Here is a 144,179-nt window from a genome sequence, read left to right as displayed (position 1 = left end):
TTTAATGTGTATAGAATCTCATTATAGAACAACACACTATGCTTCATGTATTGAAATTACATGAGTAAGACTATTACTTCCACGGTTTGTCTTATAGTACGTTTAGGTAGCAAGTGGGAAGACATCATTAAAAACAAGAGAAGTCGTCTGAATAACAAACTTGCGAGAGCAGACAAAATGGCGGATAAACAAGGGGGTGTGTACGCAAACACGACATCTGATTGGCTCCGACTGTAGACTGACTGTAGACTGACTGTAGACACCCAGCCAATCAGCGTACAGCTTTGACTGTAGAATTGCACCACTGTAGACTCGACTCCTGCATTCATTTAATGATTTATTTATTTATTTATTGTCTCCCTTTTATATCAGGGGCTCTCTAAATGTTTAGGAGCAGCATAAACAGTGTAGAATTCTACATTTCTTGGTAAAAAATTATCTATGCTGTTAGAAAATATATGGAGACTATATATAAAAACCAATAGTACTAACATCATAATTATGAACTTGTTAAATATTACTTTTTTTTTCATTTTTTCAAAGAACATCTTTACTAGTAGTCAATTTCTTAAAAAATTGAAGGATCATGGTTCCTTGTGCATGCTGTCTCCGATAAATAGACTAATTGATTGATTTCTCTGTAAGAAGTCTTTCAATGAATTATTTTCCTTATGTTGAAGTAACAGTTGTGTAGTTCCTTCCGTCAGTTCTTGTCTTTCTGTCCTGAAATAGTAAAATTTTAAAAAGAAGTGTTATAGCGTTTCATTTTCTTTTCCACAAGTGACAAGTAGTATCACAATCGTTGTTTTCCCATTTTCGTTTCTCATATTGTAGTCCGAGTGTATGTGATCTTGACTTAAATTTCAGTAGTACACCCTTAAAGTCTTTTAGCGATGTTCAATATCTTTCATGTTTCAATTTATTTTCTAACTTCTGTAATGCTCTAGGCGTGATTTTCTCACCATATGTTTTCGTCATTGTATAATAAATGTGTTTCAATTTATTTTCTGAGAGGTTGATGATTTGATCTTTACTCATATTAAGGTTTGTTCAAAATATATAAATGAAAGTTATGGCATAGTCATGTTCATCTTAAAACACCCCAAACCAGAATTTATGGGTAATATACCTGCATGCCAAATATCACTGCGAACAGTCAAAGAGTTTTAAAGTTGTACAGGTACACATACAAACTCATGCACACTCACACCCATACACAGGCATTTCATGACACTATATAACATACAGAACTTTAGTTCAGTTGTTCTTATAAACCAGGTGGGGTGTGTGGCTAGGCATAATAGAAGGGCAGATTGTTGTGAGGCAGAGTGTGGGGAACAGTGGATAGAAAGAGAGGAGTCACTCCAGTTGTGGCTAAAATCAGAATACTTTATTTCACAGGATAAGTAATGTTAAAAGCTCAGCGTATAGGAAGTGGGTTTTAACTAATATTGGTACAACGGATGTATGATTGTGTTGATAGATATATACAACATCTGTTTATGTAAGGGATGATATTACTGACATTTATGAGATTTACGAGAATATTCTTGAAGTTGAAATGACCTCTGATGTCTCCGACAGGGTGATATATATATACACACACACATGCATGACCACTTTTTGAATATAGCACCTGATGGGCTAACTGAAAAAATGATGAACAAAAATATTTCAGTACAGATTGATACAAAGGGCTTGTCATTTGTCAATTGCACAAGTTATTTTTTCTTCTTTACATTGAGTTGTTGAAATAAACTGAGACATCTCATTCTTATCAATTTACATAAAAAGTGAATTAGTCAAACTCTATATAAATTAACCACTCGTGGCATAAAAGTTATTTTAAAAAAGGAAGCTAAGATTTGTGTAAATTGTAAGTCATAATAAACTTGAAATAGTTGTGCTTAAACTTAGTTAAAGAACAGCCGGACATTAAAAACTTACACTCTCTCAAAGCTTATAAATAAAGAAATAAATACATAAAATATATATAATATAAATAAATGATATAATAAGCTTATGTAACCCTGGAGTTTAACTGAGTAGAAAATTTGGCTTGAACTTTGAACTTAGTCAAAACTACACGAGCCTGGTTCAATTAGACTTACTTAAAAATGACTCACACACACAAACTATTTGGCAGATATCAATTCTCTTTTCGTACTTTAATTCCTATACAAACATTTGACAATTACTAAGGAGCTCCAAACTGACTGTATTGAGATAAAACAAAGCCGGCATATAGTTAAACTCAGTTCACGTTACACTTAGCTATATCACATGACAGTTCAGTAGATGATTTCAAACACAAGGTCGCATTGATTGATGGGACGATGACAGGTTTGTCCACTGGTTTTTCCAGATGTTACTTGTCAGTCTCTGTCCATTGGTTTCCTCAAATGATTGGAACGTTAGCCATCTCAATGTTCTCACTCGAGTTCAACTTTCAAGGTCTGAAAGTTTAATCAATCGGAGCAAAGGACCAACCACGCTGTCTCCAAATAGCACAAGCTTTGGCCACGATGTTCTGCTGCTAGCTTTCAAGTCAAAGTGAGGTAGCATAGAATTATAGTGCAATGTGATATTTGAAATCTGAATGGGATTCCTATCTGTGATGTCATACTTAATACGTGGTGGGAAACGTTGCCACATGACTTGATTATATGTTATATTCAATCTTAATACAGGCAAATTTGCTGATGCCACGAGTCTTTCCCTTGGTCTAGGCAAATTCCAATACAACATATGTATTAGGATGATGACAGATATGGGTTATCTTAAGGTCATCATTGCCTTGACTCATTAATTTGTTACAAAAACTTTCACTCTCTGTGGTATATTCAGAACAAAACTTTTATCATGTGTTACACTTATAGATACATTTACATATTATACAGTGCAAGAAATACACTATAGACATGTTAGCCTATATTCCCTCATGCACTATTAAAGAGGAAGGTGTTTGTGGGTGGGGGGGGGTGTTAGATCACAACACACATTGGCTTGTCATCTACATTCGTGTGCTAAAGTTTATAGACACCAACGACCAACGCATTGCTTACAATTAACCTGGATTTTGAGAATACAGTTGACAAAAGTACCCCCCCCCCCCCCCCCCCCCCGGAATAGTTTAAGATGGGATATAGCAAAAAAAGGTCTATTTCAATGTACATATATTTACATATACTTTAACTTACAAAAATAAAAACTCTGCAGTTTAAGAAAAGGTTTTGCCATTTAAGTACCTTTCACAAAACAGCTCATATGACTACTTATTTCCCCTTTGTATGATCAATGAGTAAAATGTTGGCCCATGTCACTCAAGCCATTCAAGATGATCCTAAAGTTTATGTCAATTTATGGGCAAAACTGTCAAGATTCTTGCATAATTAGAATTAATGCCGTTTTTCATCCAGAATGAAATTACTTCCATCACAGCATGCAGGGCATTATTTCCAAAACATTAACAATTTTAACTATAATAAATATGATATTAAGATCTCATGACAGGCTCATAGATAGGGTTAGGTGATTTTTGTACCCAATTTTCACTAAAAAGTAATAATGGGGATGGGTTTTACATATATCCATAAAATAGGTTGCCCAAAACCTGGCCTCATTATATATCAGCTAAAACAACTTCAAACAACAATCTTGGCCATTTTTTCTTTAAAGTCCTGAAAATCTTTGAAGACTTGGTTTGGAAATGATGATGACATTTTAGTTGCATGGCAATATGTCTTCTTCTTGTATTTGTTGTTGCCCTGAGTTGACTGTCCACAAAGTTTACATTTGTAGGTAGTCACCTTTGTCACCTTTGCAGTTCCCCTTCCTTCACAACTTAATAGCTTCCTTTGTTTGTACATGGTTGAGTGTGCATACGATTGCTGTGGAGGGGTAGATGTTGATGGTGGTTGCACAATTGGAAAGGGGGGTGGTAACATTGATGTTGGCTCCATAACTACAGTATAATTACCACTAGTTGATATCTGCATTGGGAAGGAGTATGGCATTGAGTTTAAGGCTGAACTGGTTTCTGGTGATGTCGAAGGTGAAATTAATGTCTCTGATGTTGATGACGGAAAGGACAGTGAAGATGATACCTGATAATTTGTGTGTGAAGACGATAACACTGCAAAGTGGTCCCTCCTTACCTTGAGATTTCTATCACCAGCTCAATTTGGTACATCTGGGTACGTAGTTTTGGGTCTATTTGTAATGGGACGTACATCTGGGAGCTCCAAAGCAGGTGACTGGTCACAGCTTGAAAAGCTTTCACACTTCCTCAGTATTGAATTGATAGCCCTTGGTCAGTTACATTGTTGCCAGATATGGCTTCTAGTCTTCTGATGAACTCAGCAACACACTTGCTGTTGATCTTCAGCAGTGGATATGTCATGCTTACTGAGAACTGGATTGTCAACTTTAACACGCTGGGATATCCGTTGGTATGTGGTGGTGAGTTGTCTCTTTTTAGGAGATACTCCAACACTGGGGCTGATATTGGGATGAAGCCACAGCTGCTTGATGATGCAGTACATCAGACGATTTTTTCTTGTGTCCACCAGATCAGCAGGGGCATAACGCTTCCCAAACTTAAGCTTCTGGAACTAAGAAGCACTAGAAGGGTCACCATTAGTGTGCCCAAACAGACAATTTCCCCAGCGTGAAGAGTACAGGCTTTCAAATTGGTGTATACAGCGATCATGGAGATCTAACTTATTCCACGCAGCAATGACACTCTGTCTTTGGTTACTGTTGAGTGCAAGCTTTCCATCCTGCAGACCAATATCCACTAGCACACAACTCGGCTCTTCTACATGTTGATAACCTGGTAAATGGTTTGGGCCACATACATCTTCAATGCAGGAGTCTTTATCTGCTGTCATACTTTCATCTGTGATATTCAGTGCCACATGTAAGTGAGAAATATTGTCATTATTCTTGTACCCATCATCTGCATCGACCTCTTCTCCTACATCTTCAACCACGTCTGTCACCTCATCATCCTTTTCACTGGCATCTGAAGCTTGGAGAATCTCTCTGGTAGTACCATAATGCTCAGTGATGTTGAAAGATTCACTTGACTGACTGAATAGAAATTCCAGCCCAATCATTTCATTACCAAGGGGCATTGGTGGATGGAAGTTGACCTCTTCTACTTCTCCAAATAACTTCTTGCAGCGTTGATTCAGACGATGGATCAGGGGTGTTACATAGATGGGATTGACCCTTCCCTTTTGACCTTTACAGCGTTAGATGCATGATTTGAATTCCAACAAACAATACCACTTGATACACTTGAAATGGGACAGCAGCACAACGAGGCCCTGGAATAAAACTGGGAAGGAAATCTCTGGCTCTGTTTCCAATCTGCTGGATTGGTGTGTCTTCTTTGTGCTGAATTGCTGTGCCTTCTTTGTGCTGAATTATTGTGCCTTCTTTGTGATGGATGGGCGTGCCTTCTTTGTGCTGAATTGCTGTGCCTTTTTTGTGCTGCATTGCTGTGCCTTCTTTGTGATGGATGGGTGTGCCTTCTTTGTGATGGATTGGTGTGCCTTCTTTGTGATGGATGGGCGTGCCTTCTTTGTGATGGATGGGCGTGCCTTCTTTGTGATGGATGGGCGTGCCTTCTTTGTGCTCTCACTTATTACAAAGTGTGGCATAGCTTCTGATCTAATGGATTGCTGTTCCTGAAAACAAATCAAAGTATTGATAAATCATTAAAACTGATGTCATCATATCCAAGTAACAAGTACAAACCAAATACAATACTTTGACTGGAGCACAATTTTCATGCCTGCAAATAAAAATATTGAGAAATCATGAACAAGATCACTGGTGCAGTAAAACAATTAAATAAAACAAGAGATTCCATCTTAATTACCTGTGAGCTTCCCTGTGTCTGTTGGCTGGTAGATGGCTGTTCAGTGTCAGCTGCTCGTGTCTTTGACTGATGTAATGAGTCTCATCTGCATGTAGAAAACGTTATAATGACAACTTAAAGTGTAAAGCATTTTGTTTTCAATAATGGTATTATAGTAGTGAAAACCAGCACACAACAAAATGATAATTCACCATTTGTACAAATTCTCCTCATCTAGTATTTGAATACTTTGTAACATTTTGCAATATAACAAAAGTTATACCATTTTACAAAGATATGAATAAACTTCAGGTTTACAGCACTCAGAACTGACTTGGAATTATACATAATATTTTGATGATAGGAAACGTACCCTTTGAAAACATGCTTTCTTTTGGAATCTGAAGGAGTGTGGAATCATAATAGTCAGACTTCACTGTGTTGTCATGCTGGGATGGAGAGAAATTGCTAACTGCTGTGCCCTCATTTGTGTGTCTATTCTTCTCCTCGCTTGCATCATTCTGCAGTGAATTAAACAAAATATTTACAGTACCAGTGCTTCAAATTTGATGAAAGCCTAAAGATTCATCTTGTGCTATTCCTGAAATAAACAGTTGAAATAGTCAATTGCTCTTATTGCATACATTGTAATGACTTAAACTGATTGTGATTCTCTCAAACTGAGATTAGATTGAGCGCTACTTTCATATGTTCACTAAGACAAATTATTGGGCCAAATTATACATGTAGATAAACTGATGTAACAGAAAGCTAAGCAAGAACAAGTATTTTGCACAATTCTAGGATGTTTGAAGTTTAATTGAAACTACTCCTGCCCTAAAAAGCTGTACTATCTAGTGAAATGTAATTTACTAAGAGGATCTGATATCATAAGAACATTAATCGGTGTTAGAGTGAAATATCAGGCCCAAAGTCAATCTGCAATAGAAAGCAAACCTTTGCCAGGCTTTGGCCCCATCAGGTAGCTCAGAATTAGATATATGCAAGTATTTAATGCGATGCATTGGTGAAAGGTCACTTCTAAATTTTCTGTTCCAGTTTGGTCCATATCCATAGCATCCTTACCAAATTTAAGCTCAATTGGCCCAGTTGTATTTGAGTTATTTATTTTTTGACCAAAAACCACATTGTTTGACCCAAATGACACATGTTGTCCGATCATTTTCATTTTAATGTCGCCATCAAATATGAATGCAATCAATCCAGTGTTTTTTTAGTTTAAGTTGTTTACACATACACACAGACAGATAGACAGACAGACAGACAGACAGTCGCCAGACTAATCAACCTTTCAGTTCAGTTGTGCTATATATATGATAGTTATGCCTCAAATGCAGTTCACAAGTTCATACACAAAGTATTTCTTAAAAATTATGCAAATGCTGATATGACTGCTTTTAGAATTATGAACTAAGTGGCTTATATCATGTCAATTACAGTATTTTTTATACGATATTCATAAAATCTACAGTTTATTGAATGAATTGTGTGGTGAGTTAATTACTCACAATGTTAGGTACTCACTATTTCACATATCTTACATCATTTTCCAGCAACCATTTGAATGTCTTGCCATTGTACTTCCCAAAAGTGATGATTAGCTGTCCCAGAGACTGTTTTTCTGTTGGTGTCTGTGTGTAGAGGCGAGCCCGTCTTCTAGCTTAATAGGAGAAATGCCAATCAAAATTAAAACTTTTGTGTTGTAATAATAGAACATGACCTATATTATTCTAAAGTGAAATGCATAGCCTGGAGAGCATTTCAAAAGATGTTACTTTTGTGTCAGAATTGTCCATATTAAAATTAAAGATGATGCTTTTTGACATATTTTGATACACTTTTTACTTGTAGCTGTACAACAAGCTTGCTATCCATGTAATCACTAGGTGTGTTATAACATACATACAGAAGTAAACTACATTCAAGTTTTGGGCTCTCTCAGGGAGAGTTACACAAATGACTTGGATCACCCAACTTCATCTGATTTTAACATTTCATCAACATGATCAAAGTTACCTTTTATTAGTTACTGCAACAGCTAGACATACTTTTGATCTTAAAGAATGGATCCGTTTTACTTCAAAAATATGGTTTCATTGAAATGTGTAAATGTTAATAGTATCATGTACCATACCTTCTACAAATCCTCACTATGCAGCTTCATATCAGCAAGAAGAGGTGGTTGTGATTTCATTTCCCTTGCCTCACGTGTCCGGAGCAGAGAACTTTGCTGGCATTGTGAGGGGACTCCCACATCATGAATGGACAACACTGGCAGCATGGTCTTTCACAGATGTGTTAAATCGCAATCCTAAAAACAAGAAACAACAAAATTACAAGTGAATCTAATTATTAATCAGCTTTATCTTACACATTTACACAACTAAATTGCTCAAGTATTCTTATTTCTTTATGTTAATGGACATTTACCAGTAAAATATTTACAATTTGTTTGTCACTTTTTGATAGGCCTACCTAAATTTCAAAATTCATTAAATATACAAATAAAAAACCAACCAACCAAACAAATAAACAAACAAAAAGTTTACAGAGAAGAGATTTATTTATCAGTCTGCACTAAATCATAAAGCATCAAAAACAACCATTTATCCCCTTCAGTCATTATCTTTGATTTGATATTTGGAATTGTGTATGACAGGTTCAGGAGTTTTGCCTCAAACATGGAGAATAAATGTAGAGATTTGTTGTTGTATCTTACTTTTAAAAGAAAAATAATGTTGACTGATAAAGTACCATGAGTGACAAATTGTCAAGAGATGGTCAAATTTAATTCCTGCTCATCAGAACATCTTGTAATGTGCTATTATGTTGTTTCTACATCTGTAGTGATTTTGATTATTTAATTCAAGGGATAGGGGACCTAGGCCAGCTGTCATTGTGGTTGATACCACAGGCACTCGACCCGAGATCTATGATAATGAATAAATGGATATTGAATAAAATGATACTAAGTTTACAAACTAAATGTCTAATTTTTCCTGTGTATGTATGTATGTATGTATGTATGTATGTATGCTATGTTGTGTGGCGGCCGTAAGAATGCTGTGTGTTCTATGTGACTTCCGAATGTACACAGTGCATGCACTGTGTGTACGCTATCGCTAGTATCGCGCGCTAGCCTCAGTATAGTAATAGTACAATTAACATGGCATACATACACAGGAAAAATTAGACATTTAGTTTGTAAACTTAGTATCATTTTATTCAATATCCATTTATTCATAGATCTTGGGTCGAGTGCCTGTGGTTGATACAGTATTTGATTACTATTTTTTGTTTTTGAATTATGAATAAAATTCATATATAATCTAAGCATGCACGATGTAAACACTGATTCTTACCCTGTGAAGATGAAGCCATCGTCAGGTATTTCCAACATTCCGAACAAAATCACTTTAATTAAAGCACACCGCATCGTACACTCACAGCTCCATCATTGACAGGGCGCTGACATGTTGTGTGCATTAAGTACCAGCGCTGACTCTCGTGCGATGTGATTGGTCAAACTGTAGACAACTGTAGGCAAACTGTTGACGACTAAATGCCATTACTAACAGTTATGTTGACCACGGCGTATATACGGAACTCTCACATACTAGTACTTCGAAGTGGAGTAACTGCCTGGAACAACTGCCGATGAACTACTCACATTTACCACTCTACGAGGTTGGTTGTAGCATGGAAGTATAAACCACGTGGGTTATACTTCCATGGTGTTAGGTATGTTACAGGACTGCTCTAGCTGAGTGACTGCTCAAACGACTGAAATGAAAAGATTGACTCCCGACCACGTTGCAATCTGAAAATTAAACTTTTAAGGTATTCATACAGGTCGAATAAATACATACGTGACCATTATAAGAAAACAAAAGCATACAATAAAGACATGATGAGGGCGCCATCTATATATCACGGCTACATAATGATTTATTTCGAGATCCACCTCTTTGCACAAGGCACAGAAAGAATCATGTCATCCAATAATTGATATTGCTTGAATGAGATGTACATATCTCATGGTTATGGCATGTTGTTATAATCAACAGCGTTTCAGAAACTACAACAATAAACAGTCAGAGAAAATTCAGATCTTGCCCTTTATTGAAATAATGGTTTTTATTTTCCCTGCCCTCACAACCATGCGAATATAATGCATCACGTTATATGTGATTTGTAATGGGAAACTGTGATCTTTATCAACGCATTCATCATATCTGATTGGCTTAACCATTTTGCAGTTTGCAGATATTTGCCATTCCTGCAAGAATAATTATTATCATGTGAGTCGTTGGCCTGCTATATTTTCACTCATGGATGAACTGAGATTTGCTTTACATGACTCGACTCTGTACTGCAATTAGTGTGGGTGGTACGTACCACGCAAAGCAAATTCACAATTTTGCTTTTTCCACTTGAAAAGTGAAAACAGCATGAACAATGTCTTTCTCTTCTCTTCGAATGATAAACATTAAAATGTTCGGTTTATCACCATCTTCCCACGAAATCACATCGAGATGGTCTCCTTCGAAACCTTCGGCAAGAAACAACATGGAGATTCCGGTCACCCTTTTCGATAAAACATCAGTTTTTATCACACTATATGCATTGGCTCTCGCAGCATATTCAGCGCAATCAAAACAATACCTGGCGAACGAAGGTGTTCCGATGTGAAAATTAACGTCCACGGCGGTAGGAGGCGCTATCAACGAGTGTTGATACACTGAGTGAGACGGTTGTTCGAGCGGTCGCATGAATTCTGTAGGCCGACTTTGATGTCTTTGATACGGTGAGCAGTTCTCTCTGATTGTTGCTCCAAAAGGTGCTTTACGTCGTGTATTTAGATCAAGTGCGATGACAAGGGAGGTACATATAAACATAAGCTCACCCGTGTCGGCCATTTCCACTTCCAACGGATAAACCAAGGAAGAATCGGTGATTTTAGCAAGACTGCATTTACCCACGAGACTTGACTGTGGTGTTAACTTTGAGTAAAACTCTGGACGAATTTCAATGTTTAATGTCTTTAAAACCGAGGACCTGTCGCGCAGTTGCTCATTTGAGTACCACTTGTTCGGATGGCCTTTATAAGCTGGAAGGTTGAACGCGGTAATAAAGTAGAAATTAATTAACAAGAATGTGTCCATGGGTGTCACTCGGCCTGTAATTAACAAATATAAAATATAGTTTATTATGTGGATATTCTTCTAAATAGGAATTATCTATCACACTACATCTAAAATTATTGATACCATATATACTGGAATTCATTTCTGTGATGACAATCATGGAAAATTTCGACTGTAAGATACGTCGTGCTGTTTCGCCCGCAAAATATACAGTCTGAAGGGTGTTGGATGCGTGAGGGCGCCCCGACACGGCGACAGTACAGGCCATGGAAAGTTCATTTACGTATTGACACAATATGCATGGTATGCAGACTGTACTGTATAAATTTAGCATCTTAAAAGAATCGATTCTCTGGAATAGAATTTTCAAAAAGAATTAAACAAAAGAAACTTTGCGAAAACAAGAAAATTCACACGGAAATAGATTGATTCTCACCATTTTACTGTTTTTAATTCATGTGAAAAAATGTTCAGAGATGGAGAGACGGGGGCTTAAAATAGTGTCGGTCGTGTTATCGGCAACACACCATTTTTTTTATATATTCTTGTTCATCTATCACTTTTACGTTCCAAAGTTAATAAATCGTTTATTACCTTCACGTGCAAGTATAAGGGGTATATATTCTTTATTTAGCATGGTAACCTGCTTTTCATCTCTAGATAAACTGGTATCCATATCCAATACCTTTGTAGTAGATAGACGTTAATAAACTACAGAAATGAAAAAAAAAGAGTCGAAATGTCACCACCTGACAATATCCTCGTTCGCAAAGATGTAATTCACAGTGCGTGGTATGTCGGCAAAACATGCGTGTCATGCAGTAGCAGAAAACATGAAAATGTCATTAATTGAAGAACATAGCGATTTACCTCAACCTGAATCGACATATAAATCTATGATAATATAGACACAACTATAAATGTACATAGTTTTATGTCTGAACTGACCCGTTGAGGTTGAAAGCCACCGTGTATGAAGACAGCATGTACTTTATTTGATACACGGCTTGTATGTACCGTTGACAAAGTCCACACAAATGCACAAGAGTAAGTAATAGATAGTCAACGAGTTCGGGAGGGTTATGTGCCAATAAACGAGGGGACGTAGCCCCCGAGTTTTTGGCACATAACCCTACCGAACGAGTTGTCTATCTTACTTATAGTACGGCGTGATTGGCTCAAACGGATCTTTTGAAACACACCCCTAAGAAAGAGTGGGTTGTGTCTTCATATAACCAACCGAAAGATTGGCTAAGTCGGCCTAACCGTAGTATAATGTAATATATTGGGAATGCCATCAAATCTATTTCAAGCCAAGGTTTACTACTTGAGTAGTTACATCGTACTTTCACTCTTACAGGCTAAATAAACATTATTTACTAGTCGACGTCTAAGAACGACTTGTTAGTTGTCTATATTTGAACATTTTACCAGACATGATTAGGAACATTTTACCAGAAAGGGCTATTGCTACTATATCAATTAACCATTTTAACCACCTCAGAACAGTAATTGGTCTTTTAAAAGCTATTAAATGGCTTCCTACCCTACGTAAATTCACCGTAAATATATTGTCGGAAAAAACATCTGAAATCGTGTTATCATAACCCTGAGAACATGAACATACATACATACATACATACATACATACATACATACATTCAAATCAAATATAGTTGAACGGTGATTTTCCTGTCAGCCTTTATAACAATAGAGAGTTTTGTATGGAAAGCCACAGCTGACTTAAGTGTGCAATTACTATTATTGTATGAGCAAATACTATGTTATTATGTGCATTAAATATTTTATTATGTGCAAATCTTAAGTTATTATGTGCATACTGTATTATTCTATGTACAGTTACTATTATTATATGCGCTAACACTATGTTATTATGTGCATTAAATATTTTATTATGTGCAAATATTAAGTTATTATGTGCATACTGTATTATTATATGTACAGTTACTATTATTATATGCGCTAACACTATGTTATTATGTGCATTTAATAGTTTATTATGTGCATACTGTATTATTATATGTACAGTTACTATTATTATATGCGCTAACACTATGTTATTATGTGCATTTAATAGTTTATTATGTGCATACTGTATTATTATATGTACAGTTACTATTATTATATGCGGTAACACTATGTTATTATGTGCATTAAATATTTTATTATGTGCAAATCTTAAGTTATTATGTGCATACTGTATTATTCTATGTACAGTTACTATTATTATATGCGCTAACACTATGTTATTATGTGCATTAAATATTTTATTATGTGCAAATATTAAGTTATTATGTGCATACTGTATTATTATATGTACAGTTACTATTATTATATGCGCTAACACTATGTTATTATGTGCATTTAATAGTTTATTATGTGCATACTGTATTAGTATATGTACAGTTACTATTATTATATGCGCTAACACTATGTTATTATGTGCATTTAATAGTTTATTATGTGCATACTGTATTATTATATGTACAGTTACTATTATTATATGCGGTAACACTATGTTATTATGTGCATTAAATATTTTATTATGTGCAAATATTAAGTTATTATGTGCATACTGTATTATTATATGTACAGTTACTATTATTATATGCCGTAACACTATGTTATTATGTGCATTAAATATTTTATTATGTTCAAATATTAAGTTATTATGTGCATACTGTATTATTATATGTACAGTTACTATTATTATATGCGCTAACACTATGTTATTATGTGCATTAAATATTTTATTATGTGCAAATATTAAGTTATTATGTGCATACTGAATTATTATATGTACAGTTACTATTATTATATGCGCTAACACTATGTTATTATGTGCAAATCTTAAGTTATTATGTGCATACTGTATTATTATATGTACAGTTACTATTATTATATGCGGTAACACTACGTCGTTATGTGCATACAGTAGTTTATTAAGGGCTTTCGTTAAGGGGGGAGGTGTCAAATTCAAAAAAGTCGATAGATTTTTCTTATACTTTGCATACTTAAACATTGATATCTGAATATGTAAAAAATGCCCAAAAAATACTATGTCACCACCTTTGTTTTCAAGATAATTACCGTTTCTTGTATCTACACAAATGTTTTTGAGTCAAAATAGTAGATTTACAACTATTAACTACATCACAATTTTTGATGGTTAAAGATTATCCCCGGAGCACTTAATGAACTTACATTTTTTGTGTGCAATGTATAGTATGTCTAGACATATTGTTTTGTAATTTCTTTTCATTACTTCATAAAATATTATGTTCTTTTATCCCCAACTGCTTTATTATTTTTTAAGAAAAACTCAAGAAAACTGCAAAAAAGATAAAAGTCTGTGATAGATTTTTTTTATATACTGTAGGTGTACAATGTATTATTCCAGCTATTTATCAATGACAAAAAAATAGGGGGTCACCACGTCCGGTTAAATTCTAAAATTGAAATTGTAACCCCATACCCCATCTAAATTTTGACATTTTTGACAGAAATATCTTATGAAATTTTGTTGAATTTTGAAAAAAATTAAAATGAGCTTGTTTATCTTTGCTCATATGTATAATGTACCAATGCCCCTTCATAATTATACAACAAAAATCATTGTGTGTATGCTAACTTGAAAATGCCAGTAAAAAATGTGACCCCCCACCCCATCAAAATTTCAACATTTTGAACAAAAATCACGTGAAATTGTACAAAATTGGAACACACAGGCACCAAGGGATATATCTATCAGTACATATGTACACTAAATCAACTGAACTATTCATGTGCAGAGTTTATTTATTTCCCCAAAAGCCAAAGTGGTCATAACATTCAAAATTATAACCCCCCCCCCACACACACACACACACCCAGCCGATCCAAATTTCAACATTTTTGGACAAAATTCACATAAAAATGCAAAATATTGGGACACATAGGCACCAAGGGATGTTTGTCAGTACATAATTATGTATGATAAATCAACACATTGGGGGCTAGGTCAATAGTTCAATGTAGGATAAACAGCTAAAAACTTTTAGTTACCCCCCCCCCCCCCCACTTAATTGGCCAAAATTGAAAATGTCCATCCAATCAAATCAATAAGTAGTAATGCTATGAATACAAAGCCAGTATGTAGTTAGGAAAAATTCTTCCATTTCTCAATTTGGGGAAATTCTTTAAAAGAAATAATTGCATGTTTAGGGATACAAACAGACCCATTAAAAGTAAAATCGTTTCTGTAGGATGAGAGCTAGCTAGACATCTAAAAAAAACCACCCCAAAAGTAAAAGAATTTAGATTTCCATCCTACATTGAAATAGATATTGATCTCCCACCTTATATCTCCATTGTTGAAACAGTTAAATGTTGATTTCCTATAATGAAATTGCTAGTGTTTATTGCGGAGTGTGGTCACTATGAAAAATAGGAAATAACTCATCAAATTGAACTATAAATAATACTATCATTAGCTGTTGATCCACTCAACTCGGCATCCAGTATATGTACCTCTAGCTCTGCATATGTGGCACTGCATTGTGAGGAACCAAAAGCTACAATGTATGCTACTAGGTGTATTTATTGATTTTGGGTACAAAAATAAATGTAGAACCCCTCATTGAAACTTTATAGTAATGTTACCATGGATACTTCTTTTATGGGGAGACAATGTAAATAGTTTTTATAGTACAACTTGTATAATTTGTTGCAATTTGAACTGTATGCTTTACTATAAAAACTCGACTCACGCAAGTCAGTGTGACTACCCGTATAGTTGGCGAGACATAAAAAATAAATCTATTTTTGGTTGAATACATCTGAAAAACAAACTACATTCATTAAAATTCATTGGCATGACGTTATTATACTGATACAGGGATGTATAATGTCTGGGGGTTCTATTGGGAATGAATACATGTGCCGGAAACTCTTAGTCCTACTTGCAGACGGTGTATGCTTGGAAGGGACGACCTCTGCCGTATGCAAGCAGGACTACTAGACCCCTAGCGAAACCAAACAAGTGCACACCATCGTGGGAGAGCATAATACCGACAACAGAATAAGTTTTGGAAGCCTTTTACAAAAGAGTACTGTTATCAATTTGTTATAGGGTGTTTTTATTTAAGGCCGGTAAATGATTGCAATTTTACTAGAGTTCAGAGACTGAAGTTTCTCGATCACCGACGCTACGCTACGTGACCACTGATTACTAAGAAAGTAGCGACGGAAAGCATATAAAATGCTAAATGATGTTTCAACTAATAAAATGGCAAATTCGCAAAACATCTTCAGTGTGCGAGGGAAGTTTTTGAAAAACTGCGTAGTCCGATGATTTTATGTTTTGCTTCTATGGTACCTGAGAGTTGATTGTTTACGTACATTTGAATAATGTTTTTGTTGCAATTTTTTCGCCATTGTTGTGTCTACGTACGTGTAGTGTGGAAAATTATCAAATGCGAAGATAGTTTTATAGTGATCAATATGTCACCTTCTCACGTAAAAAACCCACACTGACAAAACCCGTCACCGATATTAAAATGATATTCATGACAGTATAACTTACTCTGTAGAGATGAAAGGTGTGAATGGTGTGTGGGCCACGTTTCCAGACCGGCAATATAGCGTAGGGAGTGTGGTTGATGATACATTTCATCAAGTCTAAAATTTATAAAACAGCTCCTCTTTAAGTTATGCATGGTAGTAAAGCTAATTTTCTACGCAAGGACTTCTGAAACTCAATTATACGAGATTACCTTCCGTTCACCCCCTAAATCTCCATGAGTACGTACAGTGCTTGAAAAACATTTAACACTTCACTTCAATTCCGGGTTTATTTTTAGCGTTCGAATGTTGACAAGAGCGCGAGTTTCAGTCTGCGCCAAAAGTTGCGTCGTTGACGTAATTCGAATTTGACACCTCCTACCTTAAGATCCCCCGCTAGAGGGCACACTTTCTCGCCGATTCAAACACGCACGCGCAGACTCGAGTTGCTGTTGTGTTATCCTTTTGTGAGCACGTCCCGTCGTCGTCTGTCATGGAGTCCCACGTCTGTTCTGTCAGATTTAGGTCTGTCAGCTTTCACAGCACGTTTCTTGACAAAGGGAGTCACTTTCTCTCATGTGCTCGACATGACTGAGGAAAATTTAATAAGTTTTCCTTTCCTTTTCTGACCCAAGAAAACATATTTCAGGATTTTTGTTGCAATATCTCAATGACACAGTCAATATCTGAAGGGGACTATTTGGTTTCTGTAAATTAAGACAATTTAAAAAACAAGACAGGAGTCAATAGACTAGTGTTAAAATCTAGTGTTTTTCTTTCAATATAAATCTCTTATAAAGATGTACAAATAAATCTTTCTCAAGTTGAGAATGAAAATTGAGGAACAACAAATATAACGAAATACAAAAAATAATATCTTCCCTGAGAACTTACAGGAATTGACTGATTCAAAGAAAAGCAAGTTTAGTATTGATCAGAGTTGATTTTGGAACTGTTCTATAATTTAAAGTTGTAATTTAACGTAGACAGACGTCTTTCATACTAACTGCTAATTCTTCTACTTGCACAGAACAAGTTATTTAGAGGTACAGCTGTGAACCATTGTGACGTGGTATAAGTATGAACAACGCATTCAAACTTAATGATTAATTAAAAAAAAAATTGCACTGCTACTCCATTTGAAAAAAAAATTGATGCAGGACTGACAGTAGAAAAAAAAATTGCTGTCACTCTGACTGGGAAAAAAATTTGCTCCCATACCTACTTCCTCCATACCCCCCCCCCCCCCGAAATCAAACGGTTCTCCCCTTAGTTACGGTAGATCTCGATCTAGACGTCACTAGGCGATCTAGTTGCCGCACGAGTTTGACCCTGTCAGCTCCCAGGCCCGGCCCGCCCCAAAGCTTCCCGGCACCGACTTCTTAAATCAAGTCGGTCATACCCAATCTTCTGACACCAAAACTTATTAAATTTTCCTCAGTCATGTCGAGCACATGAGAGAAAGTGACTCCCTCTGTCAAGAAACGTGCTGTGAAAGCTGACAGACCTAAATCTGACAGAACAGACGTGGGACTCCATGACAGACGACGACGGGATGTGCTCACAAAAGGATAACACAACAGCAACTCGAGTCTGCGCGTGCGTGTTTGAATCGGCGAGAAAGTGTGCCCTCTAGCGGGGGATCTTAACGAAAGCCCTTAATAAACTACTGTATGCACATAACGACGTAGTGTTACCGCATATAATAATAGTAACTGTACATATAATAATACAGTATGCACATAATAACTTAAGATTTGCACATAATAACATAGTGTTAGCGCATATAATAATAGTAACTGTACATATAATAATACAGTATGCACATAATAACTTAAGATTTGCACATAATAAACTATTTAATGCACATAATAACATAGTGTTAGCACATATAATAATAGTAACTGTACATATAATAATACAGTATGCACATAATAACTTAAGATTTGCACATAATAACATAGTGTTAGCGCATATAATAATAGTAACTGTACATATAATAATACAGTATGCACATAATAACTTAAGATTTGTACATAATAAAATATTTAATGCACATAATAACAGTGTTAGCGCATATAATAATAGTAACTGTACATATAATAATACAGTATGCACATAATAACTTAAGATTTGCACATAATAAACTATTTAATGCACATAATAACATAGTGTTTGCACATACAATAACACTAACTGTACATAAACTATTCAATGCACATAATAACATAGTGTTTGCACATACAATAATAATAACTGTACATAATAAACTATTAAATGCACATACTAACATAGTGTTTGCACATACAATAATAGTAACTGTACATAATAAACTATTAAATGCACATACTAACATAGTGTTTGCACATACAATAATAGTAACTGTACATAATAAACTATTTAATGCACATAATAACATAGTGTTTGCACATATAGTAATAGTAACTGTACATAGAATAATACAGTATGCACATAATAATTTAAGGTAAGCACATAATAAACTATTGAATGCACATAATAACATAGTATTTGCACATACAATAATAGTAATTGCACACTTAAGTCAGTTGTGGCTTTCCATAGTTTTGGCTACACGTTCAATGTGTACGCGCACGTGTGACGTAGGAGATTTTGTGCTACTACGTCGCAATTTTGACCCATTTCTCTGCGTACAGACAAATTTCGCGGGCCCGAGCGTTTCGAACGTGGCGACGGCTGTTTTCACGTAAAAGGCCCGGTTACAGGATGCAACTCGATTAGCAACGCACCATGCGACAAATTGCTTCATGAGTTGCATCGTGTAACTCAGTGGGCCTTTTTAGTAAACAACGTGAAATTTCTTTTTTGTAAAATCATCACTAATATAATCAAAAATGTTGATGCTTTTAGCAAGGTTGACCCTTCACAACATAATACACCTCAGTAATTTTGTTTTCCTTGATAAAATACTTAAAATGCAGCCTTGAATCGGTGGCTGCCTTCACGCAACTGATTTTGCACAGAAATCACGATGTATGATGACGACTGTCGCTGCAATCGTCAAGATACTACAGGATGGTTTTATTGTGAACATACGAGATTAATATTCAAGTAAATATATCTGCTTAATTATTTGTCTTGTCATAATGTCGAGCCATACGGTTATTGTCATTGCGCTATTTATGTTATATCACCAAAACATTAATGTAATATTTAGGCTAACCATGTAATGTATTACTGATATACGGCTAGCGAGCTGAAACAAAATTAGGTCACAGCTGGTACGCGCGAACGTGAACGTGAGTGAGTTGCGCGTTCGCGTACACGTTGAACGTGTAGCCGAAACTCTCTAATGACGAAGTTGGTCGTCTGCTGTAGTTTGAACTCATTTCGGGAGCCGAGATTGGACGTAGGGATCCGAGTTTGAACGTCTGCGTTTTCACGAGCCTACCTTATATCTTGTGAAGAGCTGGACGGAAGCTGTAGTACTGTGTTTGTGAATGAAGAGACTTCAGTTGTCGTGAGACGAGAAGATGGACGAACACTCCGTATGTTCTCGACACTACTGCAGTCTGCGACCCTGGTGATCAAAGTTCGTGGTATGGTACACCCTGCAGACTGTACACCCTGCATTCCAACAGGGTGTAATTTTGAGGGCGCACTTTTGAATCAGCGCGGACTTGGGAGCTTGTAAGTTGTATGCAGAGCTTCCACTTGTTTGCTGGATTACTCATACACATCACAATTTTAATCACATTTCTTATGCCGATAACAGGCATTTCGTACTTCTCACAGTTATTTTTAGTTATTCGTGAATTACCACGTTTATATTCCCTGTGATTTGTGGCCCAGCCTCTCTCCCCATGTCAATCATATTATCAGTTCCCGTCATCTGAGACAGTACAAGTAGCCAATGAGAGGATCGATGATGTCATCTTTTCAGTCAACCGGTCAGACATGTATACGCAGGGTATACGCGCGTTTGTTCTTATATCCATTACTCCACGCCTAACTTCCAGTCTACATGGTCGAGCACTTCAATGGTCAATCATTCCGTACGGCGTGTATGGTTCGTGGCTTACGGGAGTTTTCATGGCTGAGCTGGTTAAAATCAGGGTAAACATGGTACTCTTCTTTCTCAGTTTTAAATTTTAGCTACAAGCTGGATAAAAAAGTGTTGTCAATATAACTTTTTAATGGATAAATTCATTTGCCAAACTGAACACCTCTCAACATAGCTGAAATAAGTGTAGCGTCTTGCTGCTGTTTTGAGGGGTTTTTTCGCCTGTTTTGGTGACTTTTTAAGTTTTAGTGTTTAACAGTCCCGCACCTAACGCAATAATTGTAGCGTCTTGCTGCGGTTTTGAGGGTTTTTTCGTCTGTTTTGGTGACTTTTTAAGTTTTAGTGTTTAACCCGCACCTAACGGGGTAGATTTATTGCTATTTATGCAAATATATAAGCATCTTTCTATATTACAATTGGAGTTTCTATATCAGAATTGGAGTTCTATATTAGAATTGAAGTTCTATATTACAATTGGAGTTCTATATTTGCAATTGGAGTTCTTATATTGCAATTGGATTCTATATTACAATTGGAGTTCAATATTTGCAATTGGAGTTCTATATTGCAATTGGAGTTCTATATTACAATTGGAGTTTTATATTTGCAATTGGAGTTCTATATTGCAATTGGAGTTCTATATTTGCAACTGGAGTTCTATATTTGCAATCGGAGTTCTATATTGCAATTGGAGTTCTAATATGTTCCAATTGGAGTTTTATATTGTAACTGAAGTTCTATATTGCAATTAGAGTTCTATGTTGCAATTTGAGTTCTATCTTATAATTGGAGTGTTTCACCGTCCATTCATCTTCCTGTGGACACCTCCAGAAACATCCCAACACAGTTGATTCCCATCTGCTGTGTCGGTTTTCAGTTTTAAATGTTTGACTAAAGAAAATTGCTTACCAACAATGCCATCTTGTATTGAAAAATTCTTCATGTATATACCCATAGAATCTGAACAGTCAAAAAAGTCCAACTAATTACTTGAGCCATGAAATTCATTGCTTATTATATTTTTGATCCAAATGCAGTGACGTTGAATGTTGTAGTACAATGGAAAATGTTTTTGTTTTCTTTCTGTATGACAAAATATATGATGTTTGGTCTGGCTGTGTCCTCCCATGACATGACAACCAGTGTATCATTTATCAATGATTCACCAATGAACTGCATTGTCAGTTCTTTGACTGGATACTCTGCAACACTTTTACGTATGATAGAATATACTTGGTCCCTGGCACCACGATTTACAATATCCATACAGAATTTGATATATCGTGATTGGTTGGTATGCCCATTCTCGTCAATATCACTTGCTGCCACAGTAACTGAATATTGATACAGTTTTTCAGGTCTATGAGGAATTGTAGGAAAAACATCTGGTATTTGAGTACGGGGGACTTTTAGAAGTTCAAGATGAGCTTCAACATACGATTTAGGCAACGGAACTGGTCGACGTGTTGCGGAGCTCACAAAGACAAAATGCAACAGAGATGTTGCGATGAGTTCACCAGTTTTTTCCAGTTGCATCTCTTGAAGCAGTATCAAAGACGTTCTCCCAATTTGAACAGTCTTGACTTTGCAAACTAATGGTGTGGTATTGGTAAGTTTTGAATAGAACGCTGGGTAGACCTGTGTGTTGTCTGAGCGGATGGAAAGAGTATAACCACTAGTGTAGGCATCAAGGAGACCATATCTGTCATTGGAAAACCATCCATCTACTCGTGCTGCCAAGAAGACCTTCGACAATCCCCAGGGTGTTAACTTTCCTACATTGGGCGTAATCAAAATCACTCTGACAGTTAATGTAAATAAATTGAATAAATTAACATCATGTATCAGTTTATTGTACTGAAAAAATACTGCCAATGGCATTGTAGCACAGCTGTCCAATATTTAAAAATGTTTATCCATATGCTAGTCCATGCTAACAATAGGTGTTCATTTGCTGAATGACTATCCAGTTGCCTATCCAACCATGTTGCTATCTTTACGATATATGCTATCATTTGGCTGTTGCTATGGGCGTGGTCATGTTGTTAGATATATTTGCATACATTTTTGAATGTTCGTTCACTTGTCTATGAATCCACAGATGCATCCCTGTTAAATTTCAGCTCAATCTGCTGAGTAGTTTTGGAATTATAGGTTTTTGACCCAAAAGACACATTTTTAGCCCTAATTTGCATATTACTAAAGGAATCATCATGTCATGAACAAATCTTACTTTACACCTCCTTAAGAATCTTCCCACCAAATTTCGCACCAACCTGCCCAGTTGTTTCTGAGTTTGTTTCTTTTACCAAAAATCACATTTTTTTACCCAAATCACACACCTTTGATGCGGTCATTTTCATTTGAACAATTTCCCAACTAGACCGCACAAGTAATGTCCCCACCAATACCAAGGCAATCAGGGTGGCAGTTTTTGAGTTTAAGTTGTACACACACACACACACACACACACACAGAGAGACAGACACTGCACAACGCCTATAGCACTACTGAACCTACATTGTAGTTCAGTTGTGCTAAAAAACCACTGAGTCTGATGATGAAAATATTCAATTCTTATGTCTGAAATCTAAGCAATGTGTCTCCTTAAAATCACAAAGTTCCTTGATATATAATGACCTTTCATATACACCAATTGCCTTGATTTCTATTAGGCCTAAAACTATTGTGTGGTTCTAACTATGTTCAATTTTAGAATACACAATCTTCGTGATTTTATTATTTTTTTCTCTCTCAAATACATAAAGAAATTTAGGGTGGGCAGTGAAAAACTAGGCGGGGTTGGGTAACCTGAACCAAACAATTTGTATTGGCCTTGTAGATGAAAAAAGTTAATTTGCATGTATTATTTGTGTATTTTTTCAATGCAAGAGATGACACCTTTGCCAGTTGGTTGCAAGGATCAAATATGAATTTTATTTGTAACAATGCTGAGCAGCATCTCCTTGAATGTTTATTTTTTAATTGACATTTGGACTTGAAACAATGAAAGGAAAGATCCAGGCAAATGTATTTCAGTCTTTAGTGCACTTGTATGTATTGACTAAACTACTGCTATCAATTCAACTTTTAATAATGATTTTGAGCAATGAAAACACAGCACCTTGATAACTTGATCAACTTTGAAATCGTGGAAAGAAACTCTTGCTGCATTTGACATGTGCTTATACATTTTAAAAATTTTCTGCAAGGGTTTATGAGAAAACCTGTAATGACACCATGAATACAATAAACTCTTTGGACACACTATGAATTTGTCAAGACAAAAAGATGGTCGTATTAGGATATTGAGGTGTTAATATTTGACAGTTGAGTAAATTACCAAGATGCTACTCAACCCCCTCTTACAGGCCGGTGAGGGCGGTACGACATGACGTAAACTACTAGTAGTATTTTGGCTAGCAACAGAGTTGAGGACATGACCTAATGAGCTCCGATTGTTGTTTAGGTGCAGGAAAACAAGCTGTTCATGGGTTGTTTTTTTCAGTTGGAGGAGATTTTTGATATTACATTGATTGATTAGTGGGTTCCACTTTATCAAAATCAGGACTTCCCCGACGTAATTCTTCCTTTATTTGCTAACTTCCCGCTACCGATCAAAAAAATTGCCCGCCACCACCACCACCACCACCACCACCACCACCACCACCATCACCACCACCATCACCACCACCACAGGAGTGAATTTATATGAAGGCACATGAATTAATCAATACCTGTGTTTGGATCTCATAATTCTCGCAAGCCAGAGCACATATTCAATCAATCAATCAATCAATCAATCAATCAATCAATCAATCAATCAACCAACCAACCAACCAACCAACCAATCAATCAATCAATCAATCAATCAATCAATCAATCAACCAACCAACCAACCAATCAATCAATCAATCAATCAATCAATCAATCAATCAACCAACCAACCAACCAACCAACCAACCAACCAACCAATCAATCAATCAATCAATCAATCAATCAACCAACCAACCAACTAATCAATCAATCAATCAATCAATCAATCAATCAACCAACCAACCAACCAATCAATCAATCAATCAACCAATCAATCAATCAACCAACCAACCAACTAATCAATCAATCAATCAATCAATCAATCAATCAATCAATCAATCAATCAATCAATCAATCAATCAATCAAAGACTGATAAGAGGTCACGTGGTAATGATTATTAACTAGCTTCCTCCTGAAACCACGCAAGAATGTATCATCATGTGTCACGCACGGCAAAACTAAAAGTCACATTTTATTGCTGAAACTGAAAACAGAATGAACGAGGCTCTTCACAGTGAACCAAAGATATATTGCTGTTTATGCAAATATATAAGCATCTTTCTATATTACAATTGAAGTTCTGTATTGCAATTAGAGTTCTATGTTGCAATTTGAGTTCTATCTTATAATTGGAGTGTTTCACCGTCCATTCATCTTCCTGTGGACACCTCTAGAAACATCCCAACAAAGTTCACTCCCATCTGCTGTGTCGGTTTTCAGTTTTACTTAGTAAATGATTGACTAAAAAAATTGCATATCAACGAAAATGCCATCTTGTATTGAGTAATTCTTCATGTATATACCCATAGAATCTGAACAGTCAAAGAAGTCAAACTAATTACTTGAGCCATGAAATTCATTGCTTATTATATTTATTATATTTTTGATCCAAATGCTGTGACGTTGAATGTTATAGTACAGTGGAAAATGTTTTTGTTTTCTTTCTGAATGACAAAATATATGACGTTTGGTCTGGCCGTGTTCTCCCATGACATCACAACCAGTGTATCATTTATCAATGATTCACCAATGAACTGCATTGTCAGTTCTTTGACTGGATACTCTGCAACACTTTTACGTATGATAGAATATACTTGGTCCCTGGCACCACGATTCACAATATCCATACAGAATTTGATATATCGTGATTGGTTGGTATGTTCGTTGTGGTCAATATCCTTTGAGGCCACGGAAACTGAATACTGATACAGTTTTTCAGGATTACAAGGGAATCCAGGAAAAACTTCTGGTATTTGTGGACGGGGAACTTTTAGAAGTTCAGGATGTGCGTCAACATATGATTTAGGCAACGGAACTGGTCGACGTGTTGCGAAACTCACAAAGACGTAGTGTAGAGGACATGTCCCGACAAGTTCGCCAGTTTTTTCCAGGCGTAACTCATGAAGGAGTGTTACAGATGTCCTCCCAACATGAACAGCCTTGACTGTGCAAACTAATGGCGTGGTATTGGTAAGTTTTGAATAGAAAGCTGGGTAGACCTGCATGTGTTGTGAACGGATGAACAGGGTGTGACCACTGTTGTAGGCATCCAGGAGACCATATCTGTCATGGAATAGCCACCCATCTACTCGTGCTGCCATGAAGACCTTCGACAATCCCCAGGGTGTTAACTTTCCTGTAGAGGACGCAATTCAAATCTCTGATAATCAATTTGTATAATTGTGTGTTGTTAGTTTTCATTTTATTTTACTTGGAAATCTACGGGAGGATTAAAATTGGAAATACCTAATTGTGGACATACTCTTCTCATATGTGCAACAGCCACTCAACGTCTTGCTTAGAGCATCAAAAGTCACGAGGTCGTGAGTTCCTTGGTTATATAAATGACCTTTTTTTATTACAATAGCCAATACTCTTAACTTGGTGCCAATAGAATCAGTTTCCTTTTTACTTTGAATCATAAAGTCGGGGAAATAATGTTCAAAATTTTGCTCCACATCTTTGAACTGCCTCAGTAAAGTAGATAAATGTGATGCAGGAGATTGAAACGAGGTTTCTATAGAAAGTCTAGAAAGTTTGCAATGCCAAAATACCCTCGAGTTTCGACTGCAATTATTAGTTACAGATATCATGACTTATATTCTTACCATTGTGGTCTAAGTCATCACCGGTGAACTCGTCAACTGTGTACGTACAGGTTGTCTCTTTACCATCCTCTGAAAGAGTTACCTTCATGACTAGTGAAGTACAGGAGATTCACTCAGTTGGAGAAATAACACGTTGATCTTCACTTTATAAAACGATTGATCTAAATACTTCTGTAAAAAAAATACGATTGTAGAGTAATTATCATAGTTATCACTGTTAGCTTAGACTGTGTAAAATTGTAACGCCCGCCTTTATCGGGTTCCAAATCTTTCCATAGGGGCTTGCAAGTTGCCAATCAACTGTTTTACTATATATTTTAGATATTTTTTTTTGTTATTTTATCATATACAAGCTGCGATATCACAAAAGAAACTGAAATATTTGCAAAGATAATTTGTGTGTGTGTGAATAATTTTTGGCCATTTTCATCATTCTCATATTCTTGTGCTGGTCGAGATCAAATTGTCGTTCTGCTATGCGCCATTCTTTCGACCAAGGGTACCGTTTGATGGTGAACTTTGGAAGATGAGATGATTTCCTGTTATTGTAATAATGTCGATAACAGAGGTCGATATAGTACATTTCAACCACCGGGCAGAACTTTGCCCGATGACGTTATTTTCTGCATAGCGGACACCAGGAGAACGAGTGAGTCGAGTATGAAGAACAGGTTCATAACTTGAACCTAAGTACCATAATCAAATATACTCCTAAAATATTCAAATTGTGTTTTAGTTTTCAAAATATATAACAGTCTCCCCTGTTGGTTGATATTTCCATTCGCAATAATTGAGGCAAGAAAAGTTTATAAAAAAAGGTTCGCCATTGTTTTGTCTGTGTGCTAAAGTGATGTACGTACATGCAGGAATGCTTTCCCTTGACCAATGATTGGCAAACATTTGTGTACACCTGCTGTTACACATATACATCTACTTAACTTTCTAAATGGATCATTATTTTTAAAAGTCACATGAGACTTTCTAGTTCATAATAAATGTAGAAATGATATATCATAAATGTATACAGACTCGTTGACGACTTTCCAGCCCCCTAACCCTTGTGGTCTTTCTAAGTTGGCGAAGTAGGTCTATGCTTGAGGGCGCCCTTCCTCATACGACGAAAACAGACTGACAATATACCGCGTTAGGCGTGTACAACAATACAGCAGGTCCAGTAGGTCAAGGTTCAAAGTGCAGTTGATAGTTTGATGACCTGACTACTACCTTCTCCTTCATGACCTCAAACGGATTGGATAAATGTGTCAAATTGACGCCCACCTTTACTTTAGCGTAAATATATATATAGTCATTTACATTGTATCGTCCGCAACGAATTTGCGACAGCATCAACGAAATGTTTCACGGCTGTATGTCAAACTGGCATGGCATAAGTCTCGCTAATTTCAAATGACACTAAATCTCCGTGATAATTAATAAATTATATCAAAATTACACTTACGACAACGTGTTGAAATTAATGGTAAATAACACGAGTCAGTGGTGCGCTGGGATGGGGTGGGGGGGGGGAGTCGTTTTATCAAAGGCGAAACGTGAACAATATTGACGCTGTGGTTTAAATAACACGTTTGCATAACTATGACATGTTAAATTTTAGAGAAGCCTTGGAAGCCAGAATGCAATTTAAATATATAGCAAGTTTTATCGCCGAGATGAACATGTTGGTTATATACAGTCAGGTAAGCTTAGCTAACGCTTCAAATAGTCGAATGATTGACATGGTTTACACCATGTGGAGGGTCTGCGTCAACATAGTCTATGTTTACACACATTAGTTAAACTTGTACACTTACCTGTAGAAATCCTCCTTTTTTCAGATCAGAGTTGTATAACTTGTAAGAACTATCCAACTTAGCATGACCTAGAACAAAGTATCGCCTAGCACTTGTCAAAAGCTGGTTGCAGTCATGTCATCGTGACCGATACGTCTATTACTTTACAAGGGTCAAAGGTCAAAAGTCAAAGATAACTAGCGGCCTACTCAGAATCAGGGTATTATCTAGTTCACATACTAACTGCTAGTGTTCGGTGTGTTCAAGTTCAATATCAATGTCAACATATAAAATGTATATAAATTGTAAATACATGTATTTTTTTTAATACAAACCTTTCATCATACACAATGCTGCTATTTAGTGGGGAAGGTCGAAACTAACTAGTCACAAACTAGGGGACAAAACATTACCTCCGCCCGTGATTGATGTATACGTAGATATACTTAATTCACGACTAATGTGTACGTATACTTGCTCAAGTCTCCGGGCAGTTTTCATTCTTTATTTTTTGGTCTGTTTTCTTTTTTCTTTTTTTAAAACCCCACACATTTAAATGTGTTCTTTGGCGTGAAATGATAACCTGACAGGGATTGCGAAACAGTCGGGTTAATACGCAGAGCCCTTGAATTGGGAGACTACAGGAACTAGCGGCGGAAAAAAAAATGAAAAACTTGATATTTTCCTTTAGTAACTGAAAACGAATAACAAACACAAAACACTTGAAGAATGGGACACTTCGACAGGTCTCCCAATACAAGTCAGTACCGTGTTTTCACATACATACATACATACATACATACATACATACGTACATACGTACATACGTACATACATACATACATACATACATACATACATACGTACGTACGTACGTACGTACGTACATACATATACATACATACATACATACATACATACATACGTACGTACGTACGTACGTACGTACATACATACATACATACATACATACATACATACATACATACATACATGCATCATTTCGAATGAAATAACACATGAGGCAAACTGTACAGTCACATACCAGGTATGCATACACTCTGACATCATCACCGTCATGAACAATTTTTACTACAAGTAATTAATAAAAAGTCTTACAAAAAATTTAAATAGAATGTTTAATCCACCATGAGCACAAAGGTTTTGTCAACGGAGAGCTCGGAATGAAATCAAGCATGTAACTGATAGATGCACTAACCGCAACTTTTTTGAGACTGTTTTGTTAGATATGCTAACGAAGTTGTTATACCCAGTATTGAATCACCTGTGGGTAAATATATATGTGCAGCTGAACAGATAATAGGTACAATTAATCCAATCAAATTGATATTGAGTCCGCACCCAAAAATCAGTACCCCAATGCAATCAGTATATCAACTTGTTGCTGTACTACTTCTGAATACAATAGACTTCTAATTGTCATGTTCAGTGTTAAATTATTGGTATTTTAACAATTTTCAGTTAACATATTGATGGTTGTCTGGTCGAAAACATAATACTCCAGTTACAATTAGTGCAACTTGAAAGTTTCCAAATTTACACAGTCATCTATGTTTTGATGTCTGCCTTTGATATTTTATGCATGGTGACAGGTTTTAGTTAATTTCATTTAGGTAAAAATGTCACAAGAAACTGACTGAATTTCAATCAAGATTGAATTTCATCTTGCTATCTTAAAACGTAGCAAGTGCAGTTTCGGTTTCTGCGTGGTTGTATCGAATAGAGCCAGTCAAGGTTAACTTGAAATGGGTTGTAAGTCAAAATCATACATTGAAAGTGGAAGAGGGGCACAGAATTACAGTTACGTCATTCAATAATTCATAATTTAGAAAAACCAGGTTTAAATCTCATGACGCAGTTGAATATCTCACTTCCTTCCTTTCTAATCACGAAGTACAAAATATGTTTCTCATTTCCATCTTCCCACGAAATCACTTCTAATTTATCGCCAAGACGTGCTTCACTGATGTACAGCATGGACACGGTATGAATCTGGTATGATTCAATGTCTCTAGTAAACAGTGAATATGCGCGATCCCTTGTCCCGAATGTTGCACAATCGGAGCAATATTTGAGGAAATGAGAGTGGTCTACATGCTGTTGAAAGTCGATATCACTTGGTGGTACGGTAAATGAATAACAGTATGCAGAACTAGGGGGCTTGGTTTTCAGTGGTCTCATAAACTTTGGAGCTTTCCCCGAGAGGAAATCTTTGCTTTTCAGAAGAGCATCTTCTAAAAATGGTGCTGGTCTTCTCGTGTCTTTATCAATTTCTACAAAGAGAGACGCAGCTCGAGCAACCATGTTGTCTGATTCAACCACTTTTACAGTTTGTGAGGTGACACGTGATGTCTTCCCAACGTGTGGCGTTTCATTCACGCTCAGCAGATGTGAATATCGATGGCAATCCGAATAGAAGGCTTGGTACAACTCTATCTCCTGGGCTTTCATGACATTGTATCGCTGTTTGAGTTGTTCCTTAGTATAGAACTTTCTTGGATTTCCATTACTAACTCCGCTGTAATTTCTGGGTGAATATCGGAACATCTTAAGAAGATGACTGAGGGATGCGAGATTCATACAGCCTATGAAATAAAGATTCGGAAATGAGTTACTAGTTCTCCATAACATTCATTTCTAATCGCTAAAACATACATTGGTCTACGTTATTTTCCCGCCAATTGTGATTACAGAAATAAGACAATGGTGTATAAGCTAACATCTAATTTGACGAAAAGTGACCAGATGTCTTTACAATATATTTACTATAGCATAAGCATGTTAATGTACACGTAACATTGGTTTCATAAGTAAGAGTAATAAGACAACGTTCTCCATAATTATGCCAAATATAGATAACTGCAGAAATTAAGTTGCATTGTTTTAGGATCACGGAAAGTTTTCGATTTTCCATTGTAATCAAAGGCATTGTAATCATGACATGTAGACTGCAAGATACACCCTCACCGGCCTTTTAATTACGTTATCTAGATGTCTATCAGGATTACATACCCATTCTATCATGGTTGCTCGATAGAAATTCCTTCGATTTGACATAGGCTTGCTTTCCGTCTTCAGAAAGATATGATTCCATGGTAATGATGGCCTTTCGTGTATATTTCCTTGGGTATATTCACAGGTGTGGTGCAACTTCGTAATCTGACTATTCAAGCGTTGTAAGACTATACCAAAATAGTTACACTTTCATTGGTCGTTCAGTTATAATTCTGCTAATAATGAGAAGAATGAACAGGTGAAACAGATATGAAAAGCCACACTAGCTGAGAGTGGAACGTTTTTTTTTAGATTGTTTTGTTAGATGTAATGACTTACTCGTAATATCATACACCTTGAACAGTAGTAAATCACCTGTGGGTATACGTATTTGTGTAGCTGTACACACAATATGGTACAATAAATCCAATAAAATCGATTTTTGGGTCCGCACCTTAAATTAGAGCCACCAACATGACGATTTCAACCTGACACTGTGTTGCCTGTGGATAAAATCGAGCTCTAATTAACATACACAATGTCTACATTTTAATACATTTCAGTGAGTATATTGTTGTTGTCTGACCCCCCCCCAAAAAAAAAAATAATAATAAGATAGTCCAATCACAGCAAGTACAACTTTTAAACGGTAGAATAACCAGTACCAGCTGATTTTATTTACCTTGTTTACTCCAAATGAGTTAACACCATGATTTAATTTTGTGTATACTTGACACTTAGGGACCGGACAGAATTTACGGCAGGGGGGGGGGCCTGGGGAGAAATTATCTCTGACTTGTTTTTTTTCCTGGCCCCCCCATCCACTGTGACCAAAATTTCACAGCCCCCCCTTTCAAAAGTATAAAAATTTCATGGCCCCCCCCCCAAAAAAAAAAGAAAAGAAAAGAAAAAAGTGCACAATATCCTGCCCCCTACAATAACTAAAAAGAGTACAATTTTTTTTGTTACTGTAGCACAACTGTAATATTTCTTTTGGTACTACTATTATGTTACTATTTCAGCCCAAACAACTTAGTAGTTGTAGAGGAAGTTTTTTAGAAAACAAAACAAAATAAAACATTTTGACCATACATGTAATCATACACATGTGGTATAATCTTGTGTATTTCCCAACTAGACACCATAAGTAGTCATCACTTAATACCAAGGCATTTGATGTGGTGGTTTTAACTGTCATTCACTGATACAAACACAGAAACACAGACAGAGTTAAACACACATTCACATGCGTGATTTGTGAAAAACTGTAGTGGGGACATTTGTGGGGAGTATCTAAGAACATCACATCACCTACATAGTGTATTCAAATATCTATTTATACTCATAACACAATAACTATCTAATGTCAGACATTTGTGATGTCATGAAGTGCTAGCAAACTAAGGATTTTATGCAGCTTTCACTTTCCTACACCAAATGCATTACCAATACACCTGTAAATGTAAGACATTTGTGACTTCATGTCACTGATGAAAAAACACTTAACACCACGCAGACATCTAAATGCTTTACAATATTTAGTACAGATAGATGCATTTGATAATGCTGAGGAGGGAAATAGTTTAATTTCACTGGTTTTAGATAGAAAGAAAGACACGTCTTGCCTCATATCTTCAGACTCTAGTGAGTCTGAGAGTGAAACTCAAGAATAGTGTCAAGGAAAGAAATAAAACACCTATCTAAATTAATCTGGCCAGACGTTTTTGTATTTACATTTTTCACCAAAAGGTCACTTTTTAAACACATAAATTACAGGTCCTATGCTAGTATATTACCATATATATATATTAGGACCTGTAATGTATCCTTGATGGTAATTACACACTGAACCTGTTTCCACAGTGCTAAAATGTATGTATGTATGCATGTATGTATGTATGTATGTATGTATGTATGTATGTATGTATGTATGTATGTATGTATGTATACATATGTGTGTGTGAACAACTTGGAGTATATAAGAGTAATTAAGGGTGTATCAAATTAATCTTGAGTAGAGTTTTTATGCTTCACTAAATACAAACGTACACACTTCCATTTTAATACATAAATGAAAGTGTAGACATTCAATATTAAAGGCGATATCAAGTGCTATCTCATGCAATGCTAAATTTTCTAACATATTAATTTTTTTCAATGACAAAATATTTCGCGGCCCCCCCCCCCTTTCAAACCATGAGAATTTTCAGGGCCCCCCCTTCAAGCCTCCCATTTTTTTCATGGCCCCCCCAATTTCTCCCCAGGCCCCCCCTCTGCCGTAAATTCTGTCCGGTCCCTTACAAAATGATAGCATTGCAACTGACCAGACATCAAGTGTAAAATTCATATCACATTTATATTTTGCCCTCAGTCATAAGAGACAGTAGGCATAATATAAGCAGACAAGATGGTAACATGACCGTCAAATAAGCGAGTGGTCTCTAGTTGATTTGAACTAATACATTAGATATTGGGTATTCTCACAGCGATTGGCGTAAAGAAAAGCATGACTGTTAATCTTTACTCTATAACTTGCAACAGTTTAAAGTTTATGTTAAAAGTTGAAAGTCGAAAGTCGAAAGTTTAAAGGTCATTGCTAGGAAAACAGGGCTATACCAATCTTCCGATTTACATCCACACTGCAAGGAATGTTAAAGTTGAGCTGGCGTGTCTGAAGGCTATAGGCGATAACTACAACGTTAACTTTGACAGATACATCTAACTGTTTTTAATGTTTAAGTTTTGCTATAAACGTATAAACGTGAACACAACTTACCTGGTGATAATGAAAGAAGTGGTTCTAATGCACATTGAAGTTACCCAAAATCCAACGCGTTATGTCATTATGACTGTTTCCGGAGTATTTTAAACTTTGACCCTAGTAGTTACTAGTATATCGAATAGATTAATACTTATAATATAATGAAATATCATAGTTACATAAGTAATTACAGTTCCAACACTTATTTTGGCTCTTTAAAATATGTACGAGTATATATACTATGCAAATGAAAAGGGTTTATATATCTTCACACATTTACTCCTCCCTAAATCGGTTTGTGGGAGTTGCTCCCCCCTCCCCCAGCGTTCAAATTATTGTCAGTTATATTTGTTTAGTTTTTACAAGCCCAAAGCAGGTGATGGCTCGAAGGGTATTACTACATTGCATGCATTCCACTCACTTTTCTGTCCAGCAAGTCAGCTATACTTAAGTAAAAGTCAACCAAACCTTGCACAATGGTGAGATGCACGTAAATTTGTTCACAGCTTTATGGACTGTGGATAACCATGCTAATGACAGCGGCTCACCCTACCTGTTCCATTCATTCAATTAATCAACACTATAATGTTTTGGAAATGCACAGCCTTTGCTTTGTTTTTTAGTCTTTTTTTTTAATTGCAAACCATTTCAAAGTTATACATTGGTTGGGTCTGTCTTTCTACATTAAGCATACAGAAAATGTGACCATACACAATTTTACATATATGTTCCATCATTTACAATCCATATATGTTATCCATGTGAATAAAAACATCTTGAACTCTATATGGGCAAAAGCTGATTCATTTTTAAAAAAATATGTATTATACATGATAAATCTAATCCTGTTAAAATTAAGAAATGAAAATGTAAATCATGACTGTGGTTTCATTTCTCAAATATTCCACGTTTTGGAGAATAAATAGAAATCACAAAAACTTCTCAAGAAGGGTACATGAAATACATTCAACAGTTACATTAGATCCCAATTAATTATTAAATGTTATATAACTAAAACAGACAGGATGAGTTGTCATATGGTATATCAGGAAATGGTGCTATTGAATGTCATATCACTTGATTCTACAGACTGTGAGTCATGATGCTGACATATTAAAATGTAAGAACGTTGTGAAAATTATCAAACTATCCATTCACTATGTGCCATCTCATATTTTTTCTAACAATGATCCACACTTCCCAACGATGTAGTAATGTAAATTTGCTATAGAACCATGGTTTACAGTTTTGACGTGGTAACATTGAACTCAACAATGCTGTGGAAAATTTCCTGCACTCCTTTCATTATTACAAAGTATAGAATGTATGGTTTGTCAGTATCTTCCCATGAAATCACTTCCAAACGATCTCCCCATCTACTTTCATTAATATACAACATTGATATGGTATGAACGTGATAGTGTTGTATGTCCTCGGTGAAAATAGAATATGCTCGGTCCCTGGCTGCAAATGTTGCACAATCCATGCAATATTTTAGAAAGTTGGCGTTATTAACATGTAGTAGAAAGTCCAGATCACTAGGGGGTACTACAAATGAATAACGATATGCATTTAACGATGGTTTACAATTTAGGGGGTTCATGAAGTTTGGTGCCTGGCCTGAAAGAAAGGGTTTGCTTTTCTCTACAGCATCCTCCAAAAGTGGTGTTGCTTTTCGTGTTTGCAGATCAAATCCGACCATCAGTGTTGAACACTTGTACAACGTGCGCTTAGTCTTCGCCCATTCCGTTGTGTTTGACACTACGAATGAGCTTTTTCCAATACGGGGTATTTCAATTGTGCTGAGTAGCTCCGAATATGAACCCCAATCAAAAACGAATGCAGGATTCACTTCTATTTCTTGAGCTTTCACGACTATATTTGAGTGACTATTCGCCGGGTAATATCTTCTCGGGAAACCTTTGGTATAATGGGAACCCTTAACCCGAACAATTAAATCATGGCGAACCAGATTTTCAGTAGACATCAGTCCTAACAAAAAATACAATCATGTCAATAAGCAACTTGATCAACCCTTACGGTACATTTCGTGTAAAGCTATATTGAAAAATAATAAAATGTTTCAGAAATAGAAGTATGAAAATTAAAAATGATAAAAAAATAATCACAATACTTAAGTCGAGATAATGATATATACAACAATTTTAACATGGAATTCCAAAAACAGCTCCAATGGCGTTGAAGCACAAATGTAGAGTTTGGACAATGATTGATTGTGTAAATTTCAGAGGCTTTGGTATGTAAGGAATCATTCTGTCTTGGCAAGTTAATTCATACCCACCTGTGTTGTTATCTTTCCCTACGACACTCTTGGCTGTTTATACATTAGAGTTTTTACCAAAATTAACGATGCACACACACACACACACACACACACACACACACACACACACACACACACACACATTTCACCATACCTATAACACTACTGAGCCCCAGTTAAGTTGTACTAAAAACAAGGATTTAAAAAAAATTGAAACTCACCAGTTCTGTCAAACAAGCTTGATGTATACTCTTTACAGTGAACTGTAGCTTGTTTTCCATCTTTGGATTCATGAGTTTCCATTTTGAATATGCAGGTTGATTAAGTTTTACCCTGTTGAAGAGAAAGGACGAATCTAACACAAAGTTTTCTACAGAAAGGAAATACCTTTAGGGTTGCATTAATGACTTCACTACTGACTTATTCATGGTTTATGAATCTTTATTTTTGCTGCCACTGTGGAACATGCATATATAAGCACGCTAATGTTTGAAGTGGGCACCACAGGGGTTAAAGTTCATTCTACAGGCATGATATTGCCTGCACATTTCAAAGGTCTCTGCACGTGGTCAAAGCCCAGTGATTGTCCATTCCTTTGTCAACGTGGTGTGGTTCTATTGGTTCTAACAAACTCGCAGTCATAATGCAGTCAACGATAATATTTAAAAAGTATTGAATCTTACCCCTGGGATCTTGACACCGAAGCAATAGCAATAGCGTACATTGACAGTCTTGCCATACAGCAAGTGTAAAAAAGGCTAAAGAACTCACCTTTTAATCCTGTACATATAGTAGGCTTGATTCTTTGAACTACTACGTAATATCAGACGACGACTTTAGAATGACGTCACTGAACTATAAAAGTTTATTGACCTCATTCGACCTCATCTCAGTGAAATACATATAGTCACTGCTATTGGATGCTAGTTCAAAAGATAATTTATAATATGCTCATTTATATTATGCTAATTATGCTTGAAATTGTTAATATTTGAGATTAGATTATGAGTTTGTTGATCGTAGCTTTAATTTATAATGAGTAATTTGTACGACGATTAATGATTGTCGGTAATTAGCCCGAGAAGGGCCCTTAGTGCCAAATAGCATGAATTGATACACACATCATATGATACAAGTGAGATAGACAATGATAGAAACCAACTCACTAGCCTATTGTTTACATGACTTTGCCGAACAACTAGGAATAATCATTAATTTACACAAAGTTGCTAAAATCATCGATGACTTAAAAACAGCAAGAGGTATTGCAAATATTTTTTTCAGACATTTCATCGACGAATCATGTATGAATTGCTTACAGCGTCTTTGATCACATTTTTTGTGGATACTGACGCTTTATAAATAAATTATTATTATTATTATTATTATTATTATTATGTTATTGCAGTGTTTTTCAATGGAGTGTCTGGTGACCGGCGAATTTATGGCATCAATTGAAGGGGTATTGCTATGAAAAATAAGCACCGGTTACCTTTGAAAATGGTTGCTTTGGTACATTGAATCCACAGAACTTTCAAAATATGTCTAAATCGTGAGCAAGCGTGAAACTGAGATAACGTGGGGAACGGTTATTTACATCTGGGGGATTACGTAACATATCCTTGGGCGATACACATACATTGTATTTGCCCAAAATCCTGTTGTTCTGTATCACTTTGTAACGATGTCGTTATTGTTGTAAAGATTCAGCTAGCTTCATCGTACATTGCAGTATAGCATGACAAGCAGATGAGAACTAGACTTCTGTCTTGGTGTAATACAGGTCGATGTCAACATGTGCGTTTGTACACAGACTGTGGTTAATGGTACCGTGCCTTGACCGCGTTTCCTACCCCAGCCCGAATTAGCACTTACGATTTTATGTGCATTTCACCTGTTTCTATTTCAATCGTGCTCAATCAACAAAAATATACAACACCCTAAAAACTATATGAACTATACTTGGCCATCACAATAATTAGATTTTAGATTTACCCGTTGCACATGGATCGTGTCCTTTGTGGTACATGCGGCCACCTCCTTATTAGGTAATAGATACATCCATGCTTTGGTACATGGTCGACTACCAGACATCCATCATGCATAAACTCGTAAGGAAGAGTTTATGCATGATCGACTGTTTGTCTATTGTGATAATCTCCCAGAAGATTAGACATAAAGCAAATTTTCACGGTCACTGATCTCTCACCAATTATAAGATTAGGGGTGTTTTAAGTTAGATAAGAGGAGAAGACTTAAGAATGGACAAGGTGTCTTTATTTAGTCAATAAAGTAAAGAGAGAATTACATACAGCCTCAGACTTTTAGTGGTTTGAGATACAGCTGAGGGCAAATTGAATACATTGTTGGATGTCTGGTCGAAACCTTAATACTCCAGTTACAATTACTACAGCTTGAAAGCTTCCAAATTTACACAGTACCATCTCAGACCACTATAAAGTGGTCTGAGGTACCATCTACCTTATTCATGGAGCTCGACCTTTACATGTCCTTGAAAGAGAAAAGAGTCGGGAATATTCAATATGATGTACAAACCATACATACCATAAAAGCTGATTCATTAAAAAAAATATGTATTATACAAGTAAATCTAATCCTGTAAAAATTAAGAAATGAAAATGTAAATCATGACTGCTTTCTTTTCTCAAATATTCCACGTTTTGGAGAATAAATAGAAATCACAAAACTTCTCAAGAAGGGTACATGAAATACATTCAACAGTTACATTAGATCCCAATTAATTATTAAATGTTATATAACTAAAACAGAAAGGATGAGTTGTCATATGGTATATCAAGAAATGGTGCTATTGAATGTCATATCACTTGATTCTACAGACTGTGAGTCATGATGCTGACAAATTAAAATGTAAGTACGTTGTGAAAATTATCAAACTCTCCATTCACTATGTGCCATCTCATATTTTTTCTACCAATGATCCAAACTTCCCAACGATGTAGTAATGCAAATTTGCTATAGAACCACAGTTTACAGTTTTGATATGGTAACATTGAACTCAACAATGCTGTGGAAAATTTCCTGCATTCCTTTCATTATTACAAAGTATAGAATGTATGGTTTGTCAGTATCTTCCCATGAAATCACTTCCAAAGGATCTCCCAATCGACTTTCATTAATATACAACATTGATATGGTATGAACGTGGTAGTGTTGTATGTCCTCGGTGAAAATAGAATATGCTCGGTCCCTGGCTGCAAATGTTGCACAATCCATGCAATATTTCAGATAGTTGGTGTTATTAACATGGAGTAAAATGTCCAGATCACTAGGGGGTACTACAAACGAATAATGATATGCATTTGAGGATGGTTTATAATTTAGGGGGTTCATGAAGTTTGGTGCCTGGCCTGAAAGAAAGGGTTTGCTTTTCTCTACAGCATTCTCCAAAAATGGTGTTGATTTTCGTGTTTGCAGATCAAATTCGACCATCAGTGTTGAACACTTGTACAACGCGTGCTTAGTCTTCGCCCATTCCGTTGTGTTTGACATTACGAATGAGCCTTTTCCAATGCGGGGTATTTCAATTGTGCTGAGTAGCTCCGAATATGAACCCCAATCAGAATAGAATGCAGGATTTACTTCTATTTCTTGAGCTTTCACGACTACATTTGAGTGACTCTTCGCCGGGTAATATCTTCTCGGGAAACCTTTGGTATACTTGGAACCCTTATACCGAACAATTAAATCATGGTGACTCAGATTTTCGATAGACATGCGTCCTAACAAACAAAAAATACAACCATGTCAATAAACAAATTGATCAACTCTTACGGTACATTTCGTGTAAAGCTATATTGAAAAATAATAAAATGTTTCAGAAATAGAAATATAACAATTAAAAATAATAATAAATAATCACAATACTTTAGTCAGGATAGTGACATATACAATTTTAACATGGCATTTGAAAAATAGCTCCAATGGCGTTGAAGCACAAATGTAGAGTTTGGACAATGATTGATGGTGTAAATTTCAGAGGCTTTGGTATGTAAGGAATCATTCTGTCTTGGCAAGTTTATTCATACCCACCTGTGTTGTTATCTTTCCCTACGATACTCTTGGCTGTTGTTATCGGTGTGTCTATAGCTGCTATACACATTTATGTTTATATTTCAATGATTTGACTCATTTCGTTATCTTAGCGATGGGGCACTGTTATTTGGCTGTTGCTGTGGTCTTAGTTGCAAGACACTATTATGTATGTGTAGCAGTTTAAATGTTTTATTGATTTGCTTATCCGTCACTGTTGTTATGTATGCTATGTACACCATCCTTTCCCTGTTGCTATGGCTTGTGTGGGCTTTAAGTATCTACATGATTGTATGTCAATTTTTTGAACATGTATCCATTTATCTACGTATATACCAAACCGTTTTGTTATCTGTGCAGCATATACCGTGATTTTGCTGTTACTATGGGCGCAATTATGTTGCTAGGCACATGAGTGTTCACTTTATGAAAGTTGTCTATCCATCCCTGTTGTCATCCTCACAATACACAATATAATCTGTTGTTATGGGCGTGGTCTTGTTGCTAGACATATTTGCATACGTTTTTTGAATGTTATTCACTTGTATACCCATTAATACTTTAATGCTTGCAAACTCACTCACCCACAAACCCACCCAGTGGCACACACTCACTCACTCACTCACTCACTCACTCACTCATTCACTCACATACATATACAAAGGAACACAAGCACACACATATTTCATCATGCCTATAGCACTACTGAATCTCAGTTCAGTTGTATTAAAAATAGTGATATGTAAAATTAATCAAAGTTTTGAAACTCACCAGTTCTGTCAAATAAGCTTGATGTATACTCTTTACAGTGAACATAAGCCTGTTTCCCGTCTTTGGATTCATGAGTTTCCATTTTGAATATGCAGGTTGATTAAGTTTTGCCCTGTTGAAGAAAAGGATGAGGCTAATACAACGTTTTCTACAGAAAAGAAATAACTATGGGGTCGCATTAATGGAGATAGTGGAAAAAGATGTATGTGATATGAAACCTTAGCACTACGTTTGATTATGGACATGGAGGAGCATGTGACACAAGTCTTCAAATCGTCATATCACCATATTAGGAACATTAATTGGTAAAATCAGATGCAGTAAAACCATTAGTCCTTGCCTTAGTGCTCAATCTGGCGTTGAATTATTTTTATTTTTCGCCTTCGCTACGTAGCGGATGGTAGCGAATGTAGATAAGTAAAATGATTGTCAAATTACGAAAACATGCCCTGGGATATTAATGCTCCACAGATGTCGTAGGAACTACTCTTGCACACATGAATTAAATGGTGTATCCTTTACAATGTAAATATCATCTGTTTTGTGTACTTGAATAATTGTTATTCATATGGCACCTTGAGCAGTAATAGTAAATGACATTTCTTTATTAATGAAGTGACCTGTTAAAGCAATATTTTCTCTCAAAATCTAGTCAAATAGCATGGTGGGTGTAGCGTAAGGTAAAGGTAGCGAATTATTTTTTCCAGCTTTTATCTCGACCTCTAACCTCTGGCTTTTAGGATGAATACAACGCAAGGTACACGTACCCAAGCGCACGTAACTGCAACGCAAGGCCTGTTTACTCATGCAGTGTACTTCCATGGATTCAACTCCATATCTTGCACTAGATGCTTGCCTTGGTTACATCCGGGATAGTTTATTGCAACAGCTTATTGTATGGTATCCGTCTCAGTAGTACATTTAAAGAAACTTCAGCTTGTATAATACACTACAGTTCGATTTAGCACCAAAACCAGAAAGTACGACCACACCACTGGCGTTCTACAAAAAGCCTGTCGGCTTCCAATATCTGAACGGATCAAGGTCAAGGTACTACTGACTGCATATAAAGCACTGCATGACACAGCGCCACCATATATATCCCAGCTTCTGAAGTTGTTTTTTATAAGCAACCTTGACAAGTGACTCTTTCATTATCAGTGATTTTTATTTACACGTAAGATTTTTGTACGAGTGACTTTTTATTACAAGTCGTCCTTTGTTACATGTGACTTTTTGCTATATCATGTGACGTTTTACTACTGACTTATTTCAGGTTTATGAATCTTTATCATTGCTGCCACTGTGGAACATTAAACATGCATATATAAGCACGCTAATGTTTGAAGTGGGCTTCACAGGGGATACAGTTCATTCTACATATTGCCTGCACATTTCAAAGGTTTCCGGACGTGGTCAAAGACCAGTGATTGTCCATTCCTTTGTGAACGTGGTGTGGTCCTATCCCACAGTCAACGATAACATTTTAAGTAATGAATCTCGCCCCCCCCCGCCCCAGGGGGATCTTGATACCGAGGCAATAGCATACATTGACAGTCTTGTCACACAGCAAGTGTAAAAAAGGCTAAAGAACTCACCTTTTAATCCTGTACATATAGTAGGCTTGATTCTTTGAACTACTCATGTCAGACACTTTAGAATGACGTCACTAAACTATAAAAGTTTATTGACCTCATTCGACCTCATCTCAGTGAAATACATGTAGTCACTGCTATTGGATGCTAGTTCAAAAGATAATTTATAATATGCTCATTTATAATATGCTCATCATGCTTGATATTGTTAATATTTGAGATTAGATTAGATTATGAGCTCGTTGATGTAGCTTTAATTAATTTGCAATATCAATGATTTTCGGTAGCCCACAAAGGGCATTGCCCAGATTGCCAAATACATGAATAGCAGGAATTGATACTGAAATGTTGGGATTGGAAAGCGTTGGAATGAAACCACACTGTAAGATTATCGATTTCATTGATCAGTTCATCGTGTAACTTATCAAGATTGGAGATAGAAGCAGCTTGTAAGATGTTGATATCGTCAGTGTGGCCGTACATTGGTGTATTAGATTGGAGCCAGAGTGGAAGGTCATTGATACAGATAGAGAACAGAAATGGGTCGCACGCTGCCTTAAAACAGAAATGTAACTTGTAGTGTGAGAGCCAAGCTTGACACATTGAATCTGATCTGTTAGATAATCTTTACACCATGATATCGATAGGGTAGTGGGATTGATGTTACTACGTTGAAGTTTGTGAGGAAGGATATCATGAGTCACTGAGTCAAATGCGGCTTTGATTAACCCAGCATTAGAAGACACGAAATATTCTTGCATGCATGTTTTCTAGAATGACGTCAGTTACTCATTGTAGTAGAGTTACTGTGTCAGTTACTCATGGTAGTAGAGTTACTGTGTCAGTTACTCATGGTAGTAGAGTTACTGTGTCAGTTACTCATGGTAGTAGAGTTACTGTGTCAGTTACTCATTGTAGTAGAGTTACTGTGTCAGTTACTCATGGTAGTAGAGTTACTGTGTCAGTTACTCATGGTAGTAGAGTTACTGTGTTAGTTACTCATGGTAGTAGAGTTACTGTGTCAGTTACTCATGGTAGTAGAGTTACTGTGTCAGTTACTCATTGTAGTAGAGTTACTGCGTCAGTTACTCATTGTAGTAGAGTTACTGCGTCAGTTACTCGTGGTAGTAGAGTTACTGCGTCAGTTACTCGTGGTAGTAGAGTTACTGTGTCAGTTACTCATGGTAGTAGAGTTACTGTGTCAGTTACTCATGGTAGTAGAGTTACTGTGTCAGTTACTCATGGTAGTAGAGTTACTGTGTCAGTTACTCATTGTAGTAGAGTTACTGTGTCAGTTACTCATGGTAGTAGAGTTACTGCGTCAGTTACTCATTGTAGTAGAGTTACTGCGTCAGTTACTCATGGTAGTAGAGTTACTGTGTCAGTTACTCATGGTAGTAGAGTTACTGTGTCAGTTACTCATGGTAGTAGAGTTACTGTGTCAGTTACTCATTGTAGTAGAGTTACTGTGTCAGTTACTCATGGTAGTAGAGTTACTGTGTCAGTTACTCATGGTAGTAGAGTTACTGTGTCAGTTACTCATGGTAGTAGAGTTACTGTGTCAGTTACTCATGGTAGTAGAGTTACTGTGTCAGTTACTCATGGTAGTAGAGTTACTGTGTCAGTTACTCATTGTAGTAGAGTTACTGTGTCAGTTACTCATTGTAGTAGAGTTACAGTGTCATTCTGTTGGGGTCAAACTGAAAAACCAGAGAGAAGATTGGGTGTAATGCAATTCAATTCAATTCATAACTTTATTGTCTGCATATAAAAACACAGAAAATTGTCTTCAGACTCGACAGCAAATGTTACAAAACACACATAATTCACACCAATGAAAACAGAAATAGTACATTTACATGATGACATACTATTCACTTGAAGCTGAATGTAGAATGTCATTTCTTCCCAAAAAGGAGCTAACTTGCTTCCAGACCATGACTTTCGATAAGGTGGGCAATAATGAGATAGGTAGGTAGTTGTAGACATCTTGTTAGTCGTTCTTACCCTTCTTGAAGATGGTGGAAGTTGGTCACAGTGGAAGTTGGTCAAGATGTATCTGTTTTCATGTCGGCACTTTGAGATTAATTCCAAACACACACACACACACACACACACACATAATTTATATGTAATTATTTCATACATTACTTCAAATTTATTCAAAGTTGTTTAAAAGAATACTGGTGTTTCAGATAAACCAAACGACAGTTGGCTGTACGTTTAACTTATTGCATATCATTTGGATCTTGTTTTGACGTACTTACTTTCAAATTATATAAACATTGCTGTGGAAAATGTCAATATGTCCTTTCATTCGTATAAGGAATATAAGGTACAATGTCTTTGTATGCCAAATTAATGATCTAATAATGTAATATAACAGTGATATGCTATATTCTACAGTCTCGATGTGGTAACATTAAACTCAACAATGCTGTGGAAAATTTCCTGCACTCCTTTCATTATTACAAAGTATAGAATGTATGGTTTGTCAGTATCTTCCCATGAAATCACTTCCAAACGATCTCCCAATCGACTTTCATTAATATACAACATTGATATGGTATGAACGTGGTAGTGTTGTATGTCTTCGATGAAAATAGAATATGCTCGGTCCCTGGCTGCAAATGTTGCACAATCCATGCAATATTTCAGATAGTTGGTGTTATTAACATGGAGTAAAATGTCCAGATCACTAGGGGGTACTACAAACGAATAATGATATGCATTTGAGGATGGTTTATAATTTAGGGGGTTCATGAACTTTGGTGCCTGGCCTGAAAGAAAGGGTTTGCTTTTCTCTACAGCATTCTCCAAAAATGGTGTTGATTTTCGTGTTTGCAGATCAAATTCGACCATCAGTGTTGAACACTTGTACAACGCGTGCTTAGTCTTCGCCCATTCCGTTGTGTTTGACATTACGAATGAGCCTTTTCCAATGCGGGGTATTTCAATTGTGCTGAGTAGCTCCGAATATGAACCCCAATCAGAATAGAATGCAGGATTTACTTCTATTTCTTGAGCTTTCACGACTACATTTGAGTGACTCTTCGCCGGGTAATATCTTCTCGGGAAACCTTTGGTATACTTGGAACCCTTATACCGAACAATTAAATCATGGTGACTCAGATTTTCGATAGACATGCGTCCTAACAAACAAAAAATACAACCATGTCAATAAACAAATTGATCAACTCTTACGGTACATTTCGTGTAAAGCTATATTGAAAAATAATAAAATGTTTCAGAAATAGAAATATAACAATTAAAAATAATAATAAATAATCACAATACTTTAGTCAGGATAGTGACATATACAATTTTAACATGGCATTTGAAAAATAGCTCCAATGGCGTTGAAGCACAAATGTAGAGTTTGGACAATGATTGATGGTGTAAATTTCAGAGGCTTTGGTATGTAAGGAATCATTCTGTCTTGGCAAGTTTATTCATACCCACCTGTGTTGTTATCTTTCCCTACGATACTCTTGGCTGTTGTTATCGGTGTGTCTATAGCTGCTATACACATTTATGTTTATATTTCAATGATTTGACTCATTTCGTTATCTTAGCAATGGGGCACTGTTATTTGGTTGTTGCTGTGGTCTTAGTTGCAAGACACTATTATGTATGTGTAGCAGTTTAAATGTTTTATTGATTTGCTTATCCGTCACTGTTGTTATGTATGCTATGTACACCATCCTTTCCCTGTTGCTATGGCTTGTGTGGGCTTTAAGTATCTACATGATTGTATGTCAATTTTTTGAACATGTATCCATTTATCTACGTATATACCAAACCGTTTTGTTATCTGTGCAGCATATACCGTGATTTTGCTGTTACTATGGGCGCAATTATGTTGCTAGGCACATGAGTGTTCACTTTATGAAAGTTGTCTATCCATCCCTGTTGTCATCCTCACAATACACAATATAATCTGTTGTTATGGGCGTGGTCTTGTTGCTAGACATATTTGCATACGTTTTTTGAATGTTATTCACTTGTATACCCATTAATACTTTAATGCTTGCAAACTCACTCACCCACAAACCCACCCAGTGGCACACACACACTCACTCACTCACTCACTCACTCACTCACTCACTCACTCACTCACTCACATACATATACAAAGGAACACAAGCACACACATATTTCATCATGCCTATAGCACTACTGAATCTCAGTTCAGTTGTATTAAAATTAGTGATATGTAAAGTTAACCAAAGTTTTGAAACTCACCAGTTCTGTCAAACAAGCTTGATGTATACTCTTTACAGTGAACATAAGCCTGTTTCCCGTCTTTGGATTCATGAGTTTCCATTTTGAATATGCAGGTTGATTAAGTTTTGCCCTGTAGAAGAAAAGGATGAGGCTAATACAACGTTTTCTACAGAAAAGAAATAACTTTGGGGTCGCATTAATGGAGATAGTGGAAAAAGATGTATGTGATAACTGATATGAAACTTAGCACTACGTTTGATTATGGACATGGAGGAGCATGTGACACAAGTCTTCAAATCGTCATATCACCATATTAGGAACATTAATTGGTAAAATCAGATGCAGTCAAACCATTAGTCCTTGCCTTAGTGCTCAATCTGGGGTTGAATTGTTTTTATTTTTAGCCTTCGCTACGTAGCGGATGGTAGCGAATGTAGATAAGTACATTGTGTAAAATGATTGTCAAATTACCAAAACATGCCCTGGGATATTAATGCTCCACAGATGTCGTAGGAACTACTTTTGCACACATGAATTAAATGGTATATCCTTTACAATGTAAATATCATCTGTTTTGTGTACTTGAATAATTGTTATTCATATGGCACCTTGAGCAGTAATAGTAAATGACATTTCTTTATTAATGAAGTGACCTGTTAAAGCAATATTTTCTCTCAAAATCTAGTCAAATAGCATGGTGGGTGTAGCGTAAGGTAAAGGTAGCGAATTATTTTTTCCAGCTTTTATCTCGACCTCTAACCTCTGGCTTTTAGGATGAATACAACGCAAGGTACACGTACCCAAGCGCACGTAACTGCAACGCAAGGCCTGTTTACTCATGCAGTGTACTTCCATGGATTCAACTCCATATCTTGCACTAGATGCTTGCCTTGGTTACATCCGGGATAGTTTATTGCAACAGCTTATTGTATGGTATCCGTCTCAGTAGTACATTTAAAGAAACTACAGCTTGTATAATACACTACAGTTCGATTGAGCACCAAAATCAGAAAGAAAGTACGACCACATCACCGGCGTTCTACAAAAACCTCATCGGCTTCCAATATCTGAACGGATCAAGGTCAAGGTACTACTGACTGCATATAAAGCACTGCATGACACAGCGCCACCATATATATCCCAGCTTCTGAAGTTGTTTTTTATAAGCAACCTTGACAAGTGACTCTTTCATTATCAGTGATTTTTATTTACACGTAAGATTTTTGTACGAGTGACTTTTTATTACAAGTCGTCCTTTGTTACATGTGACTTTTTGCTATATCATGTGACGTTTTACTACTGACTTATTTCAGGTTTATGAATCTTTATCATTGCTGCCACTGTGGAACATTAAACATGCATATATAAGCACGCTAATGTTTGAAGTGGGCTTCACAGGGGATACAGTTCATTCTACATATTGCCTGCACATTTCAAAGGTTTCCGGACGTGGTCAAAGACCAGTGATTGTCCATTCCTTTGTGAACGTGGTGTGGTCCTATCCCACAGTCAACGATAACATTTTAAGTAATGAATCTCGCCCCCCCCCCCGCCCCAGGGGGATCTTGATACCGAGGCAATAGCATACGTTGACAGTCTTGTCACACAGCAAGTGTAAAAAAGGCTAAAGAACTCACCTTTTAATCCTGTACATATAGTAGGCTTGATTCTTTGAACTACTCATGTCAGACACTTTAGAATGACGTCACTAAACTATAAAAGTTTATTGACCTCATTCGACCTCATCTCAGTGAAATACATGTAATCACTGCTATTGGATGCTAGTTCAAAAGATAATTTATAATATGCTCATTTATAATATGCTCATCATGCTTGAAATTGTTAATATTTGAGATTAGATTAGATTATGAGCTCGTTGATGTAGCTTTAATTAATTTGCAATATTAATGATTTTCGGTAGCCCACAAAGGGCATTGCCCAGAGTGCCAAATACATGAATAGCATGAATTGATACTGAAATGTTGGGATTGGAAAGCGTTGGAATGAAACCACACTGTAAGATTATCGATTTCATTGATCAGTTCATTGTGTAACTTATCAAGATTGGAGATAGAAGCATCTTGTAAGATGTTGATATCGTCAGTGTGGCCGTACATTGGTGTATTAGATTGGAGCCAGAGTGGAAGGTCATTGATACAGAGAGAGAACAGAAATGGGTCGCACGCTGCCTTAAAACAGAAATGTAACTTGTAGTGTGAGAGCCAAGCTTGACACATTGAATCTGATCTGTTAGATAATCTTTACACCATGATATCGATAGGGTAGTGGGATTGATGTTATTACGTTGGAGTATGTGAAGAAGGATATCATGAGTCACTGAGTCAAATGCGGCGTTGATTAATCCAGCATTAGAAGACACGAAATGTTCTTGCATACATGTTTTCTAGAATGCCGTCAGTTACTCATTGTAGTAGAGTTTACTGTGTCAGTTACTCATGGTAGTAGAGTTACTGTGTCAGTTACTCATGGTAGTAGTTACTGTGTCAGTTACTCATTGTAGTAGAGTTACTGTGTCAGTTACTCATTGTAGTAGAGTTACTGTGTCAGTTACTCATGGTAGTAGAGTTACTGTGTCAGTTACTCATGGTAGTAGAGTTACTGTGTCAGTTACTCATGGTAGTAGAGTTACTGTGTCAGTTACTCATTGTAGTAGAGTTACTGTGTCAGTTACTCATGGTAGTAGAGTTACTGTGTCAGTTACTCATGGTAGTAGAGTTACTGTGTCAGTTACTCATTGTAGTAGAGTTACTGTGTCTGTTACTCATTGTAGTAGAGTTACTGTGTCAGTTACTCATTGTAGTAGAGTTACTGTGTCAGTTACTCATGGTAGTAGAGTTACTGTGTCAGTTACTCATGGTAGTAGAGTTACTGTGTCAGTTACTCATGGTAGTAGAGTTACTGTGTCAGTTACTCATGGTAGTAGAGTTACTGCGTCAGTTACTCATTGTAGTAGAGTTACTGCGTCAGTTACTCATTGTAGTAGATCGAGTTACTGTGTCAGTTACTCATTGTAGTAGAGTTACTGTGTCAGTTACTCGTGGTAGTAGAGTTACATCAGTGTCATTCTGTTGAGGTCGAAAACCAGAGAACTCAGAAGGTTGGGTGTAGAATATCATTTCTTTCCAAAACGGAGCTAACTTGCTTGAAGACGAGAAGATCCATGACTTTTAATAAGGTGGGCAATAATGAGATAGGTGGGGACATCTTGTTTTTCTTTCTTACCCTTCTTGAAGATGGAACAATTGTAGCCATTCTCCACTGTTTCAACATGACACCTTGGGTTATATCGGAAAATGCGAGTCGGCCGGTGACAGAACAATGACCGGCATTGAAAATTTTATCAAGCGTGAGTCAATGTCATCAGCGGAAGATGATTGGGAATAATGCTGACTGGACATGCCATTCTAAGACAGTTGACAGTTGGACTAATCGGATGTCAGATGATGATGATGGTCGTGGTGGTGTTGGTGATGATGATGATGATGATGATGATGATGATGACGACGACGACGACTATTATTAAGCTTATTATTATTATTATTATTATTATTATTATTATTATTATTATTATTATTATTATTATCATGTACTATTATTATAATAATTATTATTATTATTACAAGTGAAGGGGTTTAAATATTATATAATAATAAAGCATTGTATGAGAGACAATTTAGAGGAATGGTGCCTTTTGGTCCTATTGTTAATAAAATGTATCTGTATATGTATAAAATGTGCAATGACAAATATCATCGTATGCCAAATTAATGATCTAATGTTTGTTTGTTTGTTTGTTTGTTTGTTTTATTTACGTGTCCTATGTGGGCTTACCAAGTGAACATTTCGTTCAATACAAATACATGTACCGTATAAATTAAAGAGTTGCCACATCCAGCCCACTGGGCTTAGAAGACACAAATACATGTACTGTATAAATTAAAGAGTTGCCACATCCAGCCAACTGGGCTTAGAAGACACAAATACATGTACCATATAAATTAAAGAGTTGCCACATCCAGCCCACTGGGCTTAGAAGACACAATACATGTACTGTATAAATTAAAGAGTTGCCACATCCGGCCCTCTGGGCTTAGAAGACACAAATACATGTACTGTATAAATTAAAGAGTTGCCACATCCAGCCCACTGGGCTTAGAAGACACAAATACATGTACCATATAAATTAAAGAGTTGCCACATCCAGCCCACTGGGCTTAGAAGACACAAATACATGTACTGTATAAATGAAAGAGTTGCCACATCCAGCCCACTGGGCTTATAAGACACAAATACATGTACTGTATAAATTAAAGAGTTGCCACATCCAGCCCACTGGGCTTATAAGACACAAATACATGTACTGTATAAATTAAAGAGTTGCCACATCCAGCCCACTGGGCTTAGAAGTCACAAATACATGTACTGTATAAATTAAAGAGTTGCCACATCCAGCCCACTGGGCTTATAAGACACAAATACATGTACTGTATAAATTAAAGAGTTGCCACATCCAGCCCACTGGGCTTATAAGACACAAAAGAACAGTATAAATATACATATTGAAAATAAATACTGGAGAAAATTAATCTAATAATGTAATATAACAGTGATATGCTATATTCTACAGTCTCGATGTGGTAACATTGAACTCAACAATGCTGTGGAAAATTTCCTGCACTCCTTTCATTATTACAAAGTATAGAATGTATGGTTTGTCAGTATCTTCCCATGAAATCACTTCCAAACGATCTCCCCATCGACTTTCATTGATATACAACATTGATATGGTGCGAACGTGGTAGTGTTGTATGTCCTCGGTGAAAATAGAATATGCTCGGTCCCTGGCTGCAAATGTTGCACAATCTGTGCAATATTTCAGATAGTTGGTGTTGTTAACATGGAGTAGAATGTCCAGATCACTAGGGGGTACAACAAACGAATAACGATATGCAGTGGATGGTTTACAATTTAGGGGGTTCATGAACTTTGGTGCCTGGCCTGAAAGAAAGGGCTTGCTTTTCTCTACAGCATCCTCCAAAAGTGGTGTTGCTTTTCGTGTTTGCAGATCAAATCCGACTATCAGTGTTGAACACTTGTATAAAGTATCATTAGTCTTTGCCAGTTTAGTCGTGTTTGACATTACGAATGAGCTTTTTCCGAAACGAGGTATCTCAGCTGTGCTGATTAGCTCCGAATCCGAACCCCAATCAGAATAGAATACAGAATATACTTCTATTTTTTGAGCTTTCGCAACTACAGTTGAGTGATTATTCACCGGGTAATATCTTGTCGGGAAACCTTTGGCAAGATTCCCTCCTACAGCTCGAATAATTAAATCATGGCGACCCAGATTGTCGATAGACATGCGTCCTAACAAAATAAAATAAAAATATAATGTAAATAAGCAAACTGATCAACTCTTAAAAGTGCATTTCCTGTAAAGCCATATTGAAGAACAACTCAAATTTTCAGAAATAGATATATGAAAATTAAAAATTATAAGTAATTACAATACTTCAGTCGGGATAGTGACATATATACAATAATGTTTGTTAACATGGAATTTCAAAAACAGCTCTAATGGTGTTGAAGCACAAATGTATTTTTTGGACAATGATGATTGATGGTGTAGGTTTCAGAGACTTTCGTATGTAAGGGATCATTCTGTCTTGGCAAATTGATTTATACCCATCTGTGGTCTGAGATGCCATGTACACAACCATTTCCCTGTGCTATATGTGAGGTTTAAGTATTTGGATGAATGTATGTCAAATTTTGAATCTTCATCCAGTTATCTGTCCATCCATCCATGTTGCTATCTATGCAGAATACACCATAATTTGGCTGTTGCTATAGGCGTAATTTTGTTGCTAGGCATATATGTGTTCACTTTATGAAAGTTGCCTATCCATCCCAGTTGTCATCTTCGCAATATATGCTATTATTTGACTGTTGATAATGGTGTGCCCTTGTTGGTAGGTACGCATATATGTGTTCTTTTTTGAATGTTTGTCCACTTGTCTACCTATCACTCTTGTTATCTTCACAATATACAGTATAATTTGACTGTTGTTATGAGCGTGGTCTTGTTGCTAGGCATATTTGCACATGTTTATCAATGTTTATTCACTTGCCTATCCAATAATGCTTTACTCTTTGCAAAATATATAGCAATTTGGCTGTTATTGTGGGCTTAGTGGTGGTTGCTAGGGTCAGTTGCGTCAATATGTCAAAATTATCATTTATCAAAATATTATTTTGCCAATCTGACAAGTAGTTTTGGAATTAAAGATTTGTCATCAAAAAGTCACATTTCGGACCAAATTTGCAAATCATGTCATGAACATGTCATGGGATCATGTCATGAACAATTCTTCTTTAACTCATGCAAAAGAGCATCGCTACCAAATTTCAGACCAATCTGTCGGTTAATTTTATACATTAGGGTTTTTACCATAATTGACTATGTTTGACTATGGCTATGCACAGCTGTTGTGCCATCACTTTTATTTTAACAAATCGTTTTCATCTTCACAGTGTAAGTAACGTCCACACTATATAACAAAAGAATCGGTCCAGCGGTTTTTGAGTTTAAGTTCAATAATTCACTCACTATCTATTATTACTCGCACACACACGTCATACATATACAAAGGAACACAAGTACAAACACATATTTCATCATGCCTATAGCACTACTGAACCTCAGTTCATTTGTACTTAAAATAGTGATATGCAAAATTAAACAAAAATCTTTGAAACTCACCAGTTCTGTCAAACAAGCTTGATGTATACTCTTTACAGTGGACATTGAGTTGTTTCCCGTCTTTGGATTCATGAGTTTCCATTTTGAATATGCATATACAGGTTGGTTAAGTTTTACCCTGTTGCAGAGAAAAAAGTGGAGTCTAACACAAAAAATAACTTTGGGGTCGCATTAATGCCGATGGACATAGTGGAAAAAGATGTATGTGATATGAAACCTTAGCACTACGTTTGATTATGGACATGGAGGAGCATGTGACACAAGTCGGCAAATCGTCATATCACCATATTAGGAACATTAATTGGTAAAATCAGATGCAGTCAAACTACTAGTCCATGCCTTTGTTACATCCGGGATAGTTTATTGCAACAGCTTATTGTATGGTATCCGTCTCAGTAGTACATTTAAAGAAACTACAGCTTGTATAATACACTACAGTTCGATTTATCATCAAAACCAGAAAGTACAACCACACCACTTGCGTTCTACAAAAAGCCTATCGGCTTCCAATATCTGAACGCATATAAAGCACATGCATATCCTAGCTTCCGAAGTTGTTTTTTTATAAGGGAGCCTTCAGTATTTACAGGGGAAGGGCCGGAGGAAATCATACATGGTCTGTTAAGTAAAACATGACCCCCCCCCCCATTCTCTATTTGTGTAAAAAGTGACCCTCCCTTTTGTCCCATTTTGTAAAACATGCATGACCCTCCCCATGACAATTGCATATACTGAACGTTAATCAATATTCCCATTATATCTATACATACACATTAAATGAATTTGACTCTGTATTAGAAAGCAATATTTGTACATATAAAGTGGCAAACAGTAAAATACTGGCTAGTTACCTTTCTCTTATAATCATACACAATCTAGTTAGTATCTAAAACATGCTTTCCATGTTGTGCATACTCATCATCATCATCATCGTCATCATCATCATCGTCGTCGTCGTCGTCGTCGTCATCGTCATCATCACTGCTACCATCACCATCATATTTTAACAACAACATTCACGGACAGTGTGAGTGATAAGGTGAGATGGTACACTCAACAAAATGCATCGTTTTATTAAACAATTTTCTTACAATATATGTATTTTTATTTTGTATTTTGGCATGTAAAGTACTCGTAAAAATAAATGTTGAGTGCTCATCTTACTTTTACATCTCAAAACACACAAAACAAATTGACAATTGAATCTTCAATTTGGTCACAAAACTACGGATTGTAAAATGTGACCCTCCCCCAAACGTTGTAATGTAAAATATGACCCCCCCCCCCCAAGAACAGGTTTGTAAACTTTGACCCCCCCCCCCCCGACGCTCCCCCCTTGTAAATACTGAAGGCTCCCTAAGCAACTTTGACAAGTGACTCTTTCATTATCAGTGATTTTTATTTACAGGTAACATTTTTGTACGAGTGACTTTTTTTATTACAAGTGGATTTATTTTACTACAAGTGACGTTTTGTTATATCATGTGACTTTTTACTAGTGACTTATTTATGGTTTATGAATCTTTATTATTGCTGCGACTGTGGAACATTAAACATCCATATAATTATAAGCACGCTAATGTTTGAAGTGGGCATCACAGGGGTTAAAGTTCATTCTACAGGCATGATATTACCTCCACATTTCAAAGGTCTCCGGACGTGGTCAAAGCCCAGTGATTGTCCATTCCTTTGTCAACGTGATGTGGTGCTATTGGTTCTAACAAACCCGTAGTCATTACATGCAGTCAACGATAACATATCAATCAATGAATTATTGCCCCGGGATCTTGACATCGATGGAAACGGCATACATTGACAGTCTTGCCACAAAGCACGTGTAAAAATAACTAAAGAACTCACCTTTTAATCTCGTCAAAGACCGAACTACTATCAAATATGGACGACTTCAAAATGACGTCACTGAACTATGAAAGTTGATTGACCTCATTCGACCTATCTCAATGAAATGCATGTAGTCACTGCTATTGGATGTTACTCTGCTTTTGTTCAAAAGATAATTTATAATATGCTCATTTGTAGATTCATGCCTGAAAATGTCAGAATTTTAGCTTAGTGTATGAGCTTGTAATGTCGACGTGACTCTAGTTTCTAGTGAGTAATTTGCATGACGCTGTAAGATTGTCAATTTCATTGATCAGTTCATCTATCGTGTAACGTATCAAGGTTGGAGATAGAAGCAGCTTGTAAGATGTTGATATCGTCAGTGTGGCGATGGATTGTGTATTATTGGAGCCAGAGTGGAAGGTCATTGATACAAATGGAAGAACAGAAGTGGGTCGCACGCTGCCTTGAGGCTAATAGTCGTTACACTGTGTTTCAACTGACGGTATTTAGTTCTATGAAGTTCCAGTTCCGGGTCACGTACGCGTGATATGGTTGCCACAGTGGAAGTTTGTCAAGATGTGTCTGTGTTTTCATGTCGGCACTTTGAGACTTAGGGACCGGTCAGTTTCTTCGGCCTGGGGGGCGGTGGTGGATTTGTAGGGGGTCCCTCTGTTTTTGAAATTGGCAGAGGGGGGGGGGGGTCATGCTGTTTTGAAAATTGTGGATAGGGGGTCATTGTGTTTTGGATTATGATGGAAGAAAAAATCCTTTTCTACAATGGCATATAGCCTTGTCTGAAATGTGGTGTATGTAAATATTTTGTTCTTGTCCCTGTTTCTTACATAAATTCTTTAGTTCAAACATAACTATATATATATATATATATATATATATATATATATATATATATATATATATATATATATATATATATATATATATAACTCGGTGAGTATCAATCTGCTAAGACAGTGCTCTATACCGCAGTGGCAGAGCGCAATAGTTTTGATAGTTCCGGAACTCTTTCTTAGTTGTAACTCGGAGTTTCATGCATAGTGCGATCATCAGACAACGTTGTATATATATATATATATATATATATATATATATATATATATATATATATATATATATATATATATATATATATAGTTTTGGTAGTACTGGAACTCTTTCTTGGTTGTAACTCGCGCAATGCGTCAAACTCCGAGTTACAACCAAGAAAGAGTTCCAGTACTACCAAAACTATTGCGCTCTGCCACTGCGGTATAGAGCACTGTCTTAGCAGATTGATACTCACCGACGCATACAAGAGTGAACTGAGATTAAACTAAACTGTTGCATACCCAACGTGCACTAAAGGAACGAGTAGAATTTACGACAATAGGATGGGGCTGAGGAGAAATCAGTGGACCATCAAAATTCTGAAATTCTTAAAATATTTTGCTCTTTATTGTGTTTGTTTTTGGAATCAAATTAAACTTCAGAAGAAGTCATTTACCAAGTGCAAATCTGCAAAATATCTTGCAGCTTTGCCACACAAAAATACACTTCATAGCCTGATAATATGCACTGCGTAAAACTGTTTGGTGTTTTAAGACCATATTCAAGTATTTTGAGTATGTCTATGGTTTGTTATGTTATGCCTCTAAATGGCCTCCTGCATGGTATTATTTTCATCATTTTTTTCATCATTGGAAGTGCTCCCTCTCTACCAGTAGCAACCATGGTGATAATTTCTTTCTCCCAAATCAAGATGGAAGGTGGCTGGCTAAGTATCTCCATGTATAGGTTAGAGCTCATTATGAGACATCTCATTATGCATGTGGAATCCATATCCTCTTTGACGTAATCTCATTTGGACTGACATTGTGGTTGGTTATCTCTATGTGAAGGCTTTATCAGTTGAAGATTAAAGCTTTGGACTGTCAACATTAAATCTAACAATGCTATGAAATATGTCCACCCCTCTTCTCTTGATAATGAAATACAAAATGTATGGTTTTTGTTTATTTTCCCATGAAATGACTTCAAGTTGATCTCGAGCAACACCCTCGCCAATATACAAGACTGACAGTGACCGAACAGGGTACAAAGCAATGTCCTTTCTGAAGATCGTGTAGGAATGGTCTATGGCACCACATGCAGCACAGTCCATACAGAACTTGATAAAATTGGACTGGTTGACATGACCATTAGCATCTATATCGCTATGAGCCACTATCACCCGATAAGTGTACGCTGATGGTGGTGGCACATCCGAGATGGGACTCATATAAAAATGTTTCACTCCATGCACAGACCGCTTAGCTGTCGTATATACATCTTCAGGAAGCTGGAGAGGCCTCCGAGTCTTTCTATCAGCTTGCACCATCAGAGTAGCTGTGCGACAAACAAGTTCGCCACTTTTGGCTATACGTATTTCCTGCATCAAATCAATTGAAGATTTACCAATGTGTTGGACGGTACAAATGCCCCTAAGTGGCACGTGACGATTTACTTTGGTGTAAACAGATGGGTAGATGCTAAGGTCCTGGGTTTTCACAAATACCGTTGTACGCTTTTTCCTGAATTCATCCTGGACATTCCTCAAGATCAACCTGAAAGAAGGTGATCGTATTGCTTGAGCCATTGTAGCTAGCTTCCATACATTGATAGCACCTGTAGAAGACAAATTAAAACTACAAAGTTAATTTTATTTTGATTTCTGATATTATCAGAAGTAATTACAAATTTGATATATCAAAAGCAGTACCTTTATTGAGACCGATATATTTTAAATATTGTTGAAATGGGTCAATAATTTGGTACTAAAGTGCAACACCGAGGTGTAAAAGTTCACAAAGGTCAATGAACATGTACTATATAGAATTTCCATTTTACAGCTGAGGTATAAATTGCCATCATCGTAGTTATTCCATTCCAGTTTCTGAATAATTATTATTTTAACTATGCCTATAATGCCTATATATTACTTTCATTACACACACACACACACACACACACACACACACACACACACACACCCATCCATCCATCCATGCATGTATACATACATACATACATACATACATACATACATACATACATACATACATACATACATACATACATACATCCATCCACACACACACACACACACACATCCACCCATCCATACACACACATCCATCCATCCATGCATGCATGCATACATACATACATACATACATACATACATACATACATACATACATACACACATACATACATCCACACACACACACACACACACACACACACACCCATCCACCCACCCATCCATCCATCCATCCATCCATCCATCCATCCATCCATACATACATATACATACATACATACATACATACATACATACATACATACATACATACATACATAATTAAAAAAAACTAACCTCGTCTGTCAAAATAGTCATACGGCAGTTGTCTAAACATAATATGCACTTGTTTACCATCATCCGATAAAGTAGGCTCCATGCTTTAAGAAATATCTGCACAAATAACAGTTGTTGGAAGGTTTCTAGAAGTAGAAATGAGAAGAAGTCACTCAGAAAGATGATATTGTAGTTACAAATTAGTAACAAAAGATAGTGCGCAGTCGAACTTTATCATTTTTCATTTCTTATTTAATTGAATGGGTAGAAAAGTACGATTTCCCCTCCTCTTCATTTAACTTTACGTAAGTGAATTCACTGATATACGGCTCCTTGCCTTGATGATGTCTGCCCCAAAAGTGTCTTGGTCAATATATTAGCTTAGCGAGGCTAGGGGGCGTACCAACGCAATGTTTTGGCAGGGAAGGGGCGTTCCCATTACGACATTACTGTCCAACAGCACTTTATTACACTTAGATTGTAATTCATACGCTTTACTTCATACATGGTATCGCGTTTAATATACATATATTGTTATTTATTTAAATGAAAGAAATCATTTCAATTCTGCTATGTTCTCGTAATTTTACACCACAGCTTATGAGAGAAAAATGTTGCCGTGTATAATAAAAGCGTTGTTTAATCTGGATGGATATTCTGATATGATGTCTGGTAGTCGACCGTTGTTCGGTACTATCACAGTCCCTCTATCACAGAGGGACACAGTACACTATACTTGACTTGGACGCCGATAGGTTTGAATAAGGTTCAAAGGTGAGTAAAGTTTATTCACACCATGAACTACGGCAAAGGTCACAGGTACTCGAATCAATCTGTATGATTTCAAAAAAAATATGTATGGTAAACAAGATTTACCATACATATTTTTTTTTTTAATCATACAGATTGATTCGAGTACCTGTGGCAAAGGTGGTCTATGATTTACGCCAACTAATATCAGTACAAATATAATATGGAGAGTCACAGTTGTAGTTTTGAAACTGAAGAGGTGTTTTCTGTATAACACCGGGCTATAGAACATTGACTTCTGATGCCATTGGTCTAGTAACATAGTCAATACAAATTACAATTTTACATGTACAATTTACTACAAAAACTGCAACGTCACATTACCAGATTGCGGCGTTCCAAGTGTTATCTACACCAACATTAAACATAATCAAAACTCACCTGTAGTCAAGGGTCTCGAGCTTTACTCAACCATATAACTTCGTGGCTAAACTCGGCAAAAGAAGACTGTTCTCCAGTTTTAATACGAACTTTAACCTCGGGGATACGTTTTGGATAGCGTGACCCCACAGTGCGCCCTCTTGTGGCGATTTTATGATGAGCGTGCAACCTGGTTTTAATTTTTGTGATCTTGAGGTATTGCAGTTTATATAAGTATTTCAGATCTATTCTACTGGAATTATATTGCTGTTATTCCTGTATGTCAATTTTACAACAAAAGTATAAACGGGTATTATGAAGAAAATTCTCATTCTGCTGATGTGTATTTTGTTACTTATTGCGACATTAAAAAAAAAATCACCTTTTATCTCAGCATAGACTGTAAGATATACACCGGCCTCCTCTCACATAGTGGTTGACCGATGTGTGAGGGCGCCCCGTCACGGCGTGCCTTACAGACTAATCTCAGCACTGAAGGTTTCAATTTGATAAATCAAATCACTTGTCACTTTCATGCCATAGGGGCGTGTAGTATTTCTTAGATTGTTGTTTTCCTTGTCTACACTCTATATATGGCAACGTTTTGACTTGAATACATTTCCCCTACCTCTATAGTCTAGTTTCTAAACGACGTATCGCGATTACTACGATCATGGAAGGGGTTCTACTTCCATGCTACGATCATCTCCACTCACGTATATGGACAGTCGTTATTCTAGCACAGAAATGTGTGCTACTCCCGACTCGACTGCGTTCTTATAAACGTGATGACATTATCGCGTCCCCACGGGGTTTTAGTTTCAGACTGGAGAGGTAGAATTCGGTTAATGAGCAATCCAATTGCAACTGCCGAGTGAATTTGTGATAGGTTTTGAGTCGTTTACCCTTCGTCCAGTGGGGGCAGTACACATTTCTTTGCGAGAATAACGACTTTCCCTACGGAAAGAACACTTGTATAGATTATAAACTAATTTGTAGTAGCATGATTCGTGTGATGTTTGTTCTTCCCTTTGTTTAATGTCACCCATTGAGAGTTGTGAGGGTGAATCTGACAAATACGGATAACTTGACAATTTATTTATCAAATATACATATTACATGTCCAAAGCGACATGATTCCACTATATGAATCGCGTTAACGGTTAATTAATTTATTCTTGTGTCTATTTCAATTTGTTGATTTCGTAATACACCTTATCTTGATTCTTACAGCTGTGCATTGAAATTTACATAATCTATTCGCATGAAACCTAAAATAGAGTACTTCGTCTATTAAAATTACCACGTATCTGTCTACTACGATTAGGAGATGTTTTATCAATATCAAGAGCTAACAACTGCACAATTGAATCATGATGGATTTGATGATTTTCAGGGCTTCAATTGTTTACATTCCAAACATCGTCGTAAACCACAGCCTCTTTTACGGCACCGTCAAAGACGCACCGCAAAATAGCATGTGTCGCGAAAGAAATAACAGCTCTGGTTTGCGAGAATGATTCCAACTGATAACAGAGTGATAAATTGTCAACTTCTACATCCCCACTGCACACGGCACCTCTGTAATTGTTTTTACTACATTTGAAGTTGTATGTGTATCAACACCATATCTCACGAGTCACGAGCGAATCGCCAAGGTATTCTGTATATTGCTACTTCAATTGACTATAATTTTGGTCTTTCGTGACTAAACCTGATCACACAGTGAAAAATATCTCGGCTTTCTTTTTTGATAATAAAGTACAGAGTGTATGGGTTCTCATCCTCTTCCCACGTGATGACCTTTAACCTATCTTCCACCATGGCTTCATCTATGTGTAAGCCAGACAGATGCGCAATTTCATACTTTGAAATATCGGTTGCTATCGCTGAGTATACACGTTCCCTTGCTGCCGACAATGCGCATTGGTAACAATATCTTACGTAAACTTCTTGTCTGACATGATTTTGGATATCCAAGACGTCGTCGAGAACGGTCACTGGGTATGAATACAATGCTGGTCGTCTTTCCAAAGGTTTCATAAAGGCTGGTTTGGTTCCTTTGATCAACTTTCCACTCCTCTGCCTTATAGACTCTTCAATTGGTACACTGAGTCTAGATGCCACATCTACTACAACAAGTAAGATACACATCCTGAAGATCACTATCTGACTTTTGCGATGACGAACCTCTACTACAATAGTAAATGATGACTTTCCTATGTGTGGAACCGTCACAATACCAAGCACATCTGCGAAGATGTTCCTCGATTCCCTATAAAGACCTGGATATACATCTATTTCTATCGCTTTCGCGAATTTCAACGTTTCGTCAAACTGCTGGTGTTGAGGCTTCGCAGGTGCAGCATGATAGTTTGCTGAGAATGTTGCATCTTGCCACAGTGAATGGGCAGATAAAATCAAGTTCGCAATGTCTAGCTTCCCTGTAAAAAAAACAAATAACATATCAATATATTAAAACATAAAATTGATGTATCCTATTGTAGGATTGGGGACAATCATTAGTAATCAATCTCCTAAAATGGTGTTTCATTCCTAGTGATTCCCAGCAACTGAGTTCAATTAAAATCGTAAAGGCATACATCCTGTCATGTATGGTTATTTTTTACTTTGTTAATTTTTCGTATATACAGATGCGAATATAGTTGTGTTGGGCAGACTAACAAGTAAGCTCGGCTGACTAATCAAGTTGTTCACTGTAGCTCAGTAAATAGGAGACATATAGACTGTGTGTAAAATACGTTTGTTTCACTGGCCGATGTGTGAGGGTGATAGCTCCGTAACGACGTACCTAACAGACGAGACACACACAGACAAGAGAGTTGTTGACCTTATTTGCATACACAGAAACAGGCCACGTTTAAAATTTTTTTTAAAAAAATCACACCTCAATATCAAAAGGAAGTTCTAAATCATGTATAAAACCAATCGACAGAGCACTTTTGTCTTCAGTCTTTTGACAAAAAAAAATATTTTTTTAAGTTTTCACCAAGCTTAGGATTGGATATCTTTGCCTTGAAAGATTCGTAATGTAGGTATCCTAGGCATACTCCAATCGATATTACTCGGCTTCAACCAGGTTTGGACTTTGTTGCTGTACTTTAAGCTTCACAAATTCGTCGTTATCGAATGATTATCAGGAGCGATAACAACAACGAATATTTTTTGTCCACTGTACAATACCTAATGCAGATGTGGTAACCACACGGACACCTGGCTTAGTTAGTTAGTTATGCCTGCGATAAACAAAAACAGAGTAATTACAATACGGTCACACTGCGTAATCAGTCTCTCTGAAACGTTTCTCTTTAGAATCACCCACGAGAACCATTTCATATAGGGTGATTACGCGGGGTGACCGTATTGTAATTTTCATAATTACTCTGACGTACATTTCTGTCATCTTTGTCAAGGTTGATATATTTGTTTGTTTGTTTGTTTGTTTGTTTTTGTCTTGTCATAAACATACTAGCTAAGCCTGGTCTCCCTGTGGTGGTGACGTGTAGTTCTATATACTGTGGAATATAGAAATGACACTATATAGAATGCGTCACAATGCAAGTTAACATACACAGTGCCTCGAACCCATCCCTGTATATATTGAAACGAAATTTCGCACCGGTTTAAAATAATATCTTGGTCTACTGGATTCTAAGGAAGTGTCAAATTCAACGTATTAAACAACAGATATGGTTCAATGTCTATTAGTCATTATACACGTAACTATGAAATTTATATTTATCGAGCACTGCACTGTTCCAGCAAGTCTCGACAAAAAAATCAATTTGACTGTCTACAAAGTTTTGTAATATACAAACCTTCATCGAAAAACACTCTCTCTATGAACGCGTTGGGATGTACCAGGTATTCCCTCCCGTCTTCAGATACCCGAGATTCCATGAAGGTATAAAGCGTTGACACCGATATTTGTATGTAACATGGTATCTGACAAGGAATCAGGTGACAATGTCATGTCATGTCAAATCATGTCAGAGTTCAACTTCGAATTCTTCCAATGAATAGCCGTCTTGTTCGGAGACAGGGAGCTTAGGCTTAGTTAGTTGTGTTTATGAACAACAACAACAACAACAACAACAACAACAACAACAACAACAACAACAACATAGGTACAGAACTACACAAACAAAAAACAGTAAACCGTACAAACATTGACAAACATGAACGACGGAGTAATTACATATCAATATTAACAATGGTTCTGTGTAACAAGAATTACGATATGTTTTCCTATATATGTGAAACAGTAAATGTGGAGATTCTAACGAGAACCATTCGTTCTCACAAGCCAGAGCACACAGTCGTAAATAGTTTATTATAGTGACATGAGGTAAAGTAGACCAAAAAAAGTTACAATACGCAACCTTCCAGCCAAATGGGTGTATGTGTCACCTTAGTAAATTGAAACTTAACTAGAACAGAATGAAGGGCATATTGCAATGAAGAAAATGTTATGTACAAGGCAAACAAGACGCATGGTACTGTCTGCTAATGTATAAGTTGTCCCTTCTCTTTAAAAATATTTTCTCAATAAACCTTGTCAAATTTCTCACTTTTTCTTGACACCAAGTACTTTAGTTTTTCATTGTCTTGCAAATCAGGGTAATAATCTTCAAAATCCAAGGTTGTTGATGTCTTTTATTCATGTTTTGCCTTGTTGTGGACTTATTACGGTAAATGTGTATATAATGTGTATATAATGTGAAAGTGGAAATGTGTATGTTAATTCTGTACGTTATAAGCGTGTGAAATTGTTAGCTACCATAAACGGTATATCACTTAATTTGTGAATTAATTAATTATGCAAATGACTTTTAAAATTAAAAAACTACATCAACCTGCTGTAAAGGACATGTATACTTTGTTACCATGGTTACTAGTGCTGCTGCTCATATTTCAGTTAATTTTTTATTAAATTTATGTATAATAAAGGTTAAAATGTGATAGTTTTTTATCTACGCCTTAACTATGTTTGCCGAATCATGCACTACTATAAATGGCCAAACACGCACTGTATACAAGCGATGGCGAGTCTAATATCTGTAAAGTCGTGTTTCGGTATATTCCAGTTCAATGTTCAAAGTTCATCTGGGGTCACTGTGCGTTAGTGGCACCTTGGGTTAGCCGAGATAATTGTATAGACTGGAGACTGAAGGTAAGATTTGGATCATCTTTTAAAATAGCAAAGTAATCTGAAAAAAGCGAAAGATTGTCACCAGATCAATGTATAGTGATTTTACTACGGGTGTCACAGAAGTGATGTCAGCATGCAGAACTTCGCTACGTGTGAACGTTTATCCCTTCTATCCCTGCCTAAATGGTTTGATTTCCTCCGCATAGTTCATAACCATGAGACTGTAAACTTTGATATCACTGATTCACTGGCAAGGTAAATGTTATCTACTGACTTATAAATTCTGCCATACTGTCACAGTTCCTATGTTATGATAGACGGACTATGATACATGGTGTACCAGATATTTGAATCAAGCCCTGTTAAAATTGCTAGATTTTCCTTTCTCGAGCTCAAGTTTGTTTATAATAGTATCGTTCACTGCTAAACATGCTAAATAATGAGTTGTCCCACTCAACACAACGAGACATGGTGCGAACAGGCACACATATTAAGAAAAATGTCACACGAATCCTGCTACTATACGAATGTATCAATATTTACTCTATACTGTGATACAACTTAGTCAGTCTTGTCTTTTGGAACAATTTTCAGATGCAGAGAGGGAAATATATTCAAGTCACAACGTTATGATATCATTTTACATGTAATAGCCTGTATACAAGAGAAAGAGCAATCTAAGAAATTCTACGTGTCCCTATGGTGGAGTGAAACGTCTCTGTCAGCATCAACCAACAACAGCGAAAGAATCTAATCTAAGTTAATCCTTGTCCTGATCACTAAGTTTAGCAGATCAAACGTTGTACATGACAATGTGAATGAACTTTTACTGACCTTTAACCCCGATATACTACAGCAGTCAGAATGATCTTTCGTTATAATTATATTAAAATAATGCATGGAGTCTGCAGGCTATAGTTTTTTTTATATTAAAACTCTCACCAAGGGAATCAGACCGGAGTAGCGAGCACGCTGTCTAAAATCATTTTATTAGTAATAGTATATTGCTATTTAAATAAGAATGCTATTTTTCTGATGTCTTTATTCCTTCCCTTATTCATGTATTAAATATGTATTTTTAACGTGTTTTACTTGTAATGAGTTGATATGTCCTTATCAAGCCATATTGCAGTATTACATGTAAAGATAACAATGAATGAGATATCTAAACACGGACAGCATCGGTGATGTTTGATGAAATTGACCGAGTATCACGTTTCGTCAACTTGTGAATTTGATATTTGTTTCAGAGATCTGTACCTGTGCAATCTTGTGAATATGGAAGTAAAATCATCCCATGATAATACCCGAGTTGATATTCTTTACAAAGATGTACCAATCGATTATTTTGATAGTACAGGTATGTATTTGGTGCGAATTTTTCTCCATAATTACTCAATCATTATTTTATTCTATTTAACCCGTTATCTTTAAAATTTACAAATTCTGATCTATTTGGTTATTACCAGAAAATCAATCACCTTACTCGGGTAAATTTGTTTATCCTCCAAAGTCATTAGACTGGCGTTCTATATACCCAGACAGTTATCACACTGTACCGTTTTGATAAAAACGAACTAAGTTTGCCTTCTAAGCTTCTCATCGCTCTCAGCGTTTACATGTAAACTTGTTATGTATTACAGGGAAGGTGAGTGTATGGAATCTGGCATTGATATCGCAAGACATGCGGGTACTTTCTGCAAGGCAAATCGCCAAAAATCTTGTCAGCGGAGGGGTTAGAAAAATGACAGATCTAGTGGTAGTTAAAGCACAAGAGATTATCGTTTACCCGTCCCTTGCTAAACTAAAACGAAACATGGTACTTAGAGGAGTCTGTACATTGCAGTACGTAGGTAAATCATCCTTAAGTTTCATGCAAGACTTACAGTTGCCCAACACTGGTGAGCTTGTTTGTCGAAATTCGACTCTTCTTGTGCAAATAGACTCAAACACACGAAAGCCTCTACAGTTTCCAGGGGATGTACTGATGACATCGCAGCGGTTTGTTCACGGTGTGAAAGGTGAATACATTAACCCTATCACAGATCGACCACCTCCATCATCGTACATCCATTCAATCGTTGTGGCTCATAGCGATACTGATGGCAATAACCACGTCAATCATTCGAATTACATCAAGTTCTGTATGGACTGTGCTGCATGCGGTGCCAAGGACCAGGCCTACACAGTCTTCAGGAAAGACATTGCTCGATATCATGTCCACTCCCTGTCAGTTCTCTATATTGGTGAGAGTGTCGCTGGCGATCGATTGGAAGTAATTTCATGGGAGGGTGGTTTGAAGCCATACATTTTGTATTTCATTATTAGGAAGAAAGGCAGTGATATTTTTCATGGCATTATCAGATTTAATGTTGACAATCCGAAACTATAAGTTTACAATTATGCACGGAACACTGTCAGAATGCACGATGCAAATAATTATTTTGAGACAGTTGAAGAAAAAGAAAGAAATCAACTAAATTTATTGAATTACGTTTCTTTATTAATATGAATATGTATAAAAACTACAAAACTAGGAGTTTAAGTTGCAAGTTGAAGATATCAAATTAAAGTACAACATTCACTCTAGATCTGCTAAAAAAAAAAGTATTGTGTAACTAGCCGGCCCGTTACGACGATGGCCCGGTTATATTTCAAACAGCAATCTGTTCAAATCAAACGTCCATATACTCTACCCGGTGTTTCTACACCGTACGCGTGACGTCACACTGACACTATTCTGTATTTTCAAAATGAACTCTACGCCATGTGTATTGTAATGAGTCCATCCTGTCTCTCTCCTTTTTCGAAGTATACTTCTTATCTTTGATTACCATACTAATGTATGCCTTCCGTTCAGTTGTTTTTCACAAGAACTTGTCCACACATCCTCTTTACTTAATAAAACAGTACTGTTTATGTCTATTGAATTTCTACGGTCTATTAGCTACTCTACAAACATTGGGTAATATACTGTATACTAGTAACACGACTTCCTAGTATCATTGTAAAACGTCATCGTGACGTTTTGACACGTGATTGGCTCTCCAGAATCAGAACTTGAGTTTAGCCAGGCACTGACTGTGGGCATTTATCCACGTATCAACAAGTTGACCGGTACGCAGATCAATGACCAGTGCATTAACTTCAGATAATTCTTCTTCACACGAACAGCTTCCAGTCACACCTGTGCAAACATTACGGACACACTTCTCCTGAAAAATCCATTGGCGCTGATCCTTTTCTGGGAACTAATAAATAGAAAAGGAAACCATAAACATTAAGTGTATGGTCATAAAAGAACGAAAAACCTATCTTACATTTGTATGCATGTATGTATGTCATCGTCGCAAACCACGGCCTGTTTTACGGCAACGTTCTTAACGCGCCTCCCACTGAAGTGGTAGAAATAATAACCCTGGCTTGCGAGAACGATGTATGTATGTATGTATGTATGTATGTATGTATGTATGTATGTATGTATGTATGTATGTATGTATGTATGTATGTATGTATGTATGTATGTGCGTGCGTGCGCGCGTGCGTGCGTGCGTGTGTGTGTGTGTGTGTGTGTACGGATAGAGCTGTGCTGTTTTCATATCACGTCTTTTGTGTCCACCTGTTTTCAACTTCCTGTTTTCCAGTTAATATCAAGTAAGGATTTCCTGTTTAATCTTACAATGAAAAAGGAAAGTAAAGTTCATTTGATCAACAAATACAAAAGGCTGAAATTGGTTCTTATATTATCATCTATCAAGCATGGTCCTAAGACTCCTAACCCATCACCAAAATTACTGATCAAAGAAATAATTCAACTGAATCAAAATATTACCTGCACGAGTTGGACCAAGTGACCAGTTGAGTTTAAAGCTAGGACTAGGGCTTTGAGACCAGTTGTAGCTTCACAAACTCGTGCGCTATTACTTGAGGATGCCCGCCAAGATCTGGGAAATATCTCTTCACTCATGATCATCCGATGGTTATGGTTGTTTGCACGTGGCCAAAGGGGAGCTGCGGTAGTTGTACCTTCGTTAGCAAAGATTTTACTAAAGAATCGTCCCACTTTGTACCTAGGTGCAAGATGTCGATCAGTTGGCTTGACTGGAGGTTTCGTAATTAGTTGTTGTCCTGACCTAGTGTTGCTATCATCGACTGTGACAATGTAATCTGTTTGGGGCAAGTCGTCAACTTTTTTGAACGTAGTTTGTCGTTGCTTCGAAATGATTGCTTGTTGCGTTGTCGTCAGCTCCACAATAGGCTCCTGGTAGTCTAATAGCATTTCAGGATTACGCTCTAGCATCTCAATGGTGTTGAATTCCGTCTTGATTTTTCGTATTTGTGTTGGGTTTAGATGTACCCCCTTCTCCTGGCAAATTGCTGACACGAGTACAGGCATCATTGCTAAGGTAAGAACCAGCACTACAGGCACTCTTGGGGTAGTTGGGTTCATTCTGAATTATATGAAATACATGGAGACATGTCATGACGAATGTGGGCATATGATGTATTCGTCCCGGATACCACTATAGCGCGCGCGCGCACACACACACACACACACACACACACACACACACACACACACACACATGATGTGAGCATAAAACATGTCTGACATGACATACATACTGTACATACATACATACATACATACACACACACACACATACATATCGCATACATATATACATACATACATACATACATACATCCATGCATGCATACATACATACATACATACATACATACATACATACATACATACGTACGTACGTACACACATAGGCACGCGCGCGTACACACACGCACATATGTATTATGATTGATTTCATCCATTTGAAAGAATATTAAAGGAAAAATATTGATTTTCGAATGATAGCAAAATTACTACTTTTCATTAAATTAACCCCCCCCCCCCGTAGACATTGTACCGACTATTCTTGAAATTTCATTATAATATTCTTCTCAATAAAATTATGTACATCTTGAAAATCATTGCCATCGCTACATTGTATGACGTACAGAAAAATAACACCTTCTGATCTATTTGAATTTTTATTTTCTCAGCAAATGTGATACATTTTATACATGCTCTTCAAGTTTTGGTTTATCTCTTTCACTTTTAATACAAGTAAAATTACTGTGTAAAACAATAATTGTTATCTAAGTTATTCGAATTTTCCATTCCTATATCAGTAAAATATCAAAGAAGTGGAAGAAAATTAAAAAAAACATATAAAACCAAAAGTAGATCAGGAGGTGTTAAATGTAGCAATAAAGACAAAACTGGGTAATTTTTTTTTAGTTATACCGTAGTACGTCGGAACTCGATGCAATGCTGACATTGCCCCTTCTGCAGAGGAAGAAAGGGGCAATATGTCAGAATCGAGTCCCGACTTACTCCGTGACACGGTGGTAAATAAAACGGACCTACCTGCAGTCTTAACTGTCGCGATGTCGAATCGATCAGATAATAAAAGCAAGGGTGAGAGAGATTGTTTCACTCACGCTGGAATCAACTGCTGTACTGAGCAACTCAGAGTGGTGTTGGGATTATTTGAGCGGATATACGAATAATATCTTCCGGGACCTCGAACACCACTCCCCGTTCTATTATTAAACCTGAGACAAAGGTTGATCTTCTGTGCTAAAACGGTGTCCTACTCAACACATGTAATATGCAATATCATTTACTGGCTCAGTGAATTCAACTTCCTGACCACATTTGTTTACTGTACATTACGCCTAAAAAAATATTTGGTTCCGGTTACCCGACCCCCACGCACCTTGTTTTCACTACCGACCCTAAACTTTTTGTACGTATTCGATAAAAAAAAAAAAAAATCGCGAAAATTGGGAAGCCTCACGCGAGAGTGGATGCGCGAACTGATCATGACATCATAAGACAAAATAAAACTTCTTCCAATCTGTAATGTAATGGCTGTACATCTGATGGGAAGAAAATAATAACACAGGAATATATGGAAAACAACGGAAAACATAACTACCTGAATTAACTAGACACTAATACATGAAATAAAACAATCTACCTACCCCATTTATTCTAAAATTGAACGTAATCGGAACCATACATTTTTTCAGGCCTTACTATGTAGGATGTAGGAGCGGCCTAAGCATATGGGAAATGTTGTAGATCTGACGTTGTGGCCACTTCTTTACATGGCGCACTCTATCTCTTAATTTATATGTGGGTCTACGATTCCTTGATCCTGAAAATCCCTAAACAAGTGTATACCTTTTCGTCTGCAAATTCCTTTCATAGTAGGTATAATGGCTACCCTGAATTATGGCCCCATATGCCTAGATCTCTACGGTACCACAGCAATTTCACTAGTTTTTAAAAATACAACAGACACATGACAAACGGAGTTTGACCGTTGGTGGCGCTATACAGTACTTAACGAGGCACAAGCTGAGCATCAAACCCTTCTAGTACAATGTTAATGTCAGTGCATGCAAATTAACTTCCGGCGTTGTTAGAATAGTTGCTGGTTACCTTGACATTTCAGTATAAGTTTAAATGATGTGTCCTCTTGCAGTAAGTAGAATAATCAACTTCAGCCCCCTTAACTTCAAAGAGAAATCACTTTTCGTTTTTAACAGTTCAAAATCCCAAATAAATACCTATTTCTCATCTACGTTACCACTTACTTATGGCATACTAATTAGACTCGTGCAATAGTTTTATCAATTCTTTAACTTTCATGAGTTACTACAAATATCACGTTACCACAAACAAAGCCCACAAAGTAGAGAGAGAGAGAGAGAGAGAGAGAGAGAGAGAGAGAGAGAGAGAGAGAGAGAGAGAGAGAGAGAGAGAGAGAGAGAGAGAGAGAGAGAGAGAGAGAGAGAGAGAGAGAGAGAGAGAGAGAGAGAGAGAGAGAGAGAGCTCTAGTTGATGGAAGAATGAACAGGATTTGGTGATTAAGGTTAATTATGTGGGGGTGTAACTTACTATTTTCAACATTCAAGTCAAACAATATATCATGGCTGGCTGCACACACATCGATAAAAGCTGAAATATTTTATTGAGAAATGCTCATGAAACAATCCATAATCACAAATTTGTAGAATTTACATTATTTTTCATTGCAAAATATCATGATGGCAGTATACAACAAAAAAATTGACTTTACAAACACATCAATCTCCTAAAAAGAAAACCCATATATAATAAGCTAAATAATCCTTCTCAACAGTTGCCGGGTATATTGGAGGAAAGGTTCACCAATAAAGTGTGTACCATGACAAAACTTGTGAAACATCACTTTGCGAATCTCTGTTCTCCTGCTGGGGAGACAGGCCTTCTGTTTGACAAGAGACTAAGGTAGTAAATATCACATTTTGCAAAGACCTCAATTATTCCTTCAAATCTAAGATTTTGTATACACAAAAAGGTATTCATTTTTTGCTCAAGTTCAATCGCATAGCTCTACTTTTTACAAATGGAAGGGGGTTATAAATACATGTACACACACTTATTCAAAGTTTTACAAGGGTTCCATAAATTTCATACTGCAGTAAATTTCCAGTCTGTGTAACTACGCACAGAACAGAGCTCACAAGTAGACATCCATATACTGGTATCTATTAACATCATCTATGGTACAAAAGGCACAGAGGCTGCAGTAGGAAGTCTTTGACATTTAGATATAAGAGATAATACACATCTGTACATGCTTCAGTATAAATTATTTGCATAATACCACAAGTCATATTTACTCTGTGTCCACGTGAGTACAAATTGGTCCAAAAAAAAAATTCAATAAAAATAAATTATAAAACCTCCGCTGTTTTGATACCACATACTTTTAAATTTTACACGTTTAATGTTCCTTTGTCACGTGAACAATGATAGTAACAACATTTTGTCTCTACCCAACAATTATACTAGATCTAACAGCAGAACGAGAACTGAATCTTTGAATTACTTTACAAGATTAGTCTGTAAGGTACGCTGTGATGGAGCGCCCTCACACATCGGTCAACCCCTTCCACTTCAGATTGATAGTCAGTGAGAGAAGGCTGGTGAGGGCGGAATGACACAATGTACCTCTTACATGGAGATATGATAACCAAACTTTTCCACATATAGTGTTAATTACAGAGTTTGACTGTTTTAATATAAATGTGAAAACTGGTACTTCTCATACCTTACCAGCCAAGGGACAGAAAGTCTGGCAGTTATGTATTTTGACTAATTTTTTGGTCGTCAACTCTCCATAAATATGGATAAATCAGTTAACTTTGGGGTGAAAAAGTAAATTCGTATATAGTGCAAAAGCAAATTTTTGTTGTTGATAATATATGTTCCTTGATACAGCATCATATACCCAATACTTTGGTTTTTACAACTCACAGGTCAAATCTTTCCAGATGTATTGAATAGCAGATCATTGGAAAAAGTTTCTAAATTTGGCCAATTTTTTGAGAGATTTTGTTTTAGGTCAAAGCCGAGTTTGCATACATACATATATATATATGCTTCCTGTGTCTAGTCTGAGGGTGCAATTTTCAGTGTTGTGTTTTAATCATTGCATTACAAATTTCTATGGTTGGAAATATAGACCAGATTTTCAAACTCGGTACGTGATGTCCAACTATTCCCACCGCACTCCTTTCTCTCTATTCAAAGGGACATAAGCAGAGGTGATATATATTCGGGGGAAATTTTTGTTGTGAATCATATCTGTCTGTACTAGTATTCTACTTATGCATTCATACTTAACCATCCCTTGCTATAGGCAGAACTCCAGGTGTGCGTATTATATCAAGTAAGTCACTTTTATAATTTAGTATGCACTTTACTAAAATGTTGATGAAATGCCATTAACTACTAACGACACCAGAAGACGATTCTTTCAAGTTATCAAAGGCATGTATTGACATAAACATTACACTAGAATAATTTAATTGAGATTGTATGAAAAAAAAGCTAATAACCTCAGTTTGCGGCATTTTATCGAATATAACATTAAAAGTTAAAGTTCCACTAGTTTTAACTGGGGTATTATTTTTTTTGATCAGACAACCAACAACATATTCCCAATAATTAAATATTTTACACATCAATAAGAGGCCTGTTTTATAAATAAGTGATATCGTAAAATCGTTACTTCACTGGGGGTGCTGATTTTTGGGTGTGGATATATTGTATCATATTATGTGTATAGTTACACAAATGTTTACCTATGGGTAATTCAATAATATTCAGGGTGTTACAATATTAGGAGTTAGTCATCATTATATCTAACAAAAGAGTTTCAAAAAAACATTCCAGTTGCAGCTAGTGCAGCTTCGAAAGGAAATAATTTGCTCACGTTCAGTTGTGCAAGTCCATCCAAATTAATTACATGGATAGAAATATTGAAGATAGTTGTTTCTAGAAGGTACCCGGGTGATCTTTACTTCGCTATCTATTACTGTTGCACTCCTACCCATCCAGTCTGAGCAGCATTTTCTAATATACACATATCATATGTGAAGCATACATCTGCATTGTGCAATGCAACAGAGAAAGTAAGGTATAAACTTGCAAAAGATGAAGCAAGAAGTGGGATAACTGAATAAACTGTATACAGACATATGTGACTCTGTATGTCAATATATGGACATATCTGATTCTTTTGTCAATAAATATGGTACTTAAAATCTTCCATGCCAATAACATAAAAAAAAAATAACATTGCACCTTCCACAGAAAGAATTCACATTTTTCAAAGACAATGTAACAAGGCTTCATAGAGGACACATACCCCACAACTACAAACACACAGTTCTAAAACCACACACACTTCACATGAAGTTACTTTAGCACACTATTCCACACTGAAGGTACTTAAAGGGCTATGTTTCAATCCTGGGTCATCACATTAGTGTTATCTTATCAGTCAAGGCATACGGATTGAAAAGGCCATTTTTCCGATATCTCAATTGTTGTTCACATGTAGATCTAAATCTTAACCCTAAAGTGGGCCTTTAAGCACACTACTTCACAGGCAGTATTATTCTCAATATTATTCAATTGTGCTGCTGTATTTCGGGTTTACACAGCATCTGTCATATTCTTGATTCAAATCGGTTCGTAATCTTTTGATTATAAAGGCCCGGATTTCAATCCCAAGTTCTCACATTAGTGCTATCTTATCTGAGGAATCATACAGATTACTACATTGCATAGGATCATTCTTTTGTTCTGGACCAAATTTTTCTATATAGCCTTGCCAGACATCTGTTTTTTTACATATAAATTTTAATCTCAATGTGGACCTAAGTCTTTAAAACAGTATCACTTGAAAGCCAGAATCTGAGAAAACTGTACAAATAATGGATTTTTACAATAAAATAGCCATAAGTTGGTTAAATTTGATATGCTCATTACAAATTGAGTATGCCACTGTAGTGTTTCTTTGTGGTAGGTATCAAAGAAATTGGCTCATATATGTCAAAGATATGGCTGGACAAGGACAGATGCATGAACAATTGGATCCCCATTCTCTATAGCCCTCTCTGTACCTAAAATAAACATTACAAAAAAAACCCCAAAACAATGCTGGCCGGAAATAAACACACTTTAACCTAAACACATCAAATCAGCAATAGAAGAAATAAGTTCACTGATTAGCAAGTTAAGTTATTCTAATTCATCAACTTATGTCTTTTCTAATTCATCGATTTTAGCAAAAGAATTCAGTCTAATATGTTCCATAATTGTTCATAATGTGTAGAAGAATATCGATGGACGAAGTGAAAAAAAGGTCAGCAGCATTGTACTGATAGGACATCCCTTTATCTATTTGAAATTAGCAATCACAAGAAGTTGTTTTTTATAGTCAAAATGCAATATGAATGTGACAGAGATGAATGTTTCCATGGTGAGAAATATGTCTTTGTTATATTTAGTGCTTATAAGTTTTCCACATTTTCTAATGTCACTTATGTTCCTGGTGGAGGCGGCTGTTTCGCTGGATTTGCACCTTCTGGTTTTTTAGCATCAGTTTTAGACTGGGTTGTGGCAGATGAAGTTGTTGCTATCGCAACAGGTGTACTAGTTGTTGCAGTTGCAGTAGTTGTTGTTGTTGAGCTAGTTGATGAGGCAGTCGTTGTTACTGTTGAAGTTTTAGTTGTAACTGATGAATATTTAGATGTTTTATATGCTGCAGATTTATATTGTATAAGTGGATGAGTTATCGGTGCCATGATTATGGGTGTCCTGTGAGGATGGTAGCCTATTGGTATTGCATGTGGGTGTGCAAATGGTTGATGGAGAATTGTTTGTCCATGGTGAGCTGCTGCAGCAGCAAGTGATATTGGAATTTGACCATGTAGTGGGAAATGACCATGTATTGGAATTGCTGTACCAGGAATTGCACCACCATGAGCAGCAGCTGCTGCAGCTGCTGCATGTAATGGGATAGCATGGTGGCCATGGCCTGAATGTGCGGCAGCTGAAGCCGCAGCAAGTGCAGCTACAGTTGGTGACATTGATAAGTGATGAGGTAGTGATGAAAGTGGTACTAGCTGTGTTCCTTGTGGCGATGCTAAAGATATGGGTATAGGGACAGCAGTAGCACCGTGTACTTGTGCCTGTGCCTGTGCCTGTGCATGGGCATGGGCTTGAGCTTGTGCTTGTGCCTGGGCATGTGCCTGTGCTGCTTGGGCCTGTGCTTGAGCATGTGCTTGTGCTTGTGCTTGGGCTTGTGCTTGTGCCTGAGCTTGTGCTTGGGCTTGAGCATGTGCCTGTGCTTGTGCTTGGGCATGTGCCTGTGCTTGAGCATGATGGACAGCTTGTGCTTGTGCCTGAGCTTGAGCCTGAGCTTGCGCTTGAGCCTGAGCATGAACTTGGCCTGGAGCATGAACTTGTGGTTGACCTGCAGCATGTGCCTGCGCTGGTGGCGGTGGTGGAGGAGGTGGTGGTGGTGCCCCTGCTGCTGCTGCTATTGCTGCTTGATGTGCTGCAGCAATGGAAACTGGAACAGGCTGGGAACCCTGTACCCGTACTGGGTGCCCAGGTTGAACTGGTACTGCTGCTGCAGCGTGCAATGGTCCAGATGGTTGCCCTTGATGAACCATGTGGGCTGGACCAGGTACCTGCATATGGGGATGTGCACCTACGGACAGTTGATGAGCCAACTGATGATGTTGTTCCTGGAGCATATGATGAGCTGGCACACCCTGATTAGGTCCTTGTACAGGTCCTGGAGCTTGCTGCATCACTACATTCTGCATTCCTTCTTGATGATGAAGAGGTTGGTGTTGCGGTTGATGCTGCTGATGCTGTTGTTGTTGTTGATGCTGATGATGGTGCATGTGTTGGGGGTGGAGTTGCTGTGCCTGATGTGGTGAAGGTGCTTGCGCCTGTGGATGTTGGTGTGGATGTTGCTGTAATTGGTGATGGTGCATTTGCATTTGTTGTTGTTGCTGTTGCTGCTTGATGTGCAGCTGTGCTTGTTCCTGTAGCTTGCGATACTTTTCCATTTCTTCAGGTGGAATAATTGGTTTTGCCGGTGTTGGTGACTTGGATTTGCCTGTATTCTTCTCCTCTTCTTGTTTCTTTTGTTGCTTTTGTTGTTCCTGTTTTTGCAATTGCAACTTCTGTTGTTGCTGTCGTTGTTGTTGTTGACTCTGTTGCTTAGTAAGCACCATTACTTTATTTTCCTTTGTCTGTTTTTTCTTGTCCTTATGTCCCTGTTGTGTTTCAATTACTGGTGGTTGGCTCTTTTTCTCTGTGTTCATATTTACCTTATTGGCTTCTGTTTTTTTCACAAGGCTATCCTTTTTAACGTCAACTGGCTTGTCCTGTTCTTTGCTCTCTTTTTGAACAGTTTCTGGTGAAATTGGTTCATTTTTTTCAACACTGTCTGTTTTGGGTGACATTTTCTGCATAAGATCATCTTTTACAGTCTTTGTTAATGTCATGATCTTTTTAACTGTTGGAAACTTACCAATAAGTGGTAAAACGGCAACTTTTTGTAACTCTGGAGGCAGTTTGGGCCCATGATACCCAGCTGGTGGATCTTTCAATTTAATTCCGGCTTTAATCCTTGACATTAATGATCTTCCGTCATCACCAGCCTTACTGAGCTCTTCCCTTGACTGCTTCTTCTGTTGGATCTTTTCTAGTAACATCTTTGCACGTTGTGCTTGCAGATTTTCAAAGATTGCATCCTGTGACAACTCTCGCTGCTCAGCAGCTGTTGTAATAATATTGTGAACTTTTGAAGATGGGTTAGTGCTTGCTATATTTCCTGATTTGCTAGGTATGTCCCACCTACCAGCCCCTTTCGAAGTTTCATGTTTTTTATCAGATGATCTTTTGTCATCACTTCTCTTATTGTCTCTTGAACTCTTTCTAACACTCCTACTGCGACTACGACTTCTACTCCTTGAACGTGATCGTGAATGTTTACGATCTCTAGAGGAGTATTCAGAGTCCCTGTCTCTACTTCTATCACTGCTGCGACGACTACGCCTGTATCTGGAATCGTTTTCACCTTCAGAGTCATCTCTATGTCGCCTCTTCTCATGTCTTCTGTGCTTGTCATAGTAACTATCCTCACTGTCATAATCACTACTGTATTTGTCATGACTTCTGGTGGATTCCCTCCTCTTGTCTTTAGAACGACTTGACCTGTGGTGACTTGAATCTCTATCATCATCACTATAGTCATCGCGCGATCTTTTCGATTTATGATCAGAGTAGTCTGAATCTGAATAATAACTGTCCGAGTGCCTATGTTTCCTTTTGTGTCTCTTTTTATCTCTATAGTCATCATCATAATCGCTGTACTCACTTGAACTATCATAATGCCTTCTCTTTGATGATGATGATTTATGATCCCCTTTGTGTCTCTTTCTCTCAGAATCTGAATACTCAGAGTCATAACTGCTGTAGTCTTCACTGGAACTATGCCGCCTTCGTTTTTCTTTGTGTTTTTTCTTGTCCTTCTTATGCTTGGATTTTGATTTTGAGCTATGGTACTCTTCATTTTCATCATCACTGTGGCCTGCATGTTTACTATCTTTTTCAGATCGTTTTTGTTTACTTTTCTTTTGTTTGCTACTTTTCTCATCTTCACGTCGTTCTTTACCATCTCCTTTATGCGACTTCTTCTTCTTTCGTTTCTTCTTTGCCTTTTTCGCTTTCTTACTCTTACTCTTGGGTGGAGCTGCGTCATCATTTTCTGCAGTTACCTTTTGATCTGCTGTTACTTCCTCTTTCTTGTCTTCATGCCCTGCTGTTTCAACTTTCTTTTCTCCTTCACCCTCCTCCTTGCCTTCATTCTTTTTAGATTTAGGCAACGAAGAGTCAGGTTTTGCAAGAGTGCTGTCTTGTTTATCCTTTGGAATATTGCCATCCTCTTTCTTTACATTCTTGTCACCATCTTTTTCATCATTATCTTTGACTTGATCCTCCTGGACTGCAGCATTTTCTACTTTTTCTGTTTTACTACTGGGTGCCAGTTTCTTGAATTCAAAGTACAACGGATTGCAGCTGAATGCTATGGATGGTTCAGTTGTCGTGTGCTGTAACATTTCAACAGGCCATTGCAGCATGGTTGTTTCATCTCTACTTTTAACAGGCACAAACATACTTTCCACCGCTCTATTACAATATTCTGATATGACCCCTTTCTTCACCACTTTCTCTATGTCAGTACTTTTATTACTTCCAGCTTCAACTTTGGGACTGGTAACAATGTTCTCTTTAGAGTTTTCCCCTCCTGAAATGCCATTTGTTGGACTATTGCATTCACTAGACTCTTTTTTCTTGGTCTCAGAAGAACTTTTATTTTCTAACTGTTCACTAGTTGAAGATTTGGCCTGTTTAGTTGTTGATAGTTTATCCTTTTTAGTTGATGATTTTTCGTTGACTTCAGTTGAGGGTTTGTCTAGTTCAACTGATGATGGTTTATCCTGATCAGGTGTTGTCTGGTCCAATTTCGGAGTTGATATTTTATCTTTTGTGGATGTTGTTGTTGTTGTCGCTTTTTGCTCTGATTTAGTTGATACATTATTGTCCAGTTTAGTTGTTGAGGCACTGTCCTTTTTAATTGTTGACTTTTTCTCTGGCTTGAGATTTGATGATTTGCCAAGTCCAGTTGTCGATATTTTATCCGCTAAATTTGATTTTTTGTCTGATACAGCTGATGTCTTATCCTCTTTAGTTGTTGAGGTTTTCTCATGTACAGCTGTTGACGATTTATCTGTTACAACAGTGGATGTTTTATCTGTTACAACAGTGGATGATTTATCTCTTACAACAGTTGATGTGTTATCTGTTACAACGGTTGATGTTTTGTCTGTTACAACTGTGGATGTTTTATCTGTTACAACGGTTGATGTTTTATCTGGAACAACAGTTGATGTGTTATCTGTTACAACAGTGGATGTTTTATCTGTTACAACGGTTGATGTTTTATCTGGAACAACAGTGGATGATTTATCTGTTACAACAGTGGATGTTTTATCTGTTACAACGGTGGATGTTTTATCTGGTACAACAGTTGATGTTTTATCTGGTACAGATGTTGATATTTTATCCTGTTTTCCTGGAGTAGTGTCGTTCTCTTTACACTTTTCACTCCTTGTAGCACTTCTCTCATTTGACTGCTTCTCCATTTTCAAGTCAGCTGGTGAACCTTCTTTTTTCTTTGTTTCTGAAGGAGACATTGATGTATTTTTGCTGGCTTCTTCTCCATTACCATTAGTTGGATTATCACTTTTATACTTCACAAACACAAGAAAGGGAAGTTTTGGTTTGACTTTGTAATGGCTGGGTGGTGTGTAAGGATATACTTCTCCATCTTTGTAATTCTCCAGTATTTTTTCCTGAATATCTTTCCTTAAATTTTTTTCTTCGATAATCATTTCCCTGGTTCCTTCCTCTACAATGTCATCAGTTTCTTCACTCACATCTGTCCGTCTCTCTGTTCCATCACCAATAAACACTGATGTCTTAGTTGCAACTTTAGTAGATGATTTCTTGGCAAAACCAAATGAAACAGTTGCCTTTTTATCATCATCATTTTCTACTGGTGGTTTAGGTGTAGGTTTAGTATAATCTTTACCACTTTTCTCCTTACATTTAGCACCCTTCACTACCATCTTTCGGCGTGGCTCTTTCACCTTGAACTCTTCACTAGTACTTTGTGCTGGTACAGCATCTTTCTTCTTCATCTCATCTGGGTCAGGTGGGGGAACATTATGCCAAGTAGATGATGACTCGCCATCCCCAACAGCTGTAAAACCACTTTTGAACATCAATCCCTGGCCCATCTCATCATTCCTGTAATACAAATGACTTTATAAATTCTACTGTGAAAGGGAACACTACTAACTGATTTGAAATGTGATTTGTAAATTTTGTGACTGTGATTTTATTTCGTTACAATTGTTTGAACCTGCACCAGCTGTAACTGGGGTATATTTTTGATCCAACAACCAACAATATATTCACAAAAATTGCTAAAATACCAATAATTAGACATTGTACATGTTAATATGAGGTCTTTCTTATCTAGTATAGTAATAAGTTGAACTCATGATTCACTAGGGTGCTGATTTTTGGGTGCGAACCACAAAATCAATTTGATTGGATTGGATATATTGCACCATACTAAGTTGATGACTTACCTAACTTCAGCTGCCTGTGCCCGCAGGTCAGCAAGTTCATGAAGACGCTTTAATTCCTTCTCTCGTTTCTTTTCTTCTTTCTTCCATTTGGAACCAACAGTGCGTACAAATTCTCGCTGTTTCAGATCTTTTAACCTCTGCAAAGACAAATTTTGAGAGATATTGTAGAAATAGTTGACACTATTATAAACATTACAAATTAATTTCAAATACTGAGAAATATGATTAGTCAGCATGTTTTTTGAGAAAACATAGCCATCACCCCTGGTAGTTCCAGCCAGGGTAGTACCAAGCACACAAATAGACCACATTCCTATGGCACTTCAAGGCATTCCAATATTCAGTCAGACTACATATTTGTAAGAGTAACTGTGAAATAGGTGTGTATAAACCAGGGAAAGGTCGACAGCTGGCAAAAACAACCAGCTACTTTGCAATTTCTTTCCGGCTAACTTTTAAGGAATATGTGTTTAAAAATTCTTTTTTTTTCACTCTATACCCATCATTTGGCAGGTTCATGGGTCTCCCTCATAGTTATTACCACCTACTTTTACAACTTTACCTGCTACTTATAAAATTAGCTACAGCCCTGCCTGCACACACGCGTGAGCATGCGCGCGCGCGCACACACACACACACACACACACAAACCAAACAGTTTGAACCTATTCCTACAACCAATGTTGGCGTCTTACAAAACAACAACCATTGTAGATTTAAGAAGACATTTCAGCCCCTTCAAAGCCAGTTTTAATTGTCCACTACTGATTGAACAACAGTCTGATCACAGTAATTTCTAAATCAGCAAATGATAATGGTTCTTGCTATTGCACTAACCTGTTTATGTGCATGATCATAAGAGTTGATGTGATTGTCAAACTCTGTGTGTTTGTAGTACTGCTTATCACATAAATCACAGTAGAAATTAGCTTTCAGGTCTGCTAATGCTTCGTCAATGGATTTCTCTCTCTCAGCATTCTCCTAGTAAAGTAAACATACAAACATGACTTGAATTTCCAAACTGTGACAGGCATTTATTTAGATTATGATTCATTCATGGTCAGTTTTACATATTCTATACTTCTATGTCTAATTTAGACCAGACAGCTTAGTATAATTATGCTACAGATGTCCGAGAGATTGAGATGAAAGGTATACTCATTTAATACCAGACTTCAAAAAGGTAACTTTATTCCTAATAGACTTCTTAAATCGAGCTGTAATTGATGTCAACAAATATATTATACTAGCTCCTTCCACAATATAATTTGCAATACAGTAAAACACCACCAGCATCCCAAAGCTGCTTTACATATTTGACTTCTTTGGTTTTCTGAAACAGCTGTGTAAATTGAATTCTTATCACCCAGTGTCATTGTTATCACGAAGACAAGAACTGTGTTATCAGTTGTCTTCTGTTGGTAGTTATCATATCACTTTGTGTATTGATGAACTACATTTCAAAATCTATAATTGGGTTTGCATTATTTTTCAAAAAAGAAAATTATAACAAATGAGCCATTTTCAGTACTAACAGATGTTGCGAAAACAAGTCACTTCAACCACAATGATGAGCCAACATGTATTTGGACTTGAGAATATGTAAAATTTGGTTTGATAAACAAGTGGACAAGTACTTTATTTTGCGTTAATACTTTATTACCTACATTTTGACCCCACATGGGAGGTCATCTTAAGGGGGGAAAAAGGTGCAAATCTGATTTCTAAAATTAAGTAGCAATGATATGTTACCTTGTATTTCTGCCGTAGTTCTTCAGTTTCCTCCTTCTCAACCTCCAATGTCCTTCTCTTTTCTGTAGCTTCTTCAGCTTGTTCGAGCTATTAAAATAGAAATATGAAAATTGAGCAAATCACCCCAAACTCATGCCACAATCCAGTGATCAATGACAAAATTAAACATATATATAATGTGACAGAAAGGGTGATGACATCTTTTGCAGCGATGATGAATAGCTTACTTTATAAATCAAAACATAGCTTTTGTGGAAGAAACGTACGACAAATTATTTTCATACTTCTCCAAGTTTTCCACACAAAAATATATGCATAACTATAATAACTACATGGACAGTTTTATTAACATGTCATCATTCTAATTTTTATGTGAGTAAATATTGGTATAATTTACTATAAAACAGGTTACTATGGCACTATCGTAGTTTTCAATAGTCATTAAAGCCATTAATTCCATCTTACACTGTAACACATTACTAATGGAAAGGAGTTATCACCACTTATTATCAAAAAATAAGTCCTAAAATTGAAAGACTAGACTGCAAACAGGAAATAGAGAGTACAGCGCCCTCGCTCAAATTGGAGTGTACTGTTTCTGAAGAGCATTGTCCCTTTGGTATTTTATAGAAGTGTAAATCAGGGATATTTTTCATATTGTTCAGACATCAAGGAAAAGCAGCAGTGCTTTATGAATACCTGAGTAACCTATCATCAAATATTTATTGGGGGATGATATAGAATTATTTATAAGACAAGTGACCTTTCAGTTTGGTCACGATGATAAAGGGGCTGTGGTTTGTGTAACAAATGAAGATAGTACATGTATGATATTTTGATGGTGTACAAGTCTTGAAACTTTGATGGTATTGCCCCACACGCGACCCTTGACTACGTACGCGACAACCAGTATTGGTACTTGTACATCTACGATACAGATACAGATACAGATACAGATACAGACAAATGATCGTTAGTTTTGGTCATCATACTAAGAGCATCATGGAGATTTAGATGAAAGACGTACTCAAGTTTGGTAAAATCATAGATGCATGTCCGATACTTCTTCCAATGTCTATGAAGATGTGACATTGAATGGCATACAACACTATCACACAAAAGACAAGTGACCCTTTCAGTTTGGTTACAGTAGTTGAGGGACTAACAAATGATGACATTGTGATATTTAGATGGTGTGTCACATAGAATCAAGTCTTGAAATAGAGAATGGTGGTATTAGCTATAGATGACAGGTACATGTATAAGCACAGACATTAGACTCAATTCTCCAACATCTACGGTATAACAAATGAAGACTTTATGATGTTGAACTTTGATGGAGTACAACACAGAATCAATTTTGAAAGCTAAACGATCCCTCAGTTTTGTCATAAATGATAGAGGGACCAACATATAAAGACATTCAAAATGTTGAACTTTAACGAAGTGTGAAGTACAACATAGAATGAATCCCAAAATTCACTTTGATCACAATGATAGGGAGACTAATAAATGAAGACCTTATGATGTTGAACTTTGATGGCAGTACAACACAATTAATTTTGAAAGACAAGTTGGTCACAATGATAGAGGGACAAACAAAAAAAAGACATTACGATGTTGTAGTAGTTTTACAACTACGTGCCATGACTATTGTCTAGCGTTTATGACCCTGTAAACTAAGTTCCTTTGTGGTAGACAATAGTCAACTGTTAGTGAGCAGATAGCTATTGCTCACCGGCTGCTCAATCTATCAATGACAAAAGTGGTCAACATTAACACAAACTGTGAAGACAATTATGGCCACAGATGTGCATAAACTCATGTCTAATGTACTTACACTGTAATGTATACAGTGTGGAACAATGAAGCTCTAGCTATTTCCACAACTGACCTATGCTAATTTACTATACATGCATCACATGTGGTGACTTTTAGTTTTTATGTTACATCCATCACTCATTACATAATATTGACAGATTTGTCAGTGTGTATACTTGTTAAAAACTTATAGCTAGGAGCGAGATCAATAGTTCAATGTAGAATAAAAAACATTAAATTCTTATAGTTATGCCTGAGACCCCAACCCCCACCTTCTAACTTAATTGGCCAAAATTTAAAATTGTTTCACACAGCACAATCAATTTCAAATCAATATGTAGTAGTAATGTATTTCTTTGAACATAAAGCCAGTATGTGGTGAGGAAAAATCTCTTTTATTTAAGTTAAACACTTTCAAATGGCACCATGTATTTACTATAGCTAAAATTCTTCCATTTCTCTCAATTTGACAACAATTCTTAGAAATATTATAATTTGGGGTACACAACAGATTCCATTTTAAGTAAAATCGTTTTTGTAGGATGATCACTAAAATGGTTCAAATGTTTGTTTGAATTTGAAATGTTCATCTCTAGACATGGAGGATTCCAAGCAGTGAACAGCCTCTAGCCTGTGTTAAACAGTGAGGCAAACTCACTCCACACTAGTCAGAATGAGTGGTTTGATGAAAGCTCATCTGTGTGAAAGTTCCGACTAAGTTAATGGATTTAACTTTGTATTGCACCATATTTACAATTAGCTCACCAAAGCTTTCGCCAGGTATCCACCATGGCTTCATCAGAGTTTTTTGAAGAGTGCAATACAAAGTTAAATCCATTACCTTAGCATGAGTGGTTAGACGTATATATTAAACATAACAACACATACGCACTCACAATATCAGATGTTTTGTCTGACCATAGGCTGGTAATCTATCATAAAATTTGGCTGAAAATGTTGGTAGATATAGAGAGTACCAACCCTTGGGCTGGAATTCAACAACCATATTGTCCTCACTGGCATTTGTTGTTACAGTACTAACAACACCATATGCACAAATAAATGTATATTTGTTTGCTGGAAAGCTCTACGTTTGTGTCAAATGCAACATGTCTCTACATGTAAGTTGACTGAATACCACCGGTATCGAGTTTATAATTAAAAAAATACGTACATAATCCTCTGATGTTATTAAATCGAGTACAGATTGAATATTCAAAGCGACAGAAGGGAACAAATCAATTCCGATGCATGGCATGACATTTAGAACATAACCAATATATTAGTTACCATGGCAACAAAAGATTAGGGTACATAATTGATGAGGATACACATATACATTGAATACTTTCATCATTAATACAGTGCTATCTTACAAAGGTCATTGAATTTATTAGAGGACGATAATTATACTGTTTGGCAGTCATTTCTGAAATGGATAGTCGTATACATAACGACTGGATTGATATGAACATCATCTGTCTTGTTCAATAATTGATAGGGAGATCAACACATTTCTTATATAGTTAATTGCACCCTTCGCTTCCAAATATCTACTGGGTTGAGATCCAAATAATTTCCTGTGTAATTGGTAACTCAATTCACATCTTAGCTGGGAATCCAGGCAATTGGGGATTTTCAATTTCAATTTCCGAATCCCTCATCAGTATGGATTCCAGCCAATCCATGTTTTTGAAATTCAGTTTTTATTCATTTGAGATCAGTGAATGGTTAGAGATAAGATATATGAGGGAAATTATATTGAACTCAATTCATGTCAGATTTAAGTTAATGGGTTTAACTTCATATTGCACCAAAATTCAATTAGCTTACCAAAGCTTTCGCCAGGTATCCACCATGGCTTCGTCAGTATTTTCTGAAGTCATGATGCATGCGTGACTTCAAACAATTGTCCCAGATTCTCATCTTGGTAAGTTAATTAAATTTCGGTGCAAAACGAAGTTAAATCCATTAACTTAGACTGAGCTTTTGCACAGATGAGCTTTCATCATACTATGTCAGATTTGTTGTGAGACAAAGTTGTCTAGTTGGTGATATGATTATTAAATGCCATTCTGGAACATTTTGTAAATGAGAAATAAGTCACAGCATTGGTAACAGGCCATGATAATGAAGTGACAGTCAAGTACTAACACTCTACTACACCAAATCATGACAGTCAAGTGTCTACATTCTCCAATACACCGAATGACAGTCAAGTGTCAACACTCTCTACTACACCAAATGACAGTCAAGTGTCAATATTCTCTACTACACCAAATGACAGTCAAGTGTCAACATTCTCTACTACACCAAATGACAGTCAAGTGTCAACACTCTCTACTACACCAAATGACAGTCAAGTGTCAACACTCTCTACTACACCAAATGACAGTCAAGTGTCAACACTCTCTACTACACCAAATGACAGTCAAGTGTCAATATTCTCTACTACACCAAATGACAGTCAAGTGTCAATACTCTCTACTACACCAAATGACAGTCAAGTGTCAACACTCTCTACTACACCCAATGACAGTCAAGTGTCAACTCTCTACTACACCAAATGACAGTCAAGAGTCAACTCTCTACTACACCAAATGATAGTCAAGTGTCAACACTCTCTACTACACCAAATGACAGTCAAGTGTCAATATTCTCTACTACACCAAATGACAGTCAAGTGTCAACTCTCTCTACTACACCAAATGACAGTCAAGTGTCAACTCTCTCTACTACACCAAATGACAGTCAAGTGTCAACACTCTCTACTACACCAAATGACAGTCAAGTGTCAACACTCTCTACTACACCCAATGACAGTCAAGTGTCAATATTCTCTACTACACCAAATGGCAGTCAAATGTCAATATTCTCTACTACACTAAGTGTCTCTGATTTCTAAAATACCTACATTCTGCTACCTCAAATGACAGTCACAGTAAAGACTTTGTGTTTGTCACATACCTCCATTTCCATTCGACCCATACCCATGACATCTTCTTTGAGAATGATAGGAATAGGATCTGTCCGTCCTAGAAAACAACCAAATCAGTAGAACATTTAGCAATGCTGACTAGAAAAGTGACAACATTGTCAATGATTTCAATGATGACTACTACAATAGTGCAACCTATTATATACCACTTATAGGCCTGGTCCCACAGGCATCTGTGGAGAAATGAAAAATAAACCAACACACATCAGTGACAGGCATGAGGTTTGAAGGACGTAAGGGTGTGAACCAAGGGAAATTAGGCAGATAAGGAAAAAAAATTATGACAACAGATGACAGTTAGCTTTACACAAAAATACAGCAACATGACAGTCAAGGAGAGTTATGAGTTGGTTTTTTTCCCCTACGAAGTGTAGGTTATTTTTTGATAACGAGAGAAAAAGTGTTTTCCATTTACCCTCATATTATAAATATCTGGCTCTGTCACTCTGAAAAAAGAAAAGAAGCAACAAAATGGTATTGATCTTGTGTCAATTATCGCCAAATTTTTGGTCTTATCCTTAGTGATTTTATGGACTTTGTTTGTCTGCCCGCTAAGAAGCCATGCAAGGAGAATGTTGAAGATAGATAGAGAGAGAGTGAGTGAGGGATAAGAGGAAGAATTTACAGACCATGCTAGTACTAGTAAGCTAGCCAGGCAGTCATGATGACATGTACTAATGAGATGGGGTTAATACTGATTCAAACTCAAAATCTACAAAATTCATCATTACATGTACAAACACCAAGTGGTTATATGCCCCATGTGCGTCCCACTGCCATTGATGTGCGGTTTTTTTCCAATCGCTTCTCTGTTGCTACAAAGTGTCCGAGAACAGTCACTTGAAACCAGTGCTTCTGTATGAATGTATTACATGGATCAATATTGTGATCATACGTGGAGGTAAATTGAACTAATGTCGAAATATAAATCATATTTTATTACTTCTCAACAATGTGACTTTCAATCATATGAGAAACATATTTGTATGTACAGCCGGTGACAAAGTGAAAATATTGTATCTTTCAGTTCGGAATTTCGATTAACAATAAAATCTAATTCCTTTTTTCGTTACTGTAATAATGTGACTATTGTGTCATACAGGAAACATACATGTATGTATATCTGGTGAAATTCTGCGAACACCATATCATTGTTTGGAATTTCCTTTAGTTTTAGTTTTAGTTTCACATCCTACAGAAAGCGCTGGCGTCAAAGACAGTGCTGAAAGCTTTGCATCATTAAAACACTATGTAGCAGGCAATGGACAGTGATACACGCACACCCAACTACAAGCACCCTTGGACACACAAATGCACACATGGTATTTCAGTCAAGATACAAGAAAAGATTTGCAACGATTCTTCCCCATGAAATTGGGGAGTCAGTGACAAAACTCTACAACCAATGTGGATCAAAGCTGATACAGCTTTGGATCCATAACCCAATACAATGCATATACACAGTTATATATATAATATATATCTCATCCACACACAAATGCACTCTCACAAACCAGCCATTGAAAATTTAACAAAAAAACCCAGCCTTGTAACAACTTACTACTGAAGAATTCTATGCATAAAAACACTAGTATTTACATGCAGGTTTATGTACACATGGATTTGAACAGATTAATATCTTGGTTAGATAACACAACACAGCACTTTGAGATTAGTCTATATACATAGTTCAAATCAGCAAATGAGAATGTTTAACTTTAAATAAAAATAAACCGAAAAAAAAATAAATTATGAGGTTGAAAATGATAGAAAACAAATAAAGTGTTAGCATTAAGAATGGGTCACCATACAATTATTACAGGGACACAACCACTTAGCCCATACAACACATGGATTACTCTAAATACAACTACACAAGGGTATTTTTTTAAAATTAGTATTCAAACATGGTGCTACAGTTATGGCAACATTCAACGCTATACAACTCTCTCATCAACAGTTTCAAAACTCCAGTGCATATTAATTTATCTTTGAGCTTATGGTCTTGTGAGACACTATGGAAATGAGATTGTCATAGAGAAAAAGGAGTCTGAGAAAATGAAGTTTAACGACAAGCGTGCTGTTTATATGTTGTAAAATAATACACTGAAAATATTGTAATTCAAATACCATCCACTGTGGTGGGAAGGTTTGTTGCCAACATCTGCAGACAGAAACCACACAATTGTGTTACTAGCTTTAGTATAATATATGTACATGAAATCTTACTTAGCACACATTATATATAGGTAAATATAGCAACCTTGATCTGTAACCATACTTGGTATACATGTATAACAGTGCAGAAGAAATTACCACGCATGTACATGTACGTACACACACACACACACACCTGTTCATATTTATACATGGCTGTACACTCATAGTAATTATGATTGGGCAGAATACCAGAGATGAAATGACCTACCAACACTGCACACACACACACACACACACAAAATAAATAACACCTGTTCATATTTATAAACAGCTGTACAATCACATTAATCCTGACTTGGCAGAATACATCCATTGGTGGTATACTAATAATACAACAATCAATTCAAACAAGACCACAATAGTTATGTCACAATACATGTACCATCAGAAATAATCCATTGTTATTCCAATATTAATATAGGAAAATATATAAAGATACTGGTATGGAAGCTTCTGTACTTGCAAAACTCAATTCGAGATATGACAATAATTAGCAGTTCAATTAATTTATGCATATTTATGTATGTCTGTATATGCAAATTTATAGCCAAGCGTTTAGCTGTGCAATCTATAATTACAGTACTGCGTAGTTCTGGCTTTGGTCAACATACAACAATAACAACTTAAGGATGATTGCATGTCACACAAGCTCAATAAATGAACTTCATTTATTTAGGACAAAACCCCTTACGTCCTACCCCTGCCTATTATTGAAGGCATGAAAGTTTTCAAAATTTAGTCAGAAGTGTGAAAATGAAGTTCAGCAATTGCATTGACACCAGACCTCTCCCTCACTAAATGAATGAAGTTCATAATATTGAGCTTGTGTGACACTGTGCAATCGTCCCATACTTTAGCTCTGTTTTCCTGGTTGTTTTATACATGCACTTACACATTAGTGTGATCTCTTCAATCTCAAACTATACCCAAAACTAATTCACTTTTACTTCGACTAACAAACCAATGTTTCCCTGAATCATTAAGAAAAGCTTTTCAAAAGAGAATCAACTAGAAACAATTAAGCAAGTCTTACAAAGCAACACAATGTCTCTAAATGTGGTCACATGTCATTATTTTTGTCATCTTTATTCATTACCCCTATTACATGTCATTGTCTGGCCTTGCTTCTTTGCATACATACTCGTCACTTTGTAATCTTCTTTTGCTTTCCTTCCAATTCACAATTCATTACATCTCTTTATAACAGTTATTCTCCTCTTAGCCTCCTTTATTTTCCCTACAACTAACCATCCTCTACACCAAATTACGTAACAAGAATTAACCTGTATCACACAGTCAGTAGTTTTCCTAGCCCTTTTCAGGTAAAAAGCCCATCAAAGGGCAGCTTTCCTGGTTTTCAACACTAAGCCTATCTATTACATAGGAAAATGCCACAAAGACATTTTCTTGCCTTCTTCAACTTGGGACTATTCTGGTTGATTTACATTAGGTCTATCAAAGTTCTATCATCCTGGACCTTACAAAAAGTCTGTTTTTGTGGTTACCTGCAGTAGGTGGTCACTTACATTAGGTCTATCCAAGTTCTATCATCCTGGACCTTACAAAAAGTCTGTTTTTGTGGTTACCTGCAGTAGGTCACTTACATTAGGTCTATCCAAGTTCTATCATCATGGACCTTACAAAAAGTCTGTTTTTGTGGCTACCTGCAGTAGGTCACTTACATTAGGTCTATCCAAGTTCTATCATCCTGGACCTTACAAAAAGTCTGTTTTTGTGGTTACCTGCAGTAGGTGGTCACTTACATTAGGTCTATCCAAGTTCTATCATCCTGGACCTTACAAAAAGTCTGTTTTTGTGGTTACCTGCAGTAGGTGGTCACTTACATTAGGTCTATCAAAGTTCTATCATCCTGGACCTTACAAAAAGTCTGTTTTTGTGGTTACCTGCAGTAGGTGGTCACTTACATTAGGTCTATCCAAGTTCTATCATCATGGACCTTACAAAAAGTCTGTTTTTGTGGTTACCTGCAGTAGGTGGTCACTTACATTAGGTCTATCCAAGTTCTATCATCATGGACCTTACAAAAAGTCTGTTTTTGTGGTTACCTGCAGTAGGTGGTCACTTACATTAGGTCTATCCAAGTTCTATCATCCTGGACCTTACAAAAAGTCTGTTTTTGCGGTTACTTAATTGCACTAGGTCTATCCAAGATCTGTTGTTCTGGTCCTTGTTCTATCCACAGTCTGTTTTGCCTGATCCTTACACTAGGCCTATCCAGATTTTGTTGGTCCTTATCTGAATACCTTCAATCACTAATTTTTCTATGGATGCACTGAATATTTTAGAGATGTTCAGAGCATAAATGAATTAGTAGGTTGGGCTCTCAATAATTCAACACCTAGCATATGGTTTGCGTGTACGGGCATTTGACATTATTATTAGTACACTGAAATTTAAGACATACAGGATATGGAGACCGAAAAGCAAAATGGTGACTGACTGAAAATCTAACACAATGCATTCATTGTTCTAGCCTGTGCCCTGTGTGTTCATGAACGCCCTTTGCAATGCATGCTCAAATCCCAGAAGTTGGTTGAGAACAAAAGAATGATCCTATGTAATCCTTATTGCTTCAATGATAAGAGAACACAAATTCAATAACCTGTCATTGAATCTCTTCCCTTTTTTCCAAGTGCTACATGGTATTAATCAATATTTAAATACTGCACAGAGGTGAACTTAAATTTTTGTTGATTCAGAAGTAATCATGTTCACTCACTGTAAACTAAATAATGGACAGTGAACAAAAGAAATTATGCCACTTCTGGGTAGGTTTAGTTAAAAGTCAAGAAAATTAACATCCAGGCTTTTGTTCCTAGTTGACCCCAGTGAAGTTGGTAATAGATTAGATTAGAATTTACACCAGTATTTCCATCAACAGAGTTAGTTTCAGCAATCATTTTTCAAATCACATAAATTTTTTAACATTGCAAATATAAATTATTTATAAAATAAAATATAAAGATTTTGCCTAAAAGGCAAAGTTCAGACTAGGATTAAAAGGCATGAAAAAACAGTTGTTTGGTCGAGGTATAGATAAATTGGCACGGAACAATACAATGATCCTATGCCACAGTGATAAGATACTTGGGGTTCACGTATAGGTGTTCGTCATCTGTGTGGACTATCTGACTATTGTCAAAGTTAATTAAATAAACGAATAATAAATACCACTAATGCGAGAACTAGGCATTGAAAGCCTGGCCTTTAAGATTATTGCAGTATTTTTAACATTGTCACTAAAATCCCACCTGTTAACCTATGCTAATGAAAGACTAAGAAATTATTGTAGTAGCTTCACCATTGTGGTATGCTGTATGTCATTTTTTTTGCACCTGCCACATACAACATCTACAACAATGGCTTACAATGTTATCTCTGAATAGTTCCTACACATAAGGAAATGATTCTATGTAAGTTGTTTTGTTCCCATAATTAGTGCATCTGCTCATTGCAAACAAGGAAGTCATTAAAGACATAATTGAAAACTCCTATAGCAACACATCCATATATTCCTGTCCACTGGTTAACTACACTGGCACAACATCAACGAGAGATGTGACAAAGGAAGGCCTTTTAAAGCAGGATATTACATATTTGATGTTTTGAAAATTAAAGTTCTTTTAAATAGCCTTATTTATTCCCTTTTTGGTACCTTGTTACTGTATGTACTTATGTACTGCACTAATTCTGCATTTATTTATATGTGTGTGTGTGTGTGTGTATGTATGTATGTATGTATGTATGTATGTATGTATGTATGTATGTATGTATGTATGTATGTATGTATGTATATAGGTATGTATGTATGTATGTATGTATGTATGTATGTATGTATGTATGTATGTATGTATGTATGTATGTATGTATGTGGGGTTGGGGGTGTCTGTGTGTGGCTCATGTGTTTTATGGTTTTACAGGGTTCTGGCCCTCCTGTTCATTTCTATTCCTGACATGACCTTAATAACAATTTACTCCAGTGGTGCAGTGATCATCATCGCTACAGTAACACAATCTGAATAATAATTCAAATCTGACATGAGTTGTACACATTTATGTATTAGAGTGTTTTCAACAGGTAACCATAGTGACTTCTTTTGTTGTCAACCTCACTGTAAGCATGTAGGTACTGTGTAAACAAACAGTCACCTTGCTTTGTTACCATTACAATACCTTGTTAGGTTTTCAAATTCTTGAAATGACTACCTCTACATGTTCTCACTATACAATAATTGCTTTAACCACAGACCTTGGGGAGTCTGATCCCAAATCTTTGCTTTATCCTACACATTTAATGATTCCCTTAAACCAGACTATTAGGCCTCTTATGCCATCGGCCATACACAACACCATAATAACACTGTAATTAAATAGAAAGTTTCACAATACTTGGCTGTCATGGTTTTTTTTTACTATTCAATATAGTTATCACCTTACATCATTAGAACGCACTTACTTTAGATTTTCTATTCACTAATATTTCTGGACACAAACAGCAGATGACATTACAAACACTTACTGTGCAGGTTGTTCATATCAAAGTGAAAGGAAACACACCACTATTCAAATCTGACAGTGAAATGAAGAAGTGTGCAATTACAATGACTATTTCAAATTCTTTCCACTCAAGTATCAACTAGAAATGATAACTGTACTAATATATCTATAAACTACTTTCTATTAATCACTGTCTTTAAAGTACCAGCTCTCAAACCATCACTACCCAGTCAACATTTTACCTAAATTCTATACATAATTTTCTAATTTTGTTATCAGGGTATCAGTTATCCACCCCAGGGACCCAAGGTTCTATATATTGATTAATTCTATACAGCATACAATGTTGGGGTTGGATCATGTGGTTGGACTGAGGCCAAATATAACACTTGTCTGGAAAATTCATGCCGTCTTTGTTGGATGAGAGATATTCTGAAATGGCTGGGTTGGGTTTCAGGCTCCATGGCTTACAGATTAAACACTACTAACTTAATATGATATAAGAGTCTTTCTCCTTCATGGATCGAACTGGTGAATCATGGTATATTCTTGACGTTATGGCTATCATTCACACTACTAATATTTTTTTAATAGAATTGTTGCGTGTGACTTCTCTTTGTTTACTAATATTTTTTTTATAAAATTGTTGTGTGACTTCTCTTTGTTTTTAAATGAATTAAGTTTACTTTGTATACATTTAGGTGTTTAGTTTCAACTGGATTATGGTTGTTATGCAAATAACATGGATTTGTGGCTTTATCAATGAAGACTTACTGACTAAATGGAATTGTGGTTTTTGTCATGGAAGATTGGCAATGGGCTTATGACCAATGAATTTGTGAGTTCATAATGGGAGACTGACTGACCAAATGGACTTAATTATGACCAATGGACTTGTGGTTTTATCAAAGGAGACTGACCAATGGACTTAATTATGACCAATGGAATTGTGGTTTTATCATGGGAGACTGACCAATGGACATGCGGTTTTATCACAAAAATATGGACAACAGACTGTGGGACCCCCTCTCCAATGTCTATGGATGGCCCTTATAAGGTGTACACATATTCATTGTCTAATGAAATTACTGATGGGTATTAACACAAACTGACTTGGCATAACACACATACACAATAAAGCTAAGCAACACAGTGAATAAATTCTCATCGAGTACTTATATTAACCCTCCACAACTCATGCATACAGAGACATGCACTGCAAGGTACCACACACAATTTAGAGAGAGAGAGAGAGAGAACCATCTATACTGCCTTGACAACATTTTAAAATGATTTGTACCAAAACATGTAAATCATCATCATCATCATCATCATCACAATTTACTAAGTACAGCCATGACACGTACACCACTCTCAAAATACATGACGTAGAAGCTGAAAGTAACTGAAATAATAACAGAAAGGAATATTTTAATCTTCAAAAGCTTAACTTTTCCGTTAACGTGTGAAAATATGTGTATGATGATATTTAATTGGAACATTAGCCACAACACAGCAAGCAGGACACACAGCTTTTAATAAGTGCATGTGTAAATTATACAACAAAGCCCAGTATACAAGACAAAACTCAGCAGCCATGGTAATATTTTTTTTTGTCTTACATTTTCATTTTTAAAACAATTACTAATTTTTTTTTCACGCAAAAATAAATATATTTTATAAACAAATTAAAATTTCAAATACTGCTTGTTGGATAAAATGACAAATAAAATTATTTTCCAAAGACATGCTTGTAATGGTACAAAAAAGACAGCTTTTTAATAGCAAAATTTGATGAAAAGAATTTCAGGAATGTTGAACCCTTTCTTTCAGGACAAATGAATTTTCTTGTCAGGCACAGCTGTTAGGCCTCCTGTGTTTACTTCAGTTGACAAATAAACTAGTCAGTAAGCATGGTGCATGACAACACAAACTGTAGTAAACAAAGTCTGACACACTATTGCCCTGGGCTGACCTACGCATACACATACTTATCATGTGCCAAAAAAGAGATTAATAATTATCCCATGCACAGCAAAAACAGTACCAAGGCTTTAACCAAACATCTTAAACAAGACTCCCATACAGACAATTACATTGTTATAATTTTAGCTTTTAAAATGAGTAAAGCCCACCACTTTTACTACCAATAAGAAGAATTCAATCATAATGAAAATAAATAAACTAAATAATGAAATATATATACATAAACGATATATCATATACACATATGTGTGTGTAATATATATATACTAGTGTGTGTGTGTGTGTGTGTGTGTGTATATATATATATATATATATATATATATATATATATATATATATATATATATATATATATATATATATATATATATATATATATATATATATATATATATATATGAAATCTGGATAGTCATAACTCATCTCAAAAAGTTTCCAAAACTACTGACTAGTTTTTACCCTGTTAAACAGACTATCATGAGGTCAGTATGTGTGAACACTACAGTATATACATACATGTACATGTATATGTTTATGTGTATGTACATATATTTTTTTCTTCAGGTTATTCGTTATTTCATTCACCATCTTCACAAAGTCTTAGGTACTCTATACCATTCTAATTTATAATCTGAGGTTGGCATGGCCAACAAAACACCACAAAGTGACAAACCTTACATCCTATCTGATTGGTTAGTGGGATGGTTAGTGTTTTGTTAATGAACATACAAATATATACATACACACACACAGATGCCTTGGGAATGTTAGATTGAAAACAGACATTGACATAAAAAAAACACACAACGCTATCATCTCTGCTAGGAATCTCTTCGTGCAGACGCTACTTACATATACATGTACACTATACTTCCATAAAATAATGGAAAATCTACTAACACCTACATGGTCTATGTATTAACTAAAGGTTATTTACATCAAGAAAAAGGAAGAGTTTAAATATACTGAGAGAGCATTTATCGGTTTTACCACTTTTGTATTATGGGATGTTAACTTCAAAATACTAGTAGGTTATGGAAAAAGCAACTCTGGTGTTTCTTGAAGCAGAGATTTACCGTGCAAAATATTAGTAAATGCAAATGTTGGAAAACAATTTACAAACTATGGAATTATTGCAATGGATCACAGCCAACATAACCACAACATATCTTGCTTTTAACAAACTTTTTTAAAATATCTGTTTGTGCTTTTTTGCTTGGGGGGAAATGTGATAGACTTTTTGAGAGGCAAATAGTGGTAAGTTGCCATGCTACAGTGCAACAGTAAAAGGTTTTGATCAATACCACAACAATCAATTACACATGACACAGATGATGAAAAGAAAAAAAATAATCAATTATGCAAATGGCACATCAAGACACACACAAAACCAAGCTATAAATACTAAAAGCAAATACTGCAAAGCTATTTGCTATTTACAGAAATAAAAAGCACCATAGAGAGAAGCTATAGAGTTTGCACAACAAAGAAGAAATAAAACGACTAACATTTAAGTATTACTGCCTGTATTATATTAACACTACTGCAGTGCATGCGATGAGCTATGGAACAATACAATTAAAAGAATCCAACACTGACAAATAAAAATATTTAAAACGGCAAATCTATGTGGAGGATTAAGATACCAACTCTACGACTACTTTATGATGAATAGCCAATTAGGTAGGTATTAATCAAATTAATATACAAAAATTCTTTGTTTTAAAATATAACCGCACATTAGCATGCATGAAACATTTAAAAAGTCAAGTTTGAGTGACTATTGCTGGCAACGTTTGGTGTAACACTTATGAAGAGTGCATTACCATCAGACTGAGGCACAGCCGTACAGACTGTGCTGACCAGGGAGGGAGGCTTAGGGTCCTGTATTGGCTGGAGAAAATCAAAGGAACTTAAAATGAAAAATCAACAAACGTAATTGAAAGGGTACGAACACATAACATGCTTTACACTAGAGAAACCGTTACCAATGACATTTAGAGAGAAAACAGAGACAGAACATATTGATGATTTTTTTTTAATAATCATGGTGATGATATGGTGATGGCCTATTTGAAGCATACAGTACTATGAATACAATGCATTGTGATGAAAAACTACATGCATGATGATGAAGTTTGAATTTGAAAGAAGTAAAAAAAAAAGAAAAAAAAAAGATACACCTTAATACATGCCGACACCGTGCACCAGAATACGTCAACAAGGTTTTAGACCCGTATATATAAAATGCAGTAAATATTAGTACATACTATATCCTCAGTCAGTGAATAGGGTATTATTTTTATAATAAGTCCAATCAAAAAAAAGGAAAACCCATACAGCATTTATTGATGTTTTTGATTGGTGACAGTGACTTTGGTGATAATGTGTACTCATGAAATTGTGTATTTTGTCATGATGTATGGTTCATGCATTATTACATGCTAGGTGTCATTTCTATCGCTATGGTGAATGATGAGTAAGCTACACAATGATAACACTATTTGACAAATATGGTAACTATGTTTCTAGCTTTTTTATGATTACATTTTTTTTCTCTTTTTTTTTTAATGCTATATTCTGCCCATGTTTTAACAGTGGTGTGATTACTGAGTCTTTTTTTTTTCTTTTCTGTGACAGTCACACAGAAAATGAGAAAAGAATTGTTCTCCTACCTTGCATGGATTTTCCTAGACCATGTCCAGTTTTCCAGCCCTGCTTTTGTAACATCCGATACCCAATGTTGTCCTGTATAAAGTGGTATGAAGAACAGAGACAAACCATACAGAAAGGCGAGCCAATTCGAAGTACAAACATACACATTTAAACTAAATTACATTCTTATGTGTTTTCAATCATCCTTGAAATTCCAATGACATTAAGGTGAAATATATAATATCATATTTTTTCACTTCATTATGTCAATATTGAAGTCATTATCACTATGTCTACATTTAATCATCTTGTCTGTAATCAGGAGAGTTCAACTTCAATGCACAATATGCATAGCACGAACCATGTACATACATGTACTTCAATTCTGACTAATGGCAGTAATACAGGTATCGGGGGAACGGATCATTTTGACTATGAATGTTCTCTATAGATAAATTTGAGACTTCTATACATTTGTCAATAGATATTGTTGCATACAATGATATATATTGTATCACATCCTATACACTACATTCTACATCGCTAACATCCAAAATATCCGAGATGTACAACATACTGTACATTTTGTATCATTCTGTCTGGAGAAGCCACTTATTTGAGGTCCTTCACAATTGTACATACACACATGTACATACTACAGTATCTACATGTATGACATAATTTGTATTAGATATCACACTGACTTGAGTTCTCAGTTGACAATACAGTTATACAGTGAAAGAATTCCTGTTCATACACTAGTTACCATCTCCTTCACATACTTTGTCCTGCCCTCCATTGATAACAAAGTTTCTGTCTCACATTTCCGCCAAACCTGCACGTACACATATTGTTAGTTTCCAAGTCCTGCTTCCTACCAACACTTAAATCTTGTTAGTTTCCTAATCCTGGTTCCTACCAACACCTACATGTAAATCTCCTTGTTTCATCTCCCATATTGAAGTTTCCAAGTTCCATCTCTTCCTTACTCTAAGTATCTTTGTCCCACCTCCTCCCAATAACTATTAAAGTTATAAGTTTCCTTGTTCCCACCTCTAATCTCTACCCAATTTCCTTGTCCCATCTCCTCTCGACACCTAGATCTGTTTATTTTCACCTCCCCTAATAATCATGTTTCCCAATATATCATGGTCATAAGGACAAAGAAAAGAGACTTTACCTCTGGAATTGGCTGGCTCAGGGAGGCCTGTTCTGTATCAAGATGCCCTTCTTCATATCGATCAAAACTGCTTCCCTGTGAAGTAACAAACACACTGTATCAATATCTACTCACTGAACTCTTCAAGGTGTGGTTACATAGACAGTGATGGCAACCTACACCATGCATTAGTTTCAATCATGCCACCCCACACAAGCTACATAATTAGCTCAACTTGTAGTATGAAAATGGCACTTATTATTATTATTAATGCCATCCTTGTAAACAATGAATTAAAATTAAAATGTACATGGCCCTAGTTCGTGTAGTACATAGATGTAGAATCAACTGAAAACTGAGGCATCATGTACACTTGAATGGAGGCTGCCTGGATACAACGTCTTACTCCTATGGCATTTGACAGTATTTTTATGAATTACCAAACAACATAAAAAGAAGGTTGTCAGTGTTATTGCTCAAGCAATGACATCGACATCTACGAATGCATCATCCTGAAGCCTTCAAGGAAAACACAAACTTTGAAGGTTGGCGTTTTCATTTCATCATCGAACATTTTGCCAAAATACACGATGTACAAATGTACATCACATTAATTTATAAGTGGTCAATTTTTCCCCTTCATATTGGCTATCAGAACTGTTACTGAGTCTAGCCCTCCATGGTAGCTTTCTACTCTCAAACCAATTCAGAAGTGTTTACTTGATAAATTGTATGACGACATTTCCCTACTTTGTGGGTGGCAAAGGTCATGTCTGGGACCAAAGTACAATAGAATAAAAGTGTAAACGGTTAGCCTCCATTTGTGTTCAATGATGACAGGTTTTCAGTTTAAAAGTTTGAATTTTGTGAAGAGTTATAACACAGCTATATTTAAATTAATACTGTATCAATGTACTATTTCATTTGACATTTATTTCATACAAATGACATATCAATGCTAGCTATAAGATCTCACACACTGCCACTGTTTTATGTCAAATGAAATGGCAGGATAGGAATGCGTGGCCATCTTGTTTTTGAGGCCTGTCAGCAATTAATTTGAAAACGGCTCCCACATGTAAATATAACAGCCTGGTATCTGTGCAGTCCTATTAGAAACTACAGGTTTGGATATTGGAATGGATGTCAGACTACACATGCTGCATGTTCAAGTAATTAATAAGAAAGAATAGCTGACATTTATACATCATGTATCATTTGTGTCAATAAATATCAAGTGAAATAGCGAAGTACTAAGTCTGCTGTAGTACTAGTTGTGGTCTTTAATAGTTTAAACACTACATAAATGTATTAGTTTTATCAAAGCGGTACTTGACTAGATGCAATTTACCAACAGTTTGAACAGAGAGAAAGGAACTTGAAACAACAGAGAGCTAGTAAAGATCAGAAAATAACAATAGGGAGAGACAGGGTTACAGTTACAGGTACATATCAAGCTTTTTTTGACATGATTTCACTCGGTGCACATGGGATGATTTCATCTTTTTAAAAGCGTTATTGGTAAGTGTTTTCAGTAGTCATCTCAAGTGCATTCAGACTGCTATTACCCTTATATGAATTCGAGGTTGGGGTTGATCAACTCTGATCTCTGAAGATAGAATAGTTTTGTAAAATACATGTCATTTCATCCCGAGATATTTTCGTAATATAACACCCCAAACTGACTGCTCCAAATACCTCAACCTGTATACAATGCTTTGTTGAAATCTGATTGATGGATTGTAATACTTTTCTTTGACATTTAATGTTAGATGTACAATTTCAGATTATCTCATTCAACTCATTGTAATAAACAACATATTTGGTGTTGTTTATAGAGTAGGTGCATTCCACAAATTGTACTTTCCTAAAAAAAAAAGCCACCTTCATAATAAAAATTTCACCATTGTCATTATACATTGATTTATTGCTCCATAAACATACACTTCATAATGATCATTGAAGAAGCAATTATTCGTAATTGCAGTTGCCGTGGCCACTGATATGGATTTTGGTTGATATGGATTTTACTAAAATTTAGTAATGATCATGGAATGTTCATTTTCTGGGATACTAACTGGACAACTTCTTTCGGGCGAAAGCTTTGATTTCAAACACTCTGCTGGGTTAGGTCTAGGTCAATACATTACCTTAGTTCTTTTACACTACAGTGAAAAAGTATGAACTAATCTGTTTGCTTTTTACTGCCATTTATGAAAACATGTGCTTATTGACAATGCCATTAGTTTGCATGCTATAGTACTACTATATTAGACTAATAATAAATGTGAATGTATTAGTTGTGTTCATAAGCTGTGCATGCCTGCAGAACTGACCAACGTGCAGGGGAATCGTTACACGGCAGCCATTTTGTTTCTTGCAAGTCATATCTCATATCTGCTGTTCATGGCCACATCTGTTTGGCCAATTGTGGGCTAAACCACAAATATTTGGATTTTTGATTGCTGAATACATCTTGGATGCCAATCAAATATATTTTTAAAGTAAAACTCTTTTCTTTTCTTTTTTGGCGATATATTAGAATAATTCAAACTCAACATAGGAAAGATACATGCGAGTCTGACCAACCCTTTTGTCTACACATACATGTACTTTACTGCCGTGACACATCTGGCCAGATTCTACAGGCATAAATAACATGTTAATTAAGCAAATGCTGTTGAATGCATACATGTACTGTATACAAGTGCAGGATGATATGTTTTGTTATCATTTGGTGTCACACTGATAATGCTTTCACACTGTCAGGTCATAATACACTTGCACAACTCCAACATATGCCTGACCTGTACATGCACATGTCTGTTGATAACATGATATCAAATTTCCCTAGTGTGTTTACTCATTTAGTCCTCTGCTGAAAATAAGTCAGAAGCTGTTGATAAATGAAAAAAAAGATCACACAAGGAACTTTAGTTTATGAAGGTTTTCAATTACAGCACTAAAGTACTCTGAACTGACAGTATCAAAGATGTGTAACTTGTCAGTCTTAACATCACTCTAGTCAAGGTGACACACACACACACACACACACACACACACACACACGATATACACATACATACACTCATACAATGTGCATACATGCATACATACATTACATACACATTATGTATATTAGACAAGCAGCTGCAATAATAGCAAAAACACACACATTGATGTACACAAGGCAATTAAAACAGAGAAAATAAGAAAAATATTAAAACAATAACACTTTACTAGTAACACAAATAAAATGTCTCAGCTGAGAAAGCATTACTCCATTCTGCAGCTATCAACAGCTGGTGGAAAAGAAAAATATAGAATTTGATTTTGAATGTTATTTCATGTCATGATGATCTCATAAATCCAATATTAGTTTACTGTAGTAGTAGCAATATCTAATTCTGTTACAAACTTTATATCCAATTTCATTCTTGCATAGTACTTTAGATTCACACTTGAATGAAAATTGAAATCCAACAGATTTGAAGTCAACATAAATTACTCTTCTGTCACACGCAGTTCACACAATTACTCAGTTTTCCATTCTGCTATATGCCTCAAATACAAAGTGGGTATGCACAAATAGTTTCTTATGGTTGGATGTTTGTCTGTCCCTTTAGCTTTCCAAAGAAAGTGCAGTTAGTATATAGTTACAAGTATAAATCTACATTGATGTACGTGTATCGGTGGGCCACAAGGGGAAATCATAGATCTTGCAGCAGAACATAGAGTTTATGAAAATGCCTTTATTTCCTCCAGTTCCCCTTTACAATGTAAATGTAATGTCAGAACTAATTTTACAAAAGGCCCACAATGATTTTTCATTAGCGCTATCTCATCAGTGGAGCTATAAGGATCAGATAGGATCACTTCTTTGTTTAGGACTAACTTTTTATATAGCTCTCGCAGCCACACAATATGTTTTGCATCCTCATTTTAATCCTTATCCAAAACTGGCCTTTCAACTACAAAACCTACACAAGTACATAAAGATAGCCTTTATTGAAATCTGAAGAGGTTAGTTTCAAGATAAAGCATTTTGTATGAAGTAGAACGGCAAATACAATGTTACCGAACTCAGTGTTTGCAAATACAATGTTACCGAACTCAGTGTTTTTGCTAAGGGCATTAAACAGGTAAAATCTACCTGAGCCCCCATCCCCCAGGTCATTTTACCATGTTCCCAAACTGAGGTATGATAGATTCTATGGAAATATATGCCACTTCTCCCTTTTTTCTGTTACCATGGTTACTCTACCTGAACAAAAACATTATGTAACCAGCATATCAAACATTCATTCTCATTCCTGTTAATTTATATAATAAAGTAAACATTGGCACACAAAGCAAACACTCCATTTTATATGGTCATTTCTCTTGTACAAATACAATGTATATATCAGAAGTCTAACTTATTCCATTTATTTTGCAATATCAGATTACAGTAAATTCATTCTTTTTGGAATTTTTGTCATGTTTACATCCGACTGTCACTTTGCAATCTATGGATGACTGACTGTCTACTTTATCAAATCACTTTTTTCAGATTGCAAAAAGAACCCTTTTTACAGCCTACACTGGACCTTTCATTTTTTCATGTTCATTTTCCATAAATTTACAACCCATAACACCAAGTAAAGCGTTTTCTTATGTACCACAACCATTTATAACATCCATATCAAGTGTGAAACTATACTGTTTCATTTGCTAATTGACCACATCAGAAAGGCCACATGTTGGGCTTGTAAATAAACCAATTGAAACGGTATACTTTTACACTTGATATGAATGCTATAAATGAGTGTAGCACATAGAGAAAGTGATTCACTTCAGTGTTACTAGTAGTAAAATGAAATGGGAAAATTCCGTCCAAAAAAAATAAGAAATGCAAAACATACCATCATATTGAAAAAGTCAGACTAACATAGTGACATATAATATGCATGTACATGCCAATATGTACATATTATACCGGTATATTCTTAACTATTTTGAATTTCATGCAAATTGTCAGTCCCGCTCAATACAGAAACAGCAGCGTATAAAAATTTGACAGGTCACACACAATGCATGATTCCTTGAAAGACACTAATTGTACTTATTAGTATAACTAGTATATCACACACTTTAAAATGCATAAATACATCAACCCCATATATCACCATTATGGTTAACATAACAATTAACTAATTACATAAAAACAGAAGTCTATAGCAGATGTTTGGTTTGGCTAGTACATGTGAAAACAGTTATACAGTGCTGACAATGTGAAGCCATGCCACATAACACACACTCACAAAGAAAAGATGCATGGATAACGCTATATTTCAATAATAATAGACTCCTTCCTTTTTTCCTTTCATGTCTTTCTGATTACCCATCACTTCATTTCCAAATGTTATAACGGTTAAAGGCATTTCCATCTTTTTGAATTTTGAATGATTGGTAATCATGTACACAACCTCTGTGGCTTCAAGCTGGAGGCACCTCCAGAGGGTTGAGTATTCAGACACTGACAACTCAGCACTGATTACTCTGGAGTTTAGTGGCTGTTTTACATACATGTATCACCTTATACAATGTTGGCTGAATATGTTTGAAATACAAATTGTTACTGTTGCAGTTCAAATGACTGGTGAACATTTATGTGGCTTCAGTTTGAAGGCATCCTACAGGGCTGAATTGACAACTGATTACCCTGGGGTGCAGTGGCTGTTTAGATATTACCCTACCATGTTGACTCGTCAATTGAGTTGTTTTAAAATGTAAATTTTCTATTTATCAAGAGGGTTCTTAGAATTTTCAAGGGGGCTTATTACTCCTTTTACCTTGTTCAGAGAGAATATTGTAAAGGAAACAACGATAATAATCTGTGATAAATAATAAATGTCGCATTTCATGAGGATTCACCTGTAAACTTCCAGACACAAAAAAAACACAATCTAGCAATAGTCTAAGGCATATACACTAATGAACATATCTTGATTTAAAAATGTATAAGGTACCAATGGAAATCAATAGAAAATTGTAACTGAAACAGTTCACTTGGTTAATCTGACTAACATGCCCAAAAGTTGCATTAAATTTGAGTCCTGTACAGACTACATAAATAATGGATCAAAAAATGCATAAATTTATCTATAACTTAGGACTACAATATGTACGTGTACACTGGAAAATTATTGACCATCTTTGTTAATCACACCACAAAATATTTCACTATCGTTAATTAAAGATCCCTGCTCTCTTCAAATGGCATGTCTGTTTTTTCTTCTCTTACTTGTTTCAGATAATATTTTCAAACAGTGTGTAAAACATTCGTCCCTTACAACATGCATTTAGGTAAAATTAAATCACAGATGTCGAGTATATTATATATAAATGTCATCTCATGTTCCACTGATATATAAAATAACATGTATCATGCATATGCATTTCAATTTTACAGCCTTGAACTGTATGCATACATGTGTACATGTTTCTTGACACAATACCTTAAATTTATACACATCTGGACATTTCAAATTAGTCAAAAAAAAAACCCCACTATTTTAAAATCCTTGGCAACATATGCATGATTTTTTTTTTAAAGTTTACTTGTAACTGAAATACATCTACTAATATTCACAACACAGTAACTTTTAATTAATCTCAAATTTCGGAAAAATAGAATGATGGAAAGAGAAACTACTTATTACAGAATGTGATACTGCCAAGTGAAAATGAAGGAAATATCGTAATAAAATATGAAAAAATGCTGATTACTACATAGCAGAGTGACACTGACAGCAGTTTATCATAAAACCTCTCATCTATTAATATCCTGGACCTGTGTAACATCTGGGGACCATTCAGGGTGATTGCATACATTAGTCAGTAAATACAAATATACTGTACAGTTCTAGGGTTTTTTTTTTTACATACATGCATTTCTGTCAACTATATATATATGCATAGCATGTACTGGTAATAATCATTAGTAATTCTATATAAAATATATTGAAGGCTGTTGTCACCGATTATCATACCAATACTGTACATCTGAACAACACTGATCTTAACCCCTCATAATCATACCATCATAGATCTGAAAATTCTGAAATGTATTAAATTAGACAGCCCTGGTTAAACTTTTTCTTAATTTTCTACCTACTCACATATATCATATTTAGTGTTTTTAAAAAAATATTTCAGGTCAGTAAGCTACATATTTAGCCCTTTTTAAGAGACACAGAGAACACATTAACTTCTTGCCATTGCACTGCAAAAATATCCAATTTAATTGGAATAACAGTTTCATTTCTATGGCATAATGATTAATTGGTCACATGACTTGTGAACAAATGAAATAAAGTATTTTAACAGAAACAATTGCAAGTAAATATTTGGGAGAAATTATTCAAGTACAGTGTTTCGTACAAGTATTGGTAATAGTCTGTAGGAAACGTAATAAAGCAATGGCTGTTGGCATGGAAACGATACAGGTGATTTATCTGACTACCAACATGTACATATGTGATGTTCACTTTACATTTGATGTATCATGGAGGTATGCATAACATCAGTTCTTCATATCATAGCCTACACAATATATAATTCTCCAATAACAGTGCTCAATAAATTTCTAAAGCTGATAGCTTTAGACATAGTAGGTAAATAAATCATTGCATTTGACAAAGAAACGATATAATAGCCTCCAATAAAGCTACAAAATTCAGCATTGTACGTTTTTGTTCACAATATCGAACGACTTGACTGAAATGTGTGTGACGTTACAGTTACTCAATGTGAAGATTAATTAATTAAAGAAGCCATTGACATTTTACCTTCAACTTGCATTTTAGTACTGTAAAATTTCAACACAATGTCAAATATTTCGAACAGAAATGCTTTCGCTGTTCCCTTGTACAGTGTAAACTTGTTTTAATTAGCGCGGATAAATTACAAATATAAAATGGTTATACCCAAAGTGTTGACCGCCCACCACTGCACTGGACCTTGTCTTGCGTTTCTGTTGTCTGACCGTGTTGTAGCATACGTACGCTTGTACATTATTTGAAACTGTGCTAACAATGCAGTCTGTCTATATTTTGGAACAAAACGTGGTATTGTCGGACAGAGTGTGTCACTAAAAGTAGTACAAGTTCCCCGATTACTGTTTACGCTGTAAATTATTACTACAGGGTACATCATTTTGACCTACGAACTCAAGAAAAATCTACAGATCTATCGATCGTCGTTTTTTGTAAGGACCCCCGGCTTAGCATTACCGATCACTCACACCTTCACAACAACACATCCAGATATAAACAAGTTCCATTAAAATCAGCGCATACATATTTCAAAGAACACTTTTATCAACACAGTGACATCAAAAATCAAAGAAAATAGAAAACATGTATGGTGTATTTTACCTGGAAATCCCTGGCTTCATTGAAGCGGGCAAATATGCCAGCCATTTTGTCCGACTGCCAGGAAAGGAATTATCGTTTGTCGTTCGTTGTTGCACTTCTCCAATAAGGCGATAATCCATTTGGCGCACACCCAGACTTGATTAGCACCACCAACGACAACATTCGATTTGGGGTATATCTAATATCCAAGAAAATGTACAGAAATGCTTAGATTTCCATCTTAGATCTCAACTTAATTTGAATAAAAGAAAAATTAAAACCTTTTCGATGTTATTGTTTCCATATACATGAATGTATTGACTTTTGACTACTGCTATCAACTTAAAAATTATTTGGGTGATAAATAACACCTCAGTAACTTTAATATTCAACTGTGAAGTCTTGTAAAGATATCCTGTGCACCTGAGATGTGTTTGGCCATTTTGAAGATTTCCTACAAGGGTTTATGGGACAATCTCTAGTAATGACATCACACTTACAACACGACACTTTTGTATTTGTACGCGCGTGCGCACACACACACACACACGCACGCGCACGCACACACACACACACACACACACACACACACACACACACACACTTTCAACTGTACTAGGACTGGACAAGTGATAATTAGATATCATTCCCCAATGTTTTTCGTTGTTCAGCTTCATAAAATATGAGCGTCATGAGGAGCGATGTCACTATAAGGTGAGAAGTGACACACTCTTACGTTACGAGCATTTCCCAGGTAAATGAAGAAATACATCATATTTGAGAGTAATATAATCATACCTGTGCAAGCTTAATTTAAGAAAACTTGGGGAAAATATTCATAATTCTGAACACCTTGACTTATATATCAAGTAGAACCAAATGATGTGAACAACGAGGGAATAAATTGCATATTTTCTGTCGGAACATGCACAACTTGGCTTGCTCTTGGTATAACACTCATTACTGATTACAATAAATGTAATATCATGTAATAATGTACAGTACTACTATAATGATAATTATCAATACTATTATTTATTATTTTTTACATTATTTAAAATTCAAGTAAATCAACAAATACAATCCTACTGTTGGAAGAATTCCATTTACAAACTATATTAGTATAAACCAGTTATAAATAGCTCCTCCTCTCCTGTCCAGGTAAAATTATACAGAAAACAAAATTAAATAGTATGCAACTGATATGTCACACTTTTTGAAAAACATGCCCAGTTTGAAATAATCAGAATTGAACTTCGTAACAAATCTTCATAGAAAATTTAATCCAACACAGTATTTTGGAAAATGTACAGAAACCCACATCATCATGAAACTGAAAAAGAAAATGCTTTAAAAAAAAAATCTCTGAAAACTATACCCATTTCTCAGTACCTGCTGTAGTGTTTCATTTCATGCTAGAAGGTCAAAATAGAACAAGAAGGTAGATTTATTTTCACATGTGCCTATAGTAGCGTGTGGAGCTGAGGTAATGGTGTCAACCAACCAACAAATCAAATGATCATATAACAGAACCCCATGACGCACAAGTGCAAGTGTGGCATACTTAGGGTATTTCCGTGAGTGCTTGCAGTATGTTTTCTCTGTGGCAGTAATTTCACGTGCGTAGCAAGCAGAAAACACTACAAGCACAAGTGCAAATATCCCCCACCCCCACCCCCACTTGCACTTGGCAGCATGGGGTTGTTATTATTACAATCATATGTTTATCCGAGACAATAAATTTCCACAAAAATGACACTATGCAATCATGTGCTTTTGTGTACAACAAATGATTACGTCCTCATTTGCATATCATTTGCATGCAGGTGTAATGTTTTCGTGCAGTGCAAATACCACTACCAGTAGTATGCACGCACACAGGTGCAAGTAATCTCTGGCACATATGCATATAAATTTATCACTTGTCCAGGTGGTAAAATACTATTGCAAGAATCAAAAATGACAGATAATTGTAATTAAACTTCATCATAGCAAAGGTAAGAAATCAACAAAGAAAACTTCGCCTAACAAGGTACTGTGGAAGAAGCGAGTACTTAATATACACATCTGCTTCATTAGTCTATGTCTCTTTTAACTTGTCTTCATTATTTGACATTGAAAGGCTTAGGATAGTAGTCTGTGAGACACGACCTTCATGCCATGCTATCAGCCAGCACTCACAAAGCTTGATAGGGCTGAACAACTTGGCAATGGAATTCAAATAAACTCAAAGGACATGAGATGAGTTAATAAGTTTTTAGTAGGATTAGTAGTCTAATTACTGAAACATATTCAATCATCATTTGCTATTGACAAAACTCAAACTTGGTACTTAGGAATAAATGTTTCAATGACATCATTTATTATACATATAATAAAATGTTGAGGAAATCGCTATTATACTACCAACAGTGTCATCGAAGGCTGCGACATACTAATATTATAGTTTAGGTATGGTTTTATGTAAGTATTTTCACTCAAGTCAATTAACTTACAAGCTCAGCTTGTGCCACTTTAAGTAACATACAAGTTCTACATTTTAGTTTGTGTCTATGATTAGCAAGGAAAAGATAAGTACTGTCATTTGATCAATGTAAATAGTCAGATGTAATGCATGGACAGAATGACAGACCAAGTTCATGCCAAAAGATCCTGTTGATGGTCATTACTAATCTATCTAGAAAAATATGTAAATTTCAAAGGCACACAACTACAACTTGGCTATGTACAATATTGCATTTATTGATTACTAGTGTTAATATTTTACAGATCGAGAGGCCAGTGAAGAGATGAGCAGTTTCTAGACATATCAAGGACTCATATGCCTCTGGTCAATCTTAGGGACTTGACTTCATTAGTTTCCTGCATAATATCAGAAAGTGAAATCCATTCCCTTTAGGGGAGGGGTTTCCAGCTCGATTCATTTACTGAAACTTACTAGCTGATCACATTCTGTTTCTGATGATGAGAAGAATTTAAAATACCAAACACACATGCACATGTGTTCCCAAAGTGCTAACCCTTTTTTTACTTGGAGATCAAAAAACTCTTTTGCATATAGAATTGGTGATCAAAAACGGAATTCAAATAAACTCAAAACAAGGAACCGATTTTAAAGCAACATGGTAGAAAAAATATTAAAGAGAAAAAAACAACTGTATTTTTGATTGATTGCAGTGCTGTTTGTGTCTGTGAGGCAGTTTTTGTGATTTTATTGACTGTGCTGTGTTATGTAGTGATGGACAGTGTTATGATAAACTATGTTAGGTTTGGATCAACTGTGTGGTCCGTGAGTTTGTATATTGCTTTCTCTTGATAACTAATGTCAATTTCTACAATGTCCATTGTGTAACTGTATATGGTTCATGTTGGAAAAGGACGAGGTAGATTCAATCTATACTTTAAGAAAGATCTACGAGTTTAGGCAACAATTACCTCAGATACATGCAGTCCTTTTCTAGAATAATGTTCTGTCCTTGCACAACATAATAAATCTCTCTTGATATTCACAGTGAGGTAGATTCTTGTTGTAGTGTACATGTATGCATCACTGCATGTGCATCGTACAATGACAGGGCTTTAAATTAACTTTTTTCTTTGGTAGTCCCAGTGGGCTACCAGTTTCAGAAATTGGTAAGTCAAAGGATGGTGGCCGATTGTCTCATATTGAAAACAGAGTTCTCCTATTGGAAATGTATTCATTATTAAAATTCTTTTATTTCTGTAAATCTAAATCGGTGTTGTCTTGAAACTGCAGAATTCATGGTGATGGGATCTCAATGGTGTAGTCTTGAAACTGCAGAATTCATGGTGATGGGTTCTCAACCATGTAGTTTTGAAAATGCAGAATTCATGGTGATGGGTTCTCAATGGTGTAGTCTTGAAACTGCAGAATTCATGGTGATGGGTTCTCAACCATGTAGTTTTGAAAGTGCAGAATTCATGGTGATGGGTTCTCAACAGTGTAGTCTTGAAACTGCAGATTTCATGGTGATGGGTTCTCAATGGTGTAGTCTTGAAACTGCAGATTTCATGGTGATGGGTTCTCAATGGTGTAGTCTTGAAAGTGCAGAATTCATGGTGATGGGTTCTCAACGGTGTAGTCTTGAAACTGCAGAATTCATGGCGATGGGTTCTCAACACTGTAGTCTTGAAAGTGCAGAATTCATGGTGATGGGTTCTCAACGGTGTTGTCTTGAAACTGCAGATTTCATGGTGATGGGTTCTCAACACTGTAGTCTTGAAACTGCAATTATTGCAATAAACTTATTTCTAGCATTCATGAATCCAACACAGCAGACCATTACCGACTTCAATGGAAATGTCACTTGTGAAATAGGTAATCCTTCAGTGCTCTTGGAAGAGGTAAATTCTTGATTTTGTAAAGTCGATGGTAACTGAAGAGTTTACGGATCGTTATTCGGCACAGTGATTTCAAAGTTCTTGGGATATCTGTTAGAGGAAAAGAATATAAAATCACGTAAAACAATTAATTCTTTCATACTAGTTTTTACTCTTAGCTTTGATTCCTCAAGTTTCACAAAATGTTATATTTCTCAAGTCTTGCTAACTACCAGTACAAAAAAATTTGAAAGCTACTCAATTGCAGAATAGTCTTGCAAAGTACAAATCACCATGCCTTGGAACTATGAACCAAATATCTCTTGAACAAACTCACTCTGAAAATAAAAAGTTCATTATCATAAGATAGAGACTGGTTATTTTGAAATTAGGCCAAAATTCCAAATATTTCATTTCTTCTGTGGATACCCCAGGATGACATTGTAAGTTATGCTAAAACACCTGAACACTACATATTGGTATTTTTGTATTAGTTCTGAAGTCAAGAGTGTAAGTACTTTACATAGTATATTATGGCTATATCAATCAGACTTCTTCAGCCTTTATTCTATATACAATTCAATGATGTAGACTTGTAGATTTCAGGTAACTAATTTGCACTCTGACTTTATTTATTTATTGAATAACCAACGGGAGCAGGTCCCATTTATAGGCTCATTTGGTTCAGTGTTAGTGCAGGAGGAAACCGAAGTACCTGGGGAAAACCTGCAAACTGAACAACACTCTTCTTACTTACGTCGTGGTAAATTTTAATCAAACCCATGCTGGTACCTGGTGGGTTTGAACCCAGGCTGCAGAGGTAAGAGGCGTACGAGCTAACCGCTCGAGCACTGATAACCCGAGCGGTTACCATTGACACCGACTTTGAACTAATACAGTATATGACTCCAGATAAAGGAAACAACAGTTTTGGTTGCACATACTGGTAGTTCAGTGTATTGACCAATGACCAAATAGTATTCATTATACTAAACCCAAGTACAATATGAACCAACTGCATTCATTGGTCTGCGAGCGATAGACTGAAGATCAGCCATAATGTGCACTCTTATAATCACCTCTTTCTACAAATGGGGAAGGGATGATAAGAATGCTCCCAGGAATGTACTTTATGGCCTACTAGTAGAAAAGAGACTGGGTGATGAATTTTAATTCAAGCAATACTTACGAATTGTTGAAAAGAGAAATTCCATAAACTCTTTATCGTTGTCATGGGGATTCTGCAGTCTTCTGAGATTGTCATCGTTAAGATCTAGAAAAGCATCGAAGTCAACTAAGAGTTGTATCCATGATTGTTCTCTTCTCCTGACAGCAGCATTAAACAGAGATGGTGAAATGATGGTAGGATGAGTACCACTAGAACTGATACCATAGTTAGGATCTGCTCCTGAACACAGCAACCACTTAAAGCAGTCCATGTGTTGGTATGTAAAACTGATATATAATGCAGTACTGTTGAATGAACCTGCTAGAATTTGTGCGGAGTTGATGTCAGCACCATAATCTAACAATTCCTGTATACACAGTAGTGAACCACGCATAGCAGCAATATACAGTGGTGTACACAAATGACCTGCGTCACCATTCGGATTTGCACCCACTTTCAACAAAGTTCTGACACATTCAATGTGATTATTCTGTACTGCCATATACAATGCAGTTTGAGCTTTCATATCTGCTATATCCACTTTACAACCATACTTCAATAAACATTCAAGACATGCTTTGTTTCCTTTGGTTGCTGCAAGTCGTAATGGTGTACAACCCAGACGATTTTTACTGTCAATCATTCTCAGATTCTTCTTGTCTCTAAGACATTCTTGCAGTTTTCCTAGATGGCCTATGTAAGCTGCCTGATGAAGAAATGAATCTCTGGGGTGAATGGGCCATTGACATTCATCTTCGTAGACTGTCTGCTCTTCTGCCATTATCATTGCATCACCATAGTCTTGTAAATGGCCTGTTGTAAGTAAAACAAGCAAATGGTTTAAAACTAAAACTGGTCATCAAATTTATCACCTTGGACTCAGAGTCATAATGATGGAGGTTACAGTAGCCCCGTCTACACGGCACTAAAAATCCTACCTGAGGTAGGATTCAGGATAGTTTGAAGCGCGTGTAGACGCAAACGCATCCTGAACCTGTCCTGAAACCGTCCTGACTTAGGACACCTTTGAGAGGTTTCCTGAAACCCTCCTTACTTCGTCCTATAGTACTGTCAGGACGGAACGCACGACATCTACGCTGTAACCTTCCTATGTGTAGACACAAATCTATCCTACCTCAGGTAGGACTTGGGACTGCCTCAGGTAGGACGACCTACGTGTAGATAGGGCTAGTGGCCTGCTTGGAATCTACAAGTTGTTGGTTTGAGATAAACCATGCAGACAAAGTCCTTGGACAATTCTTGGTACCTGCAATAACATTTTACCTCATGCTAGAGGGTCAAAATAGAACAAGAGGGTCGACCTATTCTCACGTGCACCAATGCATGTATGTGGAGCATGTGGAGCGGAAGTTATGGTGTAACCCAAGATATCAAAGTTTTTATTTTTATGACAAAGCTAGGTGGGCTAGGCTATTGAAGGTACTGACTTAAATGCACTGTGATTGTACCCCAGCCCAACCCAGCTATATATGTGTGTAATATTGGGGCCTGGTAGGATCACAGGACTATGTCTGTGCTTTTAATCCTATATGCATACAGAGGCTGTAATCAATCGTATGCTTCCCTGGGTGGGTGTTGAGGAATTCATATAGGGCTGCTGTGCCATTATAGGTCTGTGCCAGATGTAATACTGTGAAATACTACATTTTCACTTGAAATTTATGCTTCTGCTAGTGTGGTTTTTCTACTCTAAGTAAATGGTGTCCGATGCAATTTCACATCTATGGGTCAAGTACACCCTAAAAAGCTAAATCGGACAAATTAAAACCTTGAAGTTGAAAAGCAGAAAAAAAAGTACCTCAATGGGTATTCTACAATGGTTCATTAGGGTGACATTTCAATGTCTATTGTAGCGCAAATTTGGTTGTGTAAACCTACGAAAACAATGGTTTGAAACAATGATCATCCATGAATGGAGGTCAAGTACATATATTATACGTACGGTACAACAATCGAGTCAGCAAGTTCTAGCGGCCCGGCCTCTGAGCTAAAACTGTATGCACCATACGAAAACGACAACTAAAAGACGTCACTCAATGTGTTGCCTTCTGACAGATAGATGACTCCTTTTGGTAAAACTTACCTTGGTCATGGAACATGTGGAAGGGAAGCTCGTTGTGCGAGAGACGAGGTCGGCTGCAGGCTGCCAGACAGTAGAAATTAGAATGCTCACCCGACAGTGAACGACCTTACCGGTTACCCTTTAACCTTTGAACTTCCTATGCGACCGACCGGTCTCGTGCTGAAACTTGAAAGATATCACATTGTTCCTTCCTCTCACATGACAACAACGGATAATTGACAACATACATTCGTTTAAGTGTGTTAACGAATCTTGGACATGGAATACGATAAAATTAGCAATGGCAATGCGAAACATCGAGGCTACATATTCGATGAAAGTTACAGCCGAAGCTACGATGACGAAAGGACACCGCTCTTGGCAAACGGCTCACCCGGCTCACCTATCAACGTTGTTTACGAACAAAGGGGTGGACAAGGTGTTTATAAACGCAGATGGTATATTTTACTATTATTTTCATTCACCGCATTCACTCAAGGCTTAACATGGAATACATGGGGCCCGATTGCTGATACAGCGAAAGTAGTCCTACCAGGTTGGGAAAACTCAGACATCGCCTTATTGACGAATTGGGGACCAATTACGTACATTATCACAGCTTTTGTGTTTTCATGGTTAATGGATGTAAGAGGTATGTTATATAATATCTTTATTTTATTCTTTTGATAAGCGAAGGTCATATTCATATTGTGGACAATACATCAGTGGTTACAGGTTGCAGGTTAAATCCCACCTTTATCCCATCAACATCTGATATCTGTACTGCATAGTTATACATATGTAATTAATTTATACATTTATGATTTATAGATATATCTGCGTTGTTTATAACTGAAAGAGTTAAGCTGAATCCTGTATATACTTATTTCATTGATATTTAATAATTTTTTTTTTTTTTTTTTCAGGTTTGAGAGTGTCAGTTGTGATAACCCATTTTCTGTTAATGATTGGAACAGGAATACGCTGTATACCATTGCCAGTGCATCTCATTAAATGGTAATAAATGATAATTATGATAACAGTATTTATTTGCCAGAATTTAGTGAAAAAAATTGATACACATACATACATACATACATACATACATACATACATACATACATACATACATACATACATACATACATACATACATACATACATACATACATACATGTACATACATATTTACATTAATTTCCGTCCATCCACCTATATATATATATATTATTATATATATAGATGTGTTAAGCACTGTTTACTCAAGCATATACATTTTACCTACACTGAGTATATACATATACATATAACATATACATATATATATATATATATATATATATATATATATATATATATATATATATATATATATATATATATATATATGTATATATATATGTATATATATATATATATATATATATATATATATATATATATACATACATATAACATATACATATACATATACATATACATATACATATACTAGTACTTTTACATGGATGTAGATATAAATTGTAGGAACGATTCATAGAATAAACATATACATATTAGTAAATTAAGGAATGATTGATAAAAATCAAATTATCAGTATAAATAATTTAGCAATAAGCAAGACAAACAATTAGTTGAAGTCAATTTCTATGTCTTTTAACATGGTATATTTTATAAATGAAAAAACTTTCAAGATCTGTAAAGCATTATATGCCAAGAATTGTGGTCTGAAGTTTGCAGCAATGACTAGGCACAAGACAGTAGACACTATAGATTTATTACTATTACCACTACTACATTACATTATTACACTACTACCAACAACCTGCCATTCATCAGACTTACACCAATCCACTGTTATCCAGTTACTCATCGCACTTTCATTATTGTAAAACCTCTGTACAACACTGTCTTGTTTTGTCATTGAGAAAATATGCTCAGAGTGGCTTGGGAGAAAGTGCACTAGAAATACTACCAAACCAATATCACTACATTTCATCTATATGTACAAACTAATACTGATTAGCAGGACCTGAGATTACAGTTAGTTTCATTGTAGATATTAGATATATAACCATTCCATCTTAACTTACACAGGACAATGCATACTGGGCAGATTTTCATTGGTTTAGCTGGTCCTGTTGCCATGGCTGCACCCACTCTCATTTCTGCGACATGGTTCCCACTTCATGAAAGGACCACAGCTACGGCTATCTCAACTGTTTTTAGTTACTTTGGTGTAGCTGCATCGTTTCTTATTGGTCCTCTGATAGTTAAAGACCTGCCCGATGGCAACAACACAGGGTATGTAATCAACTGTGATCTGTAATTAGTCAAATTATTAATCAGAAAAGCAAGACATTAACAGCATAGATGAAGTGTTATGTAGCTGATTATATTATTCCCCAATATTTTTCTTCACTCAGCTGGAAAATACTCGTGACCTAAGGGTTTGTCACAACTCATCTAGCAATTGAACTCATAGTGACAAGTCCCCTTAGGTCACTCGTATTTTCCTTGGTTGAATCATGGAAGTAATACTTCCATGGTTGAATCATGTTTGGGTATGATACCTAATTATTATGCGTGTGCACTGTGGTATATTCCCTCAAGTGTTCTGATCATGATTTTGACTGCATTTATAAATTATGATAACAAATCTTGACATTTATTTATATATAACATGAACAATGTCAACACTTAAGTTGATAGATCACTTCAACAAGGAGCTAAGAGTAGTACTATGTATATATACTTTTCTTTCTTCAGCCAGTGAAAATATTGTGTAGTGAGTGTGTGTCTCGCTGAACTGAAGTTGAGAAATACATCACCCAATTAGTCACAAGTATTTTTTGACTGATTTAAGGAAGGGAAATTTATGATTATACCTGTGCAAACATAAGTGATGAAAATTTTGTAAAGTGACTTGGAATGTTTTGACTCATTTTGAGCTCTACAGAATCATGAGTTATGTAGACACAGTGACATGTTATGATATAGAACGTCCAGGGTGTCAATCACATATTTTTTGTTCAAACTCATTTGACTTTGCTTGTGTATAGTAGCAAATAAATGATATATTGCTAAGGGTGTTGAAATTGTGTATTGGATGAAGATTTGTGAATAGTTGTTTACTTATTGGGCAGACTTTGTGACAAAACATTTAGATGTGTAAACACTGATATGATTGTCTTGTACATTCTGTGACAGCCAAGACATTGTTGTCCACACTCTGTGTGACAGCCAGTGCTCTGTTTTCTACACTGTGTGTTACAGCTGAATGCAAGAGAACTCGGCCAGTAGGAGAACTCGGCCAACTCTCATTACTGAATAGTATCAATTGAATAGTACTGTGAAGTATCCCAAATTTATCTACTTAGCTAATGACCATGCCAATGTCTTGGGTCAACCTCTATCTTGTCTCTGCCAACATATTGATATGTATCAATTTGACATTCTGAGTATGTGCATGCAATTCTAGTACCATCAATATACCACATAATAGAAACAGTAAAATATATACCAGTAACCTTGCCTTCAAAACTTTGCTCGTGAAACTATTATGTGTACAGTATTAGTTTCGTTACTGGCTGAGTTCTTTTGGCTGAATTCTCATACTGGTCGAGTTCTTCTGGCTGAGACTAACTTCTCATACTGGTCGAGTTCTTCTGGCTGACTTCTCATATACTGGCCAACTTCCCTAGATACATTGTTGTCTACACTGTGTGTAACAGACAAGTCAAGTCATGGAAAGTAAAGTGTCATCAGAATAGCTTAGCTATGATTTACATGTCTTGTTGTCACTGGAGTTATTAAACAACAAAAGTACACTTACACAATGTTTTTTCTTTATGGCTGAATTAAATCTCAAATCTGGTGTATAGAATTGTAATAATACGTTCTTGTACCACGACCAAGGGTTCTTGTTACTTACGAATACATCATTATTTCTATGTTTTACCATGGATCTAATATTGAGTCTCAATAATAGATTTGTGGGTTTACTGACCTGATGAACGTGTTTAAGGATAGTGTATAGAATGTTTGAATAAAAACATTAAAGACATTGAAATGGCTTTAATCATGATATTTTTCAGAGTTATGGAAATCCCTTTCAAGTCTGTGCAACTACTACACAATACATTAATTTTGTTTCATTCTTGTACTCGACTGTAAGATACATCATGGTGTCAATTCAACCCTAATCACTAATCAGTCTTCTATTGGTGTGATGGCTGACAGGCATGGCGCAACATGTCATATCTTGCAAATTATCTTGTTACCTGAAATAGAATTTTCCACCTAGTTGCATTATAAAAATAACGATCATTCGATATCTTGATCAATATGACATCAGCTTTACTCATTACACATGTATTACTGTGGGTGCACATGACTTATTGCTCGTACCAAGAATTCAGGCTTGATAGCATTGAAATGGATACTACAGTTACTTATTTACAATAATTCCCATACATTGTCAGAGCAATAGAACTTTTATTTGATTCAAAAAATTTTATGAGAAACAGAAAGTAAATCGTATTATTACAAAAGGCCAAAAACAACCCATCTAAATGTCATATTTCTTGATTTTGTTTATTTTTTCAGAAATGCTACCACAGGACACATCCATTCTGCAGGTAGGAAGAATAAACCATCCAATTCATAATCTTGACATCATATAGTCTGCTGCCATCATTTTTGTTGTCAAACTGTCGTCTGTGAATATTTGTTTGGAAATTCTCAAACTTTTAAACTTAAAGGAAATCTGAAAAATCCAGTCAGACTTATTTCTGTCTTTAGTACACTTGTATTGATTGTTATCAACTCTAACATATGATTTTTGGTGATAAAGTAACGTCTTGGTAACTTAGTAACTTGTAAGAAATCTCTACTGCACTTGATATGTGTTAGCAGCCAATTTGGGGACTTCCTAGTCTAGTTCCTGACAGGGACAGTATTCTATTACTACAATGTACTTCATCACTATCCCAGTCTAGTCAAGGCCCTGACGATCTACACAGATTTCTGTGCTCCTTCCTACAGCGTTCTTATAAACATGATTATGTTGTTGCGTCACCACATGATTTTAGTTTAAACGACTGGAGGTGGATATCCTTGTTGGACATTGGACATCGTCAAAACAGCGGTACCAAATGAATATTAATGAGTGGTGACGACAGCCTGTCAATTTGTGATGGATTACTATTGACATGTGCTGTTTGCGCTTCACTCACCATGGGGGTGGACCATAATTAACACCTTTCGTCAGGGCCTTGACTAGACTGGGATAGTGATGAAGTGCATTGTAGTACGGAATATGGTCCCTATCAGGAACTAGACTAGGGACTTCCTGGAATGGGAAATCCTCTGGTGATGACATCAAGAATGCCATAATCTCTGTGATTCAAGTTATTTTAGGACTGAATTCCTACTGAGAACCTTGACCTAGACACCCTTTGTATTTGTTTTGTCAGTCTCTGCATTCTTATCACACATACAAATATCTGTAATATTTCATGTAAAGTTTATTTTCCTGTACACAACTGTAATTTTGTAGGTATTGATAATCCCATACACCATGAAGAAATTAACCAGATTTGGCATTTACTATATATAGGTAAGTAAGAGGAGATTTATTTAAGAAGTCTTTTAATTCTTACAAATAAATATCAACTTTTTAATGCACCAAAATGCTCAAAACACCTTCCAAACTAATTTTGGAAATTACACTGGCATCTGGAAATTGTCAGTATTTTGTCACTTCAAGAAATGTGAAGAGCTTTATATAGAAAGCATACCTAATAACATCAATAAATCTTTATTTTTTCAAATTTTGTTGCTTTAAGTCCTAGCTTTCAACCCTGGGTATTCTCCAAGAATGTTAGTTCACAATGTTTATGCATGTGTAACATCTATCACCTATACAGATGAGTCCTCATCCATTCATTCTCCATATATTACACAGTGGACAATTTTTTTGAAAAAAAAAGGGTGCATGCTAACTAACTATGAACAAGTATGGAAACTGGCAATTGTCTGCAAAATATGATCACATAACTTTGACACCTGCCATAGTTTTGAAAAATGTTGATCTGACAATCAGTATACTAATAACCAGGAGTCTGGAGGGTTATTCATCATGCCCCCCCCCCCCCACACACACACACACACAAACACAAACACACACAAATGTGAGTTAGATTGGGTCTTGTCCTCACATGTAGCTTAACCTGGTTGGTTTTGATCAGAATCAATGGTTGCAGTAACATACACATATGAGCTTGGATCAATAGAATCAAAGTAATTGGTTTCAAACTAAATCAGCAAAACATTGTGGGGACTGGCAGAATCAATTCAATATACTGTTGAAGTATGACTTGCATAGATTATACATGGATGTGCTTTGGAGGTCATTTTCTGCTGTCAAATTATATACAGGGACTGGTCTAATGTTTATTTGCTGGTTTTTATTTCAGAATGTGCATGGGAGGGGTTGTTGTTCTTGATGACCATCATATATTTCCCTGCAAAACCTCCTTTACCTCCAAGTATATCAGCTGGTTTACAAAGAATGGAATATAAAACAGGAATTTTTCAGCTGACCAAGTAAGATTATCATGTTTTCATTTTTTCCCCCTTTTCCTTCCTAAAATGTTGTCAATGCTGTTTAAAGGGCATATCATATCAAATCCTACCGTATATCATTTATCAAATCACATCATATATATCAAATCAACATCACCATATCATATTGTATATCATATCATATCATATATCATATCATATCATATCAAATCATATCGTATATCATTTATCAAATCATATATATATCAAATCAGCATCACCATATCATATCATATCATATCATATCATATCATATCATATCATATCATATCATATCACATCATATCAATTCATATCATATCATATATCATATCATATCATTAATAACAGTTAGGAAAGGCTATGATCAAGAATCAAATACCAAAAAAATGGATCAGACAAATGTTCAATAGAATTAGCATGCACAGTACATATCTACTAAATAAAATTACTACTACAGTACAGTTTTTAGTAACCATAATGTAGGTATAGTACAGTCCATACTAAGTCCGTAGTTAAGTCCCGAGTCAAACATGAAAGACTCAAATCGTAACTGCTGTTGTCAGAAATCCATTTAGAAGGTCATGAAACAGCTGTGTTATATTTTTGTGTCAGGCATCTATTCTGAATAGAATAATGAAGGTGTCTAAAATAGGAAGCCATTTTATGCACAGAGTTCACCCATTCATATGAATAGCACTTTGGAAAGGGGTGCTAAAAGCACTTATTTGTATCTCAGACCCCCTATTGTTTTTGATGGTCTGAGCTTGTATGAATGTATTGAGATGACATAACCTGAACAAAGACATGACCAGTGCAGCATATCTTTGGAAATGCATAAAAGCCTCCAAGCTAAAATACTCTTACATAATGTAAATGAAGTACCAACTGACAATGTAATTCCCATATGCAAATCATATCAATTCAAATATGATACATATTAGCATCCATATCCTATGAGGACACCTTCACTATATTCTCTTTTTTTCATTAGAGATACCTCTGAATGGCTAGGCTTGGTCAGTTTTGTTTCAAAACTATTTTCAGGTCTCTCGCCCACACCATTAAATTTTCATATGATACATTTATTGTCCACTTTTCAAATAGCTAATTTTCTTTCTTTCTTTCTTTTGGGAAATAACTTTAAATTCAATTCAATTCTGTGAAATCACCTTCACTGTTATATTGAACACATATTGCCTGGCCATGAGGGCTATAGCACCCGTTTATAACACCCGAGGGACTGTGAGTTACCAGAACTTGCAGTGTCAGATGATATCGTCAGAAGCTGCCATTTTGACCTGCTGTGAACTCGCGGTGGTCACGTGACCATGTAATAGTTTATGGAACTATTCCCCTAGGGAAACAGTCATTCTATTTTCCTATCACGTGACTGATTCTAGCGAATCATGGCACAGCGTTATCACTAGGTATATTATTATTTCACATATGTGCCTCCAGTGACACCTTCACAGGAGGCACAGATTTTTAGTTCCATCACTGATTACCCCTACCTTCCTCATCATCAACATGATTACCTTGAATGCAAAGTGATGTTTTCTCTTTTCATAAGCAATCCTTGAGTGTAGGTATATCTTTTTTTAAATTTATTTTTCAGAAAATGGGCATTTTTGTGTTTAGGATTAGCGTATGGAATTAGCTGTGGTGTTTATTCAGGCTGGGGATCTGTTGTAGATATTATCCTTAAACCACATGGTGTGTCACAGGTAGGTATAGTGTCTATTTGTCTCTATCCAATAGGCCATTGCAGACTGCAAACAGGAAATTGAGAATACAGCTCCCTCGCTCAAATTTTGGGTATCATCATTTCATAGTACTGTTTCTTACATGTAAGAGCTTTGTTCCTTGTATTCTGTAGAAGTGTAAATCAGGGATGTTTTTCGTATTGTTTAGACATCGAGGAAAGCAGCACTACTCTATGATTAATCAAGTAACCTATACCATGTATATCCCCAAGGTACACACAGACAGGAAGTAGAGTGCCACCATGGCAAATTTGGGAAAGGCCTATTCATATGTTGAATTTCCCTCATTGCAAATTTTAACAATGAGAAAGAAAAGTGAAAATTAAAGATGTCTTCTGAGTGAAAAATTGGAAAAATTAAACTGTAATTCTACATTTTTAGTGTAGTCTGGAAGTCACAGTGGTATCAAATCATTTCTAACCCCGTAAAGAAAGCTCTTTAGATTCAATGAAGGATAGTACTAGACTATTTTAGTGTTGTCTTTTAATCTCACTATGTGCCTATTATGACAGATATCAAGCCAGTCTCAAGTATTATACTAGGCTGAGAGCATGATTCTTGCATTGGTGTACATGCATACTAGTCCTGCAGTGTAATCACACATACATTTGTCTGGATGCCAACTCTGGTCTAACCACAGTCTGGTCAAACTCCCTCGATCAGCACAGAAAGTTATTCATCAAATCAGTGAACCCCCAGCTGCTATAGTGACATAAACAGTGTATAAGTAGCATCCTGAGCTGACAAATATACCGTATTATAAATACGTAAATACTTGTGACCTAAGGGTCTGTCATGACTCATTGAGTGACTGTAGTGATAAGACTCCTTAGGTCACTCATATTTTCCTTGGCTGACCGAAGAAAAATAATGGTGAATAATATCAAATTACCTTGGTATACACATAATATATATTATCCTAGTATACATATGATAATTGTAATGTTCTAATTTTTTTTTAAATTACAGTCAGAAGCTGGGTGGATAGGGTTTTGGAGCAATATTGTTGGGGCAGGTGGTGGATTAGGTATTGCCAGGTAAGTATTGTAAATGGCCATTATATAGCCATCAACAATTCCTGAAAATTATTGAGTTTGCAAATTACCCTTACATTACGGTTAAAAGCTACATAATCAAGCTTTATGGGACACATGCACTCTGTTAATATCAATGTATATCCAAAAGTACATGAAATTTGAAGCTTGCACCAATTTTTTTTAATACAAATACCTCATTAATATTCATATGGCATTTATCAAAACCTAATCAGTTCTAGCCATTACCCTAAAGAGTATGTGTACCAAATTTCGTTTGAATTAAGCCGGCAATATTTGAGACAGTGTGTGACCCAATCAGTCAACACACACACACACACACACACACACACACACACACACACACACACACACACACACACACACACACACACACACACACACACACACACACACACACACACACACACACACACACACATGCATGCATGCATGGCAGACAGACAGACAACAGACAGACACACACACACACACGCGTGCACATACACATACACACACACACACACACACACACACACACACACAGACTGACTGACTGACAGACTGACATGACTAAAACATAACCATCCCTTACGGAAAGAATGTAAGTAATAAATGCTTGACTGATTGATTGACTGACTGACCAACAAGATTTAAGTATTGCATAACATACAATTTAGAATAGAGGGAATCACTATTTACAAAGAAAGTAACTTGATTATCAACCAAACAAAATACTTAAATTTATCAGTGAAATGAAATCTATCTTTTATTACAGAATTGTTGATTGTTGTCTTGGAAAGCACATAAAAAAGGTTTTGTTATTGTTGTACGTTGGAGGTGTTCTAGCCTTTGGATGGTACCTGTTATTGTGTTATGAAATCATTGAATCTAATACAGGTAAGTACCAAGCTGACCTTTGACCTTATATAACCATAGTTATTTTTAGATTGGTTGATCATTTGAGTTGTTATGCAACACAGGAGAGAGAATAGAGCTACTATTACAGTATCCTATAGCAATAGGGAACTTGCAAACCCGCCATGTTGAATGCTGCATCATGGGAAATGTGATAATAAATACTAATCAATTAGTATTGTAAACAATATTGTTATATTGTTTGTAACCACAAATGATCAATTCATAGTCACCCTGACCATTGTGGGCGGTTTATTTTATCAGTAGCTCCAGATTAGGTATTACGATAACCACAGATAATCCCATAGTCCTTCGTGTCTGAGCATGCTCAGTCTGGATTGCAAGTTCCCTATTGAAACAGACTGAGAAAACTTTCACTCTTGATATGATCAATGCTCTCAACAAATAGCACACAGTGAAATAACTTTACTTGGCTATTATGGATTGTAAATGGCCTATACTGTTATCTACCAAAACACCTTAGATCTCCTATGAAAACTTTTTTGTACGTAACATAAACACACATGTACAAATTATGTGTATTTATAAGTTATGAAGTTATTACTTGCATGAGTTCATTGTTTTTAAAACATATTGATCATTTCTGTTGTTTTTCAGCTAGTCTATATGTTTCCATAATAATCGTTGGTTTTGTCATCAATGGTGCAATACCACTGTTTTACGAGGCTGCAGTTGAGTCTACCTATCCAATAGCAGAAGGTATCACCACAATCACAATGACATGGCTGAATAATCTGTTTGGGTTAATATTCTTTGCTATACTGATGATACCCAGTACTGGTGAGTATTCTTACTTCTCTCCAAACAGATACACAGACATTATTTTATTTGCAGACTGATTTAACTCCCAAATTAACATCTACAGGTAGTGTAAGCTAATAGGGTGATCTCTTTTTTTCACACTCTGAAATTATGTATTGGTCAGGTGGTCATGTGTTTGTATTGCTTTCGATTCCTAATCACAATTTTAGCAATTGCCTTACAAATAGTCAGAAGGATATGCTGAACCAGTCGATTTATTAAAAGTCCCGAATTTCCACTATAAACATTCATTATCAGCCAGATACGTGCCTACATAGTTGTTTTTTTCTGATTTGGACAGAGATGGTGCTACTCTTTATAAACAATATGTCAAGGTCAAAAGATATTGTCAATCAAATATGAGAAACAGAAAGAACAAGGCCATGTACCTTTTCAGATTATTAAATGTGGAGTCAGGGGGTGCGCATCCTATCCAACTATTATAACTCACAACATTGCTTTGGAACTGTAGAAATCAGGAGGTGTGCATCCTATTCAATATTTACAAGTGACATTGCTTACTCCAAGAGATTTTCTGTTTCAGGCACATCCTGGATGAACTGGTGCATGATGGGAGCTATTGGTATTTCATTTCCATTATTGTTACTATTTCGTGAGAAGTATAATCGTCTTTCTGTTGATCTGGTGCCAGAAGTTAAACATGATACAGAAAAGTAGTAACCAAAGCTTCTAGTAGCTTCCTAGACTATCTTCATTCCATTGGAAATGTTTTCAACAACCTGTTGTGTAAAATGCATGGAAAATGCCTTCCATCAATGATTTATTGTCCAGTATGAGAAATCTGACATGCATGCAAAGTTTCTAGAATTTTACTAGTTGATATTTGTAAAAGTGAAAATATGTATTTCTAATATGTCAAAAAATCATGTTTAACTGCCCAGTTCAAATTAGGATTAATAGTTATTTGTGAAAACTGATGTCTGGTCGATGTATAGATAAGTGTTATATTTGAATCCAAAGTTCTCACATCAGGGCTGCCAATTACCAGTGACTGCCACAAGGATTAAATAGACTATCCTTCAGTTCTAGACTAACATTTTCTATGGCTCTGCCAGACACTGTTTTCACACCCTAACTTTTAATCCAAATCTGAATTAGGCCTTCAACAACAGAGTTGGTAGTTATTCTGTAGGTGAGGACCATCTTTTTCTAAAGGTCTGCCAAAGAACTGGTTTTGACATCCCAAATTCAAATCCTAATCCAACTTGGGCCTTTAATGTATTTGCTGTAGATTCCATGAATTTTTGAAATTGAGGAAAGATTCCTCAAAGTGTACCAAGAGAGTCTTCCTCATACAACATTAAATAATATATATGTGACTTCATTACAATGAAATAAGTGTGTCTTCCTGACATACATGCAAACATCAACAAAGTTTTAAAATATAAATATATAGACATTTACTACAGCTACCGTGCAAAATTAAAGTTATACGATTCCTTGATGTGACATTTACATGTATTTCTAGAAAATAGGTAGAAATAGGTAGAAAACACCTCAGGGACCAATTTTCCCTGAAATCAAAGTTCTTCTAATCTTTCCAAACTTTGCCATATGAAAGGGTTTGTTCCCAGTCCAGAAATTTGGGGTTCACCATTTTGTTTTCAAGGAAATCAATAATATTGTATTCTTTCATAGAGTTAATGCAGTATTTGGTGGCCATATTGGATTCTATTTTTGCCCCCGAGAGTTAATGCAGTATTTGGTGGCCATATTGGATTCTATTTTTGCCCCCGAGAGTTAATGCAGTATTTGGTGGCCATATTGGATTCTATTTTTGCCCCCGAGAGTTAATGCAGTATTTGGTGGCCATATTGGATTCTATTTTTGCCCCCGAGAGTTAATGCAGTATTTGGTGGCCATATTGGATTCTATTTAGCATGTAGAATATATTCAATGTTAGTTTTAGTTGCCCATGCAAAATTCTGATTATAGATTCAAATATATTACATAAGTCTGTAGAATAAGCAACTGTGCCACAATCATTCTTGCAAATCAGAGCTGATATGTCTTCCGTGATACTTTAAAATATAACAGTGAGTATATAGACGGTGCCGTAAAAGAGACTTTGGTTCACAATGATGTGCCACAGTTAGTCATCACATCTGTGATATTACAGGGTACTGAAAGACTAGTGACATCCTACTAATAGGCCATTTCAGACGGCAAACTGGAAATTGAGAATACAACGCCCTCGCTCAAATTGAGGGTATCATCACCTCATAGTACTGTTTCTTAAGAGCTTTGTCCCTTGGTATTCTGTAGAATTGTAAATCGGATATTTTTCATATTGTTCAGACATCGAGGAAAGCAGCAGTGCTGTCTGATTAACCGAGTAACCTCTACCATGTATACCTCCAAGGTACACACAGACAGGAAGTATAGCGCCATCATGGCAAATTTTGGAAAGGCCAATTTACATACTTTGATATTCATTTTCATTATATATGGTAAACTGATGATTGATGCTATGTGAACATAGCAAAAATTTGTCAGAATTTTTAGAAAATTTAAAGTGGGGTTTTGTTTGAGAAATCTGGTTTTCCTTTTTGTTAATAATTTGTATTAATATAATAATGAGTATATGGAAATACATTTGACATACTTGCAATAATAATGCCATCATGAACTAAATTTCTTTTAAGAAGAAAATAATTTGTCTTTCATTGCTTCATATCATCTACACATAGAACTCATATTTGAGCCTTTGGTTATGGACTGAATATCATTTCACTATTGTACAATCGTAAATTTACCAAATAGGTTGGAATATATTACCCCTTGAGTTACAGCTCAAGTAATCAGGTATGATTTACTCACATTGAACACACTAGTGCTATGCATTGCGAGGCCTGGAACAGACTGAACTGACTAGCAAAATGCCTTGGCAATTCCTCAGGGATGCTATCATGGTTATGGCAAACATACAACATAGCCCTGTCATGTAGTCCAGTACAATAAAGTGTGTATTTGTGTATATCGCTGTATAAAAAAAGTCACTGTGAGGACTTCCAAGCACACTTTTTTTTCAAATAATAAAGAAAGAAAGAGTTTACCAAATTGGATTCAACACTTCAGGATGAACAATTCTAAGAGTAGTTTGGTTATGATATGTATATGTGAGTGTGAAAAAAATGTCTCCAAAGTTCTCTAGTTTTGCATTTTTTTATTTTTTAACTTTACATTTTGTAGACCTCATTTTTGTTTTAACCGCAACTCTCATCTCTTCCTTTTATTTATGATTACTTTAAAAATCATAAAATTTGCTTTTCTGATATTAAATTTGTAAAGTGTGTACTATGCATTGACATGTGTATATTGCCTCACTCTGTATTTTATCTCTATGCTATTTGTCAAATACATCTTTTAATTCAATAAACTACATATTTTTAGGAAAATACAACACTTTGTTAATGTGTTGTTAGTTATCAAGTGTACTTGTATATGCTTTCAATTTATTGATGTCGTGTCTCCACAAACAACACACTCAACTGTATTGTCAGTCACTCAAAGCTGACCATGTTTGATCACAGCTGACCATTTTATGAGTCATGCCAAACGGTTCAGTTCAGTGCCATAGTTCTTAGATCTTTCAGCTTCATTTTGGTTACTTCCTTGACGCCATTAGACCCCCCTCATCCTTGAATGTCCTCTCTCTCAACCATTCCTTCCATTATTGCACATTCCAAGGTCTTGTTTTCACCCCATTTCCTTTCCCTCAAGGAATAACTGACTTGCTGACTTTGTACAAAGTGTATTTGAATATCGTAAGATTGCAACCAGACAAAAGCCGATGAACATTAAGCTTCTATTGTAAAGCACATAGTAGTGAAAACAGGCTACTGAACCTTACAGCAATCATCAACAAATCATTGGTTCATTTGTCACTTGGGATTAGTCAGCTGTATGACATTAGCATTTCATATTAACTCAAAGAAATATGACTTGTCAACATTTTATTACTGAATAAAAATTTCATATCTATCTTATTCATAAAAAAACATGAACTCACAAAAGGTTGAAGATAGGCACTTCGGTACTGAAGTTTAATAGTTGAAAATAAACACACAATTACAACTCAATGATCATAATTTGTCAACTGGTATATTAGAGTAAACTCATCTGAAATAAATCATCCATGTATAAACATGTCAGTTTTTCAAGAATTTCCTGAGTCACAAAAATGGTGAATAGATATAGTATTGATAATTTATGAATATTCCACATTTTATAATTCCAGTCATATCACTTTAGACATTTACTTAATCAGCATTGTTAAAGTCCTGAATTTCAATCCCAAGGTTCTTGATTGACAGTTGTGTAATCATCAATAACAAAGTTTTTCTAGCATGTTCAAAGAAATGTTAGTCAAATTTCAATTATTTTCGATAATACACTCAGTGATTCTTTACGTCATATCTTCATTATGATCTCATCATGAACTGGTAGATAATTATGGTCAGAAAATATGCAAAATGTCTGTTTAGCGAGAGAATTCTCTGTGTTGTCACTTCTTCAGTGTAAGCCAGCAGAATGACAGAGTTCACATCTTTTTAAGAGCAGACCAGGGCTTTAATATTACACAATGTATCCTGTTGTCTTTAGCTAGCTTCAGATGTGTCTTTTCCAACTTTATTTTTCTCAATGGTTTTCTTCAGTAAAGCCTCAGCTTCCTTCTTCTTGCTTAGTTTATTGGCCTTTCCCTGATATTTGCCATTTTTGCCAGCTCCCTTTCCATCAAGGATCTCTGCCACCCTGGTGAAAGTAGGAAACAGGAAGTTACCCACACACTACATACTTTGTAAGATCCATTATACCACATGTATGCCAAAAATATGAGATTTACACTGTGGTCATTCTACGTCACAACAACAAAAACCAAGCATCTACATCATTGGTCCTGCTATACTTAAATTTTGAGCCAAAAGTTCAAAATTCCAGACTTTTTGTGTAAATGATGATTTTTTAGGTACACTCATCTCATTCCCAAATTGTTTTTCTTCATTCAGCCAAAAAATACTCTACGGGTTTTTGTAACTACAAGTCAAAAGATGAGTAGTAACCCTTAGGTCACTCATATTTTCAGTAGCTAAATGAAGAAAAATATTACTGAATATTTAATTATTTACCCATACAATAACAAAGGAAGTAATTATGATACATTACTATTGATAACAACACACAAATAGTAGTAACTGTCCAATGTCCAGTGACACACATTACATTCATTCATTCGTAACAAGCAATCAACATGTTCTATTATTGTGGTAACACTATGAAGCAAACATGCTGAACACAAATTTCTTGTGTCATTTTTTTCCCATTTTGCCTTCAGATATGCTCCCCTCCCAACAAAAAATTTAAAAAAATCTCACTATTACTAATGATGTACGTCAAATGAAGTAATAAACCATGCATAAGTACCGCATTTATAACATGTGCTCATCATCTCACAATTTTCAAGTACACTACATATCAATATCATGAAAACTAGGGAAAGTGATTTAACTTACTTTGGAGCTACTTCAGAGATTAAATCAGCTGGACCTGAGAGAACAAAGAGTCCAGCTCCTTTGTCATTACCAACCGTTGCAAACACAACCCCATTCTGCAAGGCAAAATATATATAGTATTCTTATTGTGTCATAGCTACAGGGATGTGTATTTTTCTACCATAGAGGGCGCAATACACAAAGCAGACTTTTTGGCGAACTCAATACCTACATTCAATATTGCAAGGTACTGCAGTGATATACCTACATGCAAATGATATGCAAATGATGGCACAATCATTCCTTGTACACAAAATTGTGGGATTGCACAGTATGATTTTTATGGAAATTTGCCATTTTGGAAAATCGTAAGCCATAATAAGAAAACCCCATGTGATGTGAGTATCAGTATGTGAACTTAGGGGTATCTGCACTCGTGTTTGCAGTGTTTTCTGCCTTTCACTCACTAGGCTCAGGAAAGTACAGTCTCAGAGAACACTGCAAGCACTCATGCAAATACCCCGAGTACTTGCACTCATGTACAATGGAGTTACACACCTCCTGTCCTACATCATTAGCAATGATATTCATATATTCATTGTCACCATCTTTTCTGTGAATACTCAGTATATCTTCTCTGTTGGGGTTATTCTTGTACTTCTCAGCTTCATATTTGGCAACCTCTCTCAGAAGCACTGTCTTTGACTGAAATAAACAACATCAGTAGTTATCTTAATAACTTTCTCTAACTTGTCATATATTGTTTGTGCTTTGATGCCATTGGCACTATTTCTAATCTTGTCAATTAATGTGTTCTGTACTTCCACTGAAATTATCTATAACCTTGTCATTTTCCTGCTTCAATACCACTGCCACCATATCTTCAGATCTGTTCCTTGGACAATATTTCTTATCTTACATCTCATTACTTATTTTTGTGTTTTCGTACTATTGGCATAAACACAAACATTTTCTGGTTCGGTGCAATTGGAAATATTTCTCATCTTGCCTTAAAGTTAGTGCCATTGGTTATTACTAGTATTTCTTATCCTATCTAATGACTTATCATTTGTGCTTCAACGCCATTGACATTATTTCTATTATTGCCACAAATGTTTCTACATACATATGTGCCACAGGCATTATATATAGCTCATATTTTTAACTTCATTGCCATTGGCACTGTTTCTAATCTTACCACTTACTTTTAGTGCTTCTCTCACAGACTTTTGTATTTTATTGGCCATGTCAACATGTTCTTCAGGACCACATCTGTTATGTCAGATAAGAAATTATTGATAATTGAGTTGACCAGGACATATCAAAAGCTGAACTGTGTGTGTGTTATAACCACTGGGGCTACTCCCCTTATTTATATGTGCTGACATTTGGGGTCTGTTTTCTAGCTATTTGGTCTAAAATGGGGTCTGTTTTTTTTTCGAGCTAAAGAGTCTAAAACGTGGTCCATTTAGCTTTATTTTCGATTTTGCTTGGTCTAAAATGTGGTTCATTGTCATTTACCAAATCATGACTGCCATCAATTGCCCCAAAATGTTGCCTCCTAAGGAAAATGTAAACTTTCATCTTTTAAAAACCTGTAATGGTCTAAAATTATGGTCAAACTGGGTCTAAAATGGGATCTGGGGTTTCCAGCACTGGCCACACACCTATACCAGAGCTGGCCACTGGTACCGCCCCCGGGGTTATAACCTCTGTAATTCATTGATCTAGTAAGCTGATGAAAACATTTGGTCAATGGTTAGTTTGTAAATTACTGTAGATACAATTTTACATATTATAGACTTACTTCAAAGCTGTACACAGAGCTTTCTCGGTGTTGTAGCATTTGCCGAGGTAATTCAAAACTCTATTACCAGTCACATAGATTACGTTGGTTTTATTCTTTTTGCCTTTCTCCACCCCAAGTATCTTGATCATCTGTTATGAAATAGGAATTTCATAATATTACACTGTCTGACATGTATTTAAGATATGTATGTCTGAGACTGCAAACACACGTTAGACACTCACACAGTACATACACTGTTATTCACAATCTCACATACCTGCCACATGGCCACACACATATAAATAAACATATATGACCCTGCCAGTCAACCACATGGTACACAGACGCATGCACGCACACATGGATGCACGCACGCACATATGCACGCACATACATACAAATGTACGCACGCACACACACACACTGGGTAAACATATAAATATAACAACAATGTACACTGACCTGTAGTTGACTAAGGTTGTAGACATGTGTTCCACAACACATATTAGTATCTATACCCTCTATGGTAATGACACGTACTTGACCAACCACATCATCAGGAAGTCCCCTGGTACGTATCTGAAAATATTAACATAAGACTTGCCAATCATGGTGTTTACCAGTAGAATGACAACATGTCATAGTAAGTGGGATAGTGTGTGTGTGTGTGTGTGTGTGTGTGTGTGTGTGTGTGTGTGTGTGTGTGTGTGTGTGCGTGTGTGTGTGTGTGTGTGTGTGTGTGCGTGTGTGTGTGTATTTGTTTATAGTATGATAATACAAATATAATAGTAAATCATACATTGTGAGTACTAACTACTACTTTGACAGTAACTACATAAAAAATCAACACAGTTTCATATCAGTGTTTATATATACTTACACTCTTAAGTTCTTCATCATCTTGTTCGTAACATTTCGGTGTAACTGGTGTACATTTCCTAATAGCTTCATTACATTTGGCTTCTATTATATCCATCTGTTCTGGCGTTATGTTTGGGGTGTCCATTTCAATCAAGCATTTCTCTTTGCTGAAAGCCCTGCAAATCATAAAGATACACAGAATCTGTGATGTTTGATGATCAAGCATGTTATATGAAAGGTTACAAATGACATGAAATCAAGAAATAGACTGTGTATATCTGTGTACTTTTCTACTTTTTAGGAATTGTATTGTCTATAACTTTTGCATCCATATAGTACGTTACATGAACAATTAAATGCTGTACTGGATCACTGGATCCGGATTAGGATGTTGGCCCATATCTTCAATTTTAAGATAAAATTTGCACATGGTTATTTTTGTCACGATAGTTTACCCACAACGTAGCAAAGGAATTCCAGTTCCAGTATTCCATTTACTAAAAAGACAAAAGATTGTATAGTTTGGCCACTAGGAGTGCTGTTTTTTGTTTATTTGTTTGTTCGTTTTGTCTTTTGGTTTTTATTTTTGGGGGTTTTTTTGGGTTGTTTTTTTTTTTTTTTTTGGGGGGGGGGGGGGGGGGCAGCTTATGGACCAGAAGGGAAGTGATGGACATGATCATCGATAGTTGAATTCCATAGTCCCCTTTGAAAAAAAGTTTCCAGTGTTTCAAGGCAAGAGTTGATTGCACTTCAGTCAGTCAAAAAAAATCAGCCAACTTTGTTTCAGATCACATCATTTCAAGAAATCAGAGAGTTGTTTTTAATAGCCACTTTGTTGACTATGCTTGGTAATTTTAGCCACGGAATTAGGCCTCATTTTTCATGAGGGGTGCCCTCTTGTGACACTTCTAGATCTTTTAAGAGCAAGATGGTAACCATAATATGGTATATATTTTTTATCAGTTATGTAATATTCAAAAGAAATAAAGATACAAAGTATCCTTCTACTCATTATACTTCCATTCAGAGGATATCCATGACTACCTTTCAGTTAAGGCATTGGTGGTTATTTTTACAAGCCCTCCTTAAGCTGAATATGCATGAAAAAAATTAGCTATTGTCCTCTGTTTGTGCTTGTCGCTAATACGGTTCTCTGATTGGCAGTTATTTATATCCCTGAACTGCAGAGATGACATTTGCTAGACCTCGGATGTTCCATCCTCGATAGAGATGTTCGGTCGTGTGTCATATTGTATCGGAAGAACATCTGAGGTCTAGCAGTTAGACTAAGGATATCCATGACTACACCTACCAAGAAGTTGTCTTGAAACCAAACATATTGTCAGCTATTGCGGTGATAAGGTGTTGGCCTATAAAATAAACAAGGATGAAAATCAAATAAGTTGTACATCAAAAGGGACTGAAACTTGCAACAAAATACTAATAGAAATCTTTATGGACTGCTGGATATGGGGTTTGTCAGACCGACATTGTACAGAGTTAGAGCCCAACCTTGGGAGGGCTTGTAAGCCATACTACTGAGGTACACAAAACCCATATCCAGTCTGTGTAGGTTTATTCTTTTATGCTATCAAGCATTCAAATACATTATAAAACACTAATTTGCTTATATTTGGAGAAAATAATGGTTCAACAATTTGTGCAAATGACATTATTTGGGCAAATCGTGCCTGCATGGGCACAATATGGCAAATTATTGGACCAGTGTGAGGGCGCTGTTCCTCACTGAACTACAAGGTCAACAAAACAGATGCGACTGTCTATGTTTTATTTTCATGTACTTTTTTAAAAGTAAACCTTAGGTTAAATTCATACATGGATAGTGTTCAGGAATAAAGTATGATTTAGATGTGAACAAAATTGTTTTGAATGAGCTCAAAAATAACTATTAATTTCCGTTGTGTCAGTAGAAAAATTGTACTCTGGTCTGTGAGAATGTTACACAAGTAACTTACAAACATAATTACCTCCCAACACACACACACACACACACACACACACACATTCATACACACACACCGTCACACATGTGACCAAAACCATGTTTTAAATTAACTCAAAAATAGTTCTAGATTGATGTGAGTCAATACCTGAGTGTTGTTGCATGTTATCAAATCTTCTAACCCAGTCTACTTTTTCATGTACTTCTAGTCCTACGTCCAATGGACTTTGTACAAAATGTACGGCATCTCCACCACGTCTGGTAACTCGGAGTACGTCTATATCATTGATCTAATAAAAATACCAAAGTAGATGATGATAAATACATTGACATATATTCCTGGACCTCCTGAATTTTATCTTAGCCCTCTCAAATATCATCTTGGCCTTTCTGAATATCATCTTGGCCCTATCGAATATTATCTGGGCCCTCTCGAATGTTATCTTGGCCCTCAAAATATTATCTTAGCCCCCTTGAATATTATCTTGGGCCTCTCGAACATTATCTTTAGTTCCCTTGAATATTATCTTGGCCCCTTGAATAATATCTGAGCCCTCTCAAATATTATCTTGACCCCCTTGAATATTATCTTAGCCCTCCCAAATATTAGACCACACAGTTTGTACATTTACGTCTGATGACCTGAAATTATATTTGGTATACTTAACCTCAATTTACATACGATGAATCAGACAATCTTGGTGTGAAAACATTTTGATCAGCCCTATTAAACATTCACCAACTTTACATCCCCACAAATAATGGAACAATCAACCTGACAGCTATCTACTCAGTTTATATTTGTTTACCAATGGATACCTCTAAGAATATCAATAACAATCCACTAAAAGTCTTGAGCATGTGACTTTTGTCTAAATTAAAAAAAAAATAATTCTCTACCCTTAATGTGATTTGTTTGCATAGAACTATGTCAAATTAGACATCAAAGAGAACATATTGTCAAAATATCAAGGTTATAGGTCCAAAGTAGTTTTCACATACAAACACAGATACTCCTCCCTCACACACACATACCACAACAGTGATAAACACACACACACACACACACACACACACACACACACACACACACACACACACACAGACAGACACACACACACACACACACACACACACACACAAAACATACACCCCCATATACACATACACAGCTGCACACTCATATATAAAGTGTGTAAACACACACACATACAGCCCGACAGAAATTTTGCCATGCTAATAGCACGGCTGAACTTTAAGGTCATGCTAACAAAAATGATTTATTTGTTTTACAAATGATTAGCAATATAATGTAATACTATTATACAATGTATATTATAAGTCAGACCACTTGAAATCTCACTAAAATATCACCCCTTTGGTATAACTGGGTGCAAAGTACATGAAGTAGTCAGCTAAAATCTAGTTAATAATACTATAGTATACTATATCACAAACTAAATACCATACTGGTGATATAAAACTATAAACAATTTAACCACAACACTGTTTCCTTGCTGTGCAAGCAGGTCAGAACATGTCTTTTAGTAGTTATTTAGTTATCAGATAATGAAACTTGAGGACTAGTGTACATGAGGGGGATATCTCTCTCAATGGTTGAGAACTACTCCGATATCATAATTCTCCACCTGTATTTTGCATTAGTTCCAAACATACATGTGACAATGACACTGACTTCTCATACGACTACAGGAGGGCATTGTATACTCTCAGCATTTCCATCCCCACTTCTCTGTTTAACTGACAATAGCGGTTGAAGAAGACTTAGCAGATTTTGCCAAAAACATACTATTTTTTACTAGGTAACTTTTTACACTCTGGTAAATTAATTTATTGTAAATGCAAAATTGCAAAAATAAATGAAATATTTACATCAAAATTCTATATACTTCCTTGAAATTATCAAAACATTAACATCTTTTGATGCACCTACATTTACAAAATTGTTGTTTTTTAATCAAGAAATTCACTACATCTATGATGTATTTATGAATTTGTTTCATTTAAAATTAATATAAGCAATGTAGCATACATAAATGTTTTAAAATCCTAAACATCTGTTGGTATATGAGTACTTGTGAACCGAGATATTTTCCCCATGTGAAAATTTTGCATTTTTACATTCTTCAACTAGTTCACAAAGATTAAATGTTTACACATTTCTAAACCTGGTGCCTTTATATGCTTATATACAAGAAGGCATTTTAGTCACTACTTACGTTCATGTTTTTGTTTTCCAGCAAAATAAGCAAAAATAAGTCTTTTAGTGAAAATTCCAAGGCTTATTGTATATAATACACAGTTTACAGTAATTGTTAGTTTAAGAAAGAAAATGCAATACTTACTGTTCCCCTATCATCTGGCTGATTTATGATACACAAAACAGTCGGAATTTAAAGAAAAGAAGAAGTAGAATGGAATGTGAGTTGTTACATGTGTAATGGCAATATACATAGAGTTGTAATAACAAATAATTTAAAACATGTCATCATACAACATACTAAAGAATAGGGAACTTGCAATCCAGACTGAACATGCTCAGACGCAAAGGACTATGGGATTATCTGTGGTTATTGTAATACCTAATCAGGAGCTACCGATAAAATCAACCTCCCACAATGGTCAGGGCAAATATGAATTGATCATTTGTGGTTAAAAACAATGTATCAACATTGTTTACAATACTATTTGATTAGTATTTATTATCACACTTCCCATGATGCAACATTAAACATCGCGGGTTTGCAAGTTCCATATTCACCTGTACTCAGAGTAAATATTGGAAATATTTAGAAGATCTAAAAATTTGCGAGAGAGAAAAAAAAGACAATTGAGAATTATCAAAAGAAGCTCGTTGATAAATGTAGAAAGTAGGTGGTTAATTTATCGATACTCTTAGTATGACATATTAAAAGTTTAGTGGTCACCTGCTATTCATTTCTGAATAAATTAAGTTCTTTTTGTTTGTGTTCATAAACATGATGCAAAGGGTCAAGATCACAAACTTCCACCATCACATTAAATATTTGCATAACAATTGGGTTCTCTCTGGGTAAGTCTCGCATGTATAAAGGTAGTCTCAGATTCAAGCCTTTCAAGTTTTGTATTTGTACATGTTCTGACCATACATATGTACACAGGACTTTTTTTGCTGACTTCTTTGGATTCTTGCCAAGATACATTATTGGAAATGTGTGTTAACCAACAAACATATACTACTCCAGTTACAGCTGGTGCAGCTTTAAAATGATGTATTATTTGAGGTATAGTTTCACTGGTCTTAGTAACCATTTTCAGAGACACAGAATTCTGTATCAAGTGTTTAGTACAACTTACCTGTCCCCCACCTTCTGGAAATAAGACAGTATCTTCAAGGATGACTTCATAGCCTGATAATTTCTCTTTCTTGCCACCATTCAATGTTTCCAACTCAGCTGGCTTACAGGAAACCACCTTGGTATCAAACTGAAATGTAAACAAACACACATATGTATACACAAACAAACAAACAAACAAACAAACAAACAAACAAAAAACATGTATAAAAACAAGCAAGAAAAAATGATGATGGAAGTAAAGCATACATATATCAAGAAGTGCAAATGATTTTCACCATTTCTGCAAAGTTATGTTACAAGTTTTCTTTCATTTACTAAAATATTTTTTTTTGTATGACTTTTTTCTTTGTGGTCATCTAGGCCATATAGTCAAAAATTACTTTTCAATTCCCTCGCATGATATAAATCTTTATGCTCTTAATTTCTCATTTCTCATCATATTTTTTTCTTTATATTTTTCATTTGTATATAATCTCCATTATCAACAAAAACAGGCAACTTTCAGATAGTAAAAATTGAATCCCAATAGACTGGTTTACTTTATTATTCCCTAAATTATGCTAGTATTTCATTGGAAAAGGTCACACAAAAAAGAAATTATGAGATGAGTAACATCTTTTTAATTGAAATTTCACATGGAAATCAACTAACTTACAAATGTACTGGTCATTTCTTTCTAAGAAAATGTGTTTATTGGATATCAGCTCGGTTTGATAAATTTAGTTTTTTCTATATTTATATACTGTAGTTTTCACACACACACACACACACACACACACACACACACACACACACACAAATATATACTTTTATTGACAATGTAATCCAGTTTTTTATTTTGATAAGATTTCACAATATAAAAATGTTTAGAGAATTTAAAACTATATCCTTATTGCTCGTTTGCATTTATTTTCCCTTTTCTCTTTAATTTAATTTCAAAAGATAATAATCAAATACTGCAAAATATAATAATGACTAACTGAATCAAATTTGGCTAATATGTTTTTAAAAAGTCATAAATCTGTGTTATAAATAACATACCTCGGTTTTAAAGCTGTCCCTTTGGCATTCGAATACCATGATAACTTTTCAGGGAAATTGCGATAACACTCAATGTATACGGTATTATGTTTCTGATGATCTTAGGACCCGGAAGAGATGTCCCCGGAACAGATATTGTTCTTTCTCAACCCGGGTGATCGATGATCGATCTGGGATCAAGTCGATTTTTCTGTATGTTCTTGTGTAAATGCACAACAGCTTACGCCGTCAAACATTCCATGCAGTGGAGTATCAATTAAGTTTGCTCTAATATACGACCATACTGTACTGGGGGTACTGAAACAGTGAAAGCATGCACATACAGCACATCACAGCTGATGAAGTTTCAACTTACGAACTCTCGCAATGTCGCGTTGGATTGAAAGATCGCCTAACGCGAGATGCCATTGGTCAGAGAAAGTGCATTGTGGGTAAACTCCCCTCATTTGCATATTTTTTATTTTTCAGCTCAAAATTTTGAGAAATTCAAGTGGTTTTTGCAAAGAATTTAGAGCCCAGGAGATGCTAGCCGCGGACAGATGGTTAAAAATGGAATCAAAGGTATTTATACATATATATAAGGGGATATTTAGCCCTAATCTAGGCACTAGGAAGGTGGGACGGTAGACGGGTTCATGATGTAGTTTTCTGTCTTTTCGTGGGGCCTGGCACTAGTGGCAGACACAACTTCAGCCATGCCATATTGTGGCCATTTCTTTGCCCTTGTTTGCAGTAAATTAACGAATTTAGCACTCTCGTAACGAAGCTTAGTGCTTCTTTATATTGTTAAAAATATCAGAAGGCTCAGAAATCGATGTATTTGTTTTCTTCAGAGAGCTATGTATGACACGTTTTAGAATTTCCAGTCGTTTGACTCGTGAGAATGTTAGATGTGCAGTACACACACACACACACCAAGATGATCTTTTTTCTGTCTGTCACAAATTCAATATTCTATGCGACCCACTATTTCCTCTTCATCTCTAGAAACACACAGAGAAATTTATTTTAATGTGATATCTATATTATGGTGGTTCGTCAGAAATATAGCTGTTCTGATGTATTCAGGAAGCAATGTTTTGATTTACGAAAGGGGTCTCCGCTACACACAAATGTATCGTAGCGTACTTGTGTTTACATCATGTATTTCAGCTCGTAACGAACGTTGCTTGTGCAATGTACGACCTGTGCACCGCCTAAATATGTAGTTACCGAGAGTGGTTCTATTTTATCGATGTATAAAATATACGGTATAATTTTTTATTGAAATAATTCTTTCTTCTTCAATTTTCCAACTTACACACA

At 36.0% G+C, this 144,179-nt stretch overlaps 8 protein-coding genes across 12 annotated transcripts; 1 reads left to right on the top strand and 7 right to left on the bottom strand.

The window, feature by feature from the left end:
- Positions 1 to 35,372: 35,372 nt before the first annotated feature.
- Positions 35,373 to 36,751, bottom strand: LOC144447090 (uncharacterized). The gene is made up of 2 exons (XM_078136997.1): positions 36,638 to 36,751; positions 35,373 to 36,124 (listed from the first exon to the last, which is right to left on the bottom strand). Exons 1-2 carry the CDS (start codon positions 36,717 to 36,719, stop codon positions 35,373 to 35,375), a joined length of 834 nt encoding a protein of 277 aa, XP_077993123.1. The 5' UTR covers positions 36,720 to 36,751.
- Positions 36,752 to 39,077: 2,326 nt separating this feature from the next.
- On the bottom strand, positions 39,078 to 42,882 carry LOC144447835 (uncharacterized). Its single transcript, XM_078137943.1, has 3 exons — positions 42,857 to 42,882; positions 41,259 to 41,370; positions 39,078 to 40,177 (listed from the first exon to the last, which is right to left on the bottom strand). Exons 2-3 carry the CDS (start codon positions 41,338 to 41,340, stop codon positions 39,426 to 39,428), a joined length of 834 nt encoding a protein of 277 aa, XP_077994069.1. The 5' UTR covers positions 41,341 to 41,370; positions 42,857 to 42,882; the 3' UTR covers positions 39,078 to 39,425.
- A 2,371-nt stretch (positions 42,883 to 45,253) lies between these two features.
- LOC144447089 (uncharacterized) lies at positions 45,254 to 53,890 on the bottom strand. Its single transcript, XM_078136996.1, has 3 exons — positions 53,868 to 53,890; positions 47,099 to 47,210; positions 45,254 to 46,005 (listed from the first exon to the last, which is right to left on the bottom strand). Exons 2-3 carry the CDS (start codon positions 47,178 to 47,180, stop codon positions 45,254 to 45,256), a joined length of 834 nt encoding a protein of 277 aa, XP_077993122.1. The 5' UTR covers positions 47,181 to 47,210; positions 53,868 to 53,890.
- A 14,058-nt stretch (positions 53,891 to 67,948) lies between these two features.
- LOC144447521 (uncharacterized) lies at positions 67,949 to 71,122 on the bottom strand. The gene is made up of 3 exons (XM_078137568.1): positions 70,881 to 71,122; positions 69,282 to 69,900; positions 67,949 to 68,700 (listed from the first exon to the last, which is right to left on the bottom strand). Exons 2-3 carry the CDS (start codon positions 69,897 to 69,899, stop codon positions 68,503 to 68,505), a joined length of 816 nt encoding a protein of 271 aa, XP_077993694.1. The 5' UTR covers position 69,900; positions 70,881 to 71,122; the 3' UTR covers positions 67,949 to 68,502.
- Positions 71,123 to 72,485: 1,363 nt separating this feature from the next.
- LOC144447788 (uncharacterized) lies at positions 72,486 to 109,717 on the bottom strand. 5 transcript variants are annotated; one of them, XM_078137871.1, is made up of 9 exons: positions 109,632 to 109,672; positions 104,019 to 104,107; positions 101,233 to 101,307; positions 100,073 to 100,145; positions 88,643 to 88,710; positions 83,855 to 83,941; positions 82,940 to 83,083; positions 82,103 to 82,239; positions 72,486 to 81,755 (listed from the first exon to the last, which is right to left on the bottom strand). In XM_078137871.1, the coding sequence occupies exons 4-9, from the start codon at positions 100,125 to 100,127 to the stop codon at positions 76,403 to 76,405; spliced, it is 5,844 nt and encodes a 1,947-aa protein (XP_077993997.1). In that variant the 5' UTR covers positions 100,128 to 100,145; positions 101,233 to 101,307; positions 104,019 to 104,107; positions 109,632 to 109,672; the 3' UTR covers positions 72,486 to 76,402. The 5 variants fall into 5 exon arrangements, with proteins under 5 accessions (XP_077993997.1, XP_077993996.1, XP_077993999.1 ...); XM_078137870.1 differs by lacking the exon at positions 104,019 to 104,107 and having other exon boundaries at positions 109,632 to 109,717; XM_078137873.1 differs by lacking the exons at positions 100,073 to 100,145; positions 101,233 to 101,307; positions 104,019 to 104,107; positions 109,632 to 109,672 and adding exons at positions 89,089 to 89,119; positions 90,804 to 90,816.
- Positions 109,718 to 113,934: 4,217 nt separating this feature from the next.
- LOC144447031 (ankyrin repeat and SOCS box protein 1-like) lies at positions 113,935 to 115,900 on the bottom strand. The gene is made up of 2 exons (XM_078136900.1): positions 115,141 to 115,900; positions 113,935 to 114,062 (listed from the first exon to the last, which is right to left on the bottom strand). The coding sequence occupies exons 1-2, from the start codon at positions 115,898 to 115,900 to the stop codon at positions 113,935 to 113,937; spliced, it is 888 nt and encodes a 295-aa protein (XP_077993026.1).
- A 1,581-nt stretch (positions 115,901 to 117,481) lies between these two features.
- On the top strand, positions 117,482 to 129,026 carry LOC144447088 (solute carrier family 49 member 4 homolog). Its single transcript, XM_078136994.1, has 11 exons — positions 117,482 to 117,854; positions 118,129 to 118,219; positions 119,300 to 119,527; positions 121,182 to 121,201; positions 122,763 to 122,822; positions 123,682 to 123,811; positions 125,427 to 125,535; positions 126,544 to 126,611; positions 127,387 to 127,508; positions 128,145 to 128,327; positions 128,893 to 129,026. The coding sequence occupies exons 1-11, from the start codon at positions 117,482 to 117,484 to the stop codon at positions 129,024 to 129,026; spliced, it is 1,518 nt and encodes a 505-aa protein (XP_077993120.1).
- Positions 129,027 to 132,492: 3,466 nt separating this feature from the next.
- LOC144447476 (alanyl-tRNA editing protein Aarsd1-B-like) lies at positions 132,493 to 143,202 on the bottom strand. The gene is made up of 12 exons (XM_078137510.1): positions 142,875 to 143,202; positions 141,832 to 141,960; positions 140,841 to 140,858; positions 138,623 to 138,764; positions 137,824 to 137,881; positions 136,531 to 136,687; positions 136,113 to 136,229; positions 135,669 to 135,799; positions 135,067 to 135,133; positions 134,420 to 134,566; positions 133,883 to 133,977; positions 132,493 to 133,124 (listed from the first exon to the last, which is right to left on the bottom strand). Exons 1-12 carry the CDS (start codon positions 142,911 to 142,913, stop codon positions 132,971 to 132,973), a joined length of 1,254 nt encoding a protein of 417 aa, XP_077993636.1. The 5' UTR covers positions 142,914 to 143,202; the 3' UTR covers positions 132,493 to 132,970.
- Positions 143,203 to 144,179: the final 977 nt, after the last annotated feature.

This window comes from Glandiceps talaboti, chromosome 16 (assembly GCF_964340395.1).
Source record: "Glandiceps talaboti chromosome 16, keGlaTala1.1, whole genome shotgun sequence".
Taxonomy (NCBI): domain Eukaryota; kingdom Metazoa; phylum Hemichordata; class Enteropneusta; family Spengelidae; genus Glandiceps; species Glandiceps talaboti.
The sequence above is the reverse complement of the archived record's forward strand: the minus strand, read 5'-3'. Positions and strand labels throughout refer to the sequence as shown.

What these genes read in the sequence shown, in the direction of transcription:
- LOC144447090 (XM_078136997.1), bottom strand. Translation starts at nt 36,719, where the DNA reads ATGGAAACTCATGAATCCAAAGATGGAAAACAAGCTACAGTTCACTGT. An exon ending in AAGCTTGTTTGACAGAACTG is followed by an intron (nt 36,125 to 36,637) that starts GTGAGTTTCAAT and finishes ATTTTTTGTTAG; the next exon opens with GACTGATGTCTACTGAAAAT.
- LOC144447835 (XM_078137943.1), bottom strand. Translation starts at nt 41,340, where the DNA reads ATGGAAACTCATGAATCCAAAGACGGGAAACAGGCTTATGTTCACTGT. An exon ending in AAGCTTATTTGACAGAACTG is followed by an intron (nt 40,178 to 41,258) that starts GTGAGTTTCAAA and finishes TTTGTTTGTTAG; the next exon opens with GACGCATGTCTATCGAAAAT.
- LOC144447089 (XM_078136996.1), bottom strand. Translation starts at nt 47,180, where the DNA reads ATGGAAACTCATGAATCCAAAGACGGGAAACAGGCTTATGTTCACTGT. An exon ending in AAGCTTGTTTGACAGAACTG is followed by an intron (nt 46,006 to 47,098) that starts GTGAGTTTCAAA and finishes TTTGTTTGTTAG; the next exon opens with GACGCATGTCTATCGAAAAT.
- LOC144447521 (XM_078137568.1), bottom strand. Translation starts at nt 69,899, where the DNA reads ATGAACCCAACTACCCCAAGAGTGCCTGTAGTGCTGGTTCTTACCTTA. An exon ending in ACTTGGTCCAACTCGTGCAG is followed by an intron (nt 68,701 to 69,281) that starts GTAATATTTTGA and finishes TCTATTTATTAG; the next exon opens with TTCCCAGAAAAGGATCAGCG.
- LOC144447788 (XM_078137870.1), bottom strand. Translation starts at nt 109,676, where the DNA reads ATGGCTGGCATATTTGCCCGCTTCAATGAAGCCAGGGATTTCCAG. An exon ending in ATGAAGCCAGGGATTTCCAG is followed by an intron (nt 101,308 to 109,631) that starts GTAAAATACACC and finishes GTTACTTCACAG; the next exon opens with GGAAGCAGTTTTGATCGATA. An exon ending in GCACAGGCAGCTGAAGTTAG is followed by an intron (nt 81,756 to 82,102) that starts GTAAGTCATCAA and finishes TTTGTATTACAG; the next exon opens with GAATGATGAGATGGGCCAGG.
- LOC144447031 (XM_078136900.1), bottom strand. Translation starts at nt 115,900, where the DNA reads ATGGCAGAAGAGCAGACAGTCTACGAAGATGAATGTCAATGGCCCATT. An exon ending in ATTTCTCTTTTCAACAATTC is followed by an intron (nt 114,063 to 115,140) that starts GTAAGTATTGCT and finishes TTCCTCTAACAG; the next exon opens with ATATCCCAAGAACTTTGAAA.
- LOC144447088 (XM_078136994.1), top strand. Translation starts at nt 117,482, where the DNA reads ATGGAATACGATAAAATTAGCAATGGCAATGCGAAACATCGAGGCTAC. An exon ending in ATGGTTAATGGATGTAAGAG is followed by an intron (nt 117,855 to 118,128) that starts GTATGTTATATA and finishes TTTTTTTTTCAG; the next exon opens with GTTTGAGAGTGTCAGTTGTG. An exon ending in GGTGGATTAGGTATTGCCAG is followed by an intron (nt 126,612 to 127,386) that starts GTAAGTATTGTA and finishes CTTTTATTACAG; the next exon opens with AATTGTTGATTGTTGTCTTG.
- LOC144447476 (XM_078137510.1), bottom strand. Translation starts at nt 142,913, where the DNA reads ATGGTATTCGAATGCCAAAGGGACAGCTTTAAAACCGAG. An exon ending in ATGATGAAGAACTTAAGAGT is followed by an intron (nt 136,230 to 136,530) that starts GTAAGTATATAT and finishes TAATATTTTCAG; the next exon opens with ATACGTACCAGGGGACTTCC. An exon ending in ATCTCTGAAGTAGCTCCAAA is followed by an intron (nt 133,125 to 133,882) that starts GTAAGTTAAATC and finishes TACTTTCACCAG; the next exon opens with GGTGGCAGAGATCCTTGATG.